This window comes from Balaenoptera physalus (assembly GCF_965194825.1).
Source record: "Balaenoptera physalus genome assembly, chromosome: 15".
Classification (NCBI taxonomy): Eukaryota; Metazoa; Chordata; class Mammalia; order Artiodactyla; family Balaenopteridae; genus Balaenoptera; species Balaenoptera physalus.
This window is the reverse complement of record NC_138894.1, coordinates 53,677,985-53,822,163: the sequence shown is the minus strand read 5'-3', so window position 1 is coordinate 53,822,163 and position 144,179 is coordinate 53,677,985.

The window sequence follows — 144,179 nt, the reverse complement described above, 5'->3', positions numbered from 1 at the left end:
CACATGGGGGATGTTCAGTTGTAAGTAACATTTCATGCCTATCAGTCAGTTTTCCCTAGGTCTTCTCTAACATTGGAAATCAAGCAGGATTGTTCAATTAGTTACTTCTGTATCTTCTGTCACAGGTTGAAAATTAACAGTTCCATTTCTTTACCTGGTAGCTTGTTAAGTTCTGAGAACTGAATGCCATCTCCTTCTATCAAAATGTTCTGAAAATAAAAACAAATGTGTCTTTACTTTGCAGATGTTCCTATCTTTACTGTACTTGACAAATCTGTTGACAAATTTTTCTAAATTTTACAAAAATTAATTGCATATAACTATGCCTGACTAAAAGAGAGAATAGACCTCCAATAATTTCTTAGAAACTGTTAAATATTCTTGACTAAATGCCTATGAATCCAGAATGCATCATACTTCTCATTGCTTTGATTTTAATACTGGTTAAGTGGAGGTATTGGGAATGTGGGAATATAATTACTCTTTGGTTCATGATTTGTCACTTTTAGATATTGGCTTTCCTAAATCTAAAGAATTCTGTCTAACAGTATGTTTATACCAAATCTACCAAACCTATTTATCCAGGGCTATTATTACAATTTTTGCAATTTCTTTATAAACATAATAGCAATAGTTTTCTCATCAACACTTGCTTGATTATTCCTGTCCAGATACCATTTAAGACATCTCCTCAAATTTTCCATTGAACATTTCCCTGTAGCAAAATAATATAAGAAAAGCAGTTCTGAAAATATAAATAGGGTTCCATGATCAAATAAATTTGGTATATGCTGTTACTAAATACTCCTTTTGGAAATTCACAAGGCACACTGCCATATTATAGGCTCTGAAAGGTTTTAAAATAAAGAAGCCTATTTAACCTAGTCCAATCCCAAATTTTCCAAAATAATTTGACAGTGGAGCATTTACTAACATATCCTGGAGAGGTAGTGATAAGTGAAACACACTTTGGGAAACGATGTTACACAGTATATAAGAGATAGTTTTAATTGTCACCAGAATCAATAATTTTCTTGGCATCAAGGCTTTCTAATAATATCTAGTTTAGTGGTCTCCTTTGGTAGATTTTAAGATTCAACATAAAATGTATATTTGTTCCTAATTCACAGCATATACTGCTTCCAGGGGGACCAAATCCAACCTTGTAAGGTGGTATTCCATAGCTGGCGAATATATATATATATATATATATATATATATATATATATATATATATATATATATATATACACACACACACACACACACACACACACACACACACACACACACACACACACACACACACACACATAATAAGTATATAGTCCAGGAAGAACAAATCTTCTTGATAACTGGATTCAAAAAATTATGAAATTATAACCAGATTCCTTGAGTTGTGATGCCACATCAGACTTTACATTATCTCTACCTCTGGAAGACTGGGCACTAAGTAGTAGTAGTAGATCAGCCATTTTGTGAAAAAGTCTATTTTATTGACCCCCTGCATAACCTACATTTCTACCATCATGGCCACTTTGTTTATGAGCCTTTGAACAAGGACAGGAATGTCCAGATAAAGAGACTTCATCCACAGAATGTGTCATCTATCTAGCTAATTACTGAGTCTCTTCTGCAGCTGGTATCCTTTGATAAACATTCCCATGGAATATAGATAGCTTTATACTCTGTGTCCATTCCAAGAGTCTCATCTACAAGTCTCTTTTCAAGATTCCTTTTTCATCAAATCTTCAACTTCATTATTTCCAAGTCCCTGACCAACCTGTGGCAAAGAAGACAACCGGGTGTGTTGCAGCGCTCCCCTTTCATCTGGGGCCACAGTATCATGTAGAACCATCTTTAAACCAGGTTCAAAACTGCTCTTCCTAGTTCACACAATTTAGGGGACTTCTCATAAAGAATGGAGAAAGAAGTGGCAATGAAGCAAGAGGAGGTGCACCTATATCATTTACCACCTGCTTATACCACTTGCTAGTGCCTTCTTTAGGCCTCAGTAGGGCCTGATCAAGTATGCACCACAGCCTTTTGATGATGGGCTACGCTTGAACATGCTTTAGCATTTGGTGGATCAGATAACACCCAGTTTATGTCAGGTAGCTCAAGTTGTTTGATCGTTTGGTGTCCCGAGCACAGACCTTGAGTTTCCACCAAGATCCGGTTGTAACCATAATAAGAAACATGAATATGGAACTTACCATTTGTCAAACACTTTCATAAGCACTTTATGTACATTAATTTATTTAATTATCACAGTGACACATGAAGTAGGTACTATTATTGTCCCCATTTTTCAGAGAAGAAATGTGGCACAGACAGTTTAAGTGTTGTGGTCGTGGTCACACAGCTAATGAGGGAGAGAGATAGGATTCAAACTCAGACAATCTGGCTCCAAAATTTACTCTCTCAACTCTTCCCTGCACTATGACACTTCAGTTCTAAGCCAAGGTTGATTTATTGAAAGCAAATCTTTTTTTGAAGAAGAAGGCATGACTTTGCTTTAAAACCCTCAAGGCCATTCCTGTGATTGTCTCTTTAGGGCCTGCCACAGTTTCTATACAGTATTCTCTTCTGTCACAGTCACTTTGAGCTGGATCATAAAGTCCAAGTGGTATGCAGTTCTAAGTATCTGGGATTCTTATGATGTCCCATGCAACTCTTAAAAATTTCCAAATGAACTATTGAAACAAAACAACACTGTATTAAAATAGCATGATTCTAGAAGCTCTCATTACATATATTTCCTTTAAATTTTAATTGTCCATTTTTTCCCAATTGCTGATTTTATTAAAAACCAAACACCTTGATTTCATTAACTATAACCTGCCATTTTGTCTCATGTCTCTGCCTCTGTATTGAGAATAAAATGCAACAAAGATCTGTCTCTATCAAAGGGAGATCTTCTATCTTATCTTTTTCTTTTTTTCTTATCTTTTTTTAAAAAAATTAAGATACTATTCTTTTTTTCATCTCCATGAAGATGCTGATGGCTGATGTATGTCTGGTACAAATATAGACTCTTAAACCTCCCGGCATTACATTCAGAAAGGGGACTAATATACTGCTCTAATTTTTGCCCCTTTGTCTTTAAATTTTGCCCCTTTGTCCTCCCATAAGCAGGACAAAAAGAAGAGAATTTCTTTAACTTATGTCAGCTACTTAGAGTCCTTTCCCTCAGGACCCAGAACAAACTTGATTTTTTGAATTCTGAGAACATGACCTGACCCACCAAAATGCTTTCAAGAAGTTTAACTTTTTGGTTTCTTTTTATTCACAGCTTTCAGCAATTTAGTTTCAATAAGAATAAGAACATGGAAATCATATCCACAACTATGAATTTGTTAGATTATCTCAGCAGTGCTTTTTCACCATAGACTTGCCTATCAATTCACCCTCTGAATTCTTTCCACCATGGCCAATTGATGCTACAACATTGTCCCTACCTTTAGCCCTCTGTTGGTCATTGAATCAGTCCCAGCTAGTATTTCACTTTCTTGGGGACCACATTATGAAACAAGTAATCTAATGATCTAATCAAATTATATTATAGGTAGTTTTGTGCATTTCTTTTTCACTGTATTTTGATATATTTGAAGGTGGAATCATGTCCTGTTCACCTTTGAAATTCCCATAGTTTTATACAATGTGTTGGAACATAATAGAAATATAATTAATGGTTATTGAATTAAATGAGACCCGGAGACAAAATCCACACCTTTATGGTCACATAATCAGTAATAACAGAGGTAGTGATTTCAGTCCAGTATTGTCATTTGGAGAAACCCCAGACTCTTCCATATAGGCAGTTTCCTATACTTGTTATGTTGTCAGCCAGGCCCAAGTGGAGACAAATATTCTGCTTATTTGGCAATTTGATTCCAAACTCCATGAGAGGCGTGTTGTGATTTTGTATCTCAGAATTTTGGAATTGCCTTGGAAAACAACCCTTATAAAATCTCAGAGTAAATATAAGTATCAAACTTTTCTAGTACAGCATCGTCTAATTTTTGTTGATCTGTTCTATGATCTCCTATCATACAAGGAAGCAGGGGATGAATTATTTTTCCTACCTTTTTTATGTTTACTCCTCTAGTTAAGTTTATGTTAAACCCCAGGAAGAAAGTTTATTTTCCTGAGATCAATTATTAATTCCTTAGTTTATGCATCTACTATATAACAGGCACTGATTGGTGGTAAGTGCTAGAAGGGCAGGATGGAATTATGAATATTAATAACACAAAAATCTCTTCTTTCTTCACCTCCAAGGAGCTTTTGCTTTAGTAAGTGGTAGAATATGAGTCTCTGGCTCATACTGCTAGAGTTATACCAATGATCTTGGATTGGATTTTTTCTCTGGGGTAAGAGTACTGTGGTATAGGAAAATACTTATGAATTCATTTGACCTACATAGAATCAATAGGAAATGCATGGCAGAAGTATATTTGCATGTAATTATACCAGAACCCTATTCCAGAACTTCTTTCTCAGAATGTTATAAGCCAGACTAGTGCTCGGTATCCTTATTTTTATCAGAGTAGATTACCAGAATGATAAAACACAAGCTATAAACCAATACAGTTTGATGTCCCAGTGAAATAGACACATAGTCATATAGTAATTAAATAAGTCCTATTTATTTACAGAAAGCCTACTTTCATCAGATCATTTTCTTCAGTGAGTGTGTAGTCCCTTCTGACTTATTCTAAGTTTGATGCAAGCTCAACCCATTTCACTGTTTGTACTAATGAGGAAATGCTGATGGTTTGTGATATTATGTTGCCAAATTGTGTATCTACTGTATCACCATCTTCCTCCTAACACACCCATACTCCTTCTGAGTGTTTGAAAAACTGTTTCTGCCACTGGGAATATTATTGAACCACTTTTTCATTATTTTTTCCCTGTAATACATGCCAAATCATGGATTCTACAGATAATCTTTATTGTATAACCTGTCAATAAAAAAATCAAGAGTATGAATTAGCCTAAGAGCACACCAAGTTGAAGTCTCCTGTTGGTAAAATATTGGTGTTCTTTTTCATATGATAATATGGATATTGTGCTAAAATAATTCTTTGTATGTTTTGAAGTCTTGTTATATACAAATTTTATTTTTTAGTAAAATAAAATAATTTGTCAGGTTTAAAAAAAAAATATTGACCCACCAGCCAATTATATGTATATATCAGGTCTAATAGTAACAGAACAGGATCATAAGTGGGGAAAGAAAAGTACATATTGCCCCTAATTTCACCCATACTGTTTTTTTGTAAAGCACTATGAAAGGAGATGAGGAAATGGGTAATCTCAAACAGAATTTCAGTTCAAGTTGGAAGAAGAATGAGACAATAGAATTTAATGATGTAATCCAATTAACAGTTATTAACCTGGTTTATACTAAAAGGTGCTTTGAGGGGTACAATAAAATTTTTACCATGGATTTTACCATCAGTAGTTTATGATTTAATTTAAAAATTAAAATAAAGCAATAGGAAAAGATTAACTATGTAAGACTGTATGTTCAGGGCTATATGGCTGAAGTGGCCAGTGATGCTGGAATTTTAGAGAAAGAGATCACCAAGAGATAGAGGGGAAATTTCCTTTTCTTATAGGAGATTTTTACATTTTAGTGGATAAAGGAAAATGGTACAGGGCATTTAGATTTATTAGAAATTACATACAGAGATGGCATATATCAGGCTTTGTGGTAAAAATGAAGTAATCACTTCACTAATTTTCAATCAATATCTACAAAAGATAACGGGTTCCTTTGGCACTGTTCATTTCAGTTGCATGTCTATAAAACTGACCATACAGGGAGCATAATCATTCAATAGGATGGCTAGTGGTTTTATTACATTTTAAATCCAGTTATGCCTCCTTTAAGTAATATGCATTCTAGAGAATATATCACAGACCCTATTGAATTATAGGAACAACATGAATTTCTTTAGGGAGGAGAATTAAATAAAAAGAAAAATGGGGTAAAAAAGTAGAAATCTGGGCTAGTAAGTGAGAATTTCTCACACCAGACTATTGTGAGCTGGGTTTTGTTGTTGTTGTTGTTGTTGTTTGAGACAGAAAGAATTGAAGGTAAAGGGCCTCCAGAGATGAGAAAGACCTGGAATCAGCTCCAGATATCCAGCTCTACGCATGTGACCTTATATAAATAAATGCTCTTGACTTTAAGCCCCTTTCATTTTTTTTCTCTGAAATATAAAATTGGTTTCCTTCTTCTACTCTGTCCATCAACCAACTGCTGGAATCACATTTCTCCACAGACTTTTTTTTTTGTATTGAGGTTGAGTGATGGTGTGTTTAGCAGCTGCACAGATACTTGGAAAAACCACATTGTCCATGCTCTCATAGGCTCTCTCCCAAGGCAGATAGTTTTTTTAAAATTTCATTTGGATAGCTAAACTGAGGGAGAAAAATGCTAGCATTGGCCGGATTCTCTCAAGTATTATCTCTGAAAATGGGCTACTTCTGAATCGTAGACGTCACGTTAAGGTGGAATGTCGGCCTTGTGCTTTACACACATCTTTTCATGCCTTATCCTTTGAAGAGTGTAGATAGTTATTCTCAATCTGTTATTAATCATCATTATTCTTATGGGGAGTAGGTGGGAAAGGGCACAGGTTTAAGTGTACATGAATCTAGTCCAGCCTTGTGAGAACATTATGGCCAAATGTTCATCTCAGGCTAATGTGTTATGTCACAGTGGAGAGACGAGTCAAAATAGAATACCTTGTGAATAATTGGAAACGAGAGTCAAAGTGTTATTCTTATGATCAAGGGAAGGATTAGATCCTAGCTATTAGTCTGCCAGGTTCAGGATGGCCTTGCAAGAGAGCAGGGCAGGGTTCACTCCATAATCTAAAAGTAATGCTAAGTAATGACGCTAACACAAATATGAATATCTTAATCCACAATATCTGTACTTGGGTAGCAGTAGGAAACAGAGTTTGGTTTAATTGTTTGGAATTTGGTTTCCTGAGCGATCTCAACAATAAAACAATCTTCTATGACTTGAGTTTCCTTTCTAAGGTTCTAGAAAACAGTGTGTAAGCCATGGATAGTTCATTTATATTTCTTACACCTTATATCTATCTTTAATGTTGTAAAATGGTCCACAAGTTAAAATAAAAGCAATTAAAAGTAAAATTACATTACATAGTAACTTTGTGCAGTTACTATGTGTATATATGAAAGGCTATCGGCTGGCTCTTTTGTGGCATTGGCTAACTTGTACTCTTAATTTGTCATTCCTAACAAAAGCCCTGCTCTGTGTGAAAGACAGTCACTGAGCATAGTTATTTATGTAGAGACAGTTTTATAGAATATGAAACAGTGGGCTAGAACACCAGCTGTTGGGTGCCAGCCAAGTGCATAGAATTCATCTGTACTTTGTTTGCTTTTTCTGTTTAGGTTCATTAATTTATCACTTTACTGTATGAAATTTATCCCCCCTTCACAAGTTATTTTAATAGTTTTATTTCTCAAATGTGATATAATTCCATCCCTAATTTTTTAACGTTTAAAGTTTTAGATCTCTACATATCTCTGTTCTCAAGTTTGATGTGATATTAGTAACTGGAAGATTCTAAATATAATCAGCAGACAAAACAGTCATGACCTCAATGAGAGTGTCTATAGTTAGAAGCTTTAATATTCTAAAGCATAACTGGGTAAGGTAGTAAAGTTCTTTCCCCCTGTTATCTCTCCAAGGTTCCAAAGATATTTATAGAATTTTTACAGTGGACATTGTATTTTCAAAAATGCTGTCTAGAGGTCAAGAGATGACTTTGTTGACCTCTAGAAAACTCATTCTGTTGAAACAATAAGGTTGTAAAGAGAAACTTAATAGTATTCTAATAGCTTTAAATATTGCAGAATTTTCTCAAGAATTATTTAATCTACACAAATTTGATGTCATTTTGTGATTTATGCTTGTCTTTATAATGCAGCTGATATGGCATTAGTGGAATTTCATTATGCAGTGAATAGTTATTCTGATGAAGAAAATGATTAAATTTAATTTCAACCAAATATAAGATTGTATAATAATATTTTCCCTGTTGGATGTTAATATAAACACAATCCCTCCTAGTGTTGTGAACTGAGAAATACATTTTGAAAGCATAATAAAAAGCAAAAAGAAAAGAAAATAAATTCTAAAAACAGAGAGTAAGAGGAGATTGTTGAAAAGTTATAAGCATATATGATTTCAGTGTGTTGCTGATCCAGGAATGTTAACGTGGTTTGGTTGTGTTTTGGGCCATCTATTACTTTGACTATATTACAGTATATTACATTAATGTGCAAGTAAATGCATGTAGGTAGCATAGGACAACCCCATTCATTCTTCCTATTCCATGTCTGTCCCAGCAAAATGCTAAACATCACTAATTATTAGAGAAACACAAACAAAACTGCAGTGAGGAATCACCTTACACTAGTCAGAATGGCCATCATCAAAAAGTCTACAAATAATAAATGTTAGAGAGGGTGTGGAGAAAAAGGAACTCTCCTACACTGTTGGTGGGACTGTAAATTGGTATAGCCTCTATAGAGAACAGTAAGGAGGTCCCTTAAAAAACTAAAAATAGAGCTACATATGATCCCGCAATCCTGCTCCTGGGCATATATCTGGAGAAAACCATAATTCAAAAAGATACATGCACCCCAATGTTCATTGCAGCACTATTTATAATAGCCAAGACATGGAAGCATCCTAAATGTCCACCAACAGAGGAATGGATAAAGAAGATGTGGTACATATATACAATGGAATATTTACTCAGCCATATAAAAGAATGAAATAATGCTATTTACAGCAATATGGATGGACCTGGAGATTATCATACTAAGTGAAGTAAACCAGGCAGAGAAACACAAATATGATATCACTTATATGTGTAATAAAAAAAAAGTGATACAAATGAACTTATATACAAAACAGAAATAGACCCACAGACATAGAAAACAAACTTATGGTTACCAAAGGGGAAAGGGGGTGGAGGAGGGATAAAATAGGAGTTGGGGATTAACATATACACACTACTATAAGTAAAACAGATAACCAACAAGGATCTACTATATAGCACAGGGAACTATACTCAATAGTTTGTAATAACCTATAAGGGAAAATAATCTGGAAAAAAATAGATATATATGTATGTATAACTGAATCACTTTGCTGTATACCTGAAACTAACACAACATTGTAAATTAACTATACTTTAATTAAAAAAAGAAATAAATAAATAAAATAAGGATAAAAAAAGGATTCCTAAGAAAAATGAGGAATTCAACTGAGTTCTAGTCTTAGGTCCATAGAAGGTAAATATGTCCAACTTTGAATGCTGATGGCAACTGCAATTATATCTGAGTAATGACAATTTCATCCTCTATCTCTTCACCTCGATTACAGCTTTGTACACACACAACCTCTACTCCCTTTTTCTACACGAGAAACATAGAAAAAATTTATAGAAAACTGTAGATACATATACCTTATTTAAAAAGCTAGTTCTTCTGATGTTTTAGAGTTGCCATGGTGATCTGTGGTGGTTTCTTGAATAGTTTTTCTAAGGATGACAGGAAAAGAGGTGTGATGTGTTTAACTAATTGGTGATACCAGTTGGGAACAATTTCTTCTATTTCTGGGGAGAACAAAGGCTCAGGGCTAATTTTCCATCTAGGCGGTAAATGTTGATAACATGATTGACCTTCATAAATACATAGTTGTTAAGCCACCAAAAACCCTACGTTGACTAGACTGATGTATGCTTACCTCAGTAGAATTCTATGGGGGCTAATTTCCTTCTGTAATATGGTTGTAGTAGAACTACAGGCCCAGGGGTAACTATATAACGGTTAGGTAGACAACTCTAGTCAAACTCATGTCTATGTGAAGTCTCATTTCATCTCTAGTAAAATAAGAAAGGGAGGCTAGTTCTCAAAGGTGTTCTATCTCTAATATTCTATAATATGTGTGGCTCTCTAGCTGAGTTGATTTCAGTACTAAGAACATGGCAGAGTTTAGGGCAACTCCATTCATCTAACAAATACTGAGTCTGTACTATGTGCAAAGCTTTGTTCTGGGCATTGCAGATACAAGGGTACATAAAAGGATGAGATCCCTGATCTCATAGAGGTAACATTCTAGGGACGCATAAGGACAAACATGTAAATACATATTATACAAGTTAGTTACTGATTGTTTTGAGTGCCACAAAGTTAACAGAGCAACAAGCAGAGCACAGAGTAGGTCTCTTTAGTTAAGGTCAGTGAGAAGGCCTGTCAGAGGAAGAACCATTTAATGTGCGATCAGAAGGATAAGAATAAGCTAAAGGAAGTGGTTTTCAAGCAGAGGCAGTAAGTGCAGAGTCTCAAAGGTTTAACTGTGCCTGGTGTGTCTGGGAAATAGAAGGAAGCTGTGCCTTCAGGTGCAGTGAGCCAGGGGTATGAAAAGGAAATGAGGAGGCAAGCAGAAAATGCATTACAGGCAAGGCCATGCATCTGAGCTGCGGCAGGGACTTAGGCTGTTGTTCCAAGAGCAGTGGGAGGTCATCTAGGGATTTTAAGCATGGCAGTAGTGTGCTTACCTTTAATTTTTTTAAAGATCATGCTGGCTTTTCTGTAGAGAATGCCTTCCTCAAGTTTTTATGTTAAATGGCTATAGGCCCAATCACTTACAGAGATCTTAGTAAAATACCTCTTATATTTATTGCTTCAAACCCTCTACTTTACATAGAAAAAGAGGATTGAGCAAATTCCACAAAAACCTAACACAGGAAGAAGAGTAAATAAAACAAATTGTATGATTATTTTGTGTATGTGTGTGTGTTTAAGTGACTTTCTCTGCCAGAACATCTCTTTTCTGAAGCGAGGGAAGAGAGGGGCTCAATAATTTTAGCAAAATCAAGGAGTATCTTCAACTCAGTTTTGGTTTCTGAAATGGGTTGAGAAGTACCGAACTTCATTAGTGTCTTTCAGTGCAGTAGGTCAGCATTAGACTTCCTGCAATTTAGAAGCACTCTGGGTCACATACCTTGAGCTTCCATTTTGCAAGGTGCTTCCTCAGGGCCTGAGTTGTTAAGGGACTCCAACTTCATCTGAGTGTGACAGTGGCCCCAGTGCAGTTAGTGTCACCCAGCAGAGGAGAATGCATACACACACACACACACACACACACAAGTATGCACACACTGCTAGCTATTTTTTATCTACCAAATTTTAAAAGTCAGGTGAAGTTTTTATCCACCCCTGCAGGCTGGCCATGCCCACTTTCCTGTACTCCAGTAACTCTCCCTCCAATTGCTTCCAGACACCCTGCAGAGATGGAGTTTTATTTCCTTAACTCGCCTGAAGATAGATCTTTTCTATTATATTTTAGATGTATTCAGATTACTTTTACTCATGAATGTTTGGTAAATATTAAAAGTGTTAGAAACAATTGTTCATTGGATGCTTCGAAAGTTATGAAATGAATCAATAGACATGACATTTGATTAGCAAAATTTCTACTCACAATTTTATTGCATCTGGCAACTGAAAATAATTACTACTATTTTAATATGATTTGATCTCAAGCTTACGACATTTTATCAGAGGTGAATGGTAAGGTTTCAAATCTTCACATTTCACAGATTTTAGAACTTGGAGATTTAAATGAATTTCCAAGGCCACAGATAAGTATTTTAGAGAGCCCAGGCCCCCTGTTGTTAGTACTGTGCTCTTGTGACCACACTCCACAAACGTAAAACTGCTTCTAAATTGGTTTCCTTCTCATCTAGAGGAGTGCCTGGGACTTAGGAAAATGTTTATTTATCTTACATTCTGACAGAATGTTGCTGTCATTCTTATGATTTACTATGGAATGGAGGGAACATTGCCAACCAAGCATGTCAAAGCCACATCTCATTATACATTCCATTTGCTCTTCAGATCATGGCTTCTAGTGTATATGTACATATGCAGTTTCTATTGTAGCAATAAAATAAGGCAACTTGGCTGTTTTACCTACTGAAGGCCTTTAAATGTATGTAACCTCTGGGATAAATCAAATGCTTCCCTGGATATTGGATTATAGACATTCTTTGGATGACAGGATCCTCAGACTTCGACAAGAAAATAAAGAAACACAAAATAAGGAATGGTTTCTTACTGACACTTTATTCTCCCTGTCTCTCTAGAGCCCCAGTCATCGGATGTCTGTCTTCAGAATTGGGTTATATCTCGATTTCTAGAGAGGCTTTCTCCATTGAGATGCCTAAAAGAATACCACTAGCAGTATTGTGTCCAACCTGTGTGTTTTGCAAGTGCAATGCGAGGGTAAGAGTTTTCTCTTATTATTTTTTTAAATTTTACCTCATCAAGTATTCTTGTTTGACAAAACAATCTCCTTGATACAGAAGGCTTCTTGAGACCAATATTCCAGATTAGAAAATGATAGAAATTAAAATGGTTGTGTCAACAAATACTCTTGTAGACTCAGATGTCAGCTATTGATTATGAAAAAAACATATTGGATATATTTATGGGCAGTTCTTCAGTGCATTTGGCATGTTCAAAAGCCTTCTGTGTAGAGAGATGGAGAGCAAAGCTTGCTATCACTGTGGCTTCATTTTATGCTCAGTACCCACTATTCAGCCTACAATGTTGCTTTGCCTTTTACTGTTTTATTGCTTTGCTGCTGAGCATATTATGCATTACACTTCAGCAGGGAAATTTAAAGAGTGTTATTCTATTTATTCTAAGTGTCATATAATTATGAATTGATTTACTAGCCATTGTAATGCTACAAATGATAATTAATTTATTTGCATAATATGTAGTTTCATAGAAGTTCAATTATGATAAAGCATTTGCTAAATGTACCATGATAATAGTGTTTCCAGAGAGAGTGGGAGTCTGAGGCTGGAATCTCTTTAGTCTGTCAATGCGTGGCCATCATCATGGGCAATCCCTTCATTTCAAGATGGAAGGGAGGTTTCGTTAGCCCCATGGTTCACTCATCTACATTTTCTTCTTATTTTAAAATATGATAATCAGTATCTTTGAAATATGCTAAAAAATCATATGAAGTTGAGTATATTGATTCAGTTAATAGCCAAAATCCCTTGAGTCAAAACTGGGATAGAGATATATAATTCCTTTCAATTTTGCCTGAACAATACACTAGCAGGGTTCAGTCCTGGACCTTGTACACATGTCAGTTTCCCATGGCTTGATGAGCTCCCTCCCTTAGTTAGGACATGGAGGAATGGAAGGTGGGAGACTGTAAATCCATTGCCTGGTAATACAAATCAGCACTAGGAGAGGGTTCCAGGTGTAAGTTCCAGCTTCCCAGAGAGTAGCTCTAAACAGGTGGCACAAATGCCAAACTGTCTTGGACCAAAGTGTTCTGAGTATCCCTCCACTAAAAATAATGTGTTCTGAGTATCCCTCCACTAAAAATAATGCTTTTCCTTGCCTATGAAAAGGAAGAGTTTATAGGTGCATCTTGCATATCCAGCTGAGTACCTTGGCCCCAGCTTGCCTCTCTGGGAAGGAGGGAAGATGAAGAACCAGTGTGCTCTTATTTTGCTGACAAAATCTTGTTAGTTTTTCCTTTCCTAAAAAAAGTCTATTCTTCCAAACATACCATGCGACAGAGTGGACAGTGTCCTGAACTGTGATAAAAGACAGATTGTGACATAGATAGGAATTATTTTGCACAATAGTAGTGAATTCCACTGATATGACAATTTATTTATTGTATTTATTGCTTGTCTCTACCTGTTGCAATCAAAGCTCCATGTAGACAGGAATCGTTTCACTGGGTTTCATCAGCGTGGTATATTGTCTATTTATTTTCATTCATCTCAAAGTATTTTCTAATTTTCCTAGTGATTCTCTCTTTGATACATTGGTTATTTAGGAGTGTAATGTTGAATTTCCACATATTTGTGACTTGTCCACATTTCCATTTGCTATTGATTTCTAATTGTTTACATTTTGATCAGAGAACATACCTTGTATGATTTCAGTCATTTTAAATATATTAAGACTTGTTTCATGGGATGATATAAGGTCAGTCTTAGAAAATGTTTTATGTGCCCTTGAGAATATGTGTTCTGCTACTGCATGGAGTGTTGTGTAGACGTCTGTTGAGTCTAGTTGGTTTATAGTGTTGTTCAAGTTGTTGCTCCTCTGGCTAGTTGCTCTATCCAATATTGAAAATGATAGTGACATTAGCAACTACCATTACTGAATTGTCTTTTCTTTAAAATTCTGTCAGATATTGCCCCATATATTTTGAAGCTCTGGTGTTAGGTCCATATATGTTTATAATCGTTATGTCTTCTTGATGGAGTGACAGTTTTATCATTAGGAAATATTTTTCTTTTTCTCTAGGAGCAGTTTTTTTCTTAAACACTATGTTATCTGATATGAGCATAGCCACTCCAGACCTCTTTGTTTACTGTTTATTTGGCATATAAGTTCCATTCATTTACAGTTGGATCATTTTTAAAATCCATTCTTCTAATCTCTGCCTTTTAATTGGAGTGTTGAATTTATTTCCATTTAAATAAATTATTGATAAGGTATGATTTTCATCTTTCATTTTGCTATTTGGTGTTTACATGTCTTATGAATTTTTGTTTCTGTACTCCTCTATTAATGTCTTGATTTGTACTAAAGAGATGACCTTTAGTGCATCATTTTAATTGTTTTGTTTTGCATTTGCTATATTTAAAAAAATTTTTTGCGATTACTCAAAAGATTATGATTAATAGTGTATGATAATGTACACTAAAGAGGACAATATATATGTATTTTTTGTTTATAATCTTCTTTCCTACTGATTTAAAAGAAAATTACCGTAAAGCAATAACAATCAGTCTCTGTTGATGGGCACACAATTTATGTAAATGCAATTTGTGACAATAACAGCATAAAGGAAGGAGAAATCAGAGCTGTATAGGGGCTCTGTATGGTTGCCCCAACATGCCTTCAACACTCGAGAAGGAGGGTTTCAGTTCTGCCATAGCTTTCACTTCCTGTTTGCACAGAGCCTCAAGACTAGTCTGACTTGAGAGTTTAGGGCCCTCCTAGGTCTTTCCAGGGCACACAGCCCATGTGCAAGGACTTCTAGATTCCCAAGTATGTGTCAGAGCTTTTTAAAGCACCTATGTACGTCTAAATCTCCAGATAATTCTATTGTTCTCATTGAGCAGGTTTTCAGAGATCTTTACCCCACCATTTCTGCTGATATTCTCCGACACTCAATATTTTAACCTTTAACCAAATAATTGTGCCACATAATTGCTTAGGCAAATAGCAAATTTCTTTTCTCTTCCCCCCACTGAATGGCAAAGTTACTGGAATGACTATTTCTTATAGTTCAACTAAGATATATGCTACAGCTTGATATCTAAGCTCAAAGTAAATGATGTTTTAGTATACACAGGCTTTTACAGAGATGTTTCTATAAATGGAATATAGAACCGACCTTCTGATTAGTCTTAAAATTCCTTCATATGCCCATTTATTGCAGTGGGCTTGATTAAAGCTCAGAGCCTTTAATCCCATTTATTACAAGAACTAATTTGTGCACATAATGACCCTGCATTTGACTTATGGCTGCTTCATATCTTTCCTGTAAAGAAAATTTCTCATGTGTGGGAAATGCTCTGACTCTGAGTAGTTGAATTCCACAGGCATCAGCTGAGATTTATTTATTCTCTGCAAATGAGATTTTTCCAGTTAAATCCTCATTGTCCTTAGGAAAGACTCCATCAGTCTCTTAGCATGTAACTGTGTTCAATGAGTTAGAAATAAATTTAAAATGTATTTTCATTAAAAGAAGGTATTGTGATGTTACCTTAATGACAATTTAGACTGATCTGTATTCTAGAAATAATGTTGTTATAGCAGAAGATTAACAAAGCTGACATTGCTTAATTTGTTTTGACTTGTTACCATTAGCTTTATTTTGTGATGGGTGACTATGCCACGGGAACTTTAAAGTTGGACTTCATTCTCATAGCAGTAAATCTTTGTTAAGGAAGTGGGATGTAGTTAATTTCCTCTGACAATGAAGTTGGGGGACACTTGAAAATATGTAATTAAGGTGGCACCCTTAATAGTAGCTCATATTCTATATTGTAGTGGAAACTGAGGAATGGATTCATTACTAATGAAAGAATTTATTGGTTATATATATATTGCTTCTATAAGTGATAAAATGCCTGTATTTACTACAGGGCTACAATTACCCTACATATATGCACCATTTGGCAACATAGTAGATGTGGTAATAAACTTGAGGCAGCACAGAATGGAGATTAACAGTAGGGTGACCATATATCATTGTTTGCTTGGGATCATCTTAATTTACACCTATATTCCCAGTTCAGTTATTAGCAGGGTCCCCTTCAGCTCTCAAAATTATCTCAATTTGGGTGCTAAATTATTACATAGTTACCCTAGTCAAAAACACAGTCTCTGAAACTGGCTTGTGTGGATACAAATCCACGTTCCTGTGTCAAATGTAATTTAGCTTTTCTATGCCTAAGTTTCCTAATCAATAAAAGGGAGATGGCAATGGCATCTGCCTAATAAGATTGCGAAAATTAAATGTGTGTAAGTCTCTTGGAACAGTACCTGGCACTCAGCATATGCCCTATATTGAATATAGGATCTCTTGCACCACATGCAATAAATGCAATTTCTAGCCACATTCATTAAAAAGGTTTCTATTGCACCATGATACCAATTTACTCCAAATGAATTCTTTAAAGGAGAATAAAGACAGAGAAGGAAACAACACCAGCAAAATGCTATGAAGTATAATGAATGAAGGTAGTAAGAAGAGCAAGATGTGTTGTTGTGAGCAGTACTGAACTATATCTCCCTCTCCAGGATAGAACACTTTATATTAAAAATCAAAGCAATATTCCAATATCTTTGTTATTAATTCACAAGTTTACATCTTTCTGGATCTGGCACTATCACAGGCCACTCCAAATTTGCCATAATATTATCTGAAAACCTTAGGAAATGAATAGCACTATTTTTTTACTTGAAAATCTCTGAAGTTACAGTTATGCCTTCTGGTCCTTGGAGTACACAATTTGCATTCTACTGATTATAGTAACATCATTGTACTTAAAGCTTCCCCCTTGGGGTAAATGTAAATCTCTATTTGATCCCTTGCAGGGAGCTGTTCATTTCAATAGAAAAACAAAAACAGTCTTTTACCTAAAACTCACACACTTGGAATAGTTAACACAGGGTTTGGAGAAATGTAATACAAGAGTCTTATTGCCTTGCCTGATCATAAGTGAAACAATACTAAATTGTACTTTTTATTACCTTGTGTTGGAGAGACTTTTCCTGACTCATATATTCAGCTCACATTCTAAGGATGCAGAAGTGCCTGCAACAAGGCTTCAGTAACTTCTCTCTCTAATACATCAATGCCAGTCAAGAATCTGGAAGCAGACAACAGCAAAACCAACTCTGAATTGCAAACTGACAATATGATTTTTCCCTTTAGAAATAAAAAGGGAGTTCACTATTCTCATTAAAGACATAGCTTATAAGCTCATTGAGTGAGAGGCAGTTTTTCAGGTAGATAGAGCTCTAATTCAATAATTTACCTTAATTAAAAATTCATACAAGATATAGACATTAGTGCTAGCTCAAGAGAAATGGAAGAGGTGGAATTAAAACATCTGTAGAATGGTTTGATTTTATTTCCTTACCTATTCTACTTAGGCATTCCTTAATTGCTTTTGTCAATAAGATTTAAATATGGTGCAAAAAGTCGAAGTTTCTCTTTTTTTCATCTTTATGAGTCCAGAGGAAATTGGCTACCCAACAATAGCGAAGATGGCTGCAACTGGCCTCACCAGAGACATGTGTGGTGGATGGGACATGAGGTGATGGGTGTCCTCACTGACAGGGCCTTGCACTTTGGGTAAATGGTGTCACAGAGAGCTTTGTTTGGAGATTCTGTCATTTCTCAGGCTGTGTGGAGTCCTGGGCTGTACTCTGTACTTTGCAGTGATAGCAACAGTGACCAGAGCAAGTGTGTCAAGGAATCTGTGTACTAAGGAGTGTTGTGTAATAAAGGTGTCTAGCATACTGCTTCCTAAGTTAACTGCTATTTGAAGAGAAGGACACTACTTCAAACATAAGCAATTATCTTGCATGGCTCTGAGAGGTCCTTTAGAAGGCATTAAGACAGCAATTTGTGAATTAAAGATATCTGTTAGATGTCTTGGGATAGCAGTGGGCACTGAGCAAAAAGGGAACTCTAAATATGGACAACTTTAATTATCTCCTATGAGATAATGGCCTATTTACTTTCTTCAGCAATGAGCTGGTTGAGCCATTTACATTATGTAACAGGCCATGGCATTAATTTTACATTGGAAAAGCAGACATAATAGTCAGAGGCAGTGAGGAAAAGAATTTGGTAAAAAAAAATGACTGCATATATAAATACACACACACACACACACACACACACACACACACACACAACTGTATAGACAAATATGGAGATCTTATAGAAGCAGTTCTCATTTCCTCTCTCAGTTGAGACAGTAATCAATTGATTGTCAAAGAGGCATGGTATTATGCATAAAACATGACCCTTGAATTTAGGATGTCCAGGTTTACATCCCATACCCACCCTTAGCAGCTCTGTGACCTTGGGTAAGTTACTGAACCTCTCTGTATTTCAGTTTCTTTACCTGTAAAATGTGAACAACCCCAACTACACAGAAATGTGAGCATTTAATCTTGAGTATTATATTAAATTATCCATGTTAAACACTTAGAAAAGTATTAGGAGTGTTATAAATTCTCCAAAAATTTAGCTTTTAATATTGTGACCAAGCTGGTTATAGAATATGCATGACCAATATTCCTTGACGATTACCAGTTGGTAGGTACATGTAAGTCACAATACTCTTAATGTCAATGTTTCTAGACCCCTATTCCTTATATCAGCAATGTCAATATTTCCCAGCGATTTCTGTTCTAGAGAATACCAAGAGTCAGATGGAATGGGTAACTGTAAAACTATAACTCTACAGGTCCTTTCAGGGTGGAGAATGGCAGTCAGATTTTCTGTGGGGCCTAAGCCTACAGCCTCTGCCCATCCCTGCCTCCTTTCCTAGACTCCTAACCTCAGTCTCTTCACCCAGTTTCCTAGGAGTCAGCATCTCTTGGCCAGTTCTTTCTCAGAGTATTTTGAGAGCATAGCTATTGAATTCTGTGACACAGTTCTCTATTGCAAGGGCTCCTGTTCCTAGAGACCACGTACTAAGGGCAAGTTAAGTATAGTCTGTAATGTACTTGAAATTTCCCCTGCTCCCTCTAACTAGCTATGGTCTGATAATCTGTCTGGCCCACTCCACCACACTTTTCCCCCTTCACTTCAGTCCAAGGAAGTCTTGTATATTTTCTTTCAGGCTAGTCTCCTTTGGGGGTCTTTCAGTCCATCAAACTACTCTGTGCATCTTTGAAAAACACTTCAGGACCAGGCTTAAAGTCTTCCCAACTGATCTCCTAGGACCCCTGACATCAGTTTCAGTATCCTTAATATTTCACAATGTTAGGAAGTAACCTGAAGATTCTAGCAATTAGTGAATTAGTCTGCCCAGAGTACACAGAATACTTTTAAGCAGTTGCCTGACTCCACTTGTCTGACTGAGATAATCTCACCTTTGGCCCAACCCGAATATTTTGTATAAATGAAGCAAAAACAATATGTTCCACGTGTAAACAAAGCAAAAATAGTGTGTCTGTGAGTTTCCTTGCATAGGTGTATCTGCACATTTTCTGTGGTATCCAAAATGGCCGAACCGAACAGATAGAGCCAGTGGTCCCGTGGCCAAACACAGTTGGATATGTCTCTTGGCGCATTCATGCAGCCTAAAGAGAGATGGAAGGAAGCTAGCAGTGAGCACACACTCTAATGGATAGTAAGAGTGAAACATAGGCGGCCATTGGAAGGGAAAACCCTGAGGAAGACTAATGAGGAAGAAATGGTAAATCTGTGAGAAGAAGCAACTACTGGGAGTTATGGAATATCTGTTCCTGTCCCTTTCTATCAGTAGAGATGCCTCTGTGCATAATCCTGTAACAGAAACGCTAAATGTACGGATGCAAGACATAGGCATGTTTGTGTGTCACGAAAGTATGTGCTTATACGGTTGACTGAAATTAATAACTGTTTAAATTAGAATGATATGTTAATTATTATTTTCCTCTTTCTCCCTCTCAAAAATAGAATTTACTCATTTTAATGGATGTAATAAATGAGTAGCCAGCTATCCTATAGGAAAAATCTAATTTATACCTGGGAGCTCCCTGAGGAAATTGAAGGTTTGTTTGTGCTAATGAAATTTACATAACAGCATTTTAAAAAAATAATAATGACAAATACTGAATTGTCAAACTCTTAAAAAAAGTGATGATAATAATAATGATATTAACATCCTTTCTCTCTGTTTTTCCAAGAATAAATAATAAACATTAATTCATAAAAAGGAAAGAATTGGACAATCATTTATATATTATCCTTTTTCCTGGGCTTTTTATGAGCCTCTCACATTTGATTACTTCTAATATAAACATTTGGTAATTTAAGATTATTGGGACTTCCCTGGTGGTCCAGTGGTTAAGAATCCACATTCCAATGCAGGGGTCATGGGTTCAAGCCCTGGTCAGGGAAGTAAGATCCACATGCCACAGGGCAACTAAGCTCATGTGCCACAACTACTGAGCCTGAGCGCTCTGGAGCCCACACACAACAAAGAGCGTGCACACCACAACGAAAGATCCTGCGTGCCGCAACAAAGATCCCATGTGCCACAACTAAGACCTAACACAGGCAAATAACTGAAGGAAAAAAAAGATTATCAATCATTCAGCTGATACTGCAGAAGTAGATTAGAAGAAGAATAGATTCAGAGATTATTTAGTCTAATTCCCTGTCTTTCTAGATAAAGGAACAAGCTGAGGGAGAATAAAAGACTTCCTTGAGGTAATCCATCGAGATTGTTAGTACATCCCTCCCTCATTCCAAAAAGTAGTCCACTCATTAGGAGTTAATATTAAAAAAAAAAAAAAACAAACCTGAATGTCATGACTCATGGTCATGCACTAGAAATTGATTTTTCTTTCTATCTTCACTGCTTCCAGACTAACCCATTTTAAGGATTAACACAAATGAAGACTGCCAGTAGAGAGAAAATAATTCCCTCAAAACTCATGCTAGGAATAATTTTTACTTGATAATATCAAAGTATTTCTGCTTTCTCTTATTTTTTTAACATCTTTATTGGAGTATAACTGCTTTAAAATGGTGTGTTAGTTTCTGCTGTATAACAAAGTGAATCAGCTATACATGTGCATATATCACCATATCTCCTCCCTCTTGCATCTCCCTCCCACCTTCCCTATGTCTCCCCTCTAGGCGGACACAAAGCACCGATCTGATCTCCCTGTGCTATGCGGCTGCTTCCCACTAGCTATCTATTTTACATTTGGTAGCGTATATATGTCCAACCACTCTCTCACTTCTTTCCAGCTTACCCTTCCCTCTCGCCATGTCCTCAAATCCATTCTCTACATCTGCGTCTTTATTCCTGTCCTGCCCTTAGGTTCTTCAGAGCAGGACATTTTTTTCTTTTTTTAGATTCCATATATATGTGTTAGCATACAGTATTTGTTTTTCTCTTTCTGACTTACTTCACTCTGTATGACAGACTCTAGGTCCATCCACCTCACTACAAATAACTCTATTTCATTTCTTTTTATGGCAATAAAAAGAATGTAATATTCCATTGTATATATGTGCCACATCTTCTTTATCCATAAATCTGTTGATGGACACTTAGGTTGCTTCCATGTCCTGGCTGTTGTAAATAGTGCTGCAATAAACATTGTGGTACATGACTCTTTTTGAATTATGGTTTTCTCAAGGTATATGCCCAGTAGTGGGATTGCTGGGTCATATGGTAGTTCTATTTTTAGTTTTTTCAGGAACCTCCATACTGTTCTCCATAGTGGCTGTATCAATTTACATTCCCACCAACAATGCAAGAGGGTTCCCTTTTCTCCACACCCTCTCCAGCATTTATTCTTTGTAACTCTTTTGATGATGGCCATTCTGACTAGTGTGAAGTGATACCTCATTGTAGTTTTGATTTGCATTTCTCTAGTGATTAGTGATGTTGAGCATCCTTTCATATGTTTGTTGGCAATCCATATATCTTCTTTGGAGAAATGTCTATTTAGGTCTGCTGCCCATTTTGGATTTCGTTTATTTTTTTGATACTGAGCTGTGTGAGCTGCTTGTATATTTTGGAGATTAATCCTTTGTCTGATGATTCATTTGCAAATATTTTCTCCCATTCTGAGGGTTGTCTTTGTGTCTTGTTTATGGTTTCCTTTGCTGTGCAGAAGCTTTTAAGTTTCATTAGGTCCCATTTGTTTATTTTTGTTTTTATTTCCATTTCTCTAGGAGGTGGGTCAAAAAGGATCTTGTTGTGATTTATGTCATAGAGTGTTCTGCCTGTGTTTTCCTCTAAGAGTTTTATAGTGTCTGGCCTTACATTTAGGTATTTAATCCATTTTGAGTTTATTTTTGTGTACGGTGTTAGGGAGTGTTCTAATTTCATTCTTTTACACGTAGCTGTCCAGTTTTCCCAGCACCTCTTATTGAAGAGGCTCTCTTACCTCCATTGTATATTCTTGCCTCCTTTATCAAAGAAAAGGTGACCATATGTGTGTGGGTTTATCTCTGGGCTTTCTATCCTGTTCCATTGATCTATATTTCTGTTTTTGTGCCAGTCCCATACTGTCTTGATTACTGTAGCTTTGTAGTATAGTCTGAAGTCAGGGAGCCTGATTCCTCCAGCTCCGTTTTTCTTTGTCAAGATTGCTTTGGCTATTCAGGGTCTTTTGGGTTTCCATACAAATTGTGAAACTTTTTGTTCGAGTTCTGTGAAACATGCCATTGGTAGTTTGATAAGGATTGCATTGAATATGCAGATTTCTTTTGCTAGTATAGTCATTTACACAATGTTGATTCTTCTAACCCAAAAACATGGTGTAGCTCTCCATCTGTTTGTATCATCTTTAATTTCTTTCATCAGTGTCTTATAGTTTTCTGCATTCAGGTGTTTTGTCTCCTTAGATAGGTTTATTCCTAGGTATTTTATTCTTTTTGTTGCAATGGTAAATAGGAGTGTTTCCTTAATTTCACTTTCAGAGTTTTCATCATTAGTGTATAGGAATGCAAGAGATTTCTGTGCATTAATTTTGTATCCTGCTACTTTAACAAATTCATTGATTAGCTCCAGTAGTTTTCTGGTAGCATCTTTAGGATTCTCTGTGTATAGTATCATGTCATCTGTTTTACTTCTTTTCTGATTTGGATTCCTTTTATTCCTTTTTCTTCTCTGATTGCTGTGGCTAAAACTTCCACAATTATGTTGAATAATAGTGGTGAGAGTGGGCAACCTTGTCTTGTTCCTGATCTTAGTGGAAATGGTTTCAATTTTTCACCATTGAGAACAATGCTGGTGGTGGGTTTGTCATATATGGCTTCTATTATGTTGAGGGATTTTATTATATATGGGTGTTGAATTTTGTCAAAAGCTTTTTCTGCATCTATTGAGATGATCATATGGTTTTTATCCTCCAATTTGTTAATATGGTTTGTCACACTGATTGATTTGCGTATATTAAAGAATACTTGCCTTCCTGGGATAAAGCCCACTTGATCATGGTGTATGATCCTTTTAATGTGCTGTTGGATTCTGTTTGCTAGTATTTTGTTGAGGATTTTTGCATCTATGTTCATTAGTGATATTGGCCTGTAGTTTTCTTTCTTTGTGACATTTTTGTCTCGTTTTGGTATCAGGGTGATGGTGGCCTCGTAGAATGAGTTTTGGAGTGTTCCTCCCTCTGCTATACTTTGGGAGGTTTGAGAAGGTTGGGTGTTAGCTCTTCTCTAAATGTTTGATAGAATTCGCTTGTGAAGCCATCTGGTCCTGGGCTTTTATTTGTTGGGAGATTTTTAATCACAGTCTCAATTTCAGTGCTTGTGATTGGTCTGTTTATATTTTCTATTTCTTCCTGGTTCAGTCTCGGAAGGTTGTGCTTTTCTAAGAATTTGTCCATTTCTTCCAGGTTGTCCATTTTATTGGCCTATAGTTGCTTCTAGTAATCTCTCATGATCCTTTGTATTTCTGCAGTGTCTGTTGTTACTTCTCCTGTTGCATTTCTAATTCTACTGATTTGAGTCTTCTCCCTTTTTTTCTTGATGAGTCTGGCTAATGGTTTATCAGTTTTGTTTATCTTCTCAAAGAACCAGCTTTTAGTTTTATTGATCTTTGCTATCGTTTCCTTCATTTCTTTTTCATTTATTTCTGATCTGATCTTTATGATTGCTTTCCTTCTGCTAACTTTGGGGGTTTTTTATTCTTCTTTCTCTAATTGCTTTAGGTGTAAGGTTAGGTTGTTTATTTTAGATGTTTTTTGTTTCTTGAGGTAGGATTGTATTGCTATAAACTTCCCTCTTAGAACTGCTTTTTCTGCATCCCATAGGTTTTGGGTAGTCGTGTTTTCATTGTCATTTGTTTCTAGGTATATTTTGATTTCCTCTTTGATTTCTCTGGTGATCTCTTGGTTATTTAGTAGTATATTGTTTAGCCTCTATGTGTTTATATTTTTTATAGACTTTTTTCCTGTAATTGATATCTAGTCTCATAATGTTGTGGTCAGAAAAGATACTTGATACGATTTCAAATATTTTTAATTTACCAAGGCTTGATTTGTGACCGAAGATATGGTCTATCCTGGAGAATGTTCCATGAACACTTGAGAAGAAAGTATATTCTGTTGTTTTTGGATGGAATGTCCTATAAATGTCAATTAAGTCCATCTTGATTAATGTATCATTTAAAGCTTGTGTTTCCTTATTTATTTTCATTTTGGATGATCTCTCCATTGGTGAAAGTGCGGTGTTAAATTCACCTACTCTTACTCTGTTACTGTTGATTTCCTCTTTTATGGCTGTTAGCATTTGCCTTATGTATTGAGGTGCCCCTATGTTGGGTGCATAAATATTTACAATTGTTATATCTTCTTTTTGGATTCATCCCTTGATCATTATGTAGTGTCCTTCTTTGTCTCTTGTAATAGTTTTTATTTTAAAGTCTATTTTGTCTGATATGAGAATTGCTACTCCAGCTTTCTTTTGATTTCCATTTGCATCGAATATCTTTTTCCACCCCCTCACTTTCAGTCTGTATGTGTCCCTAGGTCTGAAGTGGGTCTCTTGTAGACAGCGTAAGTATGGGTCTTGTTTTTGTATCCATTCAGCCAGTCTGTGTCTTTTGGTTGGAGCATTTAATCCATTTACATTTAAGATAATTATCTATATGTATATTCCTATTACCATTTTCTTAATTGTTTTGGGTTTTGTATTGTAGGTCTTTTCCTTCTCTTGTGTTTCCTGCCTAGAGAAGTTCCTTTAGCATTTGTTGTAAAGCTGGTTTGGTGGTGCTGAATTCTCTTCGCTTTTGCTTGTCTGTAAAAGTTTTAATTTCTCCACCGAATTTGAATGAGATCTTTGCTGGGTAGAGTAATCTTGGTTGTAGGTTTTTTGTTGCTTTTCCCTTGCTGCTTTTAATATTGTTTCTTTGTATTTAATTTTTGATAGTTTGATTAATATGTGTCCTGGCATGTTTCTCCTTGGATTTATCCTGTATGGGACTCTGTGCACTTCCTGAACTTGATTGCTTATTTTCTTTCCCATATTAGGGAAGTTTTCAAGTGTAATGTCTTCAAATATTTTCTCAGTCCCTTTCTTTTTCTATTCTTGTTCTGGGACCCCTATAATTTGAATGTTGGTGCATTGAATGTTGTCCCAGAGGTCTCTGAGACTGTCCTCAATTCTTTTCATTCTTTTTTCTTTATTCTGCTCTGTGGTAGTTATTTCCACTATTTTATCTTCCAGTCACTTATCGATTCTTCTGCCTCAGTTATTCTGCTATTGATTCCTTCTAGAGAATTTTTAATTTCATTTATTGTGTTGTTCATTATTGTTTGTTTGCTCTTTAGTTCTTCTAAGTCCTTGTTAAATGTTTCTTGTATTCTCTCCATTCTATTTCCAAGATTTTGGACCATCTTCACTATCATTACACTGAATTCTTTTTCAGGTAGACTGCCTATTTCCTCTTCATTTGTTTGGTCTGGTGGGTTTTTACCTTGCCTCTTCATCTGCTGTGTATTTCTCTGTCTTCTCATTTTGCTTAACTTACTGTGTTTGGGGTATCATTTTTACAGGCTGCAGGTTCGTAGTTCCCATTGTTTTTGGTGTCTGCCCCCAGTGGGTAAGTTTGGATCAGTGGGCTGTGGAGGCTTGCGGGTGGAGGGGAGTGGTGCCTGTGTTCTGGTGGATGAGTCTTGATCTTGTCTTTCTAGTGGGCAGGACCACATCCGGTGGTGTGTTTTGGGGGTGTCTGTGAACTTACTATGATTTTAGGCAGCCTCTCTGCTAATGAGTGGGTTTGTGTTCCTGTCTTGCTAGTTGTTTGGCATAGGGTGTCCAGCACTGTAGCTTGCTGGTCATTGAGTGGAGCTGGGTCTTAGTGTTGAGATGGAGATCTCTGGGAGAGCTTTTGCCATTTGATATTATGTGGGGCTGGGGGGTCTCTGGTGGACCAGTGTCCTGAACTCAGATCTCCCACCTCAGAGGCTCAGGTCTGACACCCGACTGCAGCATTGTGACCCTGTCAGCCACATGGCTCAGACGAAAAGGGAGGAAAAAGGAAGAAAGTACGAGAGAAAAAATAATAAAATAATATAAAATTATTAAAATAAAAAATAAAAAATATTTTTAAAAATAAAAGAGTATTAAGGAAAAAAGGAAAGAAAGAAGAGGGTAACCAAAGCAAAAAACAAATCCACCAATGATAACAAGCACTACGAACTATACTAAAAAAAGAACCCAAAAAACAAGAAGAATGGACAGACAGAACCCTAGGACAAATGGTAAAAGCAATCCTATACAGACAAAATCACACAAAGAAGTATACACATACACACTCACAAAAAGACAAAAAGGAAAAAATATATATATATATAAAAGGAAGAGAGCAACCAAATAAATAATCTACAAATGAAAATAAGCTCTAACTATTTAACTAAGGTAAACATCCAACCAAAACAAATTAGGTTCAGAAAGGAAACCCCAAGTCTATAGTTGTTCCCAAAGTCCACCGCCTCAATTTTGGGATGATTCATTGTCTATTCAGGTATTCCACAGATGCAGGGTACATCAAGTTGATTGTGGAGATTTAATCCGCCGCTCCTGAGGCTGCTGGGAGAGATTTCCCTTTCTCTTATTATTTCGCACAGCTTCTGGGGTTCAGCTTTGGATTTGTCCCCGCCTCTGCATGTAGGTCACCTGAGAGTGTCTGTTCCCCGCCCAGACAGGACAGGGTTAAAGTAGCAGCCGATTAGGGGGCTCTGGCTCACTCAGGCTGGGGGAAGGAGGGGTATGGAATGCGGGGCCAGCCTGCGGTGGTAGAGGCCGGCGTGTCATTGCACCAGCCTGAGGTGTGCCGTGTGTTCTACAGGGGAAGTTGTCCCTGGATCACAGGACCCAGGCAATGGCGTGCTGCACAGGCTCCCGGGGGCAGCAGTGTAGATAGTGACCTGTGCTTGAACACAGGCTTCTTGGTGGCTGCAGCAGCATCCTTAGCCTCATGCCCATCTCTGGTGTCTGAGCTCATAGCCGTGGCTCGCACCTGTCTCTGGAGCTCGTTTAGGTGGTGTTCTGAATCCCCTCTCCTCACGCACCCCAAAACAGTGGTCTCTTGCCTCTTAGGCAGTTCCAGACTTGTTCCCGGATGCCCTCCCGGCTAGCTGTGGCACACTAGCTGTGGCGCACTACCCCCCTTTGTGCTGTGTTCACGCAGCCAGCCCCAGTCCTCTCCTTGTGATCTGATCTCTGAAGCCCGAACCTCAGCTCCCAGGCCCCACCCTCCCCGGAGGGTGAGCATACAAGCCTCTCAGCCTCGTGAGTGCTGGTCGGCACTGATCCTCTGTGCAGGAATCTCTCCACTTTGCCCTCTGTACCCCTGTTGCTGTGCTCTCCTCCGTGGCTCTGAAGCTTCCCTCCTGCCACCCCACGTCTCCACCAGTGAAGGGGCTTCCTAGTGTGTGGAAACTTTTCCTCCTTCACAGCTCCCTCCCAGAGGTGCAATTCCCACCCCTATTCTTTTGTCTCTGTTTTTTCTTTTTTCTTTTACCCTATCCAGGTACATGGGGAGTTTCTTGCCTTTTGGGAAGTGTGAAGTCTTCTGCCAGAGTTCGTTAGGTGTTCTGTAGGAGCTGTTCCACATGTACATTATTTTTGAGGTATTTGTGGGGAGCAAGGTCATCTCCATGTCTTACTCCTCTGCCATCTTGAAGGTCCTTCTATTTCTGCTTTCTTGAACTATGCATCTAGGGAAATTAAATGTGATCAATTCCTCCCTGATTATACTTTTTTTTCCCTATGTAGTTGATTGCCAGTGATAAATTACCAGTCATCACAGGGGAGGTTAGGGGTTTGTTATTCTGGTATAATTTTGCTCTTTCCCATTCTCTCTATATGTTTAAGGACTAACGGTTTGAGTTTCTTCAATTCTTCCTTCTATTATTCTACTGAAATCTAACTTTAAAATGTTAATGGCATTGAATCAGTTAATCAGGATTTGTTATGTACCTATTAGGTGACAATTTCAGAATCATCTTTGATGCAGTATATCTCTTTGTCTTTCTTTTCATGTCTGGAATCCAAATACTACTGATGTTCCCCTTGGGAAACCCTTTTAATGAATTTCTTCTCCATTTCTACTATTATTACCTTAGACTGGCATTTATTTTCTCTCACAACTAGTGATTTCCAACTTGTTTATCTGATTCCCAGGTACTCTACCAGACTTACTAAATATGAATATACAGAGGTTAAACCTGGTGATCCGTTTTTCTGAAAACATCTTTGTGCCATTTTGACATAGCCTATTTACATAAAAGCATGCAATTATTAAAGTGTTCTCCAAATTTTTCTTCTCCAAGATTGACCCAAGACCAACTCATTCTTTACTTTCTATTAGACATCGTGGGAAAATATGTAATGACCATAAACCCTTATTCATCATGCTTTTTCTTGTCCAGAAAATTTAGAAGGGCTCCATGGTATGTAGATGATAAATTATGAATTCCGTAGCCAAAGATCTTTGGTCCTTAATAGCATCAGAACTTTTTATCCTGGCTTTTGTCCCACCTCCCTCCAGCAGAAGCTTTTAATATACTCATACTTCATGTATTTGCCCAATATTTTGTCCCTACTGTGGCTCCCTACCTCTGCCACCTCTCACCTCTTCTCATTTCACCTCATGTATATCTTGTTCTTCCAACAAGACGTAAAACATATTTTATCTTTTAAAGACAGGAATTGTATTTTATACATTTCTTCATTCTCGGCATTCTGAGCAAAAGTTATGGTTCAGTAAATCCTTGTTAAATGGTATTGAGTGTGCTCACAGGTCAAAACTGTGGATTTGACTACTTAATGAGTCCTTTTCTATTATTCTCAAAATTTCTCAAACACTAATTTAGTTCTTCCTTTTGACTTTTTACCCAGAAAATTTGGGGCTCATCAGTAGACGATTGATGATAGCAGTGCTAATTATGTAATGGCATTTTTAAGTTTCTATAAGTATGAACAGTTCCTAAATGAAATCTAAAAAGGCATGTCATCATTGGAACAAAGGTAGGGGTAGGAACCCTATTTTTACTGCTTCCTTTTATTTTGTTAAATATTTATTTATTTATTTAGTTGCACAGGGTCTTAGTTGCAGCAGACAGGCTCCTTAGTTGCCACATGTGGGCTCCTTAGTTGTGGCATGCATGTGGGATCTAGTTCCCTGACCAGGGATTGAACCCAGGGCCCGTGCATTGGGAGTGCAGCATCTTAACCACTGTGCCACCAGGGAAGTCCCTACTGCTTCCTTGTTAAAAACAAATCAGGCATTATACCTGGGAAACCATCGATTAATCCAAGAGTAAGCTGTAAGTAGACAAAATAATAAAATGTTCTTTTAAAACCATGCCATTGGGAATTAAGTTCACTTGTGTGAGATGGACTCCTGGTGAAATGGCTAAAGTTTTGGTGAGATAAGCAAGTGAAAATAAACTTCTAGTGTTCTTGTGTTCCAGGGGTTGGCAGAGCCAAAAACTGGTGTTTGCTAGGTTGACCATAAAAATGACCCTTCAGTATCAAGATTTTCTCTGATTAATAGTAACTTTCCTTCACCCTAAGACATAAGAAACATGTTGGTGAGGAGTGAGGAAAATATCTAAACAGTGCAACTGAGTCAGAAATCAGATGGCCTTAATCTAGTCAGTGCTACTAGGAACCAGGGAATAGCTTGGTACATGTTTTCATACTGATGATTTTTATCTGTTCACCTAAAGTGTTAGTATTTACTCAAGGCATTTTAAAGATCATGAGGCCTCTAGCTCCTTTCTCCTTAAAGTGACTACCTCTCTTCAGTTGTCTAACTTGGAAGTGTTACTGGAGTTTTCTGGGAGCAGTAGAGCTAGAAAAGGGCCAAGACACTGAAAAGTTAGATAGGTGTTTGCTACTTCAGACTGCAAAGCCAGGAGTTGGATTCTAACCAAGATTTCTAATAAGTTTTTGGGGGTGGGTGTTAGTACTAGTAATAGACTTTTTTTTTTTTTAAGGAATATTTGATATCGGTCCAAGGAAAGGACGATTTCAAACTTCAAGAGAAAAATTAAAATTGATAAGTATACGGAGCTGAAACATCTGCTTCTAGTAATAGCAAGCTAGGAAATGTAGAGCAGCTATTCTACACAAAACAAACTTAAAAACCACCAAAGAGCCTTTTTTTTTAAAAAAGCAAGGTATTACCAGATCAAAATGTTGAAATAAATGAGAAACTAGAAAGGTAAGGTCAAAACTTATAGTGACATTTTCCTGAGAGCATTTTCCCATTTGGAAACAAAAGGCTAAGAAATTGAGCTTTCATTTTGGTGGTCATGAGACTAAGAGGACAAAACTTAAAACACAGGGTCACTCCTAGGTAGAGAGTCCACCTGATATACTAATCTTCTGAATGGCTCTACTGTCAGGGAAAACTTGAACTGGAAGTAAACTTCCTCTTATATGAACTTACAGCCAAGATGCTCACACTCTGGATGAAATTAAAAATGTTCTCAGACTGGTAGGGAGCCCCAGACAGATTACAGAAGTAAACAACAACCTTCTCAGTTAGAATGGAGCTTTATTCTAAGTTTCAGATTATTTCTACAACTAATTTTTCAAATACAAAGATTACTGAGCACATGTAGAAACAAACAAAAAAGCAAAGCAGCAGAAAAAAGAGAAACAGATCAGAATGACTAAACAAATATTAAAAAAAAATTATTACATTTACTATCTTTAAAGAAATAAAAGACATGCTTTTAAATATCTGCAGGAAATTATAAAAAGTAAAAGAGTAGGCTTGAAAAATAACCAAATAGAAATTCCAGAACTAAAACAAAACACTAACCCAAATTAGGAACTGAATAGGTGGATTTAACACCAAATAAAACACTGCTGAAAAAAGAATTAGTGTATAAAAAGGTATATCAGAAGAAGTTACCTAGAACTTTGCTGCTCAGAGTATAAGATAGAGGTATTAATTAAGGTCAACATGGCTGAAAATTTTCCAGAAAAAAACGAAAGACACCATCCCATGGCTTCAAGAAGTCCAAAGAATCCTGATCAAAAGAAAAAAAAGAAAAAACAAACCTCATACCTAGGTATAACATAATTTAGAACTGCAGAAAACTAAAGACAAAGAATATCATCTTCAAAATTCTGTAATAACCTATATGGGAAAAAAATCTGAAAAAGAATGAATATATGTATATGTATAGCTGAATCACTATGCTGTACACCTGAAACCAACACAACACTGTAAATCAACTATACTCCAATAAAATTTTTTCAAAAAATATCATCTTAAAGTTAGACAGAAAATCAAAGATAACAGAAACAAGAGGTAACAATGATTGACTCAGATAAGTAATTATCATCCTACTGCACATAGTTTTAATTATTTATCTGATTTGTTTTAAAGGCACCATATGGCCTCTGAAAAGTAAATCCGTTACTAATATAAGAACTAGAGTCAGAATGTCTGGGTTCAAAGCCTTGTCTACAACTAACTACATAATCTTAAACCATTCACATAGCTTTTTAACTGCTAATCTTAAGCCATTCACATAGCTTTTAATCTTAAGCCATTCACACAGCTTTTTAATACCTCCGAGTGTGTATGAGGCTTGGATGAGGCAATGTGAATAGAGCACTTGTCATAGTCTCTAGCATATAGATACTACTCAATAAGCATTAAGTATTATCATGAATATTATTTTGTAATATATTTTAAACAACATCATTTATTTTCATTTTATAGAGCATAGATTTTTATAGGTGATTCTTTAAAAAGGCTGAGACACCTATGGTTTGTTTCAATGCATACATTAACACAATATTTTATTTTTATTTGTGAGGGATATGAACATATTAAATACGTCCCTGGTGGATATGTGAAAAATTCTCTGAAAACTGCAAATCACCATGAAAATAGTTGTAATTTAATTTATGCCACATAAAAATTGCATGGGATAAGAAGGAATATAATCATTATACAGACAATGATAACAAATGCTTATGATATGCTCATCATGTGCCGAGTCCTGTTCTAAGTGCTTTAAATGTGTTATCTCATTTCACACCAACTTTATGACACAGGTACAGTTATAATCTCCATTGTATAGAGCATGAACTTGAAGTATAGAAAGGAGTCAGTCCACTTAAGGGCTGTGAGTTAATCCTTGACCACCTGGCTTGAAAGTTTGCACTTTACCTTGGATGAATAAACCAAGCCCTAGAGAGCCTTCCAAGGAAGTACTGAATCGAGATTATATTTCAGTTCTGTTGGTATTCCAGAAGCACTCCAGTACACTGCTCATCTAGAGGTTTATAAATGTTCCAAATGGGCCTTTTTAGATCATACAAAAAAACTATAAAATAGTACTGAAATTTAGCAATTCAAAACATTTAAGTTGTTATGTACCTACTTCTTTCTCTTTGTTTCCTTATATACCTACTTTTCCTTTTTCTTTTTTTTTTTCCTCCCTAGATTATGTTTTTGTTCAAAACTGAAGTGAGTAGGCCCTGGTAAAATGTGTCAGTGCTCTTTAAATGAAATCTGAGAATAGTTACGAATTAGATAGGGAATGGTAATATTTGAATATTGGAGCAATACCGCTTTTTTTAGTTTGATGGAATTTCTGTGTAGAACAATTTTAAAATACTATTTTCAAAGTAGTTTTTAAGATCATTGGATAGAAAACTCAGAGAAGGGAGACTAAAATGTTCCTTAGTCCAATGCTTAAAACATTCTACTATGCATATATGTGTGTTATGATGGACTTTACAGGGGTTGGGGAAGTTGAATTTAAAAGAACTTAAACAAAATGAGGAAGAACATGATGGAGGTCATCAAAAGAAGAAACTTTTACTGAATTATGCACCTGGAAAGAACCCTAGAGAAATAGCGAGAATATAACAAAAGAACAAAAAGGAATCAAGTTGGATGTGTTTTAATGGTGTAAAATGCTACTAAGCACTTTTCTTGCTTATGATTTCTAGCTTTACTATTCATTAAGTAAGTTCTTATTTCTGACAGAGGATTATGGTTCATTATCTTCAAATGGCAGGAACAGCATAAAGCCTGACGGGTCCCGGGCAGTGAGAAAGTTGTAGATTCCAAAAAGCTCGTTAGTTCCTCTTAGGCAGTCATCAGGCCATTAGAGAAGGGGAAAAGCAATACTTTCTGCTCTACTTGCCATCTATTTTGCTTATTCTGAAAGGAACAAATGTTAGATAAATTATAATCTGACTTGGCCTTTATTTACTATTTGCAGGGGGAAAGAGACAATTGCTTTGGTGGTAAGCACAATTGGTAGATTTGATAACTTTCTTTGTTCAGGTTTTTTTTTTTTTTTTTTTTTCCAAGTCATTAGTGAGTGAGAGCCCTCAGGGCAAAATAGTGGGGTAGAAATTTAAAATGGCAATGATTCATAAAATTTCTTTCTTGTGGAGCTCTCATTTTTCTTTCATTTATGCCTAGTTAGCAATCTATTATTGAAACCTTTTTTTTGAAGGCAGCAAACACTCATAGTACTGAAACAGTTAAGTATGGCAAGAAGAGTGATACCTTGTCTCTAATCTATTCTCTACATGAGTCATGGAGTCTACATTTTTAAGGCAAGAAAGAAAGAGATGAGTAACAGTCACCCCCAGAGTTCATTTAACTTGCCCAACTTTTTCACTTGAGTGTGTATCACTATTTACATCAGTGAGCATCTATTTTATGCTACATACTTTGCTAGGTACTGAGGAGACAATGCCAAATGAGACAAGGATCACACCTAACATAAGAGAATTCACAGGGAAGCTGCTGTATAAGCAAGTAATTGGGATGCAGCATAATCCAGTATGCAGTATGAGCACCAAAAGTGGTGACCAAAGGAAGAAGTCATCAATTTTCAAAAGGGGGTGGGGCAGGAAGGGAAAGACCTCATAGCAGAAGAGGTGTGCTCTGCTGGGCCCTTGAGGATCATTTGCAAGGTGTTTGCCAGACAAGCTAGGTGAAGTGGGGAGACATTTGAAGCACAGAGCAAGAGCTAATGAATGCAAGGGAGAACATCTGGAGATCAAGGCAGAGTGAGCACTGTAGAATGGCAGGAGCAGAGGAAGTCAGAGGAAATAGTGGGCAGGAGGCTAGAGAAATTGCAGAGTGATGCCAAAGACCTGTCTGGTTTTGAAAACTAGGTGGCAGACATATGTTTATTTTTAAAAGGGTGTTCAAGAGAAAACTTGAGTCAAGTTAGATATAGGATATCTAACAAGCTATTGCATTTTTCCTTTAGAAGAAGAACATATTATTTTCCTGTTTTCTCTTGAATGCTATTCTGTCCTCCTGATTTTCTCCAATTTCCCTCTACCTGTCCTTAAGGACTCTGACCTCTCAAGCTTTCTCTAACTGTCCCAGCCCACACTTTCCTTTCTTCTCTGACCCCCTAATTATCTGAGACACTCCTTTGATACTAGAATCCTAGGACTTTTAAATAAGCCTCTAAGTTCACAGATCAAGAAAATAAAGCCCAGAGAGATGAAATCACTTGCTGAGGGTTTTTGACATTCTGCCTTAGATTTCTAGTTAACATTTTAGATGTGTAAATCTTGTCTCTCCAACCACATTATAAACAAGTAAAGGACCAACTTTCACTTTATTAATTTCTCCTTTCTCTTCTACAGTGTTGACTAACTGCCTATATAATAGGTTCTCAATATGAGTTTGCAGATTGATTAGCAGGGACACTTGCTTTCTCAAATATATTTCACTTTAAAAAAAAAAAAGAAAGAATAAGGGGTCTTTGGGCATCAGATAAAATAAACTAATATTCACTACTAAAAAAAATAAAACCCATCACACGTTAGTCTACATCTCTGCCTTCAGAACCTCCTTCTCTCTGTTCCTACACTTTGCAGAAACTATTGTCTTTGGGGGGAAAAGAAAGGGGACTTAGGATACATCAGGCATCCATTATCTAGAAAATTATTGTCCCTCTCTCCAACCTATCTCTGCAATGAAGCATCAAGATGACAAACACGACTTCAAGACCATTCATTATCCACCTGTAAATTACTGTCAGGTTTGCCATCTCTTGCTTTCACACATACTAAATTTCAGTTGATTATTTCCACATCTCACTGTTGCTAAATGACCCAGTATCATTTTCTGAGTCTGCTGCGTCACTCTTCTTGATTGAACTCTCCTTTAAAAACCTTGACTTTATATCTGTGTTCTTCTCAAGAGATGTCTTTTACATGAAAGTAGCTCCCCCAGCCTATATTTCGTCATAGATTTGAACATATCTCTGCCCTAAGAGGTTTCATGTGTGATTGTCTTGTTTCTCTAGATTTTTTTTTTTAAACATCTTTATTGGAGTATAATTGCTTTACAATGGTGTGTTAGTTTCTGCTTTATAACAAAGTGAATCAGTTTTACATATACATATGTTCCCATATCTCTTCCTTCTTCCGTCTCCCTCCCTCCCACCCTCCCTATCCCACCCGTCTAGGTGGTCACAAAGCACCGAGCTGATCTCCCTGTGCTCTAGATTTTAAACTCTTTAGAACAAGAGATTATCAAGTCCAGTAAAACCACTACATACTGGTATTCAGGGAATGATTCTCTTTGCATCTTAACTCCGGTCATTATGTTGTTTATTACTAAGTCTACTTTCCTAATTAAGCTTGCTCCTAAGATGTTAGTTAAGACTTTTTCCATCCCTGCAGGTATAGACTTGGAATCCACATTGTTTTTCTTGCTGAGCATTAATATTTCTTTTATTTCATTGAACATGAGCATATGGTGCTTTCTTGATAAAGAGCTTTTATTTTAAAGAGTTAATCCTCAAACATGGATGGATATTTAAAAAATAAAAATTTAATTAAAACGTTGTCTCCAGGAGGAACTAGATGACACTTTGCAAAAGGTTTCCTTTTGTTTGCATTTGGTTACATTGACCAGACTCTGGGTTTTAGATTGACAGAACTGGAGACCTGATATTGTCATTCACTGAGAGTACCTCATATCTCAGGGGCAGACTCAAATTGAACAAGCTCACAGACCAATGCATAAAACCAGAATGCCTATTTACTGATTTACAATGAGAAAAATCGCTGTTACATGGACTGGAATGCTAATGTCAACTTTGTATTCCAGGAAACCATACAACAACTCCTACATGGGAAGCTAAATTATAACACCAAGATTGCTTGGTGAGCATGGGATCAGAACAGGGCAAGATTAAGACCTTTAGAGGCCATAAGCATTTTAGTGTGCCTCCCCACTTCCCTTATGTTATTCAAAAAATAAACAATATAAACTACAAAAATGTGAAAAGTCTAACAAAGTTTTGACTTTCCCCATGATGAATACTTCCATAGTTTCATTGAAATGTCAAATATTATATTCTTTCAAAACAATTTTTTTTTTATGACTTTGCTTTGTTGGTGTCCTGAACTCACGATTTGTCTGCGGGGCTCAAAACAAGAGGTGCTAGTTCTAGTGCCTGGAGTTTTGATTATAACAGGCCTGGATGCAGCTGTTCTGAAGGAAACCAAAACCCTCCTCTGGACCCTACTTGGGTAGATGTTGCTAATGTTTGCAAAGTGACTCTTGTGTGCTTCCCTAGCCTGACTCATCCCTTTCTGATTGACACATTCTTTCTTTAAGCTTGTTAATGCATTCAATCAATTTACAGTCAAGGAAGGCTGATCTGAGAATATTCTGTCCAAGAGAGTTCGCATATTTCTGATCTGCTCCACTGTGCATAGATTTCATAATGTAGAGCTCATCAGAGGGCAGCAACCCCACTCCGTAACAGTCACTACTAAGAAGGGAGAAACGCAACTATATCCTCATATCATAGGCAAGGCCAAAAGACCTGTTTAGGATAATAATTCCTATCTACAGATATTATGCAGGGTGAAGTCAAATTTATATTAGCCGGGGCAAGACCACAGTCAACAGCATAAATAACCACCAGCCTGAACATGGGATTTTATGGGGAGTGTCCTAAATAATTAAAAAGATACTCAGTGAATGAAGAAATGAATACATTTTAAGAAAAAAATTTTAAAGATTCAAATAATAACAGTTAAATAACTAGCATTTTGCATATATTGAACATTTAATGACTTAGATAAAATGTTAGCTTAGAAAGGCTGAGGACCTTTCCCTATAAAGTATTAATTACACAAGGAAAATTCATAATTTTATTGTGGAAAAATCTGGTAGACACCATTCTAACCAAGTAAGGAAACACATGGACATGATATTCCTCCCAATATGATAAAGTAACAAGGGCACCTTTGTAGTACTCTTGCCAAAAAGGCATAACCTTAATCTAGTTGTGAGAATACATCTGACAAAACCAATTTGAGGGTCATTCTGCAGAGTAGCTGGCTCTTCAATAGCATTAGGATCATAAAATACAAAGGAAGATTGAGGAACTGCCAGAGAATAGCGAAGACCAAGGAGCTATGACGGCTAAACAGAATGTGGGAAATTGGGTGGATCCTGAAACAGAAAAAGAGGAAGAATTGGTGATATTCAAATAAGATTTGTAGATTAGATTTAGTGAATCAGTGTTAATGTCCTTGTTTTGATGATTATACTATGGTTACATAATATGTTAACAATAAGAGAAGCTGAGTGGAGTGTGTTTTGGAACTCTGCACTATTTTTGTAACTTTTCTGTAAATCTAAAATTATTTCTAAATATTAAGTTAAAAGAGAAAGAGTAAGGCAAATTTCGTGGAGAAACAAACAAGTTTATGTATCACATAACTGAAGTAAACATATCTAAATTTTTTTTTTTTAGAAATAACATCTAAATGATGTTTAAAATCTATCATGTATTAATGCCAAAAAGCTCTTCCTCCCTCCACTGCCTGCAGTCGCTTCTGGAAGCCTTTGCCACCTCCACTCTTTCAGAGTTGTCATACACACCTAATATTTTCAAAATGTACTTTTCAAACTGTGATAAAATGCCCATGGTTAAAATAAATCAAAGATTACTGAAGGTTTTTTTAATGAAAAGTAAGTTTCCTTCTCTAAGCTTCTGTCATTTTCCAGACTTCCTCTCCAAATGTAATCGTTTAAACTCCTGTAGCATTTACTATAAGTAGTCCCTTCTTACCTCTAAATAATGTGTCTTTTACAGTATTTATTTTAATGTTTTTAGACAAGATCTCTTGGCTTCTTACCATGATAGATAGATTCGTTTTTGCTTTTTACACAAGCTCTTATATCCCCTCTGTGTTCCAGTAAAATTATATCCCTGTTTAATTAAATCAATAGACAATGATTAGAATACTATTATTATGTAATTGTGGTTCACTTTAGCGATAAGTCATGTGCCATGACCTTATTCTCTTTCTTTTTTTTTTTTTTGTATGACTTGTTTTTTCTCTGTATTTTCTATGTGCCTTTTATTTTTTCTTTTATCTTCAGTTGTTTCCCTCAAGCACTCTATTATATCTGTTATTTTGTATGTCTTCCCTCTCTCTTTATTCTGGAGCCTCTGCCCCAAGACCATCAAGCTTCCTCCTTCAGTCTGACTTTGTTTCTCTCTAGCCCTGCTGCACAACTTTCCTCCTGGGCCTTCCCTCCTTCATCCTTCACATTGAATCCATTGACTCTTGAATCTCATAACATTACAGCTGAGTCATGATTTGACTGGCTTAAAAATTCGAGGTTGAGAAAATTTTTCCCTTGGTATTTTGAAAAAATAGTCCCATTGTTTCCTAGCATGCAGTATTACTGCCTCCATTTTAATTTTCTCTTTTAAGAAATTACCTCCCAACCTTTAAGCTTCTCTACCTCCAAGGGTAAGAGAGTCACCTCTTGGGTATCCTCAAATTTTACAATAGTCATGCATGTAAGTATATTTATTAATTATCTGATACTTGGTATAATCTTCTAATCTGGAGAAGAATGCTCTCTTTCATTATTTCTGTGATATAATTCTCCTTTCCATTTCTCTGCACTCCTTATCTGGAATCCCAACTACAAGTTGTAACTCTTAGAATGCTTCTCTATGCCTTTATTTACATCTCCTCCCCCATACTTTTTAGCTAATTATCTTGACTTAATTTTCAGTTCTGATGAATTTGTTATTCTAGAAATTGTCTTTACTTTCTCAGAAATAGTTCTTGTTTTCTTGTTGTTTATTTACAACGGCAGCGTGACCTTAATATATAGATAAAATGTCTTCTTGGCTTACTCTGCTCTGCACTGAATATTTTAATGCTTAAGTTCTCTATATTCCTTGACGCATCTCCATTTTATGGGGTCAGTTTTTCTTATTTATTCATCTTAAATCTTTTTTAATGTGTTGGCTTTCATCACATATCATGGGATACTTGCTTATCTGTTTGTATTTAGAAAGGAGACAAAAAAGAAGCTGTCTGGAGGATCTGTATATATTTGCAGGGTTTGTACGTTGATGGGTTTGCCTCAGAGTGTATAGGCAAAAAGCTACTTATGATTGGGTGGAAGCCTACAATGCTAGATTATGGTCTGTCTTTCCTCTCTAGGACTGATTTACATTTCTTAGAGGGTTTTTTGTTTTTTTGCTTTTTGTTGCGGTTGTTGTTGTTTTTGCCTTGGGAGAAAACACCTATGAGAAATTATTCTGGAGGACTGAACAATTTAACTGTGTTTGAATCAATACCAGCCCTGTCTTCAGTATCAATTCTCACTCCAGCCTACCATAGTACCCTACACTTATGAGTGTCAGTGACCTCCATGGGCTTAGCAGTCTGGCCGTCTCTCTCACTGAGTGAATCTTCCTCTTGATGTTGTCTAGGCTTCATTTTCCTCTACCTCCTTTAGCAGTTATCTTTCTCCCTTTTGACCTTTATTATCCAAGAACATGTTGAAATCTCTATCACTAATAGCTCTTTCCTCATTCTCTACACCATTGTTATAACATGTTTTTCCCTTTGCTATCCTTTATTCTCATTTAATAGAGTTTAAAAAGGCAGAAGAAATGTGGCCTATCTCAACTCTGCAAAAACTTGCTCTTCTAATGAGTAAGGAGAAGCACTGAGGAGTTTGTTGTAAAGCATCTGAATCACAGGGAGAAGTAGACTTGGCTATAAAGTGAAACAAAACAAACAGTGCCAAAAGCAGGGATTCTTAAACTTTTATGTTCATAGAGAGGACTTTTTAAAAAACAGCTGCCCAGACCAAATTCCAGACCTACCAAGGAAAAATGTTCAAGATCCTAGCCTTTACTATGCCCACCTTAAAATATCAAATACTATATATTTCAAAACAACTTTTGGTGACTGTAATCTGCTGGCTCCCTAAGCACATGCTTAGTTTATTGGGCTCAGTACAAATAGAGTTACTTGAAGATGTTAGAGCAAGGTGACTTCTTTGGTGTTTTACTGCCAAATAAAACATGAGCAGATAGAGAAGTCAATATTATTTTATAAGTTACCAAACTTAATTGTTCAACAAGGAGTGTAGAGGTCTTCATTTTTTAATTTCTCCTCTAAGCACTCTCAGAGGGTATGAACCCAATAGGAAACCCTCTCTCTTTAATTCACTTGGAGTCTTGCCCTTAAGGTGCCATAATGCATCCTGACCTCCAAGTCCAGCCACACCATGCTAGGGTGCCAGTGTGAATAGAGATGACGTTGGTCAGGAAAGATGAAAAAGGAATACAAACATTGAGAGTACAAAATATAAAACTAATGATTTTCAGATATACAAAGAGTTCTTGTCTAGGATCAGGTTAGTTTTCTTTCTTCTTCTTTAAGGAAAGACAAATTATATGGAGGTATATGATAACAAAGGCTTAAACTGAAAAATATCAATGGTATGTATTTGCATCGTACTTCATAACAGAATTTTTTTATAGAAGCATTTGATTTAAGCATTAAAATTCACTTTGCAATAATAAGGACAAAAAATTTTAATCATTTTTTTATTTTACAGATCTAGAAACTGAGGCTCACACTTTTTTCCCCCAAGATCACATACATTTTGAAGGTTGATATTATAACTCAAAGTCTATCTTTAAATTCTGTTCTTTTCTCATCATATAATTGACTCAAATTCATCAATCAGAAACATTGACTCCTCCTATAAATTACCCACCAGTTCTGTGGTCTTTCCATTACCCTGCTGGCAATAATCCAGGGTATAATCTATCATGGAGGCACCACACTATCAAGCAGGCATTTGATTCCAGAATTTCCAAATATGACAGAGCTTAGAGGATCAAGTTCATAATTAAGTATCGAACTTGTGAAGCGTCAGCTCATCTGTTTAAAATGTCTGGTTAATACTCTGCAGATTCAATATCTGTGAAGCTCTTAGTGCTAGTTCCCAATTCCTATTCAAAATCCCAAGTTTGAAAACATCAAATTAGGTAATTAGGGATAAGTTAGACAGCCATAGCACAGTTAGGCTCGAGACTCTATGACTAAGTGAAATTGTAGGATATCTTTGTCACTGATCAGAATTTTTTAAAATTAGGTGCAAGTCACTGTGATAATTTTAGAATGATAGTATCAGCAGTCATGGGTTACAATAGTCAACATCCATTAAATGTTACTTCTCATTCAGGAGAAAGGAGGAATAGTATTTTCATTATAAAAATAGAGCTAAACTTCCTAGAACTGTAATTATAATTTGCAGCAGATGATTAAAATAGAAAAATGATTTTTTTCCTATGAAAAGGAGATCTGTCAAATAAGAGAAGACTAATTGCATCTCTGACTATAGGGTAAAATAAGAACCAATAGGTAAAGAGAGAGGCAGATTTTAGCTCAGTATAAGAAGCAGCCACTCAACAATGAAATGGGCTGTCTTAATGAAATGGTGAACATCGCCACAGATGTTCTCTGAGGGGGCTTTGGAAAGGTTAGATCCTAGTGTAGAAGGTTTGGTTAGACCCTTCCCACTCTGTGATATTGTGTTTCCAATATTGTTACCTTCATGCCAAGTAATCTTAATGACCCAGGAAACTGTTATGCCCTTTCTATCTTCCTCTCTTATAAAGAATTACTAATGCATAATTACTTATGATAATTACTTGTATATAAGAACAATTCTTCTTGATATTAAATTATTTTTAACATCAATGGGATATGATTAATTTTAAAGATTTTCTTCAATGAGGTTAGCTATGTTTGAAAAAAAAATGGGACAGTTGCCTTTCTCATTTTTATTTTACTGCCTCCTAGTCTTTTTAATTTCAGCTCTGATTAGAATGTCCTATATAACTACAACTTCCCTTGTAATTCATTACAACAACCCTCCTTCCAATATCTGTATACACTTATGAGAAGCAGCAATGTCAGATAAGTGCACTGCAGTCCCATGGAACCTGTTGCATTCTCTCTTGGGGCCCATCAACCTAACAGGATGTTTAAAAATCTGCCTGGGATCTTTTCTCTTTACTAACTTCTATTTGGTGTAATGCCAATGGTATTGGTTGCTTACAGAACATGACTTTTGAACTTAGTTTACAATTTCAGTCTACTCAAGACTTATTTTACATACTTTTGTCAGTGGAGTGCTACAATCTGGGGTCATTATTGGGCATGGAGGGTGGTTGTCTTACCTTGAGTTTTCCCAGTAGCAGACACTGTGACAAGGATTCTAATACAGTAGTTCACTTGGGAGGTGATCCCAGGATCCCAGTGGGGGATAAGTGAAACAACATAAGATGACATCTTTTTTCACCCACAAAGTTACTACTGAGAACAACTCAAGTTTAATCCTACTGGGGAATTCTGGGAGTCAGTGCAGAGCATAGTTATCTCACCTGAGGATAATGAAGCTGGAGCATTTATCCACTAAATCTCTTTCTGTAATTTGTCCTGAGCTGATTCCAGGGACATTAACTCTGCCACTTCTGGCTTGCTCTGTGCATGTGGGTCTGCTCCTATCATTGAACAAAGTCCTTCAACCAGAAAGACTGAATTGTTCTCAATAAACAGCTTTCAAGCAGGTAGAATGAATGCCAGAGCACCGACTGTGCCTGCCTCAGTGGCCTGTCCTTTTGCCTGGAGATTAGTTTAAATCAGAAATCTCATAAAGCAGAGACTGACTTGGAGTCATGATTGGATGGTACTCTAGACATGACTGTGTCTCTCACAGGATGGTCTATGGGTACCAGGTATGAAGAACCTTGACAACAGCACATAGGAGAAAAAAACAAAAGGAGGCAGTGGTCAAACAGGTTAGAAAAATGCTAGCTTAAACAAGCTTAAACAGCTTAAAAGACTGTGCCCTAATAAACACAGTAGATTTCCCAAAACAGCTTTTTCCAAACTTACTTGATATGCAGCATTTCCCAAACTTACTTAATCACAGGACCTTCTTTTTATGGCCCATCTCTTTGGGCTGATATTCCATGAAACACACTGTGAAAAATGCTGATCTAGTCCAGTCCTCTCATGTTACAGCTAAAGTGATTGGAAGGTCAGAGGCCTTGTGACTGGTCAAGGTCATGCAGGTGATTAGTGGTTAAGCTGGGCCATGGCCCAGAGCTTTTCATTCTATCCTGCTGTCTCTCATTTCAGTTCAAAAAGCCCCTGGTGACCTATAGCTCCTGTTTCTTGAGCTGTTTTCAGATGGGATCTTAGGGGGTAATGATTGCCTCTGGATGTCAAGGGAATCTATAGGCCTCCAGTGAAAATGAGTTCATGAAGCCCACTCAGCATACTTTACAAGATATAGAATCATATGTGTCTGGGCTTGGTCAAGAGGTTTGGCAAGCCTACTCCTAGGGTTGTTTAAAATGGTGCATTTTCCTGCTATCCTGCTGGAAGAAAGGCAGTGATAACAAACTATCTGTTAGAATGATTTGATAAGATTAGAACCTACTGGGGAGGTTGTTCCTTTTCCCTGATGAAACCTAGGAGTGGGTACCTACTGGCAGCTCCCAGTGATCAGCTCCTTGCTTCAAAGTTCAGGCCTGGAGGGACACAGGCCTCACTTGGCCTTTTCTTATTAGGAATACACAGGCCAGAACAGGCTGGGATGCTGTCAGTATTTCCTCAGAGGACATAATCTACTGAAGCTAGAGATTTTAAGGGAATATAAGATTTTCACTGGTCCTCTCTTTTTCCTTAGTAAGAGCTGTCATATATTTGGGGCACTTACTTGTGGTAGGGATTGTACTAGGCACTTTATTAAATTTAGTTCATTTAATCATCACAACAACAATGTGGAGAAAGTACTGTTATTCCCTTTTTTGGTGAGCAAACTGAGGCTCAGAGAAGCTATTAAACTTGCCCATGGCCCCCAGCAGGGAGCAGGAGATTCCATTCCAGAAATGAAAGCCCAGGCAATTTTAGCTTATGTGCCCTTCTGCCTAGGAGACTGCATTGATCCACATTCATTAGTGTCACAGTCTCAATGAGAAGACAATAAATCAAGAGAAAATGAAGCAAATCCAGTTGGTAAACTTGGTAAAATTTAAAGTAGCTAGTGATGTGAACAAGTTATCCCTTGTAAGAGAGCCAAACATCTCCTACTCCCAAATTATACAATGCTGCCTCCCGAGAAAGACTTTGTAGTTTGATTTGCCAGACGAAAATGATAATGACTACATTATAGTCTCTTTTACAGTGATAAATTGAACCCTATAACATAAGGAGAGTTTATATCCTCTGCTTATGGTCCTAGGGAATAGCAATGCTGGGATGCAGCTTTTTAAAACATAGCTGTTCTTTAAAAATAAAAAACAAAACTGCACCCACACAAGCTTTAACCTGAACAGGTACAGTCAATGTTATTACAATATGAAGCTATATGTTTGGAGACCAGAGAAATAAGAAGACAATAAATTAGAATTTCAGGCTTGCACAGATAGCTGAAGGATAAAGCATTTGGTATCGACTGTGTACCTTAGATGCCCTGATTGTGCTGGGTATAGTTTCAATCAGTGAATAATAGATAGATAGTGGACACAGGGATAAAAAGGGGGGATAGAGAATAATTTTTAGAGTTTACCAGTTCCACAAAACTCAAGCAGAAGCAACGAGAGTTCTTAGAGAAAGGGTAAGATAAATGGCAACTTTGGGGTATTCTTGACCATAAATGATACTCTCCTGCAAACCGAGGACAGAATCGGGCTCAATAAATGCCGTGACAGTATGTAGCTTTGCCCTGGTTCTTTGGCTGCCTGGGGAGCAAATGAGTCACTGTGAGGTGTTCTCTTAAGACTCCCACAGTGGCTTATGCCTAATAGATTCAGTAGATGAAGCTGAGGTTTTTAATGACTGGGAACTGGGCCCCCAGAGGGCTAGCTAGAATGGAGAGGTTTTGCCCTCTCCCCAGGACATTCACATTTTAGAGATAAGAAGAGGGTGTCAGACGAGCAGGGAGTCGGTGATGCTGTGGTAGAGTGTAGGGGAGGGACAGTAATGGAAATGTATTTCAAACCCCGACTTTGTGGGCAACTGAAAGGCATCACTTGTGCTGAGTGTGTTGTTCCAGGGGACTGAGGTCAGCCAGTAATAGCTGAAGAAGGAAGTTTTGGACTAGAGAAGAGCTGGGTGAAATGGAACAGATGGAGGCTGTGTTAGGCACTGAGGTCACATCAGCCCTAAGGAGAGAATTTGGCATGAATTATGTTGCCACATTGTAGGTGCAAATATGTGATTGCTTAGCAAATTAAAAGGGTAATGAATGAAAGATGGATTGGAAGGTGGCAAGCTGAAGTTGCCAGAGTTATCATATGTCATTTAATCACACTGACATTTCACAGGCAAGATGAAAACATGATCAAGAGACAGCATGTATCAGTGAAAAGAGGAAATGAGTTAAAGTGAGGCACAGCTGTTTACTCCATAATAACTGTGTGAAAATGGACAAATTATTTACCTTTCTGTGTCATTTTCCCCCTTGTTTATAAGTGATGATTTTTGTAACACCTAATATAACACAAAGGGTCAGAAATAGAGGATTACTCTAAACTCGGTGCAGTTGTTATTACCATTAAAGTTAATAATTATAAGCAGAAGTCACGATTATTAAAATGAAATTGTTTTTAATGCAACAGAAGTGAATCCTATTTGCCAGTATATAAGATGTAACAACAGCATAAGAAAATTATATCAAGGGTGAGATTTACTGGGAAGAAAGCAGAGGTTATGGACCTGAGTTCTGAATTTCGACAGATCTGTGGCTGAATCCAAGTTTTTCACTCATTAGTTATGTGATATTGATGTATACCTAACTTTTATGAGTCTCAGTTTTCTTATCTATAAAGTGAGAATGATCCCTACTCCATCAGTGGTTGTAGGTATTAAGTTGGATAATATCTCCTAAGCACATGGCATACAAAAAAACACTCAGTGAATGGTAGAGCATGTACTTTGTTGTGACTTGCTTTTGTAATTATGGGACTATGGAAGATGAGAAGAAATGGCCTGAGGCAGATAGAGAGTGGAGTACAAAATAAGTCCATCTACTGACAATAACCATAAATCAGGAAGACATGTAGCAACCAGCACCAGAGTAAATATGAACAACAAGGTCGTATTGGTGTCATGTCATGAAGACATAATAGGACCTGTGATGGGAAGCATCAGGTTTGTGATCACTTCTTAAATTTCCCCTTGAGAGGAAGAACGTTGAGGCAGGACTGTGAAGATAGAAACCCACATCTGGAATACTACTTCACAAGTCTCTCCAGGACCCAGTGGGTCCAAGTCTCTCCTAAAATAGCTCCCAATAACTCCCACCTCTTGGTATTCACACTGTGTAATCTTCTCCTCTTGATGGTGGGCTAGGCCTCATGAGTTGCTTCTAATGTACTATAGAATATTGTAAAAGTGATAGAATTTCCCTTACAAGATTAGGTTGCAAAACTCTGAGACTTGTCTTGCTAAGATTCTCTCTCTCTCTCTGGCCCTTTTAGTTTGCTTGCCCAGGTGAAGCCAGCTGCCATATTATGAACTGCCCTATGGACTTGCTTTATGATCACAAATCCAGCCTGTCTTATATGATAAAATTGCTTCAAATTTGGAGTAAATAAAATATAATATTGATATTAGAATCTTATGTTGTAGAGCAATATGTTAAAAAGCAATGTAAAAGTAAAGGGTAGAGTACCATGTGTATCTCTAAAAGTTCGACTTATCATACCCATTCCAGTGGGCTGTTGTAAGCACTTAATAAGCTAATGCATATAAAAGTGCATGATATGGGACACTAGATTTTTTTTTAAGTTTATGGTGTTCAGATTTTTTAAAGTAACATTTTACCAGAAGTCAGAAGAATTCTGTGCTTAAAATCAGTTCTAGTTCTCTTGTCTCTGCCACAGTTTTCCTTGACAGGCTGCAAAATAAACCAAGCAATATTTATAGTATACCAAACTAGACAGAAAAAATAACTATACCAGGCAGAAAAAAATTCTCAATTTATACTTCCATTAAAAGGATAAAATATCCAAAAATTCTTATAGATTATGTATACTTATTTCCTTTTTATTGTGTTTCTTCCCATGTTAAATTGAATTCTAATTTTTTGGAATACAAGAAAAAAAATGAAAATAGATATTAAAAAAGATGGTTCATATCAACTACCATTTTGACACTTTAGGAAGTCAAAGTTTATTTGGTAAGAAAAGGAGAAAACTCAGCATTGTCCATGGAATATATATGAAGGATCAGTGATGAATAAGACTTATCAAATGGAGTATTATGACCTGGAAGTAAGTCATGGAGATAGTAGCTCTCCACTTATTTGGAGACTAAAATTAGCCAAACTGTTTCATTGAATAAATATTAATTCAAAGCTGTACCAACACTGTTCTAGGGGCTTGGGTTATATCACTAAACAAAGTGAAGACTCTTGTCCTCATAGCACTTACATAGCAGACATTAAACATAATAAATAGCAAATCATAGTGTATTAGAAGAAGCAGTATAAGAGTACAGCAGGTAATTTGGGCATGTCTGGTGATTCCCCTGATATTTTTTTTACTTTTAAGCATTTAGGGCTATTGAGAGGATTATCACTTGTGACACAGTCTCCTTGGGTGGTAGTGCGGTGTTAGAAATTAAGTCCTCAGGAACTACTCATATAGACAGACTCAGGATACAGGAATTTTAGAGGTATGGTAAAATCATTATAGAAATGAATATAGTAATCTTTGAAAATCTTTGAACATAAAATAATAGTAGTCAATTTACCTACAGGTAATACACCTCTGGGAAAACTGGGTTGACCTATGCAAAATCACATCATAATTTTTAAACATATTTATGTTAATATACTATTTTATGATGAGGAAATGCCTCCCAACAGTTGGGAAATCAAATGGACATCAAAATATGACTGACAACAGCAAAATTGCTTGTCAAACCCATAGGTTCTGAAATAGTAAATGACCTCTGTAGGTAGAGCTACTTGTATTAACCACATTCGTCTAAAGTTTAGTCTCGGCTTTTCATCCAGGAATCCTAGATACACATTAACCTTTTCTAAACCAAACAATTTATCAGTCAGGGTTTTGTTTCAGACAAGATAATTTATTCTAGATAAAGTATTAAGTGGATTTATTAGAAGAATTTTGATATTTTACAGAATGCCTATGAGAGCCAGGTACCAAGCTTAAAGGCTATACAGCTTAAAGCAGGAGAAATGCCTATCCCACCACAAAATTGTTTCAGTAGTTAGAAAATATAAACAGACCTCTCACAAGTAATGAAATTGAAACTGTAATGAAAAATCTTCCAACAAACAAAAGTCCAGGACCAGATGGGTTCACAGGCGAATTCTATCAAACATTTAGGGAAGAGCTAACACCTATCCTTCTCAAACTCTTCCAAAATATAGCAGAGGAGGAACACTCCCAAACTCATTCTACGAGGCCACCATCACCCTGACACCAAAACCAGACAAAGATATCACACACAAAAAAAGAAAAGTACAGACCAATATCACTAATGAACATAGATGCAAAAATCCTGAACGAAATGTTAGCAAACAGGATGCAACAACACATTAAAAGGATCATACACCATGATCAAGTGGGGTTTATCCCAGGAATGCAAGGATTCTTCAATATATGCAAATCAATCAATGTGATACACCACATTAACAAATTAAGGAATAAAAACCATATGATCATCTCAATAGATGTAGAAAAAGCTTTTGACAAACTTCAACACCCATTTATGATAAAAATTTCTCCAGAAAATTGGCATAGAGAGAACCTACCTCAACATCATAAAGCCATATATGACAAACCCACAGCAAACATCATACTCTATGGTGAAAAACTGAAAGCATTCCCACTAAGATCAGGAACAAGACAAGGATGTCGACTCTAGCCACTCTTATTCAACATATTTTTGGAAGCCCTAGCCACGGCAATTAGAGAAGGAAAAGAAATAAAAGGAATACAAATTGGAAAAGAAGTAAAACTGTCACTGTTTGTAAATGACATGATACTATACATAGAAAATCCTAAACATGCCACCAGAAAACTACTAGAGCTAATCAATGAATTTGGTAAGGTTGCAGGATACAAAATTAATGCACAGAGATCTCTGGCATTCCTATACACCACCAACAAAAAATCAGAAAGAGAAATTAAGGAAACAATCCCATTTACCATTGCAACAAAAAGAAAAATACCTAAGAATAAACCTACCTAAAGAGGCAAAAGACTTGTACTCAGAAAACTATAAAACACTGAGGAAAAAAATCAAAGATGACATAAACAGATGGAGAAATATACCATGTTCTTGGATTAGAAGAATCAACATTGTGAAAATGACTCTACTACCCAAAGCCATCTACAGATTCAGTGCAATCTTTATCAAACTACCAGTGACATTCTTCACAGAATTAGAACAAAAAATTTTACAATTTGTATGGAAACACAAAAGACCCCGAATAGCCAAAGCAATCTTGAGAAAGAAGAACGAAACTGGAGGAATCAGGCTCCCTGACTTCAAACTATACTACAAAGCTACAGTAATCAAGACAGTATGGGACTGGCACAAAAACAGAAATATAGATCAATGGAACAGGATAGAAAGCCCAGAGATAAACCCACGCACATATGGTCACCTAATTTATGAAAGAGGAGGCAAGAACATACAATGGAGAAACGACAGCTTCTTCAATAAGTGGTGCTGGGAAAACTGGACAGCTACATGTAAAAGAATGAAATGAGAACACTCCCTAACACCATACACAAAAATAAACTCAAAATGGATTAAAGACCTAAATGTAAGACCAGACACTATAAAACTCTTAGAGGAAAACATAGGAAAAATGCTCTTTGACACAAACCACAGCAAGATCTTTTTTGACCCACCTCCTATAGTAATGAAAATAAAAACAAAAATAAACAAATGGGACCTAATGAAACTTAAAAGCTTTTGCACAGCAAAGGAAACCATAAACAGAACGAAAAGACAACCCTCAGAATGGGAGAAAATATTTGCAAATGAATCATCAGACAAAGGATTAACCTCCAAAATATAAAATCAGCTCATGGAGCTCAATATCAAAAAAAACAAACAACCCAACTAAAAAATGGGTGGAACACCTAAAGAGACATTTCACCAAAGAAGACATACAGATGGCCAAGAGGAACATGAAAAGATGCTCAACATCATTAACTATTAGAGAAATGCAATTCAAAACTACAATGAGGTATCATCTCACACAAGTCAGAATGGCCATCATCAAAAAATATACAAACAATAAATGCCGGAGAGGGTGTGAAGGAAAGGGAACCCTTTTGCACTGTTGGTGGGAATGTAAATTGATACAGCCACTATGGAGAACAGTATGGAGGTTCCTTAAAAAACTAGAAATAGAACTACCATATGACCCAGCAATCCCACTACTGGGCATATACCCTGAGAAAACTATAATTCAAAAGGACACATGTACCCCAGTGTTCATTGCAGCACTATTTATAATAGCCAGGACATGGAAACAACCTAAATGTCCAATGACAGATGAATGGGTAAAGAAGATGTGGTACATATATACAATGGAATATTACTCAGCCATAAAAAGGAATGAAATTGGGTCATTTGTAGAGATGTGGGTGGACCTAGAGTCTGTCATACAGAGTGAAGTAAGCCAGAAAGAGAAAAACAAATATTGTATATTAACACATATATGTGGAATCTAGAAAAATGGTACAGATAATCCTATTTGTAGGGCAGGAATAGAGACATAGACATAGAGAACGGACATGTGGACACAGTGGGAAAGAGAGGGAGTGACGAATTGGGAGATTAGGTTTGACAAAAATACACTACCATGTGTAAAATAGATAGCTAGTGGGAACCTGCTGTATAGCACAGGGAGCTCACCTCAGTGCTCTGTGATGACCTAGATGGGTGGGATGGGGCGGAGGAGGTCCAAGAGGGAGGGGATATAGGTATACATATAGCTGATTCACTTCATTGTACAGTAGAGAAACTAACACAACATTGTAAAGCAATTTTACTCCAATAAAGAAAAGAAAAAAGAAATAAAATTCCACTGTTTTTTCCACTAGTTAGTTGAGTCTATAAGTCAGGAACTGGAAGCTAACCCTTTCCTATAGCTGGTGCAGCAAATGCAACAGTTTCACGAGGCTGTGCTTGCCAGAACTCCTCAGTCACAAATTGTTCACTTTTACATTTTACGTTTCCTGCAAATGAGTCTGCAAATGAGTCTGCTTAATAAAAGCTGGTCGAATGTCTACACCTCATGTCAAGGAAGCTTGGGAATGATCATTTAGTGCTTCTACCAAGGGAAGGCTAGATTCATGATATTGGAAAGCCACCAGAGTGAGGCAAGGATATTCAAAAGATTTAGGGCTGCCATAAATGACAGGTGTGTCCTGAGAACCATGTTCACACTTTTTTCTACAATTATTTTGATTCCGTTACCACTTAGTTCTCAGAAGACCTACCTTGTGCCTGTGAAAGAGCTTGTGTTATTTAAAGAGGTAGCTACTTCTACTCTTCTCAAGGTAACTACATGAAGAGAGACATGAAGAGAGAAGTATGTTGGCGTGCTCACTTATTTTCTATATATATCTAGGCCAATATTTGTTAGTTATATTTACAGTTAGAGAAGTTGCATGGAGGTCTCTATTAGAGGTGGTTCTTAAGTTCTATGTCTTTCAAGAAATCTTTTCAAGTAGAGCGCATTGCTGCTGCTGGATGTCCTAATTGGTTTTGAATAGTGCTGAGACAGACGCTACCAATGAGGTCTCCATGCTCATTTTGTCACACATATATGGGTTATGTTGAAAGTCTCACACATCTTAGGAAGATGCTTAATTTATTTCTACTTAAGAAGATGGAGGTTCTTTTATTGTTAAATATAGAAAGACATAAGGTAAGTGAGTAGCATGGGATAGTTCAGTCCGGGAAGTGAAGGATATCTTTTCTGGAGGAGCAATGAGATCATATTTGGATTTTTGTTAAAATGATTGTTCTCACTCCAGCAACAGAGGGCTGTTACTCTACAGTTCTGATATAGCAAATGGCTAAGATGAAGCTGGGATCTTCCTCCTTAGTCTATTTAATAGATAACTGCAAGGTGGAAAAATGAAAGAAAATTTCTCTCTTTTTTTCTAAAAAGAAAGCTATTTTCAGCTAGCAATCCTGTAGCACACTGAAAGGATAGCATTATGTGCGTAATGTAAAATACCATAACTCTCTAGTAAATGGACACTTATCCTATGCAGCTGTGAAGAGGTAATTGGAGTCCAAAGTGTAAAATACAATGGAAGGTTACTGAGGCATTCTGAAGAGGTTGGGCTGGATTTTGTAATACATGTGTGGTAACATTCTTTATAGCCTACAATCTTTTGTGTAGTTTGCTTTTAGAATTTAATAAGCCTAGAGTTAGAAAATTTGGAAGTTATTTATTCCCTCTGAGACATCCAAAGGTGGTATCTCTCTGACTGCTAGGGAAACTGGTATCAATAAAGAGGAACCGCGTTAGTGTTATTTTGATTATTTTTAGTTTCAGGGTAAAAAAAAAAAAACCCAAAAAGCATAATCTGTGCCTTTGGTATTTTTTCTCAAATCTTAGGATCTGGGCTTTTAAACCTGGGGGCTGGACAGCTCTAATGAAAAAGTCAGGGTTTCATCCATGGATCCAGGGCTTTTAACACCTCAGTTTGTGCACTGAGTTGTACTTTCACAAGACCCAAATCATCAGCATTCCTTTAATAGCTACTCTGCAGGTATAGAGGATTCCCTTCTTCAAAGAGATCAAAGAGTGTATTACTTTGTTATTTTTTAAGTCTAGCAGTATTCTAAGAGAGAGAAAGACTGTAGCTAGTGAATTCCTTTAAGTTTCCTTCTATTTCTAAATGTATCTGAATCAGTTTCCATCCCTATATTATTCCCTTTTATCTCAGTGAAAAGGGGAAAAGGAATGATGTGAATGCATGCCAAGCAGTGCACTGGGCTCCGTACATGTGTCATCTCTACTTGATTCCAAGTTCGACATGAGCTGAACACAATAATTATTTTCCATCATATTTGTGATACATGATCATTGGAGAGAATTTAAGGAACACAGAAATTACAAAAAAGAAAAAAAAAAAAAAGTTTTCTCAGAAACCCAGAACCTACCTGTTCTCTCGAAACAAATTCTCACCATTCTTCTGAGACATAAATTATTCTCTTTTCTATTGTCCTTTATTTTCTTCACTCTCCTTTCCCCTCAGTCTACAGTTGTTCTAGAAACTCCCCAATACTAGCAGGAGGGTTTTTTTTGTGTTTTTTTGTTTGTTTGTTTGTTTTTACTAATTTTCATCTCTTTTATGTTAATTCTGAATTTCTCCGTCTTTCCCTTTATTACCAAACTTTTGGAGATTGTATGTTGATTTGGACACTTGTATTTATTTAATGCTCCTAATTCATGTCTCAGTACATAGTATGCTAGCGACTGTTTTCAACCCTAATGAAAAAGCCTGCATTTCTGAAGATGTCCCTGAGTAGCAGGATAAACTCCAACACCTACTAATATCTGAGCTTCATTTATGAAAGCAAAAAACAAACAAAAAAACCCTATTTATTTAAGTTACTATTAGTGGGAAGTGTGCAATTTGCAGCAAAATGCATTCCCACGTGATTGATTTATCTTCCTTTGTCCATCATTTCCTTTCACCACTAAATATGCTCCTCATATTTACTCTCTTTTTCTTATAATGATGATTTCATCATCCAAAGAGTAGCCTAAATGTTTTAACCACTAAGATTTTATTCTTCTCCTTCAACCTGAACAACAATTTGGTCCCCAGATATATTTAGTCTTTCTCTGCTTCCGCTCCTATTGTCACTTGTAAAATCACAGTTGGACAATTTCACTCATGTTCTAGCTGGTATTCTACCTTCAGTGTTCTCCCTACACCCAAACCATGTTCTTTTCCAGTGATTCTCAAACTTTCTGTCAAGACACAAATGCATTATGCTCAGTTGAGAAATGTGTCTCATATTTTTTGTTACTACTAACAAAGCTGAAATTTTTTGAATGATTTACATGCTTTATATAATAAAGAAGATGCTAGAATAATTCTTTAATATTGTTTTGCTTAAGCAATATTCATTCTAATTTTTTTGGTTAGGGAAAGGGGTTACATTTAGCTTGCATGGTGGTAGCTGTATTAGATATTTCCAGGTTTTTTTTTTTCTTTTCTTTCAGGTAAATATCTCACATGTGTATCAGAGCAGGGAGAGGAGATTGAGGACCATTATATAAAAGTCTAGTTTCTTAGCATGGAAAAAAAAAGCTTTGAATGACCCCTTTACTCTGTGTATGTTTATTGTCTCTTACTCCATAATCCTACCCGTACCCCTTCTCCAGTCTCTTAACGTCTGGAACTAGTCATCTTTCCACCAACACAAGCATTCTTTCATATTTCCATGCTCTGAATACCATGTTATATTGAAGTACTTATCATCATATGTTGTAACTACAGTAATCCCTCTGCAACGTCAAGTTCACTTAAGGCAAAGTCTTTATTTTTAGGTAAAATTTTTGTCAATTAAGAGATCCTTGGTTCCAGTAGAAGTTGTTCTGTTTCTTTTATGTGATGATCAGTCAGGTATGGCCACAAGAGAAGATAAAGGAGAAGCTCAGGAAGAAAACAAAGTTTATGATACTCACAGGTCCTAGAGACTGGAGGCATGGCCACATAAGAAAGACACCAGGGTGGTCAAGAGGCAGAAGGGGCAGGATTGAGGGGGAACTAAGGCCACAGTGTTTATTTGGGTTTCCACAGGAAAGATGAGACAGGCCAGAGTAAACAGTTTAGGACTGGCTAGTATGAATAATTTCAGCAAGCTCTAAGCTCTAAAGGGTAGGCCTTAGTTGCCTGGAACCTGGCTCTGGGATGATTAAGGCAGAGAGAGGAATATTGCTTCCCGGGTGTACCAGCCAGTTAAAGGAGGCAGGGCTCTGTATTGGTTAGTTGGTTTATCAAAGACATGTTCCAGACTGAGCCCTTTACTCTCTCTAAGAACTGGCTAGTCCCAGGAAGGGCAGTCTCTCCCCAACCAGAAAAGTCAAAACATCATAATATACAAAAGATTAAAAATATAAACAATACCTAAATGAATTATCCTATGCAACTAATTAGAAAAATGAAATTGTAAGTTGGGACTAGTCGTAAAGGAGGGTCAACAGAAAGTAGAAGTTTTACAATGAAGTTTAGAAGAGGAATGTAAAGACAGCTCAGGAAAAACAAATGCTAGCATAGAATGGTATTTCTGTTGGCAAATTGAAAGCTAAGATACCGGTAAAAGATGCTGAGGCTTTGATGCTACATTTCTAGAAACATAGTGGTACTTTGTAGGGGGTGGCTTGGGTAAATAATTCTGCATATTACAACCACAGTGAAATTGAACATTTAGATAGCAAACAAGACCAAAAAAGTCTCTTGAAACTATTTTACTTTTTTAATTCCTTTCAAGTATAACAATGGATAGCAGTCCCTGGTTTCTTCCATGGAGAGAGTAATCATGGGGGGTGAAAATCAATCCTATCATTGTTTGACTTAGTCTGTACTTTGGAGCTTACCCAAGGGCTGAAAAGTTTGACCTCAGTGAAAGGGGTAGGTGAGACACACAGAGTAAGAAGCCTTATGGAATAAAAGGATTAAAGGAAGCAACAAATTTGGGCTATTCAGGACCCACAGACTACTTTGCACTATGAGTTTTAGGACCAATTTCAAGGAAAGAAGCAACTTTATTTTATAGACCCTGATGTGTTGTATATACTTACAGAGTATTCTCTCTTAACCCCACACATCAAAGTGAGAGCCCTATTATTTGTGTCCAGGGAGTGTACAAGGAGCACAAAGTCTGGTACCAACAAATATAGCACTCTCTGTAGCTGCTGAAACATTTTAATATCGGCCTATTGATTTATTGTTTAGGGTGAAGGTAGGAGCTAGGAAAGGGATAGGACTGATAGCCCAGGAGACCGAGGCTTTTGATTTATTGACAGAACAAGTATAGTCCTCTGGCCACATTCAAAGTAGCACTTTAGAAGTTAGATTTTGTTTCTATCCTGGAGAACCTTGAATACAAGTGAGGATTCTCATTCCTCAAATCCTAGAATCTAGTAAAGGCTGGCATCAGGGATAGATCTGCCATTAAACAGTGAAGATTCCTATGCTACTTTCCTAGCATTGAGATATATGTTTTCTAATCAGCTGAGAGAAGCTAATTTCTATCATAATTCCAGTAAAATGAAATGGTGCTTTTTTATGCATAAGTTTCTAATGAAAAGTTCATATGATATGTATATGGTAATGGCTTCAAGAAAGGAGTGCAATTTGTATCTTTTAAATATTTGAAAATTAAACTTCACAATTATGAATATATCTGTAATTAGAAGGACTTTATCATAATGAGCATTATTTTTGAGTCTTTGGTAATGAATGCAACTCTCTAGGCAAATTAAAAGTAACCATTGTTAATATTCTCCATGGAACTTTCCTGTTACCATCTGTGTTCTTTCCAATGTTTATGCCCCAAAGGTGGGATAATATACAGGTACCAGGCTCTGGTGTTACACTGCCAGGGTTTTAATCTTAATTTGAATACTATACTTACTCAGCAAATAATATGAGTTCTCTCTGCCTCAGTTTCCTCATTTGTAAAATGTGGCTAATAGTGTTACTTCTGTTAGGATTATTGAGGAAATTAAATGATTTAAAGTCTACAGAATTCTTAGAACAGTACTTGGAACATAATAAAGTACTCAACAAATATCCATTACAATTATTATTTCTTTAGAATTATTCTAGAAAATCCTTAAGTAAAATCAGTTGGATTGGATTTCCACAGCAGACCAATTCAATAGCAGTAGAGATAAGATGATAAGATGGAAACTTGAATTTGAACCACATCCTGGGGCCAAAAAGGGTTGATGAAAAGGTCAATTTCCCCAACAACAGTGGGGATGAAATTTCAAAAAAAAATGTATGTTAGATAGCTAAAAGACTAATTTCTCCTACATTTGGAATGTCAAAATTGCTGTCTAACTTCTTACTACTATTTTAAGCATCAGCTTCTGTTTTATAATATTTTAAAATTGTCTGGTCATCTAGTCCATTCTTATTACATGTCCCATTTTTGAAATGAGTATTTTGTATGATATTGACTCAGACAATTGGCTCTTTGTTTTGACTCAAATAGTTTTTGTCTTATACGTGTAAAATCAGTCTTCCACAGACCAATCCGTTCATTCTAGCCTTCCAGGCTAGCCCTGTGCTGCTATAATTGGTATTTTGAAATAGCTCTGAGTAAGTGGACTTACAACATTGCAGTCTAGTATATTAACCAGGCATAAAAATGACTTTGTATTTCTATGGAAGAAAGAGGAAAAATATCCTGACTAATCTTTAATGTACTGACTTTTCACTTTGTCATCTACATCTGGTATTTCTATTACTTGGAAAATGTTTCAGAAGGTGAAACTGGTTGGGGGGGGAGAGGAGGGAGGGAGGGGGAGAGAGAGCGAGAGAGCGAGAGAGAGAGAGAGAGAGAGAGAGAGAGAGAGAGAGAGAGAGAGAGAGAGAGAAACTTAAATTTCTCAGAACATAGTAAGAATTGTCTTCTGCAACAAAGTATATCAGTCTTTGAGGTAGAAAACAACCAGGTCCATTAAACCAATGGTGGATACTCATTCATAACTCTTGTATCCATTTGATGTTATGATATGGATACATGTTTACTCCATTAGGTTCTACCTTGCATTGAAATTGAAACACTCTAGCTAACATCAATTTCCTTAGTACTGTGTTTTTGACTTGCACATAGAGGTAGATATTCCTTCATGAACTCATTTAAATTTCTTGAAAATTTCTGTAAACTTATGATTGCTTCAATAACAGTTTCCTGGGCCTACAGTATATCTTTATATTTGTATGCCAGAATTTTGAAAACAGTATGGCTGTTTTATATTTTCCTGAATACTAAGAAATATTATTTAAGCCTTCTCTGTGACTACTGGAGTAGTAGATCTTAATGTTATGATGTATGCATTCCAAGAAAGACAGCAAAAGGGCTCTTGCTTCTCAGAAGCATGATCATTTTGACAGATTTTATTCTCTCAAGATGGTTATAATAATATCTCCCATGCTCATGCTCTTCTGCAATGTTATGCTGTCCCTCCCCCATCAAAAAATGGAGCTTATCTCTCTACCCCATTGAATCTGGTGGGCCTTGTAATTGCTTTGATCAATAGACAAGGACAGAAGTCAGGGTAACTTATCCATCATATACAGCTAGCACAATGTCTAGGGCCATGACACTTTTAGGGGCCCATGAAAATGTTTTCATTTCTCTTAAAATCAGAATTAAAAAAAATGAACATTTAGGTTTAAGAAAATATTTGAACATATATTTACCTTCCTATCAATGCTGTCATAAACTATAGTTATATATTTAAATTCATCTATCTATCTATCTATCTGTCTATCTAATGGAGGAAGGTGCCCATGAAAGCAAAAGTGCCTGGGGCTCATGAATGTCATAATTCAGCCCTGGGGTAAGTGATACAATGCTAACTCTTAATGGGCCAGGCAGCTTCTGCTTCCTCCCTTTTGGGATATTTGCCCTGGGGACATTCCCTCTCAAAAGCCAGCCACCAGGCTCTGATAAATCCAGGCTAAATGGAAAGGTCATTTAAGAGCTGCAGCTGAGCTCTCAGACATCAGTCAGTATTAACTGTCAACCAGGTTGTCCAACCTAGTAGAGCCTTCAGATGACTTCAGCTTAGCTATTATCTCATTGCACCTGCACGAGGGACATCCAGAAAGGTCTGCCCAGCTTAGCCCAATCAACCCAAAATACTGCGTAAGGCAATAATAAAGGGCTGTTTTAAACCAGTAAGTTTTAGTTTATAGTAGATAACCGGTACCTTGATTGATTCATTCATTCACAATTTATTGAGCCTTTTATAATGTATTATTTGGGATACCATGATATGATATTAATGTAATGAGGACTCTGTTGATGAGCCTGCCCAGGTCACCTGCTTCTTTAAAACCCTGCAGGGTGGGGAAAACATGAATCAAGGTGAAAGTTAAATAAACTCAAAAAGAAGTTCTAAGATTATTTTTAAGTATAAAAAATGACCCTTGACAAGTGTTGAAATTCATTAAAAGAAAAACATCATCATTATTATAAAGCCACATTTGTAGGATAAAAATTTTTTTTTAAATAAAATTATTCAAACCCTGGTTCCACTGTCTTCTAGCTGTGTGATCATGATCACATATTTTAAAGGTTCCGTGCTTCATTCATAAGTAGCTTGTTTGGCTGTTGGCAGACTTAAATGACTCAATATGTGCAAAACTCTTAGAATAGTGCCTGGTGTGTGTGTGTGTGTGTGTGTATATGTATTAGCCATTTAAGAAATGTTAGCTTTTTGTACATATATTTATACTCATAAGCATGTTATTTGTGTCTAGAACAAACTAGACTTGATGGAAGGCAAGCATGAACCTACTCCCTTATCTTCCTGCCATAGATTTCAACCATGACGTATTAAATTCTCCTTTTAGAGGATTTTTTTCAGAGACAAAGGACTTTGTTATTTACAGCAGAAAAATTAGCATGAGTTTCAGGTTTGTGTTGGTACACCTCAAGCCTAATTTCCAGGGCCGTGAAGTAGACTGGTCCAGATGGACGCTGCTCACAGAGTGAGCTTGTGTCAAGCTGAGGAATCCCAAGCTTACAGAACTTCAAACTTTTATCATGGGCAACAAACAAACCTGGCTGACCTTTGTTCTGCAGGAAAAGATTATCTAATATTTATTGAGTACCTCCTGTGTACTAGGCACTGCAAGACCCCATATAAGTCATTTTATACCGCGTAAATCATTTAATCCTCCACACAAACAAAACTGTGAAATAGGTTATGGAGATATTCAGGAAAGATACATAACTTCCCCAAAGTCACATAGCTATGGCGGACAAATATGGAATTTGGTCCAATTTGGTCTGATGTTTTTCCCTACCTTGCTGTCTAGGGAAAATAAATAATAAAGAAATCTCCTCGAAACCCACCACTTAAAAATGATAAATCCAATTACTATGGCCTCTCATGTTTAGAGAAAGTTGATAAAATATTTTGGATTCATGTATCTCTGAAGGTAGAGGAAGGTGGAGTGTTGGCTCATTGAAGGTAATTGCTATCTTTGGGGCAAGTGGCCTCAGTGCTGGGATTCAGCAAGTGGACTCAGCTCCATCTCTCCCTGGTCTTGTCCTCTTGTTTCATTCTTTCACCCCTCATGCATAGTTAGAAAGCCCTCAGGGAGCTGAAACTTCCAGGCCTATCCAGTATATATTGCATTTGCCAGACACTCAGTCATTCAATCTTTTACTCTCAGACTTAGACCCCTTGAGCTGATAAAATAATAAGAGCAAACACTCACAGGACTTGTGCTGTGTGCCAGGCATGGTTCTATGCCCTTTACATATTTTACCTCATTTAAGACTCACAAGAACTTCCTAAATAGACACTACTATTATCCTCATCTTTTAGATGAGGAAACTGAGCTAGGAGAGGTTAAGTAACTTTCCTGAGGTCACACAATTAGTTAAGTGCTAAGGATGGGAATTAAAACTGGGCAGTCTGGTCCATAGGCTGTGCTCCTGAGCATTACATTACTGCTATCAAGGAAGCACGTTCAGTGTTTCTTCCATGTTCTTTCTTATAAGGCTCTGGGCAGGATCTCAGAGCTTTTGCTGCTATCTTACCTCCCCATCCCATGCCCAGAAACTTTTTTTTTCCTTTATTTAAATCCAGAGAAAGATTAAATTCAGATCATTTTCAGAATTTTTACTCAGTTTTTTGGTTGCTTGACTTAGAGTTTACCAAGCACTTATTCCAGTATTCTTTTTAAATGAATCCATCATGAAGGCTGGGCTTAACATTACAAACCTTGGAGAAGAAACAGACATGAATTGTACAAAATTAATCAAGACAAATGCAGTGTCATTGGTTCTATTGTCAACTTGCGGGGCCCACAGAGTTTTAAGGTGATTGGCATCTCAATGGGGATGGGAAATAATAAAGAAGATTTTCAAGGTTATGTGAAACAAAAATGGTAAAACAAGCTATCTTGCAAACCCTCCTGGATATATAAATGAACCCTTGGAATCATATTTTCATTGATTTTGTGGAAAGTTTTAACTGAGCCTTATTGAAATATATAAAATATTTGAGGAAAATGTTCATGCTCACTTAAACACCAAAAGGTCTTAAGAAATGCTATATTACATAAATTATAAAAGGTCCCAGGAAATTCATTTTGTTTTCAAAGAATTAGCTAAAATTTTGAACGGATTAATTATTTAGGTACTTTTGAACTGAAACGCAAATGCTCACCAATCTTCTTTCTTGTTTTCTGCTGGGTCTGGCAACTGTCTAGTTTAATTTGGAGAACATAATAGGCTTTGCCTAAGTATCCATTGTGTAATTTTAAATATCTCTTCTGTAGGGAGAAAATTGATTACCTCTTATATTCTAATTGGAAAAAGCACTCACAATATTAGTAGCGCATTCAGGAGGAAAAGATAAAGATTTAGACAAGATAGTAGAAGGTAATTTCATGTTCATTTTTATAGTTATATTAGAAAATGGGCCCAAATGTGAATGACATAATTATAGAAGTATTTACCTTAATTGAGGTTTTGTCACAAAGTTGACCATACTAGTTTCAAAATTGCTAGTAGTATTGTGCAAATTGGTCAATATTAATAAGCCTGTATTTTGAAACCCAAGAGAAATAGGACAACATGGACAAAGCTATGAAATTTCCATACTTAGCTCCTGGTTCTTTTAGAATTCTGGAAGTAATACATCCCTCCTCCCGATACACACACACACACACACACACACACAGACACACACACACACACACACACACACATATACACACACACATATACATGTGATGAAGACCCACTACCCAAAGGTGATAATAGGAAAGACTTACAAGTCCTTAAGGATACAGGTGAAATAAGGGGAAGGTTGGTCAGGACAGAGCAGTGAAGAGACACGTAGAAATAAAACTCTCATATGATTTCACAGAAAAATCAAAACCTTTTCTTTTTCCACATTAAAACTGAAGGGAATATAGGACATATGACTTCTCACTCTACTTTAAAATGATACCAACTCTGCTGAAGAAAAAAACGATGAATTTTTCATTATATTTGAAAGTAGTTGTACAATTTTATGGCAGATGAATTCTCTTACAGAATCTTCGGTCTCTGGTATAACAAATCCCTCACATAATAAATCTTTTATGACTCAAGGAAACTTTATGTTTTTACCTAAATAAACTTTTTCCTATGAGATGTTCTTCAAAAAGTATAACAACTTTAGTAACCTTCAGTTGTGGGATCTATTTTACGTTTTTGGCACAGTGAGACCAGTTCTTTAATTCACAGAGGTAATGTGGGTGTTCACATTCCCACAAAGAGCTAGCTTTCTTTGGGGGAAAACGTTGCTTCCTCCCACGTCTGTGAGCAGAAGTGTGACCCACTCCTCTGCCACACTTTCTGCCCAGTGTTCTCAAGGCTTGGGGCAGATTATCTTGGGTTGTCCTTGTGAATCTTCATTGCCACTGTTGTAGCTGAACTTTAGTTATAGGAGAGCAGTTTTCTACTCCATTTTGACAAAAGCAGACAATGAAAAATAAACAGGAAAACTTTCCTCTCTTTGGGCCAAAATATCCCATTGAGAAAGTAGCAGACTAATAGCAATGCAATGGAAGCTCCCTTTTTGATAAAATCAAAGAGAACCAAGGCACAAAAATCAGAGTAGCTAAATTAGCACTGGTATAAGAAACCAGGTCTTTATCATTTTAATCAGTTATTATTTTCACAAGACTTTATTTCAGAGTATCTCAACCTTGGTGCTATCAACATTTGGGGCTAGATAATTCTTTGTTGTGGGGGACTGTTCTGTGCATTGTATAATGTTTTGAAGCATTTCTAACTAGGCCCACTGGATGGTCACCTATAGCACCGCCTCCCACCCCCAGCAGTTGTGACAACAAAAATGTCTCCAGACATTGCCAAATGCCTCCTGAGAGTAACATCTCCCCTGCTTGAAACTACTGCTTATTGGAATCTATGCATAAAAATCCATAAAACCTGGCATATAAGTATTTATTAAAATGAATAAATTAGCAAGTGAAGGTGATTAAATTGCTTATCCCATTGCCTAGTATATAGTTGAATACTTAGCAAATAATAATTCTTCCAAATCCCAGGTATGATATCTTGTAACTAAATTGGCCAAAATTAGTTCCAATTCCTGGCTTGGGAAGGTAGTTCATCTAAAATAAATGTTTGTGAATGAAAAATACATAACAAATACCCAGTTGACACAAACTCTTGAAAATAAAATTTGCCTCTGCTCTCTACTAATACCCTGTTGAAACAGTAAAGAGATTTTTTAAAAAGCATAAATTCCCAAAAATGGGAAAAGAGATGATTACAATGACATTTCTGGAACTGAAAACCAAAAGAACACATGGTAAATATTTTAGCCCCTCTAAAAATAATTCTAAGTTGGCAATGATGAAAACTGTGAAGCACCATGATCTGCACACCCACTCACATACAAACACACCTCAAAGCTCATGAATCCATGGCACCGGGTTCCACTGGAAGTGATAATAACATATGAGTAATAAAAAAAGACTTGGCCAAAAGTCTGTTTAAAAAGCCTTTAAACCTCAGATTTTCCCTCCTTGCCAAAAAGTAGGACAGATTTCCTTCTGTGATCCTGCAGAATCCTAGAGATTTATTCTCTAAAAAGGTTAAAACATAAAGTCTCTGAACCAGGTGAGTACAAAAGAAGGCATCAGGTAGTGTTGAAGGCAGGGATACTTTATAGAAAACAGAGTTTAATTGAATATCTATCTACACACAGAATGTTGATATCCCAGACCTTTTCACCCAAGTAACTCTAAGCTTATACCTTCCCAATGGGAACTTAGAGGTAATATGACATAGTGGACGCCAGAGCCAGGCTGCCTGTTTGTGTACCACTAGTTAGCTGTGTGACCTTGGGCAAGTAACTTTACTTCTTTTTATCTCAGTGTCCTCATATTACAACACTGGAATAAAAATAGTACCTTTCTTATAGAGCTGTAGGGATTAAATAAAATAGAACTTTATAAGTACTTAGAACTGTCTGGCATATCATAAGCACTAGTTAAGTGTTTATTATTATTATGCTGTGGGAAATCAGAAAAGCTCAGGAGAAAAGACCTAAAGATATGTACAGTGGTGGTTTTCCACCATGGAATTTCAATCACCTCTCAGAAGACCCATGGCTGACAAACTTCATGGGGTACTCCTGGTTTCCAGTCAACTTTTCAATTCCTATTGTTCAGTATTAGTAGTCAGCCAAGGGCCAGCAACCATTGAGGAAAATCTCTAGTACTAAAGTCAGACACCAAAGCAAATAAGCTGAAATACACAATTTAAAGGAAAAGCAGATAATGAATTAATTTATAAGAAACTTAGAAAAAATTATTAATATCCTCAGAGAAATAAGAAAATGTACCCATGAATCAAGAACAGGTTGTCATGCTGCTATTAAGGAGCACTAATAAGAGGAAAAACAAGAGCCGTAGGGAATAAAAATATGATAACAAATATGAAAAATTCAACAGAAAGTGTGAAAAATAAATTTGGGATGTCCCAGAAAGTATTGGTTAAAGACAAAGAGATGGAAGAAAGAAAATTAGAGAGTCAAGCCATAAAGACTCATGTCTAAAGGAGATTTTGATGTCATGTAGCACTTTAACATGCCAAGCCTATAGTAACTGATAGCAATAATTAGTATAAGATAGAAAGAAGGTATTTTTTATATGAAAGGTCTAAAACGATTACCTTCCATGAATCCTTTCTGAGGGAGCTATTGGACTAAAGTAAGAGAGTAACCAAGAAAAAAAAAGACCTAGGATCCAATACCAGAGAGGCGAAGGCAATCTTCAAGTTCATGATAAAGGAAGGTCTAAGTTAACAGTTTTACAGGAGATCTAGAGAAAAAGTAACCCATGTTGGGCAGACTGCTTGATGCCTAGTATGGTTCAAGGAAGGTTCATCACGCCACAGATCGATTGGTGGAATATTTCAGAATGTCTGGTATCTTTAGAATTCAGATGTTCATAGAGCAATCTCACGTAACTTGATCATTCTCCCCAAACTAATTCATGTATTTGAAAGACAGTGAAATTATCACAAAATAGTTCATCTGCCCAAAATCTATATTTCTGCTTTTGAAAGTGAAAAAATTCATGTTTGGTGTCTACTTTTTAAAACTATGCTGTTATTTTTTGTTGTTGTTATTTTTTTTTTCTAGAATCATAGCTTAGCATTTTATTTTGATTCCTAAGTTTTCTCATCATCAGTTCACAGTAGTTATTTGTGATTCCTGGGCAGTGTTCTATAACTATACAGTCACATCTCTGTGATGAGAAAGCTTTATTCTCTTTTCAATAATAAATCCTCTCCTCTCCCTGCCTTTGGGAAGCAAACATTGGTTGAGAGTTGGGAAAATGTTCCCAGACCTAAAATTGACTGCCTTGGGCTTAAGGCCACCACCCATGAGACTTAGATGGTTAATCTGTTCAAGAAAGTACAGCCCACAGTGCAATGGGTGTTATCTAGGGAGTAGAGTGATGGGAATTTATCAGAGCACATTTTATCTCCCTTCCCGCACAGCCCTTTCTCTCCAACACCTCCCACACATTGCACCTTTCTTCCAAAAATCCAGGCATCTTCAAATATACTATACTTCTACCAACAATCTTTGAAATCTTTCCTAAGCTCACACGTCTGTGACAGGCGTGACTGAGGAGTGTGGCACCACATAGAGGTGAATGGACAATGAGCCAGGACTCCTGACGTTTAGTTCCACTTCTCCAGAGTTGTTCTAGAACCTTGGACAAAGCATTTAAACATCCCACACTGCTTCATTTGACAAATGGATAATAAAGGCAATCCAATTTGCCTCCTTATGTGGTTGTGAGCAGCAAATGAGGTAAAATTGTGTGTATGTGTAGTATGTAGTATGCATGTGTGTTTACATAATACAATGGGCTATACATATAAGACATTTGTTCACATTTTAACCCTCTGAAAAAACTACTTCTAAAAAACTGTCAATTTGATGGTGCAGGGATTTGGGTTTAAATCTTAGTTCTTTTGATATGTTTCTGCCAGTCACTAAAGTATAGTTATCTGACTTCAGATTAGAGAGAAATAAAGATAAGGGCAAGGTTCATAACCTGAAGGATCAACTCATAATCTGTAGGTGAGATAATTTGAGGTTAGATATTATTAGATATTTTGAGGTTTCGATTATTTTGTTTTTAAATTTAACTGAAAACAAGGCATTAAGAGTCTTGGAAAAGCCACAAACTGATATCTGGATCTCTTATGAATATACTGCCTAACTTCAGTGGTAAAGAACATGGATCTCACTGCCAAGGTTCCATTGTGCCAAGCTAAACATTTTTCAGTTGGAAAGAATGGAGATTGCCTCAATTTATGGAGAGTGTTGGCTAATCCCCATAAAGGAGAAGCAGCGATGAAGAACAAGGAGTTGGCTCAAAAGCCATTTAGTCAGATTTAATTGGCCACTGTTTATAAAATACTGCAGTTCTTTGAATTTAGTTATCTTGCCTTTCCTTCAGCACCAAGAATCTGTAACTCTACCCCGTTACACAGTAATAAGAACTTTCTATCTCTGCTTCCGCTTCCTTTGTTTTTTTTTTCTACTACCAATTACACCTACCTCATTGTTTACACTCTCTCTCTCAACTAATGAACTCTCCACTCCTTTCTTAGTCTTTGGCCTTTGCTTACCAATGGCTTCAATTTTCTTATGCCTGGTGCCTTCTACTGCCTATGATCTCTGTTTATGGACATTACTTACCAGGTAGCTCAGCTCCTATGTCATTACTCTGTGACCTGTTATTCATGACTAATTTCAAACTCTTTACAAGACAGGATTGATGGATCTGTTGGTATCTACCTAATATAGAGAAACCTCAATTGGGGAGATTTCCAATGTCATCTCATGTGCATTTGGCAACTTAATGATTACTTCCATTGCTAAGGTGTCCATCTTTTGTCTAATTAATTATGACTTGAATAGTAGGGTAAAGTTTATGTTGAGAATGTAGTTGAGGCATAAGTTATTCACAGAATCCTTTCTTGTATAACATATAAACACAGAGGCTGTACATTTTTCATTATTTTTTTTAAATTCAAACAGAAAGTCATAAAAATGTTAATCATCCTCATCAGTTCACTCAGTCCCATGTAATTAATTTTTTTTTCATCTTGATCATTTGTTAGCACTTTTATGAATTCATCAATTTTCCATTAGAGTTCTGAAAATGCTTATTCATTCAGTTCAGCAGTACAGTCAGTTACCAGAAACCTGTACTTGTCAGAGTCTTTTCCATGAATTCCTTGAAGATGAAACCCTTTTATAGGAACATTTTTGCAAAAGCATCAGAGTACACCCAGAACTGTCTGTAAATGACAAAAGACTTAAAAATGACCACGGTTAAAGATTTGATGAAAGTTCATAATAATGCAATTGACAAGAGAATTGTTATTTCTGAGATATACATTTTAAAGTAATAACTAGAATTATGACTTATAAAATTATACCAGAACATATAAGATTTTTAGAAATTTCATGTAATGTCTGAAACATTTATATTAACATATTTCCATACAAATAACTGAAAGAAAGTTTAGTATTAGTTGTTTTTTTGTTTGTTTTTTTGTTTGTTTTATACTGCAGGTTCTTAATAGTCATCAATTTTATATACATCAGTGTATACATGTCAATCCCAATCGCCCAATTCAGCACACCACCATCCCCACCCCACCGCGGTTTTCCCCCTTGGTGTCTGTACGTTTGTTTTCTACATCTGTGTCTCAACTTCTGCCCTGCAAACCATTTCATCTGTACCATTTTTCTAGGTTGCACATACATGCGTTAATATACGATATTTGTTTTTCTCTTTCTGACTTACTTCACTCTGTATGACAGTCTCTAGATCCATCCACGTCTCTACAAATGACCCAATTTCGTTCCTTTTCATGGCTGACTAATATTCCATTGTATATATGTACCACACTTCTTTATCCATTCGTCTGTTGATGGGCATTTAGGTTGCTTCCATGACCTGGCTATTGTAAATAGTGCTGCAGTGAACATTGGGGTGCATGTGTCTTTTTGAATTATGGTTTTCTCTGAGTATATGCCCAGTAGTGGGATTGCTGGGTCATATGGTAATTCTATTTTTAGTTTTTTAACGAACCTCCATACTGTTCTGCATAGTGGCTGTATCAATTTACATTCCCACCAACAGTGCAAGAGGGTTCCCTGTTCTCCACACCCTCTCCAGCATTTGTTGTTTGTTGATTTTCTGATGATGCCCATTCTAACTGGTGTGAGGTGATACCTCATTGTAGTTTTGATTTGCATTTCTCTAATAATTAGTGATGTTGAGCAGATTTTCATGTGCTTCTTGGCCATCTGTATGTCTTCTTTGGAAAAATGTCTATTTAGGTCTTCGGCCCATTTTTGGATTGGGTTGTTTGTTTCTTTAATATTGAGCTGCATGAGCTGTTTATATATTTTGAAGATTAATTCTTTGTCCGTTGATTCATTTGCAAATATTTTCTCCCATTCTGAGGGTTGTCTTTTTGTCTTGTTTATGGTGTCCTTTGCTGTGCAAAAGCTTTGAAGTTTCATTAGGTCCCATTTGTTTATTTTTGTTTTTATTTCCATTACTCTAGGAGGTGGGTCAAAAAGGATCTTACTGTGATTAATGTCAAAGAGTGTTCTTCCTATGTTTTCCTCTGAGAGTTTTATAGTGTCCAGTCTTACATTTAGGTCTCAAATCCATTTTGAGTTTATTTTTGTGTATGGTGTTAGGGAGTGTTCTAATTTCATTCTTTTAAATGTAGCTGTCCAATTTTCCCAGCACCACTTATTGAAGAGACTGTCTTTTCTCCATTGTATATCTTTGCCTCCTTTGTCATAGATTAGTTGACCATAGGTGCATGGGTTTATCATAGGAGCTTGGGTTTATCTCTGGGCTTTCTATCTTGTTCCATTGATTTATGTTTCTGTTTTTGTGCCAATACCATATTGTCTTGATTACTGTAGCTTTGTAGTATAGTCTGAAGTCAGGGAGTCTGATTCCTCCAGCTCCGTTTTTTCCCTCAAGACTGCTTTGGCTATTCGGGGTCTTTTGTGTCTCCATACAAATTTTAAGATGATTTGTTCTAGTTCCGTAAAAAATGCCATTGGTAATTTGATAGGGATTGCATTGAATCTGTAGATTGCTTTCAGTAGTATAGTCATTTTCACAATGTTGATTCTTCCAATCCAAGAACACGGTATATCTCTCTACCTGTTGGTATCATCTTTAATTTCTTTCATTAGTGTCTTATAGTTTTCTGCATACACATCTTTTGTCTCCCTAGGTAGGTTTATTCCTAGGTATTTTATTCTTTTTGTTGCAATGGTAAATGGGAGTGTTTCCATAATTTCTCTTACAGATTTTTCATCATTAGTGTATAGGAATGCAAGAGATTTCTGTGCATTAATTTTGTATCCTGCAAGTTTACCAAATTCATTGATTAGCTCTAGTAGTTTTCTGGTGGCAATTTTAGGATTCTCTATGTATAGTATCATGTCATCCGCAAACAGTGACAGTTTTACTTCTTCTTTTCCAATTTGTATTCCTTTTATTTCTTTTTCTTCTCTGATTGCCATGGCTAGGACTTCCAAAACTATGTTGAATAATTGTGGTGAGAGTGGACATCCTTGTCTCATTCTTGATCTTAGAGGAAATGCTTTCAGTTTTTCACTGTTGAGAATGATGTTGGCTGTGGGCTTGTCGTGTATAGCCTTTATTATGTTGAGGTAGGTTCCTTCTTTGCCCACTTTCTGGAGAGTTCTTACCATAAATGGGTGTTGAATTTTGCCAAAAGCTTTTTCTGCCTCTATTGAGATGATCATATGGTTTTTCTTCTTCAATTTGTTATTATGGTGTATCACATTGACTGATTTGCGTATATTGAAGAATCCTTGCATCCCTGGGATAAATCCCACTTGATCGTGGTGTATGATCCTTTTAATGTGTTGTTGGATTCTGTTTGCTAGTATTTTGTTGAGGATTTTTGCATCTATATTCATCAGTGATATTGGTCTGTAATTTTCTTTTTTTGTAGTATCTTTGTCTGGTTTTGCTATCAGGGTGATGGTGACCTCATAGAATGCGTTTGGGAGTGTTCGCTCCTCTGCAATTTTTTGGAAGAGTTTGAGAAGGATGGGTGTTAGCTCTTCTCTAAATGTTTGTTTGATAGAATTCACCTGTGAAGCCATCTGGTCCTGGACTTTTGTTTGTTGGAAGATTTTTAATCACTGTTTCAATTTCATTACTTGTGATTGGCCTGTTCATATTTTCTGTTTCTTCCTGGTTCAGTCTTGGAAGGTTATACCTTTCTAAGAATTTGTCCATTTCTTCCAGGTTGTCCATTTTATTGGCATAGAGTTGCTTGTAGTAGTCTCTTAGGATGCTTTGTATTTCTGTGGTGTCTGTTGTAACTTCTCCTTTTTCATTTCTAAGTTCATTGATTTGAGTCCTCACCCTCTTTTTCTTGATGAGTCTGGCTAATGGTTTATCAATTTTGTTTATCTTCTCAAAGAACCAGCTTTTATTTTTATTGATCTTTGCTATTGTTTTCTTTGTTTCTATTTCATTTATTTCTGCTCTGATCTTTATGATTTCTTTCTTTCTGCTAATTTTGGGTTTTGTTTGTTCTTCTTTCTCTAGTTCCTTTAGGTGTAAGGTTAGATTGTTTACTTGAGATTTTTATTGTTTCTTCAGGTAGGCTTGTATAGCTATAAACTTCCCTCTTAGAGCTGCTTTTGCTGCATCCCATAGGTTTTGGATCATCGTGTTTTCATTGTCATTTGTCTCTAGGTATTTTTTGATTTCCTCTTTGATTTCTTCAGTGATCTCTTGGTTATTTAGTAACGTATTATTTAGCCTCCATGTGTTTGTGTTTTTTACGTTTTTCTCCCTGTAATTCATTTCTAATATCAAAGCATTGTGGTCAGAAAAGATGCCTGATATGATTTCAATTTTCTTAAATTTACTGAGGCTTGATTTGTGACCCAAGATGTGATCTATCCCAGAGAATGTTCCGTGCGCACTTGAGAAGAAAGTGTAATCTTCTGTTTTTGGATGGAATGTCCTATAAATATCAATTAAATCTGTCTGGTCTATTGTGTCATTTAAAGCTTCTGTTTCCTTATTTATTTTCATTTTGGATGATCTGTCCATTGGTGTAAGTGAGGTGTTAAAGTCCCCCACTATTATTGTGTTACTGTTGATTTCCTCTTTTAGAGCTGTTAGCAGTTGCCTTATGTATTGAGGTGCTCCTATGTTGGGTGCATATATATTTATAATTCTTATATCTTCTTCAGGGATTGATCCTTTGATCATTATGTAGTGTCCTTCCTTGTCTCTTGTAACATTCTTTATTTTAAAGTCTGTTTTATCTGATATGAGTATTGCTACTCCAGCTTTCTTTTGATTTCCATTTGCATGGAATATCTTTTTCCATCCCCTCACTTTCAGTCTGTATGTGTCCCTAGGTCTGAAGTGGGTCTCTTGTAGACAGCATATATATGGGTCTTGTTTTTGTATCCATTCAGCAAGCCTGTGTCTTTTGGTTGGAGCATTTAATCCATTCACGTTTAAGGTAATTATCGATATGTATGTTCCTATGACCATTTTCTTAATTGTTTTGGGTTTGTTTTTGTAGGTCCTTTTCTTCTCTTGTGTTTCCCACTTAGAGAAGTCCCTTTAGCATTTGTTGTAGAGCTGGTTTGGTGGTGCTGAATTCTCTTAAGTTTTGCTTGTTTGTAAAGCTTTTGATTTCTCCATCGAATCTGAAAGAGATCCTTGCCGGGTAGAGTAATCTTGGTTGTAGGTTCTTCCCTTTCATCACTTTAAGTATATAATGCCACTCCCTTCTGGCTTGTAGAGTTTCTGCTGAGAAATCAGCTGTTAACCTTATGGGAGTTCCCTTGTATGTTATATGTCATTTTTCCCTTGCTGCTTTCAATGATTTTTCTTTGTCCTTAATTTTTGCCAATTTGATTACTCTGTGTCTCAGCGTGTTTCTCCTTGGGTTTATCCTGTATGGGACTCACTGTGCTTCCTGGACTTAGGTGGTTATTTCCTTTCCTATGTTAGGGAAGTTTTCAACTATAATCTCTTCAAATATTTTCTCTGATCCTTTCTGTCTCTATTCTCCTTCTGGGACCCTTATAATGTGAATGTTGTTGCATTTAATGTTGTCCCAGAGGTCTCTTAGGCTGTCTTCATTTCTTTTCATTCTTTTTTCTTTAGTCTTTTCTGCAGCAGTGAATTCCACCATTGTGTCTTTCAGGTCACTTATCCATTCTTCTGCCTCAGTTATTCTGCTATTGATTCCTTCTAGTGTAGTTTTCATTTCAGTTATTGTATTGTTCATCTGTGTTCTTTAATTCTTCTAGGTCTTTGTTAAACATTTCTTGCATCTTCTCGATCTTTGCCTCCATTCTGTTTCCGAGGTCCTGGATCATCTTCACTATCATTATTCTGAATTCTTTTTCTGGAAGGTTGCCCATCTCCACTTCATTTAGTTGTTTTTCTGCGGTTTTATCTTGTTCTTTCATCTGGTATATAGCCCTCTGCCTTTTCATCTTGTCTATCTTTTTGTGAATGTGGCTTTTGTTGCACAGGCTGCAGGATTGTAGTTCTTCTTGCCTCTGCTGTCTGCCCTCTAGTGGATGAGACTCTCTAAGAGGCTAGATGGGAGGGACAGGTGGTGGGTAGAGCTGACTGTTGCTCTGGTGGGCAGAGCTCAGTAAAACTTTAATCCACTTGACTGTTGATGGGTGGGGCTGGGTTCCCTCCCTGTTGGTTGTTTGGCCTGAGGCAACCCAACACTGGCGCCTACCTGGGCTCTTTGGTTGGGTAATGACAGACTCAGGGAGGGCTCATGCCAAGGAGTACTTCCCAGAACTTCTGGTGCCAGTGTCCTTGTCCCCACAGTGAAAGAGAGCCACCCCCCATATCTGCTGGAGACCCTCCAACACTAACAGGTAGGTCTGGTTCAGTCTCCCCTGGGGTCACTGCTCCTTCCCCTGGGTCCTGATGCGTACACTACTTTGTGTGTGCCCTCCAAGAGTGGAGTCTCTGTTTCCCCCAGTCCTGTTGAAGTCCTGCAATCAATTCCCACTATGCTTCAAAGTCTGATTCTCTAGGAATTCCTCCTCCCTTTGCTGGACCCCCAGGTTGGGAAGCCTGACGTGGGGCTCAGAACCTTCACTCCAGTGGGTGGACTTCTGTGGTATAAGTGTTCACCAGTCTGAGTCACCCACCCACCTGTTATGGGATTTGATTTTACTGTGATTGTGCCCCTCCTACCGTCTCATTGTGGCTTCTCCTTTGTCTTTGGATGTGGGATATCTTTTTTGGTGAGTTCCAGTGTCTTCCTGTCGATGATGGTCCAGCAGCTTGTTGCGATTCTGGTGTTCTCACAAGGGGGAGTGAGAGCACGTCCTTCTACTCCACCATCTTGGTTCCTCCTCTTGTCATTATTGATTATAGTCATCCAGTGAACTCTAGCATGAGGTATATTCCAGCTATAAAATGGGGAATAAGATTACTTGTTTGTCCCTTTTTTTCCATCAGAAGAATACAGTGTTTATTAAGTAATTACTACAGTACCATTTTAACCAACATTTATATTGTGTCTGTAATTTTTAAATATTGAAATATTGAAATTTGAAATTTTGAAAATTATACAGTTTACTTCCCACAACAATTTTAGTATATTTTTCTCATTATTCACATGATACATTTGAGGCCAAAGGACATTCTATGGTTTTGTTTTGACACCACCCACTTTGAGAATGTAGGTTTAACTTCTAACTTCATACCTTTTCAATCAGACCAAAGTATCTTTTAGATAACAAAGTTATCCATGTGTCAGATGGAACCATGTTTTAAGGCTAGTCCATTTTTCTAGGTGAATTATAAGGAAGAACAGGTAATGGAACAAAAGTGACTGAAGATAAAGCAAATGTGTTTTCATCCCCAAAATCTTTTTTAAAAATATGATTTAATAAGAAATATTTATTTTCTGTCAACTTTCTGATATAGTTCAAAGTATGTCAGTATACACCAAAAACTGTGCATGAGATTTTATTATAGGTAGAGATGATTAATTCTTTGGGGCCTGTTTTAATCATTCCCTTTCTGAAGCGCAGTGGCAGTCTATATATTACGCTAAAGCCTCTGTTTTACATAAAGTTGTAGGATGGAGTCGAATAACAAATTGGCAAAAATCACAAGATGTAAATGAAAAAGGCCTATTTCTTTCACAGGCAGAATTATAGTTTCAAATGGATACATTAATTTAATCAGAGAATACATGGTATTCATTTTCTGATGTCATATTGAGACCTTGCCACAAGCAAAATAATAAATTTTTGCTGAAAAAAGCCTGTTAGCTAAACTTTCACAGGTCTCATGTAATTACTCTGTAGATAACTGCTCAGATACAATAGGGAGGTTGGAGTTTTCTTCTAACTGGCAGCTATTAGAATGGCCACAAGAAAGGATAGATGTGACCCAGTTATCAAAATCTTAACAAAGAGGGGAGTTTTTTGTTTGGTTTTGATTTATTTCCAAGAGCCTCCACACTTTGAATTTGGAATTGTTCTTCAGTCATATGTAAGAAGAATTATCTTATTCACCTGCCACCATAATCAGCACCCATTTCACATCTGGGGGTCTCTGCTGAAATGATTGACTCCTGCAGTAACTGCGATTGCTGATACTATCTGTTAGAAAAGAGCGAGGTGTAGAGAGTAATTGGTTATTGTGAGTAAGAGGATCTGTTCCAGGTCATCTCACACAAAATATCCTCAGAGGACCCTTCTCTTCCATTGCCTTTTAATCCTCTGCTGGTGATTTAACCTTTTAGACCAATATATTATTTGACTTTTCCCTAGCTCTGATTCCTTCATAAAATAAAGTGAAAGTACTTGATGTAACTGAAGGCAAACTTTTAATCCATTGGAACTGAGGGTTGAGAACTGGGTCTATGCCATGCAATGACCAGACTGTAAAGCAGATACCAGAAGCTGCTAAGCTCTACATTGTGCTCTTAACCCAAATGGCTTGAATGATTCACCTTTATGAGCACACTCCCTTTGAGTTGTTGTTCCTATACTGGAAATTGTTTTAATTTGATCCATCCACATTACCTCGTATGTAGGGTAATTACTTGCCCAGACTGTGACATCTATTAAGGTCATCTTCAAAATCAAAACCAATGCCATTCTCTTACCGTCATTGTCCTTCTCTCAGTTTTCCAATAGGGTAATCTCACAATTTCATGACTGCCTCCAGTCTATGATATGCTGCCTTCAGAGAGGATTTATTAGTGGTCACTTAACCAATGTTATAATGAATTGTTGTGAACTTTCTCAGGAACATTTCAATTTGGAGTGTTATTTTTAACTGTGTCCTGAAAAATTTGCCACTATTAAAGAAATTAAGGAATCTTTGAACTTAGTGAGTTGGGAGGGAGGAAGAGAGAGAGAGAGAGCGAGAGAAAGAGAAAAAGGGAGAATATGAGAACATAAGCCCCCGGACCCACAGGCTGTTTAGTTGTTTATACGATTGCTTGTTCCACTACAGTCCCATTGGGACCTATAACACATACTCTTATCACAGCTCGTTGGGGTTAGGGGCTCAGCTCAGTGTACAACCCTGCTATAGGGCAAAGAAAAGTGGTCCATGTGGACATAGAAACTAAAACACTTATTTTTTCAGCACTTCATTCTGAGGCAAGTAGATAGACTAAGGATTAAAAAAAACAAAACAAGTCATTATGAAATCCATAGTGTTAACAACAGGTTCTCCTAAAAAATTAAAAACCGTGATTTACCAGGAGAAACGCATTTGTAAAGTTTACTGCTCCAGAACACTTGTCTCCCCTCCCCTACTCTTTGTCTGTCTATTTGTATCTCTCTCTCCTCCACTCTCTTCCCCTTCTTTCCCTTGTTGTCCTTACTGAACATAATATTTTTATAAGCTTCCTTTGACTTTACATATTTGTGGGGGATTGATGACAAAGTGAGAAATAGTGTAGTAAATATTCATATTAATCAGAAAATAGTCACCCAGGGCAACATTTTTCATTTTAAGCAACAACTAGAAGAGGACAGGTGGCCTTTTTAAATGCCCACAGTTGATTAATGAAATGTGAGATTGATTGTGAAATGCTTGGAGGGCCCACCAGACAGTCTCCCCTCAACTTCTCAGGGAGGGCAAAAAAATGTTTTCTTTATCTCACAAAATAAAGTGATTATTTTTTAACTAAGGACTGATTCTTTCTCCTTTCTCTCTCTGTTTATTCAACCCAGAAGAAAGGCTATTCCCTCATGTAATAGAGTCATATCACCTTACATTTACATAGCACTTTATGTTTTATGAAGTATTTTAAGGTGAACTGTCTCACTTTACCTTAATAGCCGCCCTCTAAGGCTAGGTGGGCAGAGGTCTTATTCTCTTTCATTTCATGGGTGGGACAACAGAGAGAAAATGAATTGACTAATATTTTATAGTTTGTTAGGACTAGGATTAAAACTTGCTATTTTATTCCAACATCTGTTCATTGATCTCCTATTTGCTTAGGAGGAGTTATCTAAACTGAAGAAAGAACTTTTGTCATTTGCTATAAATAAAAATTGAACATCATTTAACTAAAAAATATTGGACCTGCATTTTTATACAATTTATAAGTATGTTCTTTATAGGTTACTAAAATAAGAGCAATAATGATTGTTATTGAGAGATGAAAAATGTTTTTACTGGAAATTGTACTATGCAAATAAGAAATCAGAAAAGTACAATTCAATGAATATAACTATGAGGTTACTTACCAAGTTTGCTCTAGTTTTCTCGGTTTTAGTAAGATTTGATGAGTATTATTATAATGTTGCTCTATTTTCTACTGATTTCATAGATTTGGAAGTTAAAGCTACTTTATTTAAAGAATTCTATTCTGTGGTTCATCTGTTCATTTCCAGTTAGCTATCACTGCGTAACAAACTATTCCAAAAATCAAGTGGCTTAAAACAACCATTTACATAATATATAATTTTGTAGGTTGGCAATTTGGGCTGGATTCAGCCGTGCATTTCCTTTTTTCTCACCTGGGTTCACTGAATCAGCAGCTAATGTGGATGAGAAATGGCTGATCCATGCTGGTCTTAGTTCCACATGGTCTCTTATCCTCCAGCAGCCAGTCAGAGATTGTTCACATGTTTGTGGAGACTGTGGAGGGTTGGGAGGAGGCATGCAAAGTCTGTAGAGTCCTAGACTCACAATTGGCACATCTCTATCTTACTGTATTCTTAGAGCCAAAGCAAGTCCCATCATCAAACCAGATTCAAGGGGGTGGAAAATAGACTCCCCCTCTCATTGAGAAGAGCATCATAGGTATAGTACAAATGGAGGGAAGAAAGACTGTGCCCATTTTTTTGTAATTTATCATATTACCTATTTGCTTACTTTTGGTTTTCAGCAGATTATTATTTGATATTGATGAGGTCATTGGTGCAGCTATTTCAAATCTCTTCAAGGAGTTCGCTGGTATTCTATATAGGAAATAATATTTTAATTAAATAGAAGACTGTTGAAACTTTCTGATAGCTAAAATAATTGCATTTTACATTAGCGCTATTTTAGAATTTTGGAATGTAATATAGAATGAAATTGTTAATTTCAAATAACAAAAGCTCAAGCAGCATACTGACAATTAATCTCTCTACGTAGAGTCATCATAGTTACTTATGGTTCTAATTCACCTGAATCGCAAAAATGTTCCTCAGGAGATCACTTTCCATGTGTGTGTTGCAAATGGATGGATATTCCAGTAGATACTGTCTACTCTTATCATCTCATTTATTTCCTTAAAATCTTCTTTCAACAGGAATTTTGGAGATTTTACATGTAGATATAGAGAGAAAGTACAAGTCCATATTTATGCTTGTGTATGTTAGACTAAAGAACAGGGCACATGGCACACATCTTTAATGTTTCATTTTTATTCTTAATAATACTTTTCAAACACTTTCTCTCATGTGCAAGTTATGAAAACTTCGAAATATAAATATTTTAAAGGTTGGCAGTGTTGACTGAAAAAAAATACACAACATGAGAGTTGTGAGTTAAGTTTTATTTGGGGCAAAATGAGGACTATAGCCTGGAAGCCTCTCAGAAAGCCCTGGGGAACTGCTCTGAAGTGGTAGCGGGGAAGGTCAGTATTATATATGATTTTAGTGAAGGGGGTGGTACGTGCAGTCAAGCACACATTTTGGCAGAGGCTTGCTGCGAGTCATGTGGAGCAGATGTCACCGTTAATGATTTCAGTGCTTTTCTAAATATGAGAAGATGCAGGAATTTGGGCTCATAAATCTTCTCCTGAAAATATCTATCTTGAAGGCCTGTTCTGCCAGTTTTTTCCAGAGCACGGAATGTCTCATTCCTGATCTGTACCCTGAACTCCTTTCAGAGTGTGTTGAAGCTTGGCAACTGCAGAGGCTAGTGACTTAATTCTCGTGAAGGCAGATGGCAAATGCCAGTTTTCATTTGGCAGCCTCATTATATTCTATATTTTTTATTGATTTGGATCCAGTTTAAATGTAATTATCAGCTTCTATATTTACATCTCTATATTCTTCCAGATAGTAGCCATCTCCTATTCTCCTAAGTAGCCTCTGGATCTAGCATAACACTTGACACACAGTACTGGTTCAATAAATGTTGAAGAAAAAAAATGGATGACTCTGCCAGCCATCAAGGCTACAACCAATCCATCTTTGCATCCACACTTCTCAGGTCCTGCCCAGAAGCAAAATTCTTATTCCTGTTCTTATGCCTGTATGTCTTCCAAGCCCATGTCTCCTATTTTTGCTCTGATCACCTCCCCAAACCTCTGGTCTGCACTTCATCAGTACTTGGCCTTCAACCCATCTCTCTATTTATAGCCACTTAGCTTTCCATCATGCCTTCATGTATGCTATTTTATTATATTGAGCAGCAAAACTTCATTATCTTCAGCTTTATTAGAAAAAAAACAAGTTACATAGGCAGTTTGTAAGCAGAGCAGAGTAAACCTCCAAAGTTCATTTCTCTGAGCATGCACGAGATCCCCTTTTGGGTGGCTTGAATTTGCACATGCTCCCTTACTGTCTTAGGGCACAGTGTTTCTCCCAATCTAAGTGTGTTACAGAGCCCCTGTTATCCACTCCTAAAAATAAAAGGCTCTGTTTGAGAGAACTCTTTAAGCTTTAGTCTCTCACCGAGATTTTAATTGTACCGAGGGCTGCAGTGCAGCTTCACACACAGAGGGAGGCTTTCCAAACCAGGACAAATGCAAACAAGGAGAGCATTAAAACAAAAAAGCAATTTAACCTACTTACAATTTCCTGTATTTCTCCCAGTGATTGCTAATTATTAGAAGATTTGTGTGTGTGGAGAAGCTGACTCTTTACCAGCCTCGCTTTCTCCTGGTCTTCCATCCAGAAGTCAAGCCATAGTATGGCGTTTCCATTGGGGCACTCATTCCGGTCAGAGATGATCCAAGGGCCCACATTCCATGCCAGGGTTCTCTTGCCCACATAGGTAGGAAGCTGTGGCAGGGAAAACCCACATTCAAATCTAAATGCTTCAACTTGTGATAGTGGATAGGAAATGGGCAAAAGAGTAGAACACAGACTGAAAAATGTCCCACACTGGAAGGCTGTTTATTTACATTTCCCCCACTTGATTCTCTGCCTCTTTTCCTTCATGGTTTTTCATATTGTTGTGGAGCTATCTTCTTTTTCCCAAGGAGAAGGGCCTGGAATGTATAGTTTTTCTCAGGAAAAGGTTTTAGAGAAGGTGGTATAGTAGGAGGAAACAGGTAAATTTTAGAGACACTAGAAAGGCCTTCCTGCTTCTAGAATTACTCTCTCCTCCTCATTAATGGTGGAAAATGTTTGACTCCACAATGGAAAATTTCCTAAAGTGGAAATATCAGAAAGAAACACAGTGATATAATAAATTCCTACTCTCTAGTGTAAATAATTGCTGACAGAGCCTCTCTTCAGAATAGATTTTAAAGACATGGAAGTGATTAATGACAGGGATAAGGGGATCAAGAGAAAGGACACATTTTCCAGAAAAAAAGGGCCTCCAAAAGTTAGCCAAATCACTGTGCTGAAAGTCAGTAGACCAGTGGCAATTTTCTTGGACCTGGTTTAGGACATCATTTTCCTTACTCTACAAATTGGAGAATATTTTTTTAAATGTAATTTTTCATTTAGAAAAATGAAAATAAAAGGGAAGAGTTTTTCTTCTTCTCCTGTAACTATCACTAGTTTCCCATAATACTAATGGCTTCAATAAAAAGAAATAAATTTCAAATGTAGTAAGAAATTCAGAATAATTTACAAAGAAGCATAGCCAAACATAATCACATACATTCTGATGAACAAATGAAAAAAATTTAGGAATTTTCTTCAATAGAAAATGTTAGGAGGATAATACCTTCTCAGTTGATGAGGTCTTTTATGGGGAAAAAAGAAAAATCAAGTGATTTAAGATTTCTTTTCTATCTCAGTGCAATATAGCTTGAAAACCTCTACCTCACTGCTTTTATCATTATAAAAAAAGGAATTAAAATTCTCCTTACCATTGTTTCAAATTCTTTTTCATGACTTTCATCATATTTTACTTTTTTATTATGAAGCTTACTGTAATTACTTGCTATACGGCGGTTATACTTAGATTTTAGTGTGGAAAAGAAAGAACTCAGGAACTTATCTAAGAGATTCTGAGGCCCATGCCCAGAGAGTTTAATTTTAAGACTTTCTGAAATAGTCCAGAAATCTGCATTTCATTAATTATTCAAGTAATTCTCCTGTACGTGGTCAATAGGATCCACTTTGAAAGACTGACAGCCTCACTGATTTTTCTCAACTGCTTAGAACATCTTTCTTGATGATTATAGTTCCAAGGGAAGACTCCCAGGTCCTTGAGAAAGACATTCCTGGGTTGTACATGATTTATATCTCAAAAGGGATGGAGAAAGAACTTACAGTTGCAGGTTTCTCTAAGAAAAGGGAAGTCAGAGGCCTATAGTCAGGAAGACACCTGTCAAAAGTTTAGTCAAGCTGGCGAGATTAGTAAGGCTGGCTCTCTAGGTCACTCCTGCTTCCCTTCTTGCCTCTGCTCTCTGCCTCTCTGCCTTGACAAGGACCCAGCTCTGCTCATTTGACCGGGACTCTTAGGTTCCTCTCCATTTTTAAGTCTCAACCTTCAGAGTTGTGGCCTGGCATTTCCACTGTGATTCCACAGCTCCCATTAATTCTCCTTAGCAAGAAAATCTCCAAAAGTGGAATTTGCCTACTCAAATGTGACGATGAATAATCACTGTTAATGATGAGTTCTTTACCAGCAGATCTTTAACCTCCATATAGTTGAGTAAATTAAACTTGGAGAGTTTCTAATGAAGAGAATTTGAAAGCTAATGTATTATATGCTGCCTAAAACTGCTGATTCTATGACAATAGCAGACAGTCATTCTCTGCTGGCACGATTCAGTGTCTTCAGGAAGATATAGACCATGCTCTTCATATAATCACCATAATGACTAGAATAAATGGAAGATATTTTAATGATGACAGGTGTAATTTTCTTTCAGCTCTTTCAAAGATAAAAAATTTTGAGATTATTGCAAAATAAAATATAAATAGTTATGTAACAGTCTCGGTAGGGTGGCAGGTTGGAGGCAGCATGTCCAAATGCCAACTGGATGCTGAAAGAATAAAACAAAACAATAAAATTATTATAAACCATCTACACAAACATGACCGTCAAGGAAACCTAAGTGAGCCAAGAACAGTCTAATGTTTCAAAATATCTTAGTGCTTTTCTCCTTTCACTGGAGGTTTCTTTCTTGCAGAAAGGTAATAAAATGATTATAACTTGAGATTGAGATGAATTATCAATTCATCAGAGGGTATGTTTAATGTGATATACTTGCACTAATGGTATGTGCTTTCTAATTAGGGAGCTATTCTCAAGGCAGGAAAAAATTCATTTTCTCAATAAAAATATTTTACACCCAAGATATGGTGCCTTAAAAAACTTAATGAGCTTTGAGGCTGACATTACAGCAATTAAAATATGAGTGAAAGAATAAGTCTGTCTTGTTGAGCAATCTGGATGATTGGAGATATTTCCTCTATCATACAGAACATAGGTCACATTTTATATTATTTGCAAGAATCTGCAATTTACCTCAAGGGAAAAGAAAGCTAATTTTCATAAAGTGACAATGGGGCTCTCTAGCTCTGGCTCTTATACAAATATTGTATTCACTTAGGAAGTGAATATTTCTTGCAGTGGGTTAATAGAGGTTTTGCAGAAGTCTGGTGAATTTCAAGGAGAAAAATTTTACAATTTACAGTACAAGTGATTATGCCTATTTAGTGATTAATGGGGCGGAATTGACCTTTTTCAAAAATTGGGCAATAGCATTCTAGAATCAGTAAGCTTTTCTCGGTGGATGCTTTCACCTGAGTTTGAGAGAAACTAGGTAAGCTCACTGACTTTTCCATATGTTAATCCAATAAACACTTATGAAACACTACACTGTAAAGAGCCTCTAATTAGGCATAGGTACACATAGATGGATACCAGGCTAAAGAATTTGGATTTAATCTTAAAATGAAGCTCTTGATTACCCCAACTCTATTACTTGCTTCCTACTCAGTTGTCTACATCTCAATAAATGTCACATTTATCCACCTGGTCACTCAAGTCCAAAACTACAGAATTGTCCTTAATCCATAATTGTCCTTCATTCCTCTCTAGGCCTGACACTTCTATAGTCAATCTACAAGCAAGATCTATTGATAATGCCCTCAAAAGGTATCCTGATTCTGCCCAGTTCTCTCCAGTTCCACTGTCACCAGCCTAATCCAAACCACCCTCATTTCTAACCTAGATTATACTAATAATTTATTTACAAGTCTCCCTGTTCATATTCTTGTCCTTTCTCTTATAATCCATTTTCCACCCAGCAGTCACAGGAATAGTTTTAAAGACATAAAGCAAATCATGTTACTACCCTGCTTAATGCTTTCTAACATTTCTCCTTTGCATTTAGAATAAAAGAGAAAAACAAATACTGTATGCTAACACATATATATGGAATCTAAAAAAAAAAAAAAGGTTCTGATGAACCTAGGGGCAGGACAGGAATAAAGACGCAGACATAGAGAATGGACATGAGGACACGGGAAGGGGAAGCGAAGTGACGAAGTGAGAGAGCGGCATGGACATATATACACTACCAAATGTAAAATAGAGAGCTAGTGGGAAGCAGCCACATAGCACAGGGAGATCAGCTCGGTGCTTTGTGACCACCTAGAAGGGTGGGATAGGGATGGTGGGAGATGCAAGAGGGAAGAGATATGGGAACACATGTATATGTATAGCTGATTCAGTTTGTTATAAAGCAGAAACTAACACACCATTGTAAAGCAATAATACTCCAATAAAGATGTTAAAAAAAATCTAATCATTTTATCACGGTCTGCATTATCCCACATGATTTGATCTCTGTCCACTTTCCCAATCTTATATTTTACCATTCTTCTTTCGTTTCTCACTTTCTCTGGTTCATAGTGACCTTCCTCGAATTTCTGAAACAGGCTAAGTATATTTCTCCTTCAGAACTTCTGCCTGGACAAAATGTCCCTTCCCCATTATTCAAGTCTTTGAGCAAATGTTCCCTTTATAAATAGTTATTCCCTAATGATCTCATGTTCTTAAGTTTCCTACCCCATAGTTATATATACAAACTTCAAGACACATTCCAGCACTGTTTCCCCCTCTCAGAGCATGAATCACTACCTCTACTAATCTTGCTTGCTTGTTTTCTTGTTTGACTTTTGTCCCCCATTAAATTGTAGGATCCAGAGGTCAGGGTGCTAATCTGTCTTGTTCACAAATAATCCAAGTGCTTAAAATACCACCTGGCACATATGTAAAAAATTAAAACAGAAACCTCAATTAAATAGAGTCAGGAGACCCGAGGGGGAGGTCTCACACCCTGCCATGATGGCAGAACTCTAAAGGGAAGACTCCTCTTCTTTCCCGTCAAGGATAGGGACTTTTCGCAATCTTCCCTTTTAATCGACTTGGAGGAAACACTTCTCCAGTTTGGGGATGAATCTCTTCCAGTCCAAACTGACAGTGGAGCCACACTCTCTCTGCTCAACCTCACTGCTATTAAACAGCCACTGCCTTGGAATACTAAAACCGTTCAAATGGTGGGGATCTTTAATGAATCTCAAGAGGTTCCTGTCTCTGAACATATCCCCTTTTGCTTAGGCCCTTTGAGAGATACACATCATTTTCTCCTTAGTTCCTTCAATCTTATCCATTCATTAGGCCAAGACTTCTCAGAGAATTATCATGCCAGAATTTCTATCTCCCAAAGGGGAGAAATAATTTTAGAAATTGATAATAGGTAGCAAAGTAACCTACCAGATGAATTAAATGACCCTTTGACATTTTTCATTTGTTCTATCTCTGACAGTACTAGAGCTGTCTGGAAACACTGATCATTTGTCTCTAATGAATCAGCTACCACTTTCCTTATGGGCAAAATATCCAATTGATGTTGGCAAAATTCACAGTGCACCTCCCATCAAAATTCAAATAGACCTTTCAAAACCTCTTCCCAGAATAAACCAATACCCTATAAATAAAGAAGCCCTTCCAGGCATAAAGCTCATAATAGAAGATTACAGGTCTCAAGGCCTCATTATCCCTTGTACTAGTCTCTGTAAAACTTCCATTTTACCAGTGAGAAAACCTAAAAGTCGAGGGTGGAAGTTTGTCCAGAACTCTGAGCAATAAATAATGCTGTTAGCCGTGGACACCTCATTGTTCCTAATCATCATACCATAGTAACTTCCATTCCCACTGAAAGTAAATTCTTTAGTGTAATTGATTCATGCAAGGTGTTCCCTAGTATGCCAGCTGATGAAGTTAGCCAATATCGTTTTGCCTTCACTTGGGGAAAAAAAAAATTCACCTGGACAGTAATGCCTCAGGGTTATACGGAGAGCCCTTTTTATTTCTCTTAAATCCTGAAGGCTAATCTGGATCACATAAAGCTCCCTAGAGATTACAGTTTGTTGCAATATATGGATGATTTGCTGCTTTTCCCTCCTTCTCAAGCCTCCTCACAGGAAGACAGCATCCACTTGCTAAAGATTTAGCCTTAAAGGGACATAAGGTCGCCAAAGAGAAACTGCAGTTTGCCCAAACCGAGGTTTGATATTTAGGGCATCTGATAACAGAACCAGGGCTACACCTAGATCCAGAAATAATTCATTGTGTCCTGAGTTTCCCAAAACGCAAAACTAAGTGCCAACTGCAAGGTTTTCTCAGGCCAGTTGATAATTTTGAAATATATTTTCAGCAATAATCTCTTATTTCCAGCCTCTATACGTTTTACTCAACAGGAACAAACTTGACCCAATTTTATGGGAAGAACAGGACAACATAGCCTTCATGGCCTTAAAGGAAAGTTTGATGATTCCCCTCCTCCTTTCCCCCTACCCCCCCCACCCCACATCCTTGAGCATCCCAATTAGTAGATTCCCTTTTTCCTTTTTGTATATGAAAAGGAAGGGAATGCCTTTGGGGCACTCACCCAAAACACAAGGACTACCATCAGTCCATAGGGTATTGTAGCCAGCAACTAGACCCTGTGGCATGGGGATATCCCCCTTGCTTTAGAGTCATTATGGCCACTGCCTTTTCGGGTAAGGCCACCAAGAAAATTGTTGTGGTATACACTTTAACCACATTTGTACTTCATGCAGTAGAAGCTCTCCTGAATTCTCATCACACTCAACATTTCTAGGTAGCCCCCTCACCTCCTATGAAGTCTTCTTGTTAACTGCCCCTTACATAATTCTTTTACATTATAATAACCTTAACCCTGCTACTCTTCTCCCCTGTCACCAACAAAGTATGTCAGGACTACTTAATACTGACAGGTCACCTCCTGACTCCTCATAATGACCTACAGGAAATTCCATTGGGTAACGTTGACTTATTGTTCACTGATGGTTCTTATTATAAGGTGACAGTAACAAATATTGTGCTGACTATGCTATTACAATTCCTTTTGATTGTGTTGAGGCAGCATCTTTACCTATGGCTACTTCAGCTCAATAGGCTGAATTATATCCTCTTATATGGGCTTGTACTTTAGCCAAGGACAAAACTGTCAATATTTATATTAATAGTAGATATGCTATATGTGCATTAAACCATTGGTCTACTGACAAAATGATAGCATTCATGAATCAATATAGGTGGGAAAATATTAACAAGGCCACAAACAGTGCCTACATCACTTGTCCCACTTATCCAAAGTACAACCCAGGGAAGTCTGTTCGTACTGCTCCCAGACATTATAAACTGCCTAATGGACTATTTGAGGTCTGGAAAATGGATTTCATACAAATTCCTCTTTCTCATGGTGATGGGTTGCACCCCGAAGACCTGCAAGCCCTGTACTTGCCCAGCCTCAAGACCTAAGAAAGAGCCCGGAGTCAGCGACAGAAACATCAGTGATTGAATGGATAGGGGGATCTCACCTGTCTGAAGCAAGGTCCTGGAGCGACACCCCACACCATGTGTGGCAGACAGCAAGCAGGACATGGCAGCAGTCTTCACTCTGGGGGGGAGGGAAGCACAGGGGAGAGGGAGGTTACCAGTTATAGGGGGAATTAACATCTGGTTAGCTCATTGGTTATCTGGGAAACCAGCAGAGAAGCATGCCCCTCACTGCCCCGTTGATAAGCTATCATGGTAGAGATGTTCTGATCTAAAGATCCACTCACTCACTAGCCGGGGTCAAGGGTAAGTATATAGGCATTTACTGATGAGTTTCTCTGATTAAGAAGGAAGGTCACTCATGTGAGTAGGGTGTAGGTGAAGAAGGGACTGGTCAAGCAGGGGATATACAGAGAGCAAGAGAACAGCCGTCTTGGGTGGCCTGATCATACATATGGATATAAACGTTTTAGTCATGGTCTGTATGTTTTCACATTGGACTAAACCTTCCCTTGCAGGCAGGCTACTGCCTCTTTTGTGGCTCAAGTCCTTTGGGAAAAGATTATCTTTACCTGGGAAACTCCTCTTGAACTTCATAGTAATGGAGGAACACATTTTTACTGGCCAGGTGCTTCAACAAGTCTCCACTGTTTGGCTGGTTTTACAACACGTTCATTGTACTTACTACCCTTGATCCTCTGGGTTAGCTGAACACACTAATAGCATTACTAAGACTCAAATGGCAAAATTTGTGGAGGCCCTCTAAATACCTTGGCCAAAAGCATTGCCATTTGTCTTTCTAAATCTCAGATCCACCCCTTTTGGAACTCAAAACTCTTACACTTTGAGATAGTCACAGGATCCCCAATGCCTTGTATCCTGCTTCTTTTGACCCACAAGTGATACAAGGAGATTGCAAAGGCCTAACTGCTTCTATTAAAAATAACCATGTCTTATGGTTTGAAAGGATACACGCACCCCAATGTTCATTGCAATGCTGTTTACAATAGCCAAGACCTGGAAGCAACCTAAATATCCATCAACAGATGAATGGATAAAGAAGATGTGGCACATATATACAATGGAATATTACTCAGTGAGCAAAAAGAAGAAAATAATACCATTTGCAGCAACATGGATGGACCCAGAGATTATCATACTAAGTGAAGTAAGACAGACAAAGACAAATATCACATGATATCGCTTATATGCAGAATTTAAAAAAATGATACATATGAATTATTTACAAAACAAAAAGCAGATTCACAGACTTAGAGAACAAACTTACTGAGGGGAAGGGTGGGAGGGAAGGATAGATTGGGAATTTGGGATTGACATGTACACACTGCTATATTTAAAACAGATAACCAACAAGGACCTACTGTACAGCACAGGGAACTCTGCTCAATACTATATAATAACCTAAATGGGAAAAGAATTTGAAAAAGAACAGATACATGTATATGTATAACTGGATCACTTTGCTGTACACCTGAAACTAACACAACATTGTTAATCAACTATATTCCAATATAAAATTTTAAAAAAAACAAACATGTTTTGGTGGAGCAGTCTTTCCACAGTGTGCCCTCAGGGGGCACATCTATTATCATCTATTGGAAAAGACATCTCTAGAACTCTATTCAACCTAACTGGAAAGGCCCCTATCAAGTACTACTAAGCAACCCTTGTGCCATCAAACTCCAAGGAATAAACTCTTGGATTCACGTGACACACCTAAAGAAATTGCCGAAACCTGACTAGAACTACACATCATCTGGTGACCTGAAAGTAAAGGTTTTCAAGAATTAAAGCAGACAACATCTGATGAGACAGTTTTCCCAAGATATCCAGACTAAGCCTGTTGGAAGTTTGTTGCCAAACCTTTGATAATGATGTAATGCTTCAGATAATCTCCAATGTCTATAATCTGATAACGTTGGACTTTAGATTTTAAAAAAGTATAATATCTGAGAGTTGTCCTTCCTACCTCTCCTTGTTACTCAAATGTGATCTTAATAGGTTTCCAATCTGTGCACTTTCCTTACTACGTGAGACACTACATCCAAGAAAGGTCCTTCCTTACAATGAGTGACAAAAAGCCTCTGAAACTAGAAAACCTGACTCTTGATCAGTGATGCTTTCAGAGAAAGATCTGGATCAAGACAGGGAAATGTTAAAAATTAATAAATAGAAACTTGAATTAAATAGAGTTGGGAGACAAGGAGGATCTCTCGCACTGTGATGATAGCAGAGCCTCACATAAAGAAGAAAGGCTCCTCTGCTTTCCTGGCAAGGACTTGGTCAATGAAAAGCCATGGACTCTTTGTGTACTAGAGCCCTCCTGACTTCTCCCCTCTGTAAACACTTTCTCCTTCCCTTGCAATGTGGGACTTACACATTGTTCGACAGAGTTGCAGACCCTGGCTTGCAATTCTCTGCTGATCCTGAATAAATTCATCTTTGCTGAGAAATATCTGAAAAATATATAAAGTCTATTTCAGGTCAACACATAGTAGGCATTTGATATGAATTTGACCTAATAAGAAATAGAAAGCCAGAAGTAATTATTCAGAAGAAAAGTATCACGTTAACATCAGTCTAACAGCTTAACTTCCTAAAGACCTGATGTTGGGAGGCAATAGAGTGGTTAAGAACCTCAGACTTTGGAGCCAGAAAAGTCTGTGTTTGGGTTCTAGTTCTGACACATTCTAGTCGTTGACCCTGTAACAAGTTGTTAAACCTTCCTGACTTAATTTCCTCATTTTTAAGATGAAGATGAAAATACCATTTCATTGGATTACTGAGAATTAAAAGAACTAGTAGTATATAAAGTGTTTAGCACAAAGTCTCACATTAAGGACTTGGAAATTATTATTATATTGTTATTCCACTTTTTAAATGTTTCCAACATTCTTTCCTATGTAAACTGTCACTAAGCAAAGTTAAAAGCAATCCACAAGAGTTCATTGCATACTTATTGTTGGAATAATGGTGAAAATGGGGTAATAGTAGAGGAGAAGTAGGAGGAAGGATTTGGAAAAGTCTTAATGAGAATTCTGTTTCAGAAACCACTGCCAGCTCCTTAAAAGAGCCTTTCAAGAGCAGTAGATCTAATCTTTACTTAAAGGTGCTTCTGGCAAACCTTCTGAAAGAGATTGTGGGTCCCCTCAATCTCCTCCCTACATTGAGAAAATCACTATGCCATCAATTCTCTCTTCACATGTTGACAGCTTACTCTATGGGGCTGTTAACAGAGTAACCAAGGCAGGGACAGGGAGAGGTAAACGACAGGCATTTTTATGGTAAGACCAAAACTAATCGCTCCCCAAAGCAAACAGAGGCCCATGTGGAAATGCAATGAATTGAGAAAATCCTCAGCAAAATATTTTTTTTAAAGGCAGGAAAAGACCACCAAATATCTTGGTTTTTCTACTGGAAGCAGTTTCAATTTGCAACCTGATAGGAGGTAGGATAGAATCATAACTAGGAGTTAATGATACAAAAGACAGCTTTAATGGTGGTAAATGGTTCAGTTGGTGATTTCTTACTACCAACTCACCAACACCATTCCTCCAGATAGGGGATCTCTAACCTGACAGTGATGGAGGACAAGAGCACTCAAAGCTTAGCTTTCTCAGTGCTGGTTGCCATGACGACAACCTCATAGAACCTTTCATTCCACAACTAGGCAAAGTCTGCAGCTTTTGAATCAAAATTAGCTTATTTCTTTTTCATTTGAGTCAGATCTAACCAAATTCTTACATGCCTTGTCTGAAACAATTGTTTTGTTCTTCGTATAACATGATTTTTTTAATGAAATAAAAACAACTGCTCCCCCCACCCTGCTTCACCTCCCAGAGTTTGTTATAGTGCTAGATCCCAGAAACTGAGGAAATACATCATTGAATGACCTGTTAAGTCTGAATTGTTCAAAAATCAGCAACAATTTTAGACCAACCTAGATATAGGTTACTGTATATGGACAAATTTTGTACAGATTAATGAAAAAATACAGGTTTCACTTTTATATTTAAATTGAAAAATGACAACTAAATATTTTTTCCCAGAAGAAAAGAAAATCTGATCAAAGAAAGACTTCTTAATATTAATTACTTTTGCCTCTATGTGGGCATGCAAGATACTAGCCAGAATAGAAAAATAATTTTTAATTATCCATGAAAGTACAAATAAGCATAATAAATCCAGCATTGTTAGCCCTCGGCCTTCACCCAGTACTACTGCTGCCCCACCAGTTTAAAGTACCATAACTTTGTTAATTAATCTCATGAGCAAATAAAATTAATAAGTGACAAAGGTATTCTTCAACTACTGTTCCTAGTACAGCGGGAAGAGGGAATATACTGAATTATTTTAAAGCCAAAAATATATATATGCATTTATTTATTCACTGGCATATTTAACACTTGTTATTTTTTAAAAAAATTAATTAATTAATTTATTTGGCTGCGTTGGGTCCCTGTTGCTGCGTGCGGGCTTTCTCTAGTTGTGGTGAGCAGGGGCCACTCCTCGTTGCAGCATGTGGGCCTCTCATTGCAGAGCACCGGCTCTAGGTGACTGGGCTCAGTAGTTGCGGCTCATGGGCTCTAGAGTGCAGGCTCAGTAGTTGTGGTGCATGGGCCTAGTTGCTCCACGGCATGTGGGATACTCCCAGACCAGGGCTTGAACCCACGTCCCCTGCATTGGCAGGCGGATTCCCAACCACTGTGCCACCAGGGAAGCCCAACACTTGTTATTGATACTAACCATGTGCTGGGCACTGAGCTGAGTCCTGAGTGTATGAAGATAGAGTTCTTTTCCTAAAGGAGCATGCTGTCTAATATAAAGCTTGACCAGTAAACAAAGGACTACATGTGATAATGCTAATACGAGGCTTTGAGAAGGACGATACAGTGACAGCCTGACATACACGCACTTTCCACCCAGGGCTTTGCACAGGGAGTGTTTAGACTGATTCCTGAATGGAGAGTAGAAGTTTAACCAATGTTTGACCAGTAGACAATCAGTAGAGGGCTATTTCAGAGTAAGAAGCATGTGCACAGCCAAGAGGTGTGAAGGAACAAAATGAACTCACTTCTAGGGGCACCAAGAGATATGAGAGGAAACACAGCTGGAGAAGTGGACAAGATGCCAGGTCACAAAGGGCCTTGTATGCACACAAATGTGAATGCTATGGACTAGGCAATGGAGAAATATTGGAAAGTTTAAGAAGTGGAGTAATATGATCTAATTTGCGTTTTAGAATCATAATTCTCGGTGTCGATGGTAAGACATCATGGTGGATAAAGTGGAGAAGGAGAAGGCTAGAGCAAAGGAGACCCTCTGAAGTGTTATTACAATAGTCTGTGTAACAGGTGACAAGAACCAATTCAGATGGAGATGGAGAGGAGGGAACAAATGCAAGAAATAGTCAAGAAATGTGACTGATAGGATTTAGACTAAAAAGTTTCAAGGAGCAAAAGAAAAGGAAATTATAGTCTACACCTAGGCTATTGAGTTTTAGTGTTTTGGTAAATGACGGTACCACTAGTTGTGCATTAGAGGTACAGTTAGGAACACATTTTGGACAACCTGAACTTGAGATGTCAGGGAAACAAAGATACAGTCCTGGATCTCAGTAGAAAAGTTTGATTCAGAGACACAGACGTAGGTAGTATCAAATGTACCTAATACTGAACTCCAGAAAGAACAACCAGAAAGATTATACAGGGAAAGAAACAAGGGCTAAGACAGAAATGTGGGATCCATAGATATTAAAGACATCAGAAGAGAAAGAGGATTCAGCAAAGGTTAGAAAAAGGATTTAAGAGAAAAAAGTAAGTTTAGATAGTGTGAAAGAAAGCCATGGAAGCAGTTGGAACTCACACTGAGGATATCTCAAAGCTGATATGCTACAATGGGTAATTGTGACCTGCACACATCCTCACAGTGTTCCCACACTAAACACACTGCAAAGTAACATTTCATTTACCATCTGAAGAGGCAAACATAGTTTATGGCTCAGTCTCCCCCCATGGGTCTGAAATCTTTGCACAAAAATAGCAACTCCAAGCTTTTCAACTGCTGAGCCAGTGTACTTTATTAGGTCTGGCAGTAGGCTAGAATTGTGGGCACCTGCATTCCAGTCTTATTTATGATATAAAAAGCTTTATACTAACACATAACTTCTCTGTTACCTGCATTCTCTGTGGATTTCTTTCCATTCTTTAGACACCCTAGAAAATGGACAGTTGATAAGTCAAGAAGGGTTATTAGGATTTTCCTGGTAATAACTCTAGTTTAAAGGTCTTAGAAGTTTTATGATAAATACAATTGAAACAGAGATAGTATGGGACATATTTATTTGCTGATAATTTGGCATGCTGCTCCTCCATCCTAACTATTCCTTTTCCCATAGAAATAATTTAGACAAACTAATAAGTAATAAAAATAAGAAGAAGAGGAAGAAAAAAGTAGTTGTCTCAAAACTGAAGCACTGTCATTCAAGTCCTCAATTAAATATAAACCTTTTGTTCAGGCATTTGACCATCTACTCTCTATTACCTTTTCCCTTTTCACTACATTTATTTCTCATCACTTTCTACCTAAATCTCTCCACTCATGAAAAGTTAATCTGTTAATATTCCTCTCCTACCAAACCTTATCTTCTTCACATACATTCTTTGGGTAGATAATCTGTTTTGTTTGGAATCTCTACCCAATGGATCAGTCAACTTTCCAATAGGAAGTCAAAAACATAAAGTTGACCAGATGTAACAGACAGGATGCACCAGGTTATGCTGAAGTAACAAATAACCCCAACATTTCAGTGGCTTACAACAGCAAAGGTATATTTCTCAACCAGACTACGTTTCCACTGTGGTTTGGCTGGGGGCCTGCTCCATGAACTTTTCACTCTGGATCCAGGTGAGCAGTGTCTATATGGTATTTTCTCTTTTATGGTAGCAAATAAAAAGAAAATATTGCAAAGAACAAAGTGGTTCTTAAAATTCTTGCCTGAAAGAGAAATGTTTTAGCCAAAGAAAATTACACAGTCCAAATTGACTTCATTGTGGCAGGAAAGTATATTTCACCAAGGGAGTGAAGTGTTGATAGTAAAAAGTAATTCAACTTAGCACACATCTTTTCTTGGACATTTTCCTTGCTCTTCTTTTAGGGTTTTGTTTTCTTTTGTTTAACTTATCCTACTTGCTCTTTCAAGTGCCCTAATCCTGATCTATTGTATTCTACCCTTACTATTGGATAAAAAATGTATCTTGTCATATGCCTCTTTGTGAATTGTATTTGCTGTTTTACAAATTACCAGGTCGTGTGTTTTGTGCAATATTTTTATAAGTGTATGGATATGCTTTCCATAAAGATTTATAAATGGAGCTTGTATGTTAATTATATTTAGCCTTTGTCCATCACAAGTTTTTATGAATTGTTGATTTCACTTAAAATTCATAAATAAAATTTATTTTATTTAGTATTATTTTAGTTAGTCATGTATTTTTAAAATAATTTTTGTTTTATGTTGGAGTATAGTTGATTAACAATGTTGTGTAAGTTTCAGGTGTACAGCAAAGTGATTCATTTACACATATACACATATCTATTCTTTTTCAAATTTTTTTCCCATTTAAGTTATTACAGAGTATTGAGCAGAGTTCCCTGTTCTATATATTAGGTCCTTGTTAGTTATCTGTAAAATTTATATATAGCAATGTGTACATGTCAATCCCAAATTCCCAATCTATCCTTCCCCCCACCGACCCTTCCCCTCTGGTAACCAAAGTTTGTTCTCTAAGTCTGTGAATCTGCTTCTGTTTTGTAAATAAGTTCATTTCTTTCATATTTTAAAAATTCTGCATATAAGCAATATATGATATTTGTCTTTCTCCATCTGACTTACTTCACTTAGTATGATAATCTCCAGGTCCATCCATGTTGCTGCAAATGGCATTATTTCATTCTTTTCATGGCTGAGTAATATTCCACTGTATATATGTACCATACCTTCTTTATCCATTCCTCTGTCGATGGATATTTAGGTCACTTTCATGTCTTGGCTATTGTAAACAGGGCTGCAATTAGCATTGGGGTGCATGTATCTTTTGAATTGGGGTCCTCTCTGGATATATGCCCAGGAGTGGGATTGCTGGATCATATGGTAGTTCTATTTTCAGTTTCTTAAGGAACCTCCATACCGTTCTGCATAGTGGCTGTACCAATTTACATTCCCACCAAAAGTGTAGGAGGGTTCCCTTTTCTCCACACCCTCTCCAGCACTTGTAGACTTTTTGATGATGGCCATTCTGACTGGTGAGAGATGATAACTCATTGTAGTTTTGATTTGCATTTCTCTAATAATTAGCGAGATTGAACATCTTTTCATCTGCCTTTTGGCCAAATGTATGTTGTCTTTAAAGAAATGTCTTTTTAGTTTTTCTGTCCATTTTTTGATTGGGTTGATTGTTTTCATTTTTTTTTCTTTTTCTTTTTGATATTCAGCCGCATGAGCTGTTTGGAAATTTTGGAGATTAATCCCTTGTCAGTTACCTCATTTGCAAATATTTTCTCCCATTCTGTGGGTTGTCTTTTCTTTTTTTTTTTAAATCCAACACTTTTTAAAAATTTTATTTATTTATTTATGGCTGCATTGGGTGTTTGTTGCTGTGCACAGGCTTTCTCTAGTTGGCAGCGATCAGGGGCTACTCTTCGTTGCGGTGCACAGGCTTCTCATTGTGGTGGTTTCTCTTGTTGTGGAGCATGGGCTCTAGGCACACAGGCTTCAGTAGTAGTGGCATACCGGCTCAGTAGTTGTGGCTCGCAGGCTCTAGAGCTCAGGCTCAGTAGTTGCAGCACATGGGCTTAGTTGCTCCACGGCATGTGGGATCTTCCCGGACTAGGGCTCGAACCCATGTCCCCTGCATTGGCAGGCAGATTCTTAACCACTGTGCCACCAGGGAACTCTGGTTTCTCTTTTCAATTTGTTGTGGTTTCCTTTGTTGTGCAAGAGCTTTAGAGTAAAATTAGGTCCAATTTGTGTATTTTTATTTTTATTCCCACTAGTCTAGGAGATGGATCAAAAAAGATACTGCTGCTATTTATTGTAAAAGAGTGTTCTGCCTATATTTTCCTCTAAGAGTTTTATAGTATCCAGTCTTACATTTAGGTATTTAATCAATTTTTAATTAATTTTTCTGTATGGTGTTAAAGAATGTTCTAACTTCATTCTTTTACACATAACTGTCCAGTTTTCCCAGAACCACTTATTGAAGAGACTGTCTTTTCTCCATTGTACAGTCTTACCTCCTTTGTCGTAGATTAATTGACCATAAGGGTGTGGGTTTATTGCTGGGGTTTCTATCCTGTTCCATAAGTCTATATTTCCATTTTTGTGCCAGTCATCAATATTTCCTATTTTGATGACTGTAGCTTTGAAGTGTAGTCAGAAGTCAGGACCTACTCAAGGACCTACAAAAGCCTCTGCCCAAGAGAAAAAACTAAAGAAACAACACAAAGAGGTATAGCAATAAGAAACTAGTGAATCTATTGTAATCCTAAAAATCACTTAATGCAAAAAAAAAGTGGAGAAAAAAGAATAAATAGAGTACAGATGACAAATAAGAAACAAATAGAAACATGGTAGATTCAAATCATAATGGTAATAACAACATCACATATAAATGGATAAAACATTAACAGGATAGAGTTGGCAGACTTTATAAAAATTCAAGACCCACCTATAGCTAAAAGCAACTTACTCTAAACATACAGATATAAAAATTACAGGTAAAAGGATGGAAAAAGAAAACCATGCAAACACACTAATCAAGAAAAGTGCCTATTTTAATGTCAGATAAAATAGACTTCAGAATAAGGATATTACTTATTATTTATCAACTTCCTACTTATCAAGTGAGGTACAGTTGATCCTCATTATTTGTGGATTCACTTCCTGGCTAAAATTTATTTTTAGTCCCCAAATCAACCTTCCCCATACTTTCGTGGTAATTCGTGGACTTGTGAGGAATGGGGGCAAATTTTGGCCTTCCGACATACACATTCCCAGCTGAGGTTGAACAAAGCAATGCTCTTCCTACTTTTTCCAGTTCTCATATCGTGATGGCCAGAGTAAAGAGACAGCAGAAGGCAGTGAGATGTAGGGCAAGAAGATCCATCTCTGGGGCCAGATAGACAGGGTTTAAATCCCAGCTCTGGCATATGTTAGTGGGGCAGCCTCAGGCAAGTCACTTCACATTTTTGAGCCTCATTTTTTCTTTTGTAAAATAAAGGAAGAAGAATCTACCATGCTATGTTGTTTTTTTTTAGCATTTACGATTATAATCTATGTTCTACATGTACATATGTGTATATATTTTCTCTGGGAGTGATTTTTCAGTATTCACTAATTCAGTGTTCACAGTGACATTATAGAACATAACTACCATGAATAATAAGAATCGACTGTACATTTAAAAGCTTCAATTCTTTAAGAAGAAATACAAATCCTAAATGGCTATGCACCTAGAATTAGTGCTTCAAAATACAAGAAACAAAAACTAACAGACATGTAAGGAGATACAAATAAATCCATAATAAGGGCTAGAAATTTCAAAATCCTCCTTCAGTAATTTGTAAAGCAAGTAGGCACAAAGTAAGTATGAATCTAATTGACATTTAGTACACTCCACTCAACAACTAGAGAATACACATTCCTTCCAAACGCACATGAAACATTCTCCAAGGTAGACATGTGCTGGTCCATAAACAATTTTCAATAAATTTAAAAGGATTATAATCATGCAAAGTGTTTTCTTTGACAACAAATGAATTGAATTAGTAATCAGTAACAAAAATATCTGGAATATCCCTTAGTATATGGATATTAATCAACACACTTCTAAAAAAACAGGGGTAAATAAAGAAATCTCACACATAATTAGAAGTTATTTTGGACTGAATGAAAATAAAAATACACCAAATCAAAATTTGTAGGATGAATTTAAAATAGCACTCACAGGATGTTTATAGCTTTAGATTCTTATATTAGAAAAGAGAAAAGATCTAAACTCAGTTTTCTAAACTTCCACTTTATAAGCTAGAAAAGGAAGAGAAAATTAAACTCAAAGTAAGTAGAAGGAATAAAATAAGAGCAGAAATCAATGAAAGAGAAAAGAGACAAACACTAGAGGAAAAAAAAGATACCAAAAACTTGTCCATAGAAAAGAGTAACCTCAAGCTAGACTGATCAAGAAAAAAGAAACCAGGAGAGAACACAAAATCTACCAATACCAAGAAGAATGCAAGAGGCGAAACCAGAAGCAATCCTACACACATTAAAATAAGACAATATTATGAAAAATTTGTCAATAAATTTAAAAATGTAAATGAAGTGGACAACTTTGAAAGGCACAAATGACCAAAATGAACTCAAGACATAGTAGAACTATATAGCTAAAGAACCAAATTCATAAATAAAAACTCCCCCCAAAACACACACACACATATAAAACCCTTCAGAGACAGAGGCTTCATTGATGAATTCTATTATACACTTAGAAATAAAAAATACTAATTCTATGCAAACTGTTTCAGAATATGGAGGAAAAACAAGCCCTTCCCAACTTATTCCATGAGGCCAGTGCTACTCTGATACCAAAATCAGAAAACGATATTATTACAAGAAAAGAAATTTCAGACCAATATACTTCATGAGCATAGATACAAAAGTCTTCAACAATGTTAGCAAATTGAATCCAGCAATATACAAAAAGGCTAATACATCATGAACAAGTGGTATTTATTCAAGTAGTACAGGTTTGGTTTAATATATGAAAATTGAACAATATGATCCTCCATATTAACACAATAAAGAGAAAAACTGCATGACTGCTCCAATATACAGTATACATAAGAATTTTTTGAAAAATTCAACACCCATTTATAAAAACCTTCAGCAGACTAGGAATAGAAAATAATACCCTCAATCCCATAAAAGGCATCTGTAAAATACCTACAGCTAGTATCAGTTATTAAAGGGAAAAGACTCAATGCTTTCTCCCTAAGTCTGGGAACAAGACTATTCTGTCCACTCTCAATACTTCTATTCAACATAGGTTTAGAGGTCCTAGCCAGTGCAACTGAGGAAGAAAAGAAAAGTCATACAGGTTGGAAATTAAGAAGTTAAACTCCTTTTATTCATAGACAACATGATCATGTGTATTAAAAAAATTTATTTTCATAAAAGATACTAGAACTAATAGCAAAGTCAAAGAATAAAATGAAGAGTTATGTTTCTAGAAATTGACAAGATAACCTTAAATTTATGTAGAAATGCAAAAGATGTAGAAGAGCCAAAACAATTTTGAAGATGAAAACAAATTTGGAGGACATAAACAATCTGATTTCAAGAGTTACTCTAAAGCTACAGTAATTAAGACAAAAGATATGCACTAAAGTAAATATTAAAGGACATTCAATATTTGAATAATGAACCTAGATAGAATCATGGCAGTTCAGGAAGGAATGAGAATTATGGAAAGGATAATATGTGGCTAAATTTAAATGGCCATTAACTGTGTAAAATAATAAAAATGTTGCCTTGTGATATATAGACATTTGTATAATAAATTATATGACAAAAAACAGCAGAAGCCTAATTAGGAGTAGGAGGAGAAGTGGTAAAAACACTATTTTTTTAGAATAAGTCAGAAATGCATGTTGTAAAATTTAGGGCAACCAATACAAATAGTAAACAAAGGTAGAACTAACAAGCCCATAGGGGAAAATGTAAAACATTTACAATAACCTATTAAATAAGAAAATGACCATGGCAAAAGGAACACAGAACACATTGGAGAAATAATATAAACCAAATCATAAGATAGTAGATTTAAGTCCAAACACATAAGTAACTATTAAATGTAACTGAACTAAATACTCCTATTAAATGACAACATTTGTCAGACTGGATAAAAACAACAGTAGATACAATAGACACACCTTAAAAATAAGGATGCAAATAGATTGAAAATAAAGGAAGGGGAAAGTTTACAATGTGAATACTAAATAAAAGGAAACTATTGTAAGCATACAAATATCAAAAAGGGTAGACTCTGAGGCAAGAAGCATTGTTGAAGATGAAGGGAATATCAGTCCACCAGGAATACATTATACTTCTGGATTTCTTTGAAATGAATAATAAATTCAAATTATATAAAGCAAAATGTGACAGAACTAAAAGAAATATAGAAAAATCCTCCATCATAGTGATAGATATTTTTCAGTAAATGAAAGGTAAAACAGTAATGCTTTTAGAAAATAACACAGGAGAGTATCCTTAGTGTTTTGGGGGAGGAAAAGATTTCATAAACAGAGTGCAAAATATGCTAGCTATTAAAATGATTAAATTTCTACAAAATCAAGAACTTAGCTTCATTGAAAGATAACTTTAAAAGAGTGAAACCCAAACTAGAAAATGAGAGAAAAGATTTGCATTGCATATACCCCTCAAAGAATTCATATCCATAATATAAAAATAACTGCCAGAAGACATTAAAAATAGATAACCCAATTTTTAATGCACAAAACACTACACAAAAGAAAATATCCAAAGGAGCAAAACTTGTTAGAAAAATATGCTAAAGCTAACTGGACATCAGGGCAATGCACAGAATGGCTTAATTTAAGTCTCACGATACCCTGCTTTGGCAAAAAGGTAGAACTGGATCTCCCATACACTGCTGTTGGGACCGTACACTTTTACCACCAGTTGGAAAAACTGTTTGGCACTATCTACTAAAGCTGAACACATGAACACCTTATTATGTCACAATGCCACTCATAGATATACGTCCAACACAATGAAACACATGTGCACCAAAAGGCATGTACTTGTGTTTGTAGCAGGAGTATTGGTAGGAGCCTCAAACTGGAAACAACCACAGTAGAATGGGTAAGTACGTTGTGGTAATTTCAAACAATGAAATGTACAGACTGCCGCATGCAACAGCATAGATGAATCTCTCAAACACAATAGTAAATGACAGAAGCAAGACCAAAAAAAAAAAAAAAGGATGAAAGAATGAAAATATGCACACCAGCAGAGTTAGATTTACTATAAGATAATATGGAGGTCCTTTAACTTGCTCAGATTCCATCTAAGGCCCTGTACCTATTATTTTATTTATAATTATGTATTTGCTTATTTAAAGAGAGGCCCAAATGGTTTAAGCTTCTCACCCTCATGAATCTCTTCTTTCCTCAACCTATACATTTGTAAAGTAGTAAATTAACCTTATAGTGCTAGCTATCAAGTTGGTGGTTACCCCTAAAATAGAACGGTTAATGATTGGAAGTAGACATAGGAGTGGCTTCAGGGATGCTGTTAATTCTGTATTTATTAATCAGCAGTGATTAATCAGTGATGTTAAATGTTTAGAACAAGTTTAGCAACTTGTTTTCTGGAACAAAGCTCCTAGTAGTTAAATATTCTCATGCTGCCCAATTTCAAGCTACCAACATTTCAACAACCAGTGACAAAATTCCTGAATATTTAACAGTTGGATCCCACAAGTTGGTACAAGCCATCTCCAGCACATCATCCTGGGGTGTGGTTTTATGGCCATGTTTACTTTAGATATTTCATTGAGATATAAACTTAGGATGTGGAGTACCTTCTGTATATTATATACTTAAATAAAAATAAAACATTAAGAGTTCTAGAGGATGTGCTCTCCCAATGAGGAAATATTCAAAAACAAAACCAAAAATGAAACAAAATTAATAAACACTGAAGAACTCCCAAATAAATTCAAGTTATTATGGGAATGGACACAGGGAAAAATTTTTTACAAATTGGTTTGAAAAATAAGATATTATCAATACATCTGAGCTTTCAAAACTCTATGCACAAATCTCTGTTAGCACCCTTTCACATTCCATTGTAATTATATATTTATTTTTATGCAGTTTCTTAGTAGGCTGTGAGTAGCTTAAGGGAAAGAACTGTATTTTATTCATAATCTTAGCCACATAAAAATGGCTGACGTTAAATAAATATACTGAATAAATAAAATAATCACAAAACATGGCAGTATTTAAAAGAATTATGACAAGAGCAGATGCATGATATTGGAGGTCACAACAGGGAGAAATCACTTCTAGCTGCTATGATCAGGGAATCATGGAAGCTATTACATATATTTCTATGTACTTGGCTACATAATTCTTACTGCAATAAAATGCTTCACCTAGCTTCCACAAGAGGTCATAGTCTTCTTCCTTGGTCTAATGAGACTAAGGGATTTTACTTAGCAAACCAGGCATACAACAGCTGAAAGAAAAGAGCTCACTTTTTCTTTGATGATATTGCTGAGTGCAGAAATTATGCAAAACAAGCAGGAAAAAATCCTGTGTGTGTATTTCAAAGTATTACACAGACGCTTAAAATAAATTTTGATTCTACATTTAGCTGTTTTGAGTACAGTCTAAAGTGTCAATAGCTTTCTATAGGTTATAGTCCCTGAAAATTTTCCTTAACTAAGAGTGAAATGAAAGCTTAGCAAAAAGAATCAGCTATTGCCTGGTATGGCTACTCCTCTTGAACCTTCAGATTTCACAGTTGCCAGTGATACCTCAATCAGACTCGCAGGAAATCTGACCTCAAATAGCATTTTTTATGTCCAAAGGCAGAATTGGCAAATGATTAAATAGGTATTCCTTGCCATCCTGTGTTGGTTCCCCGCCCCCCAACACCAATGGGCCAAATGCAACACAAAGTCAGTGCTAGATGAAATGCACGTGTGTGTGTCTGTTTTCCTCTTCGGGTTGGGCCAAAAAAAGTGTTATCCTAGTGTTATCTAGAGGTGGCAAATCACTTTCCCTTGCAGAGACTCTGTTCTGGACAAGTCGTGGGGGCAGAGTTGGATAAGAAAGGAAGAATTCACAAATCTATGTTTGCTGGAATAACTTAATCTATATTAAGGTTGCCCAAAGTGTGTGTTTCCATACTGCTCAGAGTCTGTTGATAAATGCATTTCAGGGTCAGGGTCAGTGACAACACTGGAGTCTAAATTCATGTTAGCAAATACTGAAAGGAGTGTGGGGAAGAAGGGAGTTGATCACCAGCCTAAACACCAAGGACAAAGGCACCATCAACCTTTGGAGCCTAATGTCACATCGGATTCCACAGCAACAGTGGTCATCATGCCTCACAGAAAGCTGTAGAATTGCAGGGAGTTGCTGATTACTAACAAGGGAAGGAGGGCCAGGTCCGGAGACCTCCAAAAACAGATCGAGTAGTAGAGAGAGAATGCTACTTCATTCTTCCCAAACTAGATAGACTGGAAATAACACACAATACATTTTGTATGATTTTGAATTATCCAAATTTGAAAGAATGTGATACAAAAATCGTAGCAAAGTCTCAATGTATGCAAATAATTGATATAGTGAAAACTCCCGACATTTTTAATGTGTAAAGAATCATATATTTTAAAGCTGCTGGGAGCAAGTGAATTGCACGGTGTAGTACCTCTTTGGTTGATAAACAGAAATACCTCCCATCCTTTGTCAGAATCAGCCTTTCTTGTGGGGGCTTCCTGCACCTGGGAGGACACTTAGCAGCAACCTGGCCCCTACCCACTGCCTGCCAATAGCAACCCCCCTCCCCACTGTGATAACTGAAAACGGCTCAGGACATTACCAAATGCCTTTTGAGGGGGCAAAGTTTCCCCCAGTTGAGAACCACTGCTCTAGGGACTGTGTGTCTTGAGTGTAATGAGTTAGGGTAAAATGGTTTGACATAAGTTTAAACAGGGGATAGATCCGGAAGGGCCTTTAGGTCTTGTCAAGGAATTTGGATTTTATTCTCAATGTAAAGCCACAGAGTAGTTTAATCAGAAGTAATGGGATCACACCCTGACTTCTAGGTAGAGAATACATTATAGGAAGGCAAGAAAGACAACTGTAAAAATAGTTAGGATGCATCTGCAAGCAAGAGACGATGGCAATTTGGACTATGGTAGTGTCAGAAGAAATAGATTCAGGATAAGCTGTGGAGGTAAGAACAGCAAGACTTACTGGAGGTCACAGAAAGAAGGAATTAAGGATTCATCCTAAATTATAGGCTTGAGAAACTGATGTGATGGTGTCTGTGGTAGATTAAATTTGGCTACAAATTCTCTGCTAATCCCTTCATTGAAAGAGAGATTATAATCTCCACCACTACCATACTACACACACCTTTTGACTCTGAGTTGAACTTGTCTGACCCAGAAATACAGCGGAAGTGACATTCTGGGACTTCTGAGTCTTGGTTAGAAGAAGCTTTGCCCATGTTTCTGGGGACAATTGCTTTTAGTGCCCTGAGCTTTCAAGTAGGAAGTTTGACTACTGTGAGTCAGTCATACTATGAGAAAGCCTCAGACAGCCAAGTGGAGATACCAGCAGGGGCAGGAGTGACAGGGAGGTGAGGGGAGGGAAATCTGCCCATCCAACCCCCAGCTCTTCCAACTTCCAGCCAGTAGTGTTATCTCAGCTGAGGCCCCAGACATTATGGCGTGTCTAGGGAGTGATGGGTGATCCCCACTGTGCCCTGCTCAAACTCCTGATGCACAGACTCTTGGGATATAATAATAAATTATTGCTTTAAGTCACTAAGTTCTGGGAGCTTTGTTATGCAACAATAGGTAATAGGACCGGTGTCATTTATTAAGATTCAAAAGTTTTGAAGAACTAGTTTAGGAGAGAAATCAAGAGTTTCAGATGTATTAAGTTTGTGAAGCTTGTGAAATATATGTGGGAAGAGAACAGTAACCAATTCCTATAAGAACCTTGATCTTAGGGGAGACTTTGGGCTTAAGATATAAATTTGGAAGTCACTAATATAGAGATAGTATTTAGACCCATAGCAATAATTAAGATCACTTAGGAGAAAATATAAGGAAAGGAGAGAAGGGAACTTCCATTAAGCCCTCTGAAACCCCAATATTTACAGGTTAAGTGGACTAAATATTCCTTTTTGTGTTTGCTTATTTTATGTCATGGATTTTCTTTTATCCATCTTTTTATCAAACTATTACCCCTCCTCCTTCAACTACAAACTCACCTTGTATTATAGTTACAAAAGCAGAATTAATTGCCCTCATATCTGTTCCATTGGACTTTTCAAGGAATCTATCTTTTCTCTCACCATATCAGAAGTACTTAAGTTCCTATATTACTCCTAGACAGTGGTTTCCAAACTTGATTGGCAATTAGAATAAGCAAAGCCTTACCATAGAGCTCCTGACTCTGTGGGTCTAGGAAGAGCTCATGAATGCCTATTTTTGTAAAAGTTCCTCAGCTAATTCTAATGCACCCAATCCATGGCCTAGAATTTTAGAATTCTTTCCAGAGATTCCGAACTTCCCTGGGGTAGATACCACTGAGTAAGGGGAGAATATAACAGAGTGATTGAAAGTATGAATTCTAGTGCCTAATTTAGAATTCTAGTTTTACCACCCATTAGCTCTATGTTTTTGGTAGAGTAATTAATTTCTCTGGGATCAGTTCCCTCATTTGTAAAATGGAGTTAATTGTGAGTTTTGTTGTGAAGCACACTACACCTGGAGTAAGGCAGCTTGATACATACTCACTATTATTATTATTAACTTTGTGTTCTAAACTCCCAGCACAGGGCACCATGGTCCATGCTAAAACAGTACTTTCTGAATCTCTTTGAAAGGAAGTCAAGTAAATTTAACTTTACAGAAGATTCCCAGTGCTAAATATAAAAATACTTTATAACTAACTAGGGTCTAATTTAACATATATTCTTAGAAACAAGATGAATAGGCTGTGGAAACTGCCATTAGCCTGGTGGCAGTAGTAGTAGTCAGGATAGGCTAGGTTATGCAGACTTAACAAATTAACCCTGAAACCAGTGACATAACACAAGAAAAGTACATTTTTTTCATCATGACACGTGACTAATGCTAGTCAGGAAGAGGTAGAAGGGGAAGCTCTACTCCATCCAGGCTGGCAGTGTCTCTACCGTATGGAACATTTCCTTGCTGGGCAGAGGAAAAGACAATGGGAGAATCACTGACTGTTCACATGTTGACCCAGAAGGAATCTGCATCACTTCTGCTCATAGCCCATGACCAGAATGACCCCAGCTAACTGCAAGGAGTATGAGGAACATGAGGGAGTTGATGGAATTTTTGGTAAGTCTAGCCTACTAGCATTCAACATAACACTTATAGTCACCAAAAATTCATTTCTTACTGTTTTCTAAGCAGTTATACAGAGTTTCTAATGGTGTTCTCACAAAACCTTTTTATCATGCATATCATCTGTTGACAAAGGAGGAAACCTAGAACTTGTAGACTAATTTGTCTCAAAATGTCCCCACATTTCACCATCCTTCAATCTCCATGGCTCACCAAGGAGGAGCTGTGGCTACTCTTTTGAAAGCTGACCCCTCCACCTGTGCTGTCTTTCTCAGAACTTTGCATTTGACCATTTCTTTCTCCATCCCCAGGCTCTCCTTCACCTCTGGTATTTCTCCTTATGGGACAAGCACCTCAAGGCTTCTACATCAATTTAAAACTATAAAAAAATACCCAAACCCCTACTCTGTTCTGAAATTTCATTTCCCTTTACTTTTAAATTTCTCAAAACATAGATCTATATGTCTTATTTCTACTCCCTTACTACTCACCTAAAATCATGACATCTGCTCTTTGGTCTCATGATAACTGTAGTTATCCTACATAGCTGCAGATACACAGGTATTAGAAATCACAGTGAAGCTGAATGAACTAGAGTTTTAGAAGCTGGATTTGAGTCCCTGCACCTTAATACCTTGGAACCCCAGGCAAACTTTTTAATTAAGTAATCTCCAATTCCTCATTCCTGAATAGTGGCTCAATAATATTTGGGCTGCCAACCTCACAGACTGGTTAGATAGATTTAATGCAATCAGGTAAATAAAAGTGATTGAGAAACCATGTAATTCAGAATATCCCTTTATAATTTTATTTTCAAATTTAATGACCTCAACTCAGTCCTTGACTCTTTCTGCATATTGTCATTCTCCAAAACACATCTCAACCACGTTCCATACTCTCACAAATCGTTCTGTGAATTTTCCCTCATTATTTTTTCTCCTCAGTTTATTGACTTGGTCAATGTGCTCCCCAGTTTCAAACCTTTCCCTAGTTCTTTGCCTCTCTCTTCCTTCCCCAGTGACTTCCCTCCACTCATCTCCTCCTCACAGAGGATCTTCTTGATGGTGACCTCATGCCTCCATCATCTATACCCTCTCATTCACACACTGACCCATATATTTGTCTTCTCCACAGACTTAACATCATTTTATCCACCTGTTTTTCTTCCAATTGTCAAATCCAATGAACATTTTTCAGGCCTTATTTTATTTGAATTTCCTGCAAATGATCTGTTCACTACTTTCTAATTGAAATTTTCTTCTCCTTTGCCCTTTATGACAGCATTTCCTTCTATCTCTGTAGCCATCCCTTTCCAGGCTTTTCCTCAGGATTTCCTTCTTTTCTCCATCCCTAAAGTGTTGATGTTTTTCAAGATTCTATCCTTAATCCTCTTCCCTATTCATTTTAAATATACATCCATGGATTATTTAATCTATTCTCATGAGTTTAGAAAAGTTAGCATTCAAATGCTGACGATCTCTAAAGCTACATTTATAACCTGAAAAGGAAACCAGAAACCCACCTCTAATGTATTTCCCACATAAATGATATTGAGTTATTTTTCAAAACTGTACTACATGAATCCTTGACTCTAGCAAGACCCATCTACCCATTGCTCCTCAAACATACCTGACTCATCTCTACTTTTATGCCATTTCAATTGCTCTATTGGAATTACTCCTTCCTCCATCCTCTTGCACTAATCCAAGTATTACTGATTCTTTATGTTCTACCAGTTCCCAAGGCCTTCCAGCAATGCATCTCAGCCCATAATTTTTTTTCTGAATTAGTTTCTCTTATAAACAGAGTTTAAGATATCCTGCTAGGATATGACACTTTTTTTCTTAGAACTTTCTTAGTCCCCCAGATGTTTGATCCAACATTTATTTTGTATACATGGCTCTCCAACCCAGCCACAGCTGACTGAATCAGGAAGTAGTGACCAAGATGAACCAGTCAGAATCTCTGTCCTAATAATTAGAATTGGGACTCAGAGATAGCTAATGACTCTGGCTTGATTACTTAAACAAACAAACAAAAAAACACATAAAGTTCAGAATAACAAGGAAGGCATTTTTAGCCATGTGCACAATGAAGCAGGAAAATCTTGATCTACAGAAAAACAAAGAAGGAAAATGGTAGGCAGAGGGGTGCAGAGATGAGGTTTGAAGTCAGCTGCTGACAAGGTTTCTAACAGTTTTGCATTCTCTTGTGATATTTTACTGCATATCCTGCCTTGGGCAAAGATATTCAGGTATCCATCTAATTCCTTTTTTGCTTTGTGGTTTGAAATAATTTTATGATACTTTCAGAAAAAAAAAAAACAAACGTGGCCAGGAATCACCCGTTTTTACACTTAATCACATATTACCTCATGCTGTTACTTAGCTGTTTCAAGTATGTATATTTCTCTAATTAGGTTGCAAAGCTTCTCTAATGTGGGAATTTTTTCTGATTTTCTTTTCCTTAAATCCTCCCACTAGTGCCTTCTACAGTAAGCACTGTGGGAACTCAATGAAACCCACTGAGGCAAACTCTTTGTTAAGCTTAACTCTGTTTCTCCCCTTCATAGTCTACTACAATGCTTTGAATGTATTTGATACTCTCATATTTGAGTTAAGCAAATGAGTTTTTGATATTCCCATATCCATTCCTTTCAATCTTCTACCATCACATCTTAAAATAAAGAAATAAATAGGAATACAACAAGGAACTTATGTTTAGACAGAGAAAGAAAAAAACAAAAAAAAACCTTGTTCAAGATAGGATGCTGATAAGAAATTTCCTCACAAAATCAAATTTTTTCTTATTCTAATATTTTCTTAATCTTTGTTAGTATTTGCTTCATTTTCAAAAAGGTGGTGGGGTGGGGAGTGATATTCAAATAATCAAACCCCATATTATGGACCAAGTAACTCTATTTTTAATTATTTGCAAACTTAATGATTACATCCAAATCTGTTTTGATTACCACTGAATGGAAAGAGGCTAGAATTAGGAAGTTGAAATGGAGTCTTTTCCTTGCTCTGTTTTTAATTAATTATATGACATTGGATAAGTTATTTAATATTTTTGTACTTCATTTTCTTCAGCTGCCAATTGACAATAATATACTATACATCTCATAAGAAAATGCAAAGATGAAAAGAGGTAATAAATAATTAGAAAAACTTTTAGAAAACTATACTAAATGTGATCATAGGAAACCTAATAATCAAATGATACTACTTTGCAATTGTAGTAGAATTTGACTGAATGTGAATAGAAACCTCCAGAGATTTAAAATATCCCTAAACTTATAATGAGATTCTCTCTTCTCCAGGTCCCTTTCTTAGCCTATGTTTAACCTACCTGCCATTTATCCTCCCCAATCTTTTTCTGGTTTCTCTTGAGGCCAGAGTGCCAGCTGTGTTCAATTGTGTGATAATTCTGTGCTATGAACAATTCTCCTGAGGAAGCAAACACAGACTCCGTGACTAGTCTTGGAAAGAGAAAAGCTCCAACCTGCAAACTCATAATATCAGTCCCTTGAAGTTGCTCTTATCACTATACTGTTCATAAAGACCTTGAAGCATGAAATAATGGCCCTGTGATGGAAACCAGAGCATCTCACAATGCAAATACAGTGAATGATAACTATTATCAGTTGGGGGCCCCTAAGCTACACCTCAGAGCTTAGTGTCAGACAGGCTGAAATGTGTCTGGTCTTCATTAACCAAGGATGACCCTAAAATGGGAGATATTGGTCAAGCCATGGCAAATCACTATGACAAGCTTTTTATATGGATCCATTTTCATTTCAGATAAGACAATGAGGGAAGGACGGTGTTGATTTCCCTTGATTTATATTTTTAGAACAAATCCAGATAGAATGATAATTGTTGTTTTAGTGATAGAAGGTGTGTGTGCCTAGAGATTGATGGGGAGAAAATTGTTATAAAAATAATTCTCAAACCTGAGAAGTAAACACCACTCTTGCATAAACATGGTTGCTCTTTCTCCCATTTTTATTTGTCTTCACTATGGTTTTTCTAAGTCACAAAACAAGAGCTTAAATCTCGCCTTTAAATTTTTTGAGTAAATGAAGAGAAGTCTTGTCTGTGAAAATGCTCCCTGACCAATTTTAATACCTTAATGAATAATAGATAAATTTCATTTCCTCCTGATCCTCTCTCTACATGGCAGCCAAAGTGATCTTTTGAAACTCCAAATCTAATCATGTCACTGCTTGATTAAAATCCTTCAACAAGTCCCCATTGTCCTCAGGATAATGTCCAAATTATTATATTTTTAAAAAGAGCTTTATGATCAGCCCCTGATTGTCTCTCACACTTCCTCTACCCTATGCCTTGTAATACACTCCTCTGTTACACTACTTCCCCGGCCACACAAAACCAAGTACTCTGGGTTCTAGTCACACTGACTTTCTTGACTCCCTTACAGGCCCCTAAAACCACCATGTTCTCCCCCTCCATCTAAGAAGAGTTTAACTGATTCCTAATCCTGAGGTGTGCCCCTTTCTACATGCCCCTCAAGCAACCTGTACTTATATTCTCATACTTTTATCATAGGTATCAATTAACTCCTCAAGGTCAGTGTCACCTTATTTCCCCAGCACTTAGCCCAAAGTCTAGCAACAAGGAATTGCTCAATAAATACCAGAGGGAGGTTCTATGAAAGATGGCTGAAAGATACAGAGGAAGGAAAAGGGAGAAGAAGAAAGATACTAGGGAGATCAAGAGCGTTAGAGTAATCTGGTGTATTGCTGAGTCAGCTATCACCATTCCTCTCTGGTTTCTTTAGTTCCTCCTGATTCTCAGTTCTGGAGGGAGTAGTTGACTACTGTCTTCCTCCCGTGCTCTAGGACATCCTCAGCTCTGCTCCTTCCCTTTTCCTGAATTGTGTACTCTCCAAATCAGTATTTGCTTTTCACTGCCACATTCCTCCCAGGTCTTCTTAGATATTATTCCCACTAAAACAAACTTCTTTTGTCTCAAGACCCCTAGACGTTAAAAGCTATCCCTTTTTCATTAAAGACCGATGCTATCTATTGTATCTCCATCACAAAAATACATCACATAATGAAGGAGGAACATTCCAGTAAAATCCAGGAAAGGCTGCCAAAGATGAAACCAAAGAGCACACAGAGAGCATTGATCTTCGTAATTCAATCTGTCTCTTATCTCTTTACATCCATTTAATTAGACATCTCCAATGTAAAATAAATGGCAGTATTAAATGTAGCAGGGTGCCCTATAAAGATTAGACTTGTTTTCTTACTGCACTTTTCTTTGTTAATGATAGAAATTACTACTCAAATCACAGTATAGGCAGTGGCAGGAATTCATCATGAGAGGTGGCCTTTCTTGCAAGAGTCAATGCTGAGAGAGGAGCCTCTAAAGGGGGAGAGAAATTATACTCTAAGGAAAAGAAAGAAAAGAAGGACAGACTTTCCTGGAGTGTACATGCAGCAACAGACATCAGAATCAATACTGCCTCCAATACATCTATTTTGTGCCTATCTACAACTGCCTGGAAAATTGACTAAAACCTGCCCACCTAGATTTGTAGACTCTAAGAATGTGACCTTGAGGAACTGCACTGGCAAATTTCTGATTATGCCACTGTCTTCTGAACTCAACCCTTAGCATATAAACACATAAATGTAACAACACTATTGCCTTAACTTTGCATGTCTTGAAATTAAGTACATATACACTTATACACAATGGCAAATCAGGGACCTCCCTAAATAGTTTGAGTCCATTTGTGATCATGTCCAAATTCACTATTAATACAAATGATGTATAATATTTTTAATGTATTTTCTTCATTATTTTATGGTTTTCAAGGGGAAACTCTAAAAACAAAAAATCACTTCAAACATTCATTCATAATGAACTACCAGGGCGATTAAACATGAATAACATATACATGCAGTTAGCTATATGTGCTTTAAGTTATGCCTATGGAGATAACAAATGAGAATATTTCAATAACAGCCTAGTAAGTTTTTTCATGCAGACATGTGATCTGAATCATTCTGGTCAAATTTTTCTACAAAAAGCATGAATGTTCCTACAGTTAGAATTATCAAGATAATCTTTCATTATACCACCTCCCCTCTTTTTTTTAAGTATATAACTCTTGTGACCATTTTCTAACGATCACTCTAGCATCTCCATAAGCATTTCACTGAGTAAAGTTTTATTTTAAAATATTGTTATTCTTCCAAACAAAATAAAATGGAGCCAGCTGCCGAATGCTATGGGAGTTTGGATGTTATAGTGGTTTTTTGAAAGAGGCATAAATTGCCTACAGATTATGGCTTTTTTTCTTTGAAAGGAGCAGATTCCAGAGATAAAATGTTCAGAAGGTTTACTTCATATTTTGTCCTAAAAGAAACAAGTGCTTGTAGCTTAACAAGACTAAACCCTCACGCAGGTCATCAATATGTAACATTTCCTGTTCCTTTCACAGCACAACTAATCAATAAATACCACAAAGCACATAGTACAATCACACTTAGGTGGAACAGAAGAGGCATAAAATAGTCCACCCACAAAATAACCTCAGTCACCAGAGGAATGATATAATTCTCTGGAAATGAGAAGTACCCTACCTTTCAAATAATTTTCATATCAAGAAATAGAAATTGTTAGAGAAAAAAGGAGACAGGCTTTACAGAAAATTACTAAAAGAAGCAGTGTGTCTATGACATCTACCCAGAAATTTCTATTGTGTTCTGATTTCTATAGACATTTTTAATATCATTGACATACTTCCTCCTTCTCTACAGATCATCAATATTTCTTAACTCCACAATCTAGCACAATCCAATAAATTGCCTCTTTGCAGTACTGTATAAAAATCTCATTCTTACTAGAACATAAGCTCCACTAATAAGGGATATGCTTCTGTTCTGCTCACTGATGTATCATGGGCACCAAAAACAGTGCTTGATGCATAAATAGTGTTGCTTAATGAATGTTTGTTGAGGAATTCGCTCCTTCTACCTATTATCTAATTAGGCATAAATTCAGAGTCTGCATTATGTTGTCTGTGTCTGTGGTTCTAATTTTTTTACTTCCAAGTATACCATTTACTATTTATTCACCTTGGATTTCACGTTTTGAACAATTTGATCTACCAATTGGCTTATATTAAGTAACAGTTTTCCATGTGTATAGGTGTGCACACGTGTGTTTTAAATTATTAATCAAAAAATGAGTATGAGAAAAAGAATGTTGCCATATTGAGTGAATATAAAATTCTATTCAAAACAAGAAACGTGGAGAAGGGTCCAGGTTGCAAGAAGACCCTGCAGGAAGACACCTCCTCCCATGGACACACCAAATCTATACCTACATATAGAACAACTCCTCCTGAAGAAGACCTGCAGGCTGATTGAACAGCTACTGTGTATACATGGACCACATACAAATGGGTATCAAACACACAGTTACAAATATCCATGGGAACCCCACCTCCAATGCAACAACCTGCAGTGGGGAGAGATATTGCTGAGGAGCCCAAGCACAGACTCACCCACCCTGGGACACAGCAAAAAAACAGTTTAAAGGGCACCTAGACTATATCAGAAAGAAATCTTTTACTAACCCTAGAGTTTCTGCCAAATGGGCAGGGATCTGCTAGAGCCCTCTCCAGGGTCAGAGGCACCAGTGAGCAACATTGCTTGAGTCCTCCCAGGACTCCCCCCAGCATTGCCTGCTCCAGCTCCAGCTACCCCACCAAGGCAGCCTCAGGCACAATGCTCCCCATGGACTGCCCCCAGACCGCACCCACTCTAGACCCAGCTACCTTGCTAAAGTGGCCTTGGGCACACCACTCCCCAGGAACTGCCCCCAGCTCACACCAAATCCAGCTCCAGCTGGCCAAGCCACCAGTCACAAGCAGTCTACACAGGGTATGCTCAAACACCAGGCCACTCCTTCAAGACCAGGAGAGGTAGCTGTTTTGCCTAATTCATACAAACAAAAACCAAAAGTCAAACAAAATGAGAGAGGAATATGGTCCAAACAAACAAACAAACAAGCAAAAAAAAAAATCAAACCCCAAGGAAAAAAAACCTAATGAAATGGAGATAAGTAATTTACCTGATAAAGAATTCAAAGACAAGGTCATAGGATGTTCACCAAACTAGAAGAATTAAAGAGCTCAGTGAAAACTTCAACAAAGACTTGGAATAAACAAGAAAGAACCAATCAGAACTGAACAATGCAATAACTAAAATTTAAAAATACACTCCAGCGAATCAAGAGCAGATTATACAGAAGAATGAATAAGTAATCTGGAAGACAGAGAAAAGGAAATCATCCAATCAGAATAGCAAAAAAAAAAAAAAATTTTTTTTTGAAAATGAGGACAGTTTAAGGGACCTCTGGGACAACATCAAGCATACTAACATTTGCAATATAGGGGTACAAAAAAGAGAAGAAAGAAAGGGACAGAAAAACTATCTGAAGAAATGGCTAAAATTTTCCCTAACTTGGGGAAGGAAACAGACATCCAGGTACAGAAAACACAGAAAAAATCCCAAACAAGATGCACCCAAAGAGATTCACACAAGACATTATCTTTAACTTTTGCCATTTTAATTATAATCTTAAAGGCAGGAACAGAAGACAACTCATCACATACAAGGGAAACCCCATAAGACTATCAGCTGATTTTTTTTCAGCAGAAATTTTACAGGCAAGAAGGGAGTAGCAGGATATATTTAAAGTGTTGTAAGGGAAAAAAAAACCCCAACAAAATAGTGTACTGTATCCAGCAAGGTTATCATTCAGAATTGAAGGAAAGATGAAGAGTTTCCCAGACAATCAAAACTTAAAGGAGGACTTTCCCAGATGGCGGAGGAGTAAGAGGACATGGAGTTCATCTCTCCCCACAAACACACCAAGAATACATCTACAAATGGAACAATTCTCACAGAGCACCTACTGAACACTAGCAGAGGACCTCAGACACCTAAAAGAACAAGAAAGATCCCCATGTAACCAGGTAGGATGAAAGAAACACAAAGGGAAAAAGAAGAGGAGAGGAAGCAGGATGGGGCCTGCATCCCTGGTAGGGAGCTGAAGGTGAGGAGAGGTTCCCACATCTGGGAAATCCCCTTACCAGTGGGGAGATCAGCTGGGACAGAAAGGGAGTGTTGGGGGCTCAGAAGAGAGACAGCAGCCAGTCTGTGGCAGGCAGAACAGAATAATACCTACACAGATGGTCCGTGCCACAGCCGTGCATGCCCCAGCCCGAGACGTGTGTACACCAGTGCGCATGGGGGCTGGGGGCTGGGGCCTGGAACGTGGGGTTGGAGAGCAGACTGGGAGAGGAGACTGCTATTGGCTGTGAGGAGAGAACCTGAGGGGATGGGAGTGAGGGGCTCTGCAACCGGGAATGCTCATTGAGAAAGCCTGGACCACCACAGAAGCAAAGAGCCATTGTCCACTGATATGCAAAGGGCAGGGCCATCATTGAAGCCTCTCTCCTCATGAGCCAGTCCCTGCCTCCCTGAGCACTAGGGAGGGCTCCCACCAGAGTGGGCTCATGCACCCCAGCCATTGCCTCCTCTGCCCTCCCTCCCACCCCACCTGGGAAGCATGCTTGCCCAAATTGCCACCTTACAGGCTCACGTGTTCCAATTGCTAGCACCCTCCCACCCCAGCACCCTCCCACCTGGGCAGCCTGCTCGCCCAGATCACTGCCTTGGCTCTTTCCTGCCTGATGAGCTCGTGTGCTCTGGCATCCTCTAGAGCAGACTGTAGTGGGAAGAACACATGCAGAGGTGGGGCTGAAACTACTGCTGAGCCCCAGGGGCTGTGTGACTAAGGAAGAAGAGCTGAAATCTCTCCTTGCAGCTGCATGAACTACAGAGTTTCACCTCCACTGATGACTTCCTAAATTAAGCACCTGTGAAACATCTAAAAGGACAAGTGCTCCTGCAGCTGGGACAGGTCTGGCTTTAGCAGCTGTGAGCTTTTGGGCAAGTACACATGGGGGTTGGGCCAGGCCAGAGCCTGAGCTGCCTCCATAGCTCCCACAGCGGGTCCAGATGCACAACTACTTCAGTCCTGGGACCTGAGCTCAGTGGATCTGTGCTGATGGCCTGGTGAAAACAACATCTGAGAGTCACCAGGGCCAATTGCCAGCATAACCACAGTTAAGGTGGGATTGAGAGCAGTGCCAACAACAGTGTATTTTGTGAGCCCACACAGTGGGCAAAAGGGGACACAACAGAGCACATTCACAGGTGAACAGCTCCAGAGGAGGAATACTCAGTGGCTTCTCTCCCAGTGGGAGTGCTCCAATGCCACCTACCTCACACCACAGATCAGAATCACAGCTAAGAAATAGATCTGGGGGCCTCTACTCCAACAACTAGGGAGCAGAGCCCACCCCTGACAGGGAAGTGACAACCACAGAACAAAGGGGAGACCCCATTCAATATCCAGGGCAGGCTCACGTCACCACAACACCAGTCAAACTGTCTATCAAGGGGATAAAGGCACAAGCCTCTGGACCAAACTCACCCACCAGGGGACAGACACCAGAAGCAAGATGAACTACAATCCTGCAGTCTGTGGAAAGGAGACCACAGACCCAGTAAGTTAGACAAAATGAGATGACAAAGAAATATGTTACAGATGAAGGAGCAAGATAAAAACCTACAAGAACAACTAAATGAGGAGGAGAACGGCAATCTACCTGAAAAAGAATTCAGAGTAATGATAGTAAAGATTATCCAAGATCTCAGAAAAAGAATGGAGGTGCAGATCAAGAAGATATAAGAAAGGTTTAACAAAGACCTAGAAGAATTAAAGAACAAACAAACAGAGATGAACAATACAATAACTGAAATGAAAAATACAGTAGAAGGAATTAATAGCAAAATAACTGAGGCAGAAGAACAGACAAGTAAGCTAGAAGACAGAATGGTGGAAATCACTGTGGTGGAACAGAATAAAGAAAAAAGATGAAAAGAAATGAGGACAGTCTCAGAGACCTCTGGGACAACATTTAATGCACCAACATTCAAATTATAGGGGTTGCAGATGAAGAAGAAAAAGAGAAAGGGCCTGAGAAATATACTTGAAGAAATTATAGTTGAAAACTTCCCTAACATGGAAAAGGAAATAGTCACCCAAGTCCAGGAAGTGCACAGAGTCCCATACAGGATAAAACCAAGGAGGAACACATCGAGACACATATTAGTCAGACTAACAAATTTAAATACAAAGAAAAAATATTAGAAGCATGAAGGGAAAAGAAAAAATAACATACAACGGAATCCCCATAAGGTTAACAGCTGATTTTTCAGCAGAAACTGCAAGCCAAAGGGGTCTGGCATGATATATTTAAAGTGATAAAAGGGAAAAACCTACAACCAAGAATACTCTACCCAGCAAGGCTCTCATTTAGATTTGAGAGAGAAATCAAAAGCTTTACAGGTAATCAAAAGCTAAATGAATTCAGGATAACCAAACCAGCTTTACAGCAAATGCTAAAGGAACTTCTCTAGGCAAAGGAAAAAAAGAAAAAAAAAAAGAGGTCACAATTAGAAACAAGAAAATCACAAATGGGAAAGCTCACTGGTAAAGGCAAACATACAGCAAAAGCAGGAAATCATCCATACACAAACATGATATCAAAACCAGCAACCGTGAGAAGAGAACAAATGCAGGAAAAGGGAACTGCATTTGAAATTGAGACAAGCAACTTAAAACAACCTTGTATATACATATAGACTGCTTTATCAAAACCTCATGGGAAATGCAAACCAAAAAACTACAATAGATACACACACAAAAAAGAAAAAGCAACCCAAACACAACACTAAAGATGGTCATCAAACCACAAGAGAAAAGAACAAAAGAGGAAGGGAAGAAAAAAGACCTACAAAAACAAACCCAAAACAATTAAGAAAATGGCAATAGGAACATACATATCCATAATTACCTTAAATGTAAATGGACTAAATGCTCTAACCAAAAGACATACACTGGCTGAATGGATACAAAAACAAGACCTGTATGTATGCTGTCTATAAGAGACCCACTTCAAACCTAGGGACACATACAGACTGAAAGTGAGGGGATAGAAAAAGATATTTCATGCAAATGGAAATCAAAAGAAAGCTGGAGTAGCAGTACTCATATAAGAAAAAATAGACTTTAAAATAAAGACTATTACAAGAGACAAAGAAGGACACTACATAATGATCAAGGGATTGATCGAAGAAGGAGATATAACAATTGTAAATATTTATGCACCCAACATAGGAGCATCTCAAAATATAAGGCAAATGCTAAAAACCATAAAAGGGGAAATTGACAGGAACACAAGTGTAAGTGGGGACTTTAACACCCCACTTACATCAATGGACAGATCATCCAGACAGAAAATTAATAAGGAAAAACAAGCCTTAAATGACACATTAAACCAGATAGAGTTAATTGATATTTATAGGACATTCCATCTGAAAGCAGCAGAATACAGTTTCTTCTCAAGTGCTCATGGAACATTCTCCAGGATAGATCATATCTTGGGTCACAGATCAAGCCTTGATAAATTTAAGAAAACTGAAATCGTATCAAGCATCTTTTCCAACCACAACACTATGAGATTAGAAATCAATTACAGGAAAAAACTGCAAAAAAACTCAAACACATGGGAACTAAACAATATGCTACTAAATAACCAAGAGACCACTGAAGACATCAAAGAGGAAATCAAAAAATACCTAGAGATTAAGGACAATGAAAACACGACAATCCAAAACCTATGGGATGCAATGAAAGCAGTTCTAAGAGGGAAGTATATAGCAAAACAATCTTACATCAAGCAACAGAAGAATCTCAAATAAACAACTAACATTACACCTAAAGGAACTAGAGAAAGAAGAACCAACAAAACCCGAAGTTCGTAGAAGGAAAGAAATCATAAGCATCAGAAAGAAATAAATGAAATAGAGATGAAAAAATAGCAAAGATCAATGAAACTAAAAGCTGGTTCTTTGAGAAGATAAACAAAATTGATAAACCTTTAGCCAGACTCATCAAGAACAAAAGGGAGAGGACTCAAATCAATAAAAGTAGAAATGAAAAATGAGAAGTTACAATGGACACCACTGAAATATTAGGTTGGCTAAAAAGTTCGTTTAGGTTTTTCCATACCATCTTACGGAAAAACCCAAACAAAATTTTGGCCAACCCAATACAAAGGATCATAAGGGATTACTACAAGCAACAATATACTAATAAAATAGACAACCTAGAAGAAATGGACAAATACTTAAAAAAGGTATAACTTCCAACTCTGAACGTGGAAGAAATAAAAAATATGAACAGACGAATCACAAGTAATGAAATTGAAACTGTAATTTAAAAACTCCCAAGGAACAAAAGTTGAGGACCAGATGGGTTCACAGGTGAATTCTATCAAACATTTAGAGAAGATTTAACACCTACTTTCTCAAAAGTCTTCCAAAAAACTGCAAAGAAAGGAACACTTCCAAGCTCAATCTATGAGGCCACCTTCACCCTGATACCAAAACAAGACGAAGATATCACACACAAAAAAAGACAATACAGGCCAATATCACTGGTGAACATAGACGCAAAAATCCACAACAAAATACTAGCAAACCGAATCCAACAACACATTAAAAAGATCATATACCATGATAAAGTGGGATTGATCCCAGGGGTGCAAGGACTTTTCAGTATTTGCAAATCAATCAGTGTGATACACCACATCAACAAATTGAAGAATAAAAACCATATGATCATCTCAATAGATGCAGAAAACACTTTTGAGAAAATTCAACACCCATTTATGAAAAAACTCTCCAGAAAGTGGGCATAGAGGGAACCTACCTCAACATAATAAAGGCCATATATGACAAACACACAGCAAATATTATTCTCAATGGTGAAAAACTGAAAGCATTTCCTCAAAGACCAGGAACAAGACAAGGATATCCGCTCTTGCCACTCTTATTCAACATAGTTTTGGAAGTCCTAGCCACAGCAATCAGAGAAGAAAAAGAAATAAAAGGAATCCAAATTGGAAAAGAAGTAAAACTGTCACTGTTTGCAGATGACATGATACTATGCATAGAAAATCTTAAAGATGTTACCAGAAAACTACTAGAGCTCATCAATGAACTTAGTAAAACTGTAGGATACAAAATTAATACACAGAAATCTCTTGCATTCCTATACACTACCAATGAAAGATGAGAAAGAGAAATCAAGGAAACAATCCCATTTTCCATTGCATCAAAAAGAATAAAATACCTAGGAATAAACCTACCTAAAGAGACAAAACACCTGTACTCTGAAAACTTTAAGATGCTGATGAAAGAAACCAAAGATGACACAAACAGATGGAAAGATATATCACGTTCTTGGATTGGAAGAATCAATATTGTAAAAATGACTACACTATCCAAAAAAATCTACAGATTCTGACTGTTGTGAGAAAAAGAATAGAAAAAAATCTTTAAAAAATTAAAAAATAAATTATACTATATCACATCCATTTTAAAAGAGGAGTTCATTGGAACTTCCTGATCATAACATATAATTAAAAGTTTATGGGGCTTCCCTGGTGGCGCAGTGGTTGAGAGTCTGCCTGCTAATGCAGGGGACATGGGTTCGAGCCCTGGTCTGGGAGGATCCCACATGCCGCGGAGCAGCTGGGCCCATGAGCCACAACTGCTGAGCCTGCGTGTCTGGAGCCTGTGCTCTGCAACAAGAGAGGCCGCAATAGTGAGAGGCCCGTGCACCGCGATGAAGAGTGGCCCCCACTTGCCGCAATTGGAGAAAGCCCTCGCACAGAAACGAAGACCCAACACAGCCAAAAATAAATAAATAAATTAATTAATTAATTAATTAATTAAAAAAAGTTTATTATATTTTTGGGTATGATGAGAATAATTTGTATACATTTGTAGCCTTTAAATGGTTATTTAATGGAACTGCAAATGTATTTTCTAAAAAACCTTGGAAGAAAGAAAAGAGAGAGAGAGAAAGAAAGAAAAGAAAGGAAAGAAAGAAAGAAAGAGGGAGGGAGGGAAAGAAAAGAAAAGAGCCCACAACTGGAAATAAGAAAATATACGAAAGGAAAAAAATATCACTGGTAAAGGCAAATATATAGTAAAAGCAGTGGATTAGCTACTTAAAAAGCTAGTATGCAGGTTAAAAGTTATACAATCAACTATAACTACAGCATGTATTTAAGGAATACACAAAATAAAAAGATGTAAAATATGGCATCAAAACATAAATCATTGGACAGAGTAAAAATGCATTGTTTTTAGAATGCCTTCAAATTTCAGTGACTGTCAGCTTAAAATATTAGATGGTTATATATACAGGTCCATATATATGAACCTCATGGTAACCACAAACCAAAAAACTATAATGGATACACAAAAAAGTAAAGAGAAAGAAATCCAAACACAAAACTAAAGGAATCCTTCAAACCACAAGTGACGATACTAAAAGAAGAAGAAAAGAACAAAGAAGAACTATAAAAACAATCAGAAAACAAGTGACAAAATGGTAATAAGTACATACCTATCACATATCATTTTAAACATAAGTGGACTAAATATTCCAATCATAAACTTAAGGTAGCTAAATGGATAAAGGAAAACAAAACTAATGTATATGCTGCCTACAAGAGACTCACTTCAGATCTAAAGACACAAATAGGCTGAACATAAAAGGATGGAAAAAAAGTTACTCCATTCAAATGGACTATAAAAGAAAGCTGGGGTAGCAACACTCATATCGGATGAAATAGCCTTTAAAACAAAGACTATAAAAAAGACAAGGAAGGACATTATATAATGATAAAGGGGTTAATTCAGCAAGAGAATATGACATTTAAAAAATTTTATGCACCCAACATAGGGGCACATAAATATATAAAGCAAATATTAACAGAATCAAAAAGAGACATAGACAGCAATATAATAATAGTAGGGGACTTTAATACCCCCTTACATCAGTGAATAGATCATCCAGACAGAAAATCAATAAGGCAACACTGGCATTAAATGACACATTAAACGAAATGGACTTAATAGATATTTTTAGAACATATCATCCCAAAACAGCTTAATACATGTACTTTTCAAGTGCATGTTGAACATTCTCCAAGATAGATCACATATTAGGCCACAAGATAAATCTCAATAAATATAAGAAGATTAAAATAGTGTCAAACATTCTTTTGACCAGAACAGTATGAAACTAGAAATCAAACACAAGAAAAAACTGAAAAAAACACAAACATGTGGATACTAAACAACTTGCTTATTTATTATAACCAGTGGGTTAATGAGCAAATCAAAGAGGAAATCAAAAACTATCTTGAGGCAAATGAAAGTAGAAACACAACTGTCCAGAATCTATGGGACAAAGTAAAAGCAGTCCTAAGAGGGAAGTTCATAGAGAAACAGGCCTACACCTCAAGAAACAAGAAAAATCTCAAACTACCTAAATGTACATTTAAAGTAAAGAACAAGCAAAGTCCAAAGTTATTAGAAGGAAGGAACTAAAAAAGATCAGAGCAGAAAAAAATAAAAGAGACTAAAAAATTAAACAGTAGAAAAGATCAATGAAACTAAGAGTTGGTTTTTTGAAAAGATAAACAAAATCGACAAACGATTAGCCAGAGTCATCAAGAAAAAAGAGAGCCCAAATAAATATATCAGAAAAGAGAAGTTACAACTGACACCACAGAAATACAAATGATCATAAGAGATTACTATGACCAATTATACACTAATAGAATGGACAACAGAGACAAAATGGATAAATTCTTAGAAATACATCCTCTAAGACTGAATCATGATGAAATAGAAAATCTGAATAGACTGATTACTAGTAACAAAATTGAATCAGTAATCAAAAACCTGCCCCCCCCACACACACAAAGAAGTTCAGAACCAGACAGCTATACAGGTTAATTCTACCAAACATTTAAACAAGAGTTAACACCTATTATTCTCAAATTATTCCAAAAAATTAAAGAGGAAGGAACACTTCTAAATTCACTTTACAAGGCCAACATAGCCCTGATACCAAAACCAGACAAAAATACTACAAAAAGAGAAAATTACAGACCAATAAGCACTAATGAACATAGATGAAAAATCCTCACCAAAATTTTAGCAAAGTGAATTCAACAATATATTAAAAGTATCATATACCATGATCAAAAGGGATTCATTCCAGGGATGCAAGGATGGTTTAACATCTGTAAATCAATCAATGTGATATACCATATTAACAAAACAAAGGCTAAAAATCATATGATCATGCCAATAGATGCAAAAAGAGCATATGACAAAATTCAACATCCATTTATGATAAAAACTCTCAACAAAGTGGGTATAGAGGAAACATATCCCAAATTAATAAAGGCCATATAAAACAAACCCACAGCTAACATCATACTCAGTGGTGAAAAGTTTGAAAGCTTTTCCCTAAGATTAGGAAAAAGACAAGCATGCCCACTCTTGCCACTTTTATTCAACATAGTACTGGATGTCCTAAACATAGCAATCAAACAAGAAAAAGAAATTAAAGGCGTACAAATTGGAAAGGAAATATGAAATTGTCACTATTTGAAGATGACATGATACTATATATAGAGAACCCCAAGACTTTACCAAGCAAACTATTAGAACAATAAATGAATTCAGTAAAGTTGCAAGATTCAAAATTGATACATAGAAATTTCTGGCATTTCTGTACACTAATACAAACTATGTAAAAGAGAAATGAAGGAAACAATCTCATTCGCTATTACATCAAAAAAAAAATAGCTAGGAATTTAAAAAGGAGTACAGTTCTCAAACCTGTACTCTAAAGGCTATAACACCTTGTGGAAAGAAACTGAAAATGACACAAATAAATGGAAAGATAGACCATGATCATGGATTGGAAGAATTAATATTAAAATGTCCATACTACCCAAAGAAATCTACAGATTTAATACAATCTCTATCAAAATACCAATGGCATTTTTCATCGGACTATAACAAATAATCCTAAAATTTGAATGGAATCAAAAAAGACCCCAAATAGCCAAAGAATTCTTTTTTTTAAATTGGAGTATAGTTGCTTTACAATGTTTTGTTTCTGCTGTACAACGAAGTGAATCAGCTATATGTATAAATATATCTCCTCCCTCTTGGACCTCCCTCCCACTCCCCACCCATCCCACCCATCTAGGTCGTCACACAGCACCAAGCTGATCTCCCTGTCCTATACAGCAAGTTCCCACTAGCTATCTATTTTACACATGGTAGTGTATTTATGTCAATCCTAATCTCCCAATTCATCCCACCCTCCCCTTCCCACTCTGTGTCCACATGTCCATTCTGTACGTCTGCATCTCTGTTCCTGCCCTGCAAATATGTTCATCTGTACCATTTTTCTTGATTCTACATATATACATTAATATACATTTGTTTTTCTCTTTCTGACTTACTTCACTCTGTATGACAGACTCTAGGTCCATCTACATCTCTACAAATGACCCAATTTCATTTCTTTTTATGGGTAAGTAATATTCCACTGTATACATGTACCACATTTTCTTTATCCATTCATCTGTCAATGGACATTTAGGTTGTTTCCATGTCCTGGCTCTTGTAAATAGTGCTGCAATGAACGTTGGAGTACATGTGTCTATTTGAATTATGGTTTTCTCTTGAAAACAAAGAACAAAGGTGGAAGTATTATTCTTCCAGGCTTGAAATTATACAATAAGTCTACAGTAATCAAAACCATGTGGAACTGGCACAAAAACAGACAGATAGATGAATGGAAGAGTAGAGAGAGTCCAGAAATAAACCCATGCTCATATGATTAATTAAGCTATGATAGAGAGAGGAGGCAAGAATATACAATGGGGAAAAGGCTGTCTCTTCAATAACTGGTATTAGGAAAACTGGACAGCTACATGCAAAAGAATGAATTTGGACCACTTTCATACACCATGTACAAAAATAAACTCAAAATGAATTAAAGACTTAAATGTAAGTCCTAAAACCATAAAACTTCTAGAAGAAAATATAAGCAGTAACCTCTCTGACATCAGTCTTAGCAATATTTTTTTAGATATGACCCCTCATGCAAGGGCAACAAAAGCAAAAAGAAACAAATGAGACTATATCAAACTAAAAAGCTTTTGCACAGTAAAGAAAACCACTAATAAAATAAAAAGGCAATCTATTGAATGGGAAAAGATATTTACAAATGATATATCCAATAAGGGGTTGATATTCAAAACATATAAAGAACTCACACAACTCAATATCAAAAAACACAAACAACCTAATTAAAAAATGGGCAGAGGACCTGAATAAACATTTTTCCAAATAAGACAAATAGCCAACCAATACATGAAAAGGTATTCAACATCACTAATCATCAGAGAAATACAAATCAAAACCACAATGAGATACCACCTCACACCTGTCAGAATGGCTATTATCAAAAAAGACAACAAAAAACAAGTGTTATCAAGGATGTAGAGAAAAGGGAATCCTTGTGTACTATTGGCAGCAATGTAAATTGGTACAGCCAACATAAAAAACAGTATAGAGTTTCCTCAAAAAACAAACAATAGAACTAACATATGATCCAGCAATTCCACTTCTGGGTACTTATCAAAAAAAATGAAAACACTAAGTCAAAAAGATATGTACCTCTATGTTCATTGCATCATTATTTACAATAGTTAAGATATGGAAGCAACCTGTATCCATCAATAGATGAATGTATAAGGAAGATATGGAATATATACACAATAGAATATTATTCAGCATAAAAAATAATGAAATCTTGCCATTTGCATCAGTTTGGATGGTCCTGGAGGATATCACAGTATCTTAAGTCAGACAGAGAAAAACAAACACTGTATGATTTCATTTGTATGTAGAATCTAAAAAACAAAACAAAACAAAGGAGAAACAGACTCACAGATACAGAGAACAAACTGGTGGTTGCCAAAGGGGAAGGGGGTGGAGGGATGAACAAAATAGGTGAAGGGGGATTAAGAGGTACAAACTTCCAGCTATAAAATAAGTAAGTCACAGGGACATAATGTACACACAGGGTATATAGTCAATAATATTGTAACAACTTTGTATGGTGACAGATGGTAACTGGTCATATTATAGTGATAATTTCATAATGTATAAAGCTATGGAATCACTTTGTTGTATAATACCTGAAACTAATGTAATATTGTATGTTAATTATAATTCAAAAAAAAAAAACACAAGAAATGTGGGTCAATAGCCCCTGTTGCCTTGTTGTGAGTAAATATATGATTCCTATTAATTAGACTTTTTGAAGTAATGAGACTATTTCATGGATTTTGCTACTTAGATGGCTCTGTGAGCTTGGGAGTCATTGGCCTATGTCAGTGAATCAGAAACATTATACATATGAAAATACATATATTACATATATACACACAGGCATTTATGTATACATACATTTATGTATATATGCATACATATATGTACTTATGCATACTAGATTTAACTAGTTTATTCATACTGAGAGAGAATAGGAAAGTTATGTGCAGTGTTTTCCTTGCCTTCATGGAGAACATGAGTTCATAAAATAGCAATAATAAAAGAAGTCATAAATTGGGTCTAGTATTAATGTCAGTTAGCATCCCAATGACATAATGACTATGGCAAAACACTTAAATTTTATTGACATCAATAGCTATTATCAAGCCAGTTTTACTGATGTTGTAATCAAGAGGGCTGAATTTCACAAAGCTCCCAGTAATTGACAATCCCATGTCAGAAAGTCTCTGGAATAGGTTGACTGCACACAAGTATATAAAATACTATCAGTTCTAGTATAAAATACTATACTAGCTCACAGAAATCTTATTCTGGTATAATTGGTCAAAGCTAATAAAAAATGTTTACTGAGCAAAAACTATGAATCAAATCTCTATTAGAAATTATGGGGAGGACTTCCCTGGTGGCGCAGTGGTTAAGAATCCGCCTGCCAATTCAGGGGACACGGGTTCGAGCCCTGGTCCGGGAAGATTCCACATGCCGCAGAGCAACTAAGCCCGTGCACCAAAACTACTGAGCCTGTGCTCTAGAGCCCGCAAGCCACAACTACTGAGCCCACGTGCCACAACTACTGAAGCCTGTGTGCCTAGAGCCTGTGCTCCGCAACAAGAGAAGCCACTGCAATGAAGAGTAGCCCTCGCTCACCACAACTAGAGAAAAGCCCGTGCACAGCAACAAAGACCCAACGCAGCCAAAAATAGATAAATTTATAAAAAAAAAAAAAAAAAAAGGAAAGAAATTATGGGGAATAAACAAGGAGTAGACATCATGGTCTCATCTCAAGTTGGTATGATCTGGCTGAGGAAACAGGAAAGTCCTGCATGAAGAATGTAGTGCTTGTCTTCCCCCCATAGTTTCCCCTGACACCCCTACTTGAGATCCCCTCTCCATCCATTGCCTAGTTAAAACCTATCTCCTCCCTTTTCCATTCCACTTAATGCCATTCTTTTTTTTTTTTTTAGAATGAGGGCTGAGCAGCTGTATTTTTTTTTTTAATATTTATTTATTTATTTATTTATGGCTGTGTTGGGTCTTCGTTTCTGTGCGAGGGCTTTCTCTAGTTGTGGCAAGCGGGGGCCACTCTTCATCGCGGTGCGCGGGCCTCTCACTATCGTGGCCTCTCTTGTTGCGGAGCACAGGCTCCAGATGCGCAGGCTCAGTAATTGTGGCTCACGGGCCCAGTTGCTCCACGGCATGTGGGATCCTCCCAGACCAGGGCTCGAACCCGTGTCCCCTGCACTGGCAGGCGGATTCTCAACCACTGCGCCACCAGGGAAGCCCTAATGCCATTCTTAATGCCATCAGTGTAGGTGACCTGAAACTCAAATCTGACCATGTCACTCCCTTGCCTAAAGCATTTCAATGCCTATTTTATTACTAATTCCTTAGCACTGACATAAGTCCCTAGAAAACTTAGTTCCTCTCTTATCTATAAAATAATTTCCTAAGGCTCCTCATTTTCCTTTTTGTGAATTTTATTTTACTTGTTACTGTTTATTTAGCTATGGGATATATATCCTACCTCCAAACCAGGGTTCCTAATTAAACCTTGCTACCATGTCTTATAGCACTGTTCTGATCTGCTGAGCAAGAGTAACTTTAATTCAATCTCTTTTTCTGGACCTACATGATACTATAGCTATTACGATGTTTTAAGGTATGATGACTGTAAGCTTCTCACTGGAATACAAGCTCTTTGAGGACAGCAACTGAAAAACCTCCTTGTAGTAATTGTCTATACTCAATTATCAGCATGTCAATAGATAATAGTTTTCGATACCTGAGAATCATAAATTCATAGAATTACATATTTCAGAGTAATTTTAAGAATTATTTGTTTCAAACTTGTTTTGCAGATAAAGAAACTGAGATCCAGAAATGTAAGTGATTTGACCAAAATGACAATTATTTATGAGCAAGGTTTGGAGGAGTAGAGACTCACTCTTAAATATCAGTCTTAAGTAGAAGTCACAATTTTTATTACAGGGAAACAAAGAGATGATAGATAGATAGATAGATAGATAGATAGATAGATAGATAGATAGATAGATAGATAGATAGATAGATAGATAGGGATAACATAAGGATACAGTTTACTAGAAGGGACAGGAATACAGTGCTGCTAATTACTAGTTATAATTATGGCTTTAAACAATTCATACGCTCAAAATCAATTATGTGTTAAGCTTCAGCTAAAAGATAATACTAGATTATAGAGAAATTTTATAAAATTACAATACTACTGAATCAGGATAGGAAAACAGATTCATTTAGTATTTCAGGTGTCAAACTCCTACTTAATCCACCAGCAGTTCCTGGCAAATGCTACTGGCAGAGTCCAAAGAAATAAGACTAGTCATGTAACGTTAAAATCTTTGGATAAAAAACCTTGAGAGTCCTAATATAAGAAAAACTCCTTATCAATCAATTATGAGCTGTAATCTCAACCCCACCTCCAGTAGGGGGCCTTACACCTCCTTCCTCACAGAATTTTCCACATATCAGCAACTTGCAAAGATCACTGAGCAAAGAACAACCAGACAGTATTTCAGAGATGTGAGCATGGGCTAATGACATAAAAAATCAGATGAATGATCCCCACCATGCCCTGTTATTTAGAGAAAATCTCAGGAACAAAGAGATGTAGGGTTAGAAGTTCCAAACTGGCTGACAGGATTATTTTCTTCATCCTGACAAGACAGCAGGGCACTGCACAGCTCTGGGACACATGTTGTATGGCATGATCTATGTGCACGGCTTGCCTGGAGTTGTGCACTGCTCAGGAGCTGGCAAGGGACTCTGAGAAAGGCTCTCAAATGGAGAATCATTTCAATTCTAGAAAAGAGGCTTTCAGAAATCCCACTTCTCCCATTTACCTGAGAGAATTGAAATCAGGATCTCAAAAAGATACTAACACTCCTGTGTTCATTACAGCACTAGTCACAACACAAGAAGCAGAAGATACAGAAACAACTTCAGTGTCCTTCAACAGATAAATGGATAAAGAAAATGTGGTATACATGTACAATGGAATATTATTTAGCCTTTAAAAAGAAGGAAAATTCTGCAACATGTGACAGCATACATGAACCTTGAGGACATTATGCTAAGTAAAATAAGCCAGTCACAGAAAGACAGATACTGCATGATTCCACTTATATAAATTATCTAAAATAATCAAATGCATAGACTCAGAGAGTGGAATGGTGGTTGTCAGGGGCTGGGGGAAGGAGATATGAGGCGTTACTAATCAATAGGCATAAAGTTTCAGTTAAGTAAGATGAATACATTCTAGAGCTCTGTTGTACAACATTTTACCTATAGTCAGCTATACTGTATTACACACTTAAAAATTGGTTAAGAGGTATATCTCAAGTTGTGTTCTTACCACAATAAAAATTTAACTTCTATCCCTTGAGTCTGTTAACGTAAATCCTTACCTGCTACACTTGAGTACTGAAATGATTTTTTGAACTGTTCTGACTATGTCATCATAAAATCAGTATATACTGGGACCTACAAATGGGCCCAAGTCACTCTCTAAGCCTCTGCCAGCCACAATGCTGCCTTCCAGACAGGTCATGCTATTTGGACTGAATGAGAGCTCAGTATCAGAAGTAGACATAGCTTAAGTGTGTTTTCAAACACAATTTTGGACCCACCACAACTGGAAGGAAACAGTGGTACTAATTTTTTCCATCAGCTCCAAGAAACTGATGCTGTGTTGGCTTACTGTGACCCAGGGGAGAGAGATTCAAATGCCCATGTTTACCTTGAACTTCTTCTAAAACTCCATTTCCAGTTATTTAACAAGTCTAGTTCATCAGTCTAGCATGGAACATCGATCCTGGATTGTCCATAAACATGGGCATACCTCCCTTAGCGTTTGTCCTCTCTGTGCACTGTGCAGAGGCTGCTCTCTCCTCTGCTATTTTCTATTCCTGCGCTGCTGGATCTATTACTTTAAACGTACATGAAAAACAGTTGATTTGCTATCCTTCTCTTCTTAAAGGCACTTCAAAGTCATTACTTTATGGAAGTTACCATATAAATCTACTCTCTTGTTACTCTTCTGAATACCTTCTTCTTTAACTGTGTGTCCTTTCCTAATCTTCCATGCCATGTTGAAAAGTATCCTCTACTGATAATGTGCTATTGATTGATCTGCACTAATCTATTCCAGGCCCCTTATAAATCTTACTTGGAATAATAAAAGTATAAGATTGTTTCCTGAATATATTACATTTAATCTAAAATTTAACTCATTTCTCCATTTTCATCAGTCTATTTCTTCAACTTTAAAAACATTTCAATTTAACGGCAGCAAAAAATGGCAACAAGAACTATTTCATTATCCCCAGATGTGATGTTTCAATTCAATATTTTGCTTTTTACATTAATAAACACTTTCAAGTAATTATTTTAAGGCTAAATAAAATCTTTTCTAAATTTCTATTATTTTGGACCTCAAATTTTCTATCATATGTCCTTACTTTTATTGTGTTTCAATGCTGTGTTCATCATCCAGTTTTCTCACAGCAGTATGTTAATATACATTCTTAATTGTATTTTTCTCATTTAAAACACTGATAGCATTATTTTTGTGCAAGTGCAACAGTAAGGATGATACAGAGCTTTCTCGTTAGATTTATATTATCCTTCTGCTTTTACAGTTAGCTTGGACTTAAAATTCTACATTTAATAAATTAACCAGAAATATTCAAATCTTAATGGCATAAGATACTCAGAAGTATTCCTTTTAAGTGGATAATAGCATTTACGTAATTCCTAGTTCTTTAAGAGGAGAAACAAAGGTAACCAACAAACTACATTATATGATATCCTATATTATTTCCTTCAACTCCTTAAGCAAATCCACTGATATTGATATATCTTTTTTTTTTTTTTTTTGGAGTATAATTACTTTACAATGTTGTGTTAGTTTCTGCCGCACAGAGAAGTGAATCAGCCATACACATACACACATCCCCTCCCTCTTGGACATCCTTCTCCGCCTCCACCCCATCCCACCCAACTAGGCAATCACAGAGCACCGAGCTGAGCTCCCTGTGCTATACAGCAGGTTCCCACTCGCTATCTATTTTACACATGGTAGTGTATTTATGTCAAACCTAATCTCCCAATTCATCCTACCCTCTCCTTCCCCCGCCCCGTATCCACACATCCTTTCTCTACATCTGCCTTTCTATTCCTGCCCTGCAAATAGCTTCATCTGTACCATTTTTCTAGATTCCACATATATACGTTAATATACGATATTTGTTCTATATCTTTTAAGGCTTATTGCTGAAACAGAAATTTTAGAGGAACAAAATTCCATAAGCCCTACTATTTTTCATTCACTATACATTAATTACTGACCAGAGTTGTATAGTGTTGAAGAACATGAGCTTGAAGTTAGATGTGCCTGAATCGAAGTGTTAGCTCTCTCTCTTACTAGCTATAAAACTATAAATCAACCTAAAACTTTAGTTTTTCATCAATGAAATGGGGAAATGGTATTATCTACCTTATAAGATTACTGAAAGGATTAAATAAAATGATATATGCAATGAAATATTATATATACTAAGGAATAAGTACTAATTAAAATAGTTTATATTTCTAAATGAATTTCAAAACATGCCTTCCAAAATATTCTTAAGGCTATATTGAAAATTAGTAATGGAGGGCTAATTTTCAGGGTGATAATTTTCACATTAGGATTTCTCTCTTCAAAAACCCACCACATAAAGGACAGTATGACTTTCATTTAAGTATTATGTTGCCTTTCACTACTTCTAATGTCAAATGTGCTATTCAGTTTTACATCTTTCAGCAAATTTTATTGCAAGCCACCATAGCCAGAAACATACAACAAAGCTTTCACACTTACCAACCACATATTTAGTGGTTCAGCATAAATTAGACACACCTCTAACAAAATAATTTTAGTTGAATTACTATGACATCCTTTTAAAATCTAAAGCTGGAACCCAGGGTGAATGCTTTATAGTTTCCAGGACATTTTATTCCATATTTTCAAACTTCAGCACTGTAATTGAAGTCATTTTAATGACAAATATTGCTAGATAGGTTCAACTAGTTTATTATCAATGTTTTACCTCAATGCTATCATTGAGAAATAATCACTGTTTTAGAGCCATCCACTATCTCAATTTCAGCTTTTGAAAAATGTTAAAACATAGCACGATACAAAGTGCTATATGAAGCCAATAATATTTCAATGACTATAATTTTAAAGTCTCTTCTTCATTAACAAGTATAATCTTAAAAGTATCCTTCTGTTCTACATATCACTAATTTGATCTGACTCATCTCATTACTCTGAATTGTTGCTACCTGATTATAATCAATTGTTGCTACGCGTAATCAACTTGACATATCAATGGTGCTCTGTCATTATAAAAGTTCAGAACCAAAGCTCCAGAAGTGCAAGATTTTTGTTCATTATAGTCCTAAGACTATGGGCTAAAACTATAAATTGTCCGGAAGAAAACAGAAAGAAAAGCTTCATGATATATGAAGGCTGGGATTTAATAAGTAGTCCTGGAAAAGGATAGATCATAAAAGAAAAACTTGATAAATTAGATCTCATACAAAAAAATGAAAAGATGCACATTAAAAGAATGAAAAGCTATAAAATAGAAGAAAATAATCACATTACATATAAATGACAGATACTTATATCCAGACTACGTAAAGAACTCTATTTAATAAGAACACAACTAACCCATTACAAATTGGCAAAATTTGAATAGACACTTATCAAAGAAAATATACAAAAAGATGCTCAACATCATTAGTCATCAGGTAAGTGCAAATTAACACTACAATGAGATACTACAAAAACACACATTAGAGTGACTAAAATTAACCTGTCTGACAACACTATGGATTGCTGTGGAGCAAGTGGAGCTCTCATTCATTGCTGGTAGGAATGCAAAATGGCACCACCACTTTAGAAAACAGTTTGACAGTTTCTTAACATAGCTAGATATGTATTCACCCTAGAAAGCTCAGCAATCCTTTTCCTAAGCATTTACCAAATAAATGAAACCTATGCTCAAACGAGACTTGTACTTAAATTTTGGTAGCAGCTCTATTTGTAATGGCCTTAAACTGGAAACATCCCAAATGTCCATCAACAGGAGAATGAACTTATTTTTTTAATATTCATACAATAGAATACTACTTAGAAACTTAAAAGGAGCAACTGTTGAACCAAAACACAACACAAATAAATCTAAAATATTCTGCTAAGTGAAAGAAGCCAGATACAAAAGACTACATATTATACAATCCCTAGATGAACCTCTAAAGAAAACAAGTATGACTAAAAGAAATAAGGTGGGCATAGAGGGTTTGAATCAGAAGGCACACCAGGTAACTCTTTGAAGTGATGGACATTTTCCATATTTTTATTGTGCTGATGATTTCCCTGGTGTGTAAATTTTCCTAAAATTTATCTAAATGTACACTTTCAATGGGTACATTATATTTTATATAAATTATACCTCAATAAATTGATTTTTATTTAAATTTTTATTTATTTATTTATGGCTGTGTTGGGTTTTCGTTTCTGTGCGAGGGCTTTCTCTAGTTGTGGCAAGTGGGGGCCACTCTTCATCGCGGTGCGTGGGCCTTTCACTATCGCGTCCTCTCTTGTTGAGGAGCACAGGCTCCAGACGCGCAGGCTCAGTAGTTGTGGCTCACGGGCCCAGTTGCTCTGTGGCATGTGGGATCTTCCCAGACCAGGGCTTGAACCCGTGTCCCCTGCATTGGCAGGCAGATTCTCAACCACTGCGCCACCAGGGAAGCCCATAAATTGATTTTTAAATGGGGTTATAGCGAGCATTATTGCTTATCAGTATACCACAGTCATTAAGAAAAAGGGCTTTAGAGTTAAATTGGATCATATTTGAGTTAGGATGCCATCCTTTAAGGTTTTTTGGCCTTGAACATGTTAGTTAATGTATTTAAATTTTGTTTAAATATAGGTAATAGTAGATATCACATATATCTGTGGTAAATATAGAAAGATATAATCATGAACTGACTTGGCACTGTCAGTTATAGTCAATAAATGGTTACTATATCAATAATAATGCCATTATTATCCTCATCATCATCATCTAAAAGCCTTCAGGAAATCTAAAATTGAACCATATTTAAAAAATATAAAACCTTCATACCTTCAATATTATCACTCTTCTCACAACAGTAATAGATGGTTAGTGTTTCTACTCAGAGTGAGTATGTGAGTGGCAGACACTTTCTGGATTTAAAATATTGTCTTCTGGGAAGCTGGAGCTATTTCCTAAAGTTATAAAATCTGACTTCCACTCTGTGGAAATCACTCCTGAATTACATGACAATAGTTCCACTTTTTAACTTAAACTCCTCAGACTAGAATTTTGTAATTTCTTAAGAATAAATGCTTTACAATTATGATTAAGTACCACTCACTTTGAAAAGAGCCAAACTTGAATTTTTATTATCATGAATTGCCAAATTGGGAAACTCATATAAAAGATGGTAAATGCACAAATAATTTTTTCTTTCTGCCTCCATATTTTCTTTTGGTGAATATTAAGAGTGAGTAAGTTTGCAGTTAGATCTCCATGTGGTTTAATGATTCTGTCTATTCTCCATAATTATTCATAAGCTATGAAGAGCTGACTCCAGATTTACCTGATGGAAGAAGTCTCCCCTGATTCAATTCTCACACAGTGTCCCAAATGACACAGGAATTTATTTCTCCATTTGTTGCTGTAGTTTCAAATATTCAATGTGATGCTTAGCCTCTCTACTGCAGGATGACTCTTGAGAAAGACCACAGGGAAACTGATGTCTTAATGGAAATTATGCTTGCAGGCATCTGTTGCCAGCCGGAGGTAGGGTGACAGAACTTATTTTGAAAGCCAGAAACAACAACTCCAATCAGTCGTCTCAGAAGAGCCAAGCCTCATTTCTTTAAGTTTCTTTAAGTCTAGCCCCCTAAGATTGGTCAAGACAAACCATCATTTTATGGGCATATCTGTATTCTCAGTCTTATTGGAAAATCTAAAATACATTCACCATGACCAGTAAGGACCAGGTATATATTCTGTTATGATATTCTGTAGATACTACATTATCATGAACAGAAGGAAGCACCGAAATGGATAACTATGGCTAAACACATGTTATTTGAAGCCATAAAGACCTCATTTTGAATATAATTCTACTACTTTCTAACAATATGGACTTTGGAAACTTACATAATCCTACATAAACCTCAATTTCCTTCTGTAATTAATATTTATAATAATAATAATATGATAATAATAACTTTCCCTTGAATTGTTGGGGTAATTTATTGAACACAAATTAGCTTCCACTGTGTCTGGCATATAATAAGTTCCCAATCATTGCTGGCTATTATGATTATGAAATTACCTAATTTTTTCAGTATTATTTAATATGTTTTATTTTACCACTTTAGAATTTACTATTATCTACTTCAAAGAGCTAATTTTCTTGAGCATTTTCTTCACTATCAACTGTTTCCTTGACACATCACACCCTTAAAATGAGTAGTATTTTAAAAATGTAGAAAGTAAAAACATTTTAAAATCAAATTCTCTAATGTAAAGTCAACATTTGAAGTTTTGAGGTTGAGTAATATTTTTGTTCTGGAAATAGGGGACAAAAACAGGCTTTAAATACATGATTTGTTAAATAAAAGTCCCAGGGGTGAGGTAGGATTGCTATCTTGAAGCAAGAAAATACCTATAAGAAAAACAAATAAGATCAAAAATAATGATTAAGATTCATAGCTTATTTTGTCATTTCTTTGCATCATTTCTAAAGGTATTTTCATGTAAATGGCTTTACACTTTGAAAAAATTGTACCAAAACAATGTTTGTTGTCTTTAACAAAATCCATTGGAATGATCAGAGAAAAGCTAACATACAAGTAATTTTTTCAATTTAAACAGAATAATAGGCTTTTCAATTTAAACAGAACCATACACTCACTTCTTGATAGGAAGAGCAAGGAGGAAATAGAATTAATTAGTGGTTGAAGCATTTAAGCAAATTCAGGCCCTTTGAGTCAAATATTGTTTGCAGTTAGATTAAATACTTGACTTCTTCAACCAAGATGTCCTTCAATAGGTGAAAGGATATACAAACTGTGGTACATTTGTATAATGGAATACTATTCAGCAATAATCAGGAATGAGTAATCAAGCCATTCAAAAACATGGATGGATCTTAAATGCATATTGTTAAGTGAAAAAAAAAAGCCACTTTTTCCACTTTTTTGAAAAGGTTACATAGTGTGTGATTCCATTTATATGACATTCTGGAAAAGGAGAAACCATAGAGATGTGAACAGATCATGGTAACAAGGAATTTGGGAAGGAGAGATTTGAAAAAATGAAGCACAGTGCCTTTTTTTTAGGGCCATACAACTAATTTATATGATACTGTAATGATGGACGTATGACAATGCATTTGTCAAACTCATAAAAATGTATAGTAAAAAGAATGAACCTTAATGTATGCAGATGTTTTAAAAAGTCAGTTAGGAAGTCAGGAAATCCCAGGAAGGATTGCAGAGTATGACAAAAGATATAACCATATCACAAATATATAAAATAACCTCACAGAAGTGGGTAAAGGAAAGAGGTGCTGATCTAAGTAACTTTAGCAATGAAAGGAGCCTGGAAGAGTAAAGACAAAAGGAACTGTAGATAGCATTGTACTTTAGTTGATAAAATTGTTTCCCACAAGGGTATGGATTAACAACTTTGAAACTTCTATACATATATACCAGAATTAAACAATTAAGTAAATGGATGGCAGATGAGGGAAGTCAGGTTTTTCACTGATAGAGTGAGGGGTCACAGACAAGCAAGGGGAGAAGGTCAAAATGCTCCTTGTGGTAGTGTATTACATTTGGAGACCTAAAATGAACACACGTTTAGCTAAATATAGATACAGATGGATACATATAGAAATATTTATATGTGTATATATATGATTAGGTGTGCACGCATATTATTTCCTTTTTGTGTCAGTTAAGAGGTCAATGAACATGTCTAGCACCATCTTGGTTTCTAATATCACTCTTCAACCTAGGGAACTGGAGCTCCTTGGGGAAATGACTGACACTAGGACAGGGGGAGGGAATATGCAAGATGAACCTGGAGCATTTTGTAGTGCCCCAAAAGTAAGGAAGTGTTTTAAAAATTTACAATAATGGAGTATGTCAAAGGGACACAGGAATCAACTGAAAGAACTCCCAATGGACAAAACTGGAACAATTTTAGCAACAACATAAATAATATAGTATTGAATTATAACCTAATGTATAAAACAAATATCCATGAATCCATACTGATATAAATAAATGGGGGGAAACAAACAAGCTTCCCATGCAGGAGAATTCCAAATAATTGATGTAGAAATTTCATTCATCCTCAAGGAGGTGAAATATAGCTCCTCATTCCTTAAGTGTGGACTGAAGTAGGACTTCCTTCCAAAGAGTATAGTATGGTAATGGAGGAGAAGAGCAACTATGGATGAACATAATAAACACTACCCGAGCAACTTGGTCAGATGAACAACAACAGTGATAAGTCATGTTGATTGTATGCATTCTTGATATGATATGATGAGAATGACATTTTATTACTATGATCTTACTTCCAAAAACTCATTAGGCAGTTGCATTCATTTTTTTACTGTTTTTTTTCCCCACTAGAAGATCAAGGAAAGGAATGAATCAAATTCTGACATTAAAATAATGGTCTCCTATTACTATAACAATATTTTCTTACTTGATAATGCCACAGATTTTAGATACTAAATAGTTATAGGTCTTTAGTCATAAAATAATTATGAGAAAAAATTTTCTGTAAACTTAAAAATAAAATCCTCAATAAAGTTTTTAGGGATTTCTAGTTCTCTCTCCTCTCTCCTTTACAGATCATCTCCACTATAACAGCATCCTTTTTTCTGAAGCAAATTTTTAATTTTTATTCTCTTGCTTAAAAGCTTTCTTGCTTCTCCACTGCCTTTATTATACAAAACAGTATCTTGACCTGGGATTCAAAGTCCTCTATAATCTGGCTTGGTTGAGAGTTGAGTTATATCCTCCAAGAAGATGTGTTCAAGTCCTAAACACAGATTCCTGTGAATGTGGCTCTATTTAGAAGTGGGACATTTGCAGATGTCATCAAGTTGAGATGAAGTCATACTGGATTAATACAGGCCCTAATTCAATCAATGGTGTTCTTGTAAGAAGAGGGAAATTTGGACACAGACACAGATGCAGGGAGAACTCCATGTGACTACGGAGACAAATATTGTAATGACACATCTACAAGCCAAGGAACATTAACAATTGCAACCACCAGAAGCTAGGAAGAGGCAGGGAAGGATTCTTCCCTAGAGTTTTCAGAGAAATCAAGGCCCTTACTGACACCTTCATTTCAGTCTTCTAGCCTCCAGAACTGTGAAATTATAAATTTCTATTGTTCTAAGCTTTCCAAGTTTGTGGTCAGTTGTTATGGCAGCCCTAGGAAATTAATATATGCTCAACTTGCCTTTTTTTTTTTTTTAACTTGGCTTTCTAATCACATCTCCCAAATGGCATAATTTCCTAGTGTTTTAAGACTGCATAATATTCCATTGTATGTCTACACCACAGTTTCTTTATCTCTTCATATGTTGATGGACATATAGCTTGTTTCCATATCTAGGCTATTGTGACTAGTGCTGCAATAAATATGAGAATGCAAACAACTCTTTGAGGTCCTGATTTCAGTTCTTTTGGGTGTGTAAGAAGTGTGAATGTTGGTAGTTTTATTTTTAATTTTTTGAGGAACCACCATTTTGTTTTTCATAACTGCTGCATCACTTTACATTCCCACCAACAATGTACAAGAGTTCCAATTTTTCCAGCTCCTTACTACAATTTTTATCTTTTTTGTGGTGAGGGGGTTATTATAAAATCTATCCTAAGTTGTGTAAAGTGATATTTCATTGTGATTTTGAATCATATTTCCATGATGGTCAGTGATGTTGAGCATCTTTTCGTACTCCTGTTGGTCATTTATATGTCTTCTTTGGAAAAATGTTTATTCAAGTCCTTTGCCCATTTTTAAATCAAGCTATTTGGTTTTTTGTTGTTGAGTTGTAAGAGTTTCTTTATACATTTTTAGATATTAACTGCTTATCAGATACATGATGTGCAAATACTTTCTCCAGTTCCCAAAGTTGTCCTTTCACTATGTTGACTGTTTCTTTTACTGTGCAAGAGTGTCTTAGATATACTCCCATTAGTCTATTTTTGCTTTCATTGCTTGTGGTTTTGGTCTCGTCTCCAAGAGGTCATTGTCAAAAACAATGTCATGAGATTTTCCCTTATGCTTTTCTTCTATGAGTTTCACAGTGTTGGGTCTTACATTTAGGTCTTAATCCATTTTGAATTATTTTTTGTCTGTGGAATAAGGGTCCAATTTTATTCTTTCACATGTGGCTATCCAGTTTTTCTGACATCATTTGTTGCAGAGACTTTCTTTTCCCCATTATGTGTTCTTGGCACCTTTGTTAAAGATTAGTTGACCAAATATGTATGAGTTCATTTCCGGGCTATTTTATTGTTCTGTAGGTCTCCATGTCAGTACCAACTGTTTTAATCCTGTAGATCTGTGTCTATTTTGAAATCAGGAAGTGTGATGTCTCCAATTTCGTTGTTCTTTTAAAGATTTATTTGGCTATTTGGAGTCTTTCATGGTTCATTACAAATTTTAGAATGGATTTTCTTGAGTTTTTGCAAAAACTGCCTTTGGTATTTTGATAGGGAGTGAATTGAATCTGCAGATTGCTTTGAATAGTGTGTACATTTAAATTATATTAAGTCCTCTAATCCACAAACAAGGTCTGACTTTCCATTTATTGGTGTCTTTAAAACGTTTTTTTAATCAATGTTTTATAGTTTTTGGTGTATTTCCTTCATTGGACTCATTCCTAAGTATTTTATTCTTTTTAATGCTACTGTAAATAGGATTGTTTTCTTAATTTCCTTTTCAGATAGTTTACTGTTAGTATATAGAAATGCAACTGATTTTTGTATATTGATTTTTTATTATGCACCTTTACTACATTCATTTATTAGTCTAAAAGTTTTTCAGTGGTGACTTTAGGGTTTTCTGCATATAAGATTATGTCATCTGAAAACTGAGACTATCTTACTTCTTCCTTTCTGATTTGGATGCCTTCTATTTTTTTTTTTTTTTCTTGCCTGATTGTTCTGGCTAGGATTTCCAGTACTGCACTGAATAAGAGTAGTGACAGTGGGCACCTTTGTCTTGTTCCTATCTTAGAGGAAAAGCTGTCAAACTTTTACAACTGAGTATGATATTAGCTGAGAGTTTATCATATTTGGTCTTTATTACATTGAAAAACATTTTTTCTAAATCCAATCTGTTGAGAGTTTTTATCATGAAAGGATATTGTATTTTGTCAAATTTTTTGCATCTATTGAGATGATTATATGACTTTTATCTTTCATTTCATTAATGTCATGTATCACATTTATTGATTTGCATATGTTGAGCCAACCTTGCATCCCAGGGATAAATCCCACTTGATCATGGTATATGATCCATTTAATGTACTGTTAAATTCTGTTTACTAGTAATTTGTTGAGAATTTTTGCACCTATGTTCATCAGAGATATTGAACTGTAATGTTTTCCTTGTGTACTTTCCTTGTATGACTTTGGTATCAGGGTAAGTCTGGCGTTGTAAAATAAGTTTGAAGTATTTCCTCATCTTCAAATTTTTGGAAGGGTTTAAGAAGAATTGCTATTGAATTCTCTTTGTTTGTATTAATCATGAGTATATGAGTGGTCTGTACAAGCTACTTCGATAAGAGTATTATTTCAGGGAATAGTTGTGATAGCTCTTCTGTAATACATTTACATAAGTGGTTTAAAAACCGTGTAATAAAGATATTTGGATTTTTGTTGAAATATATTTGACATTTAACACTGTGTGATGTTAATTCTTGTTTACATGTTTGATAAAATTCACCAGTGAATTCATCTGGTCCTGGGATTTTCTTTCTTGGGAGGTTTTTGGTTTCTGATTCAATTTCCTTATTGGTTTGTTCAGATTTTCTCTTTCTTCATGGTTCAGTCTTGGTTGGTTGTGTTTCTAAAAATTTATCTATTTATTCTTGTTTATCCAATTTGTTCGCATATAATTGTTTATAGTAGTCTCCTAAGTGCCTCTGTATTTCTGTGGTATCACTTGTAATGTCTCATCTTTTGTTTATAATTTATTTGAGCCTTCACTCCTTTTTTTCTTAGACCTTTCTACCTAAAGATTTGTCAATTTTGTTTGCTTTTCAAAAACTAATTCTTAGCTTTGATTTAATTGTTTTTCTATTTCATTTATTTCTGCTCTAATCTCTATTATCCTTTCTTTTGCAAATTTGGGTCTAGTTTGTTCTTTTTTTCTAATTCCTTGGGGTGTAAAGGTAGGTTGCTTACTTGAAATTTTTCTTCTTTTTTAATGTAGGTGTTCATCACTATAAAAAAATTTTAGGGTGATTTTGCTGCATTTCATAAGTTTTGGCATGTCATATTATCATTTTCATTTGTCTCAAACTATTTTTTGACTTTCCCTTTGATTTTGTCTTTGATCCATTGATTTTTCAAGAGTGTATTAGTGTCCACATATTTATGAATTTTCTAGTTTTCCTTCTATTAGGGATCTCTAGCTTCGTTGCATTGTGGATGGACAAGTTACTTGGTGTGATTTCAATTGTCTTGTTTGTTAACAGTTGCTTTGTGGCCTAACATGTGATCTGTCCTAGAGGATGTTTAATATGTACTTGAAAAGAATGTATACTCTGATGCTGTTGGGTAAAATGTTCTGTATATGTCTCAGGTCTATTTGATCCATGGTGTTTCTCAAGTCTGCTGTTTCCTTATTGATTTTCTCTGTGGATGTTTTATCCTTTGTTGAATGTGAGACTTAGAGGACTCCTTTTGCCATTTTTTAAGCAAGTCTAGCAGTGATAAATTCTTTCAGCTTTCATTTGGGAAGTCTTTTTCTCTTCTTCAGTTTTGAAGGACAGTTTTACCACATACAGCACTC